Raw genomic sequence first — 144,179 nt, forward strand, 5'->3', positions numbered from 1 at the left:
TGCTGCTGCCCCCAAAATTCACCTGATTGTTTTACTAAGGCGGCCTGCCTTCTTAGATGAGCAGCGAGTCCCTTTAATGACTTCTCCTTGCGCTCGGTTCACTTGATATAGTACTTGTACCTGCCGTATTTTTGTTACGGCTGGTAGTAATTTTGTGAAACATTGAGTACGACTGGATAAACAGGGCCACGGAAGTGGCAGTTTCGCTTAAGTCAGTTTGCCAGTGCCACCGGGTCAGACAAGCCCAACGTGCTCAATAGCTGGGATCGGCAGCGTCTGCTCGCGTACGAATGCCGTAAGCAGGGCTTCTGTATTAACCATCGCCTCCTGTATTTTACAATGCCCAACGCATCAGCCCTGAGCGGCCAACCAAGTCCTTTCCTTCTACTCCTTTCCATATACTCAGATTGCTAGCCTTCCCAATATTTTAGTCTCGTGACCCGTTAATCTTGGGGCGACACGTGGTGGAAAGCGGCAACGTTGGCAAAACGTGCTCCGCTGCGGTCCTGAGTTTTCTAACGCTGGCGAGAGCGCCGTTACTTCGGCAATCTAAAACATCGGTTGCCTTGGCAGCCAGGCCAAAGCCGCTCTCGAATTTAGTTACGGTCGGGCGATAATGTGGGCACTGCAGGCGCACCGCTCACTCCCATTGGGAAGCGGGTTATGCGTTTGGGATTGTAAAATACAGGAGGTGATAGTATTTACGGATTCGTTCGTAACTTCTATTGTTTACCGCACCACTCTTACAGCTACAAAAATATTATGCACTAAATTTCAGGGGAAAATAGCGTTCTTTAATCTTGTAATACCTATTTAATTTGCATTTGATTTTGTCGGCCTCATCCAACCGCAAGAAGTGGCCCGTAATGCGCCACAAGTTCGTAACAAAAAAACTAGTTCTGTGGGATGCACGCCTCTTCCTCATTTTCCCTGTTATGTAGCTTACTTCTGTGATTCCCAAGTGGGAGCTTACGCAGGCATTTGAGGGGTCCTCGAAGCCCTTTCCGAAGCTCTTGCACCCCACAATCATTTCTCTCTTTCACTAAACCTTGCTGGAAATGCAAACTGATGGTTCGGCTACCTGAATTCTATGTTTAATTTCTCTGCGTAGCCAATGTCTTAACGTTGGTTACTTGCACGTCACGCCAGCTGTGCGGAAAAGCCATACACACAAAAGGCTGCACATTTGGGTTTGGGCGACCTTTAGCTGCAAGAGCAAATTGGTTGACAATATAAAACACAGAAGGATAAAAGTCACACTTTTTTTCTGTGTTTACAATTACAAGCCGGTTTTCCTGACATAAATCTATCAATAGAGAACCGTGGTGACCTGTGTATCAATCCAAATCTTTTATGTGGGCATTCATATCTCCAACTAAGATTATTTCACCCAATCCTTCAACTCGTTTTTATCTCTTCTCAAACAGTTTACCATTTCCTCATTTCCCTCCCTAGCACTACTTCCGGACCACAGATATACCACTCCTAACCATGTATTTTTCCCCGCTATAGTGCCTCTAACCCATAGATGCTCTTTACAGCTTTCATGCGCTCTGTGCCAGTCGGTCCCTTGTGTAATAAGCATGGCAACGCCTCCCCCTCGGTTCATTCCTGTAGTCCTGTTGCATCCTTTCCAGACATAATTGTCTAGGAAAGGTGGGGCTTGTAGGTCTCGGAGGTGAGCCTCAACTAAACCGCACACGTTTATTTCTCCCCGTTGAAGTTGATTTTTGAATTTCTATCCACTTATCAGCCTTTCTGCCTCCCTGCATATTATTGTAGCTGATTAAATATATATTGCATTTGTTTTTTCCTTTCGCTTTCCGCTTACGGGGTCTATTTTTGCCTCTTACAAAATTGTTCGCCTATTGTTTCCACTTAAAAATCGCCGTTGTCTGCGCTCTCAGCTCTGTCTATATGTTCTCCGGTTAGCTCTAGCCCTGTCTGTCTCCCAGCGTTAAGTGTGCATACATCCCTCGCTTCCCATTTGTCTCCTAGTTTGCCTTCCTTAGCTCCGCGAGGCCCCCTAAAAAAGCTACCGCTCTCCCACCAAAGCGCCACCCTACCCGGGGCTGAAGTTAATCCCGTCCCACCGAAAAGCTTACCTATGTCCAGTGCTATGTCCTGTTTACGTCTATCACTTCAAACCCAATTAGTTCCCTGCCACGCCTCTTGATCTCGATTATGCGAACTTCGTAAATGCCTTCGTAAATGCGAACGTCATAAATGCACAAGACTTGCCGCTTTCACACCTTGGACGTGCTATATTGTGACAGAAAGTGCCTCACCACCAGGCCTGCGTCTGTAATCGACCGATACAATAGTTGCACGCACGAACGCCTGCTGGTACTTCTTTTATCAAGTGTCAATGCCTCGCAACGCGAGCTCTTCGCCCAATGAGTGCCGGCGGCTCTTCAAGCACTCTTGGTAGCGCACTATCTATCCGTGGGCTGCCATACACACAGAAGCCTTTTTTCCGGCCCTTGAAGCCATGCATTTCGCTTCACGAGATAGATTGTGAGGACCCTTTCGATATAAAAAGGAGGTCGAGTAGGCGCCAAAACCGGCGGCTAATAAAAGGGCTGGATGGTCAATGTACTTTTATTTCTCAGTGAACTTTAGGTTTTCGTTCAGAAAGCGGGCGGAAACGAGAGGGAGGGGGTCTAGGGAAGAGAGCAACAGCATGGGGCGCACGTCCACATAGTAAAAAAAAAAGTACAGCTGAGCTTTTTTGAGATCTATTAAACTGTGACTGAGCCCTCTGCTCTGTACCGAAGCAAAGTCGTGATGCAGCTAACGCTGTGAAGGGCGGCGCTTTTGTCGGCATGAGCATATGTTGCTGTGCGTCGCGATCGGTTAAAACACAAAAGAGGCGCGCTCTATTCTGAGGTCTGTCACTGTCGACATCGGGACGGGAGGACCCTGTGGCCGCAGTTCATCGCTCAAGTCGTCATAAACAGCAACTGCCGAAAACGGGGCGGGAAATTGCGCAGATTGAGGCCAGGCATTTGTTGAAAAAAAAAAAAAAAGAAAGCACCTCTGTAAGGCTGGGGGGCTGAACAATTCAAGAGAAGTCATGGATGAGGACGTGGCATCGCAAGAGGAGACATCGCTGACCTGTCCAGGTACGTGGTTATGTACTAGCGTGATTTTGGGCATGGTATCCCGGAATTCACTTCGCGTAGTTAGTTTTCCTTCTATGGAAGGTGAGAGAAGTGCATCCTAGTGTTCTTGCCTTCAGCTAGCGCTTTCTTGCTCGAAAAGTCAAAGCTTGCAATGCTTAATATGGTTAGGGCTACATCGGAAGTTTCATAAGAGCTGAAACCTGGGTTTGCTTGTCGTCATTGGTCGCTAAAAAACACAGCATCGGTGCTATATAGGTATATGAATGCTCTCACATTTAGCCGTTGTTAGAATGACCATGAAAACAATGTGCAAGTTCAGTTACCTGAGAAAACTACTTTCCCAATACCAATGATAAGAACTTTGACGCGAACGTCTAACAAATACGCTATAGGTTGTATTCACTGGCGAGGCACGTATGCAGGCAACCGTGTGAGTGCGTATATGAGTCACTGGTCATGTGAGTCACTGGTTACATCGGGCTCGTCGGGATGGCGGTACTTGTCCGTTCTAAGCACATTATATGCTTTGGATGTTCCAAATTCTACCCCACCGAATGCGAAGTAATGCCTCGACTGCAATGTGAGTGCGAATAATAACATCTCTGTTGACCCCACCTAGTGTCAGTAGATAAAGTTACAGAGTATCGGCACTCTTTTCTCCTATTGTTCCGTGCCGCTGCCGTGATCATTGGTCAGTTCGCATCACGTGACATTTGTTTACACTGAGACGGTTCATGGGCGCCGCCATTTTGTTGTTTATGCGTTCTCTGTCGGTCAACTGTGGTAGTCTCAGCTTGTCCTCCCTGCGCTGAGGCTGCGCGCGACTGACGTCATTCCCAGCGCAAATCAAAGATAACGCTTGTAGATGCATTTCAGCAGCAAAGTGTGTCCGAGGATGCCGTGCTTATGCGCTTTCGGCAGTGTTGTTTACAAATGACCTCGTCAAATTTAGCGGTGAGGCCGCAAAAGAGGCAATCTGGCAACACTGATAAACACCACAATGGCCGCCGTTGCTCACTTGCGTGCCTCAGTCACGGGACTCAGTATCTTATCTAGTGACACTTATCCCCACCGTTGAAAATCGAGTTGAACCGGAGCAGAGGACGCACGCTGGTGTTTTTTTTTTTTCGTCGGCGTGCGGGCGCAGTTGCCAAGCCGCGCCATGTCCGCGGCCGTTTCCGGGGTTGCCAAGCGAAGAAACTGACAGCTGAATTTTTCAGTGAATACCGCCTATACTTAGAAAAACACACGAAGCAGTGGCGACTGACCAGTCAATTGTACCCCAGCGCTAATGACGTCACAGGGACTTGTATGCCACGCTTGGCGGCTACCAATCAAATCCACCGCCAAGAAACATGACGGTGCTGTGGGAGTGGTGCCACTAGTTTCGTTTCATGGTGTCACTTGAACACTGACGTACAGTTAAGTCACCGATATCTACGTTTTCAATACCCCGACCCTCATTTCGTCACTGGTGTCACCGTGTGGCACGAAATTTGATTTTTTTTTTTCATTTGTCTAGTCTTTTTCAGTTAAAAGACTTATTCTTTCGGTGCTGGCATACAGTCGATGTAAGTAACCTAAAGTTAGTTTTTTAAAAAGAAAACTCACTTTAAACAAAAGCTTCATTTGCTTTAAAGTAAACAAAGTTGTATTTGGGCTTCATCGCCCCTTTCAGAAATCATTTTGGAACTCCTTCTTTCGGCTATCCCCTCTGAAAAGGGTGACTTTGCGATGCATTCGCATGTGTGATCGGTGCAGGTGGCCACAGACGACGGTGAAAACTACAGGGAGGAATGAACGTTTATTCCGAGCGAAACGGAAATGGTAGAGCCGTTGGATCGCATGGGCAACGTCCTCAGTCAAGGATGTCCTTGCACACGCAGCCAGACGACAAAAATAATATTTCAAACCTTTTGTCGTCTACCTGCAAACGTTTTCTAACCTGCATATTTTACAGATAATTTTAAAGCTTTCCGGGCTTCCTCATTTTTTTTTTTTGTGGAAGCGCGCGAACGAAGAACGTGATCCGAATGTTCAGAAAGGTTTGTAATAGCTGTCAAGTTCTGCCCTACCCAATAGCCGTTTAAAGCCACCCGAGGTAATTGCCATGCCACAGGCGCATTCAAACACCACATACAATAATTGCTCATTATCGCGCGCTGCTCGTCGTACAACCCGGATCCGTCGTTTACGGAGATATTGGGAATTCCGGTAAATGTTTTGCTGACCGCTTCATACGTGAGAGGAATACAGGCTGCCGTCTGTTTTTGTTACAATATGTGTGTGGTCACAGTGAATGGAATGCGCCCAACACAAATATTGGACGTCAACGCGGAATGTTTCAGGTTTTTTCTTGCTCAGGAGCGCGGAGTAAAGTGAATCGAGCGCATCTATTGGTTAACGGAACTGTAAACGACAAGAAGCACTACAGAGAGTTAAGGGAACGAACTACAGAAACTGTTGATCGATTTTCGTTGCGTTAATACCAAACCCAATTACGTGCGAGAGACCAACCACCAAGTCAATACAGATCGGACGTTTTGCGAAGAGCTGCAAGCTGTCGTCAATGAAGGCGCTGTATCGTTCTACAGCAGGAAGCTGTTCTTGACCTCTCAACTGTTTAGGTAGGGAGTAGGGTAGAATTTTACCGGACCTGATAGCCCTAACGCAACCATCTGACTACAGCGTAACAATCCTTGTCGCATGATTTGCAGTGTAGGTAGCTTCTTGTGGTGTCCTATTGGTAACAGCTGTAATCCTCCTGCCCCATTGTAACCACAAGTATACTACGAGTAAACGCTTCCCTGCCGCTTTCCTCCGCTTAAGGATCCCTCAACGAAATTTGTCTGTTTCCAATAACACTATTTTTCTGTCACCATGCACGGAAGTCGAAATATATTCTTTTCTGCAATCTATATCTAATAACACGTGGGCAGGTTACGACGACATTAAGGCTCAGCCTGTTAAAGTTGTCGCGAATTTTTTGTGCATGCCTTTGCTTCACATTTGTAATCAAGCGTTCACTACTGCCATCTTTCCGAATGCAATGAAAATTGCCCGATAGCCGTATTGCATAAAGGTGGTCCAATGGACAATATCAACAACTATAGACCCATTTCAGTCCTTCCAATCCAGTCCTTCCAATGGAATGCGCATAATGTAAAAACAAACAACAACGTCCTAGTTCGTGTTACCGATATACTGCGTTCGAAATGTCAAAACAAGAGCGACACACCTACATGCTCGAATTTTTGGCTGCACTGACACAACTCTTTTGCCGGAATGTCCGCTTTAAACTTGCGGTAGCCGTGAGACTCACGTGAAACTGTATCACAAAACAGCTCTTTTCAAAAAAAAAAAAAAAAAAACAAATCAAAGAAGAAGAGGCAAGCACGTTTGAGGTAAAAGAGCTGTCAAAACGTTCGTCAGCATGAGCAGAACGAAGCACGCATGCAGGCTCGCGAATTCGCCTGCACCAAAACAACTCTGCTGCCTGAATGTTGGGTGCTATTAACGGCGGCAGTCGTGACCGCCAGTGAAACGCAGCTCTCAAGATGGCGTGTAGAAATGGCGCATTCCTCTAGAGATTGCCAAAATGAAACGGCAGACGCTGAAGGCGCGCATTGTACGTTCCGTTTTCCAGACATCTTTCACGTATACGTACCGCTAGCACAACATGTACGGAGCAGTGCATGGGCATCGGGCTTTATGATGCTGAATGGTATTAGCAGCGTCTACAAAATAACAAAAAAATTTTTTCAGAAATTCTGAGAACTAACTACTGATGCGTAGCATTCTTAGGGTTGCCACCTTTCCCGGAAAAAAAAAACGGCCCTCCAGGGAAAGGGGGTTGGGGGGGGGGGGGCGTAGTATTTAGAAGGTTGAATTTGGGGTGAAAAAAAAGAATCCATGTTTTATGACATGCAATGTCACATTCATAACGCTTGTACTGAAAGTTACTGAAAATTTTCTTATTGCTCTGAATGTGCTGCACTCAAAAGTGCCGCGCATACTTCGTCTATTAAAAGCTCTTCTTACTTCTTTGCATTTCACCCGCGCTGGCCCGCATATTTTCTCGGCTCGCGTGTCTTCGCGCAGCTTGCCGACACCTATTTATCGTCGTAGTTGCGGAATTAACGCTTATAAAATGCCAAAAATTAAATAATCCCGCACGACGGCCAAAAAAGTGGCCAAAGACGGCCGGTTTTAAGTACGGACCGGCAACCGGCCCGCGGTCTAAAAAACCAGACGGACCGGTCGAAAACCGGGCAGGTGGCATCCCTAAGCATTCTTATGCCGCCTGTCTTGAGTGTGAGTTTTTTCCAGCCAATTATTTTTGTTTTTTCTAAATTTTGTCCGACCAATTATCTCCAATTGCGCAATTATAACGATTTCAGGTGGAACTTTTGCGAAATCTGCATTATTGTGGAAATTGTATGCGTTATACGTTCTGCGATTTTGCGGAATTTTTAAATATTTTTCTTCTTTTTTAGTTTTTTAAAATTTCGTCTGACCAATTATCTCCATTTACGTTATTCTAAGGATTACATTTTGGAACTTTCGCGAAATCTGCGTTAATATAGTGCAAATGCAGGACGTTACACGTTTCGCCATTTCCCGTAATTATTTTATATTTTTTTTATTTTCAAAATTTCTTTAAACCAGTCCTCTCCATTTAGGCTATCACAACGATTGCAGGTGAAACTTGCGCGATATCTGCATTTTTGTGGAAATGCAGGGCGTTACACGCTTCTGGCTGTGGGAGTACTCGGCAAAGAATGCTACGCATTAAAATCTCTTTATGAAGCTGCAGAAGGGTGAATCGACGGGTCAAAACACGTAACCGCAACGGCGTTCCTGCACGACGCTTCCTTTCCCATGACGCCGGCGCGTTAAAGGAGCCATGACGACAGAATACAAGTCTGTTTTAGTCGAAAGATTTCGCGTTTTATAGTGCCTCCAGCGCTTGCCCGGCAGCAGATGATGCAGTATCACTGAGAAATTGATCAATTTAAGTTAAAATTTTGATTCTCCCGCCAAATCGTGGGTTTTTGTAATGTCAGCAATGACGTCATAAGCGCTTGTATTCAAGCGAACTTCCACTGCGTCATTCGGGTTTGCGGCCCTGCTGTCCGTCAGCACTCCGAGATGGCGCTGATATAGTCATCCACGAACTGTTGTCCTCCATTGCTTTGTTTTTGAGCGTATTTGCACCTGGCTTGTTTTTGTTACAGTAAAAAGTGATCGCCTCATGAAACCTGGGGTATCCTCGACAAACAGGGTCACGTAAGACAAGGCCACTTACGCTAATCGGCCAGTGTCCTGTAAAACAACTTCAAAGCGGCGGAGTGCTGTGCAGCTAAAACAAGCATAGTGCGCCCAGTACCAACAGCAGTGCGCGTCGGTACTTCTATGCTTACGTGCGTTTTTGTAACTTTCATTGTTTACCGCACCATTCTCACCGCTGTAAAATGAATATGCATTACACTTAAGCGAAAATAGTTCTATCGGAAAGCCTATAAGCCGTGCCTTATTTGCGTTTGCTATTTCCGTCCTCAGCAATTCGCACAGCTGGGCTCATATGACATCTTAGGTTCTGTTGCGGGAAATGAGCTGGTGGGCCGCATGGCCATTCCGTTTTTTCCTAATTATGTAGCTTATTTTAGTGAAGTGTGCGTTAACAGTGGTGTCAGTATGATTCTATCGAGGCAATCTTTCGAATGAACCGAACTTGTGTTTTGTCCTCATGGCTCCACCAGTGTTGCCACCGCTGAGGGCTGAGTGTTGGCCGACTTTCTGCAAAAATCCATTAGACTAATCCTAGGAGCACACCGCATTGGGATAGAGAGAGAGAGAGAGAGAGAGAGAGAGAGAGAGAGAGAGAGAGAGAGAGAGAGAGCAAACGGAAAGGCCGAGAGGTTATCCAGGCTTAGAGTCCGGATTGCTACTCGACACTGGAGAAGGGGTGTGCAGGGGAATAATTGCTACGGCCCCAACAAACGACCTTTTTATAAAGGGATATCGATCCTACGAGCATGCAGGTTGTTGTAAACCGGTTGATTACCAAATGGAGTAGGAATGTATGCTTACTAATAGCGATTGGCAAATCCTCGCAAAGCAGCCAGCCAACAAAAAATACAAATCAATGAATGAATCAAATTAAAACAATTTTTTTAAAGAAATCAATATGAAACGGGAAGTTTATAACTGAGACGGCGCGCAAATTATCAGCACGCATTTTTAATATCCTCTGAAATATTTTCTTGTTTCTGCGCTGAATCACACAGGTACCGATTTTCTCACTTGTCCCACAATGAGAACCTCTTAGCGAACATTAGTACAGAGAATGTACCGCCCACACTAAGATCCTATATGAGGTTAGAAGAACGTAAGGGGCGACAGGCGTGAGCGGGAGAGGAAAGTTTTCACCACTCGCGGGCCCTGCTGGGGTTACGATGGCGTCATAACTATGGTGTAATACGCCGTAGCGCGTACTCGCTGTTGGCACAGGTCTGACGGATGCGGGGCCGTATGTCTGTGTCGGGTGCTCTATTCAGAGTCTTCCTCCCCGAGTACGATAACGCTATCGCGTTGCACACTAAAGGCGAAGGTAAAGCGTCGTACAGTTGTTAAGTGCAAAGCTTAATATGGCTGGGCAAAGATGGCCGCTTCAGCCTAGTGGACGCATTTGTGGGAGGGGAACTCACCCGTTTCCTGTGCATGTACGCTCCCAATGACCCACCATCACGAAGTGAGCTCTTCACCGCCACCCGCCCTCTTTTGAATGTCCCATGCACGGTGATATTTGGCGGTGACTTTAATTGTGTGACGGAAAAAAGTGACAGAGCAGGTGGGTGCAGCAGCACCGATGCCTCGTCGCGAATTTTAAAGTCAGTAGTTCGTGACTGTGACCTGACCGACGCGGCCTCGGGACGGAAGTGGGCCACCCCACGATACACCAGATGGAGTGGTGTGTCTCAGGCCCGGCTGGACCGGTTTTATGTCTCAGGAGACTTACTTTCACGAATACAAGACTACGCCGTGACACCCGTCCCACTGTCTGACCACGGCTTAGTGACATGTGAAATTGGGTACGATGTAAACCAAAAGCATGGCAAACTAAATCCGCGTTGGATAATGAACGCATCCATCATGCAAAACCCAGAATTCGTAGAACGCGTGCGGGAAGAAATAAAATGCTTGGGAACCCGCACGATAGGGTCCAGCGAGTGGGAATCTTTCAAAACTAAAATAAAAGAAGTTGCAACTACCATAGGCAGGCGAGAGGCCGCGCGTGGTAGAGCTACCCAAAACCGCCTCATGTCAACGCTCCGAGACCTCATCGAGGCGGATGAAGAGAGGCCTGGGGAATTTCGCGAGGACATCCGCGTAACTAAAAAAGAGCTTTTCAATGAACTGGAACAACGCTACTGGGGTGCCTTGGTCCGCAGCAGGGAGCAGAGAGTTGAGCAGGAGGCACAGCCCTCGAAAATCTTCCGCACGCTCGAGAGAGAGAACGCTACCCGGAAAAACATCACCGAGGTTCAACACCAAGGGCAGCTCGCGCGGGGACCGCGTGAAGTGGCAAGCGCCTTTGAGGATTTTTACTCCAGCCTGTTTAATTTGCAGATTGGATTAGACCCCGTGCCCGAGGAAGTTCTGAGTGAGCTCCCAAAGGTATCGGAGGATTTGAGAGAATTAATTAACTCTCCAATAACTGCAGCGCAGTTTATCGTGAGTGCTCAGCAGAAAACGGCATTAACTCTTGCTTTATCGAAACTTTTTCAACAAAAATTGCATGACAATTGACCGCTAAAACGAGTCTGTTCTTAGTCCGAGTTTCATTTACTTGTCACAATTAGTTGCTTTGGAGTAAGGTTGTAAGAATTGTATACATACAGAATACCCGTTTGCTGTCAATGCATGTAATCTATACGAGACGATCATGGTTGCAGAAAATGGCTGCAACCCCTTTTTGCATCCAAACTATCCCACTACAAATGACGTGATAATAACCGGCTACGACTAAGATGTTATTACGGCGAGTTTCATTATCTGTTCATTATTTGGTAGTTCGCAGCGGAGTTGCAAAGGTTGTGAAATTCTAGTCTGCTGCAAATACATGGGTTTCTACGAGGAAAAACGCACAGCCCGCATGCTCGTCTGCTAGGATAAAACTTTCGTCTTTCTAAGTTTTATTGGGTAATCACAAAGCCGCAGTCACTACCATTACAGAATGACGGCAATAATTAATGCATGCATGTTCTTTAACCATGTGTGCGACGTGTATTTTATACAGCTTCTCCGTCCATCCACCCCACTGTGTGGAACGGCTCCTATTTTTTCCTTTTTTTGCTCTCATTTCCGTTTTCCTCAATAAATGGAACGTATTTTTTGGGTCACTCTTTCCACACTGGCAAAAAGCAGGTATGGTTCATGATTTTGGCTTAGGTATACTTTCCGGTTGTCGCTATATGACATGTTCAATGAGCCTCACTATTATTAACAAAAAGAAGGCGTAGATTTCAGTTACAAAAATTAAGCAATGAAAAAAAAGACTAAGTGACAGACCATTGGGCTCGAACCCAAGCCGTTAGCTGATGATGATGATGATGATTTCTATTGGTTTCCCCTTTGTATCGGGGTGATGACATGTCATCTTACCAAAAAGAACTAATATACATATGTTTTACACTTTTGGTTCAATACTAGCGCTGCTTAGGGCAGGCACAAAAAGCTTATTAGGCACAAAATACTTTTTTTTTCTGTTACAGGTGGTAACTGTCCTAGGCAATATTCCCCTCTCTGCTTTTCGTCCACCAGCATTCTAATCTTCTTTTCGTCCCCTCGACAGCCTTGAAGGTAACTTCCTCTGTGATACCCTTAAATCCTAGGTCTTCTGAAAGCCCAATATTCCCTTCATGTAGATTTGGATGGATACCCTCACATTCTAACACGATGTGCCGCATAGTTTCTCTTTCTTTTCCGCAGACCACGCATACCCCATCATTTTGTGAATACTTCCCCACAAAACTCTTAGTTCGCAGGCAACCTGCTCTAGCCTCAAAAAGCAAAGCACTGCCCTGGGAATTATCGTAGAAATTTTCCTTTCTGATGTTCTTCTTCTCAGCCCTGTACATCTCTAACGACGTTTTAGCTTCCATTTTTTCCCTCCATTTATTCGTTTCAATCTGCCTTGCCTCTTTTTTGGTTACCTTGGCTGTTTTGGATTCCCCACTGTTCTTTCCGTATTTCATCGTTAGCCTTCTAGTCTTTCTTAACCACTGCGTGTCCACGCTTTTCAAGTATAGGTACCTAAAAACCTTAGCTGCCCACCTTCGTTGATCCATTGCCCTCAACCTCATCTCAAAACATATTTTACTCTGAGCTTCTCTAACTTCAAACGACGCCCAGCCCATATCTCCCTGAACTGCTTCGTTAGTTGTTTTTCCATGCGCGCCTAAGGCCAAACGTCCTACCGTTCTCTGGTTTACTTCAAGGCCTGATAGAACGTCTGAATCAGGCCTAGAGCGCTAGCACTCAGTACTCTAAATCGAGGCCACAGAGCCCGATCGGTGGGCCTGTTTTAGCTGGCGCTCAAAATAACAGAGCGCGCATTGACATCACACATGTCACGTGGATGCTCTGTGCAGCGAAGCGTTTGGAAAGATGCTGCCGGGAACGCTCGGCAGTCGCCGCGAGGCACACGCTCACGAGCGCTCCGCATTTTCTCGGTATTTTTTCCTGCAACGGCGAACCTACAGCTTCTACAACAGCGATGCTGTTGGAAATAACATGTACAATGCGTCGCTTATTAAACAGATACGGAAATTCATTAAAGTAACCAAAGCTTCAGTGTCCGCCGATGACTTCCTGAGCCAAGCTTTCAGAGTGCATAGGGCATGTTAAATCGGCCGCCGTAGCCAGCGTAATGTATGTTTTTTCCGCTTTTCCGCTCGACTTCGCAACGCGACACACGTTCGCCGGTGTCGCCACAGACCGGTATCCGCAACAGAGGCCGGAGGCAAATCGCTCGCTCGATTTCCGAGTATAGAACCCGGAAAGCAGTGCGCACGCGCCTTCACCGGGAGCGCAAATCGTTGAAGCATTCAGGAAGGAAAGTAAAAAAATAAAGAAAGCCGCGTCTTCATTGGACGTATAGTGTCGAAACGTGCGCTGTTCGCCGCGTCCTCGGCGTAGTCGACGGTGTATTGACAGCTTCAGACGCGGAGTGGAGAGGGCGTACGGGTATCGTACAACTCCCTTGCCCCACGTTGGGCGCCAGGTTGCATCCTAGCGCGGCTTGTTTTAGTCAGCCTCTACCTCGCTCGGATGAAACGGCAGCGCGGGAGGAAGCGCATGTGGTTCGGCGCGCAGTGTTTTACAGGGGTTGCCGCCTTTCATCACTGTCCGTTAAAACATCTGCGACGAGACGAAAACAGCTGTGGTTGGACTGGATGTATTACGTACGTGTCTATATTCTGGTGTACAGTGGCTGTGAAGGACGAGTTCTGCTATCAGTGATTGCTGGGAAGGGAAAGAAAGGCAACAGAACTGCCGAGCGTGTACTGTGAAGTCGGACTAACTCGGCTTTGCCTTGTTTGGAGTCGACGTAGATTTTGCCCCTTCGTACCATTTCGATTGTTGCGGCTTTGCCCTGCTCAAAGTCGATGTTGATTTCATCCCTTCGTACCACCTCTGTTGTGTACTACCAGGCGGCAACCGACTCAGTCTACTTCTATTCACTCCTTCGGTATTTCGCCTACACTTGTTTTTTTTTTGGGTGTTAAACCACCTGCCCCTTGAAAAAACGAGTTGTCGCTACTCGTGGTGATGCAAACTGCTCGAACTATCTTGTCATTAATAATCTGACCCTATAGACTACTATCAACAACGATGGGAGGACTGGTGATTTAATCAGGCAGTAGGGCTCCAAAAATCTGGTGTCACCATTCCGGACTTCAAAATGCGACTTGTGCGGCATTCGAAGAGCGAGCATCACGCGTAGTCTTCGCGCGCGTGTGTAGTCGTGAACGAGTGGATTGTACAAGCCGTGTGATGCGGGAAACTATGCCTGACTTCGGAAGGAGCAACGAGGCGTTCACGGTGGATGTGGAGACGCCCGCACAAAGCGGTAAGGTATATTTTACTAAGTTAGCGAGTAATATCTCTCTACCGTCTTGAGGAACACCTGTTGCAAATAATGAGAACGCAAGCGGGGGGGTCCCAGCGCCTTTTTCTTTCTTTTTCCTTTTTGTTCACCTCGTTACTGCTCGGTGGCCAAAGGGGAAGAGAATTCGGAAACATTTCTGGGAGTTTCGACTTCCGCAACTCCTTTCTGCTGTCTCCATTGATCCATTGATTGTAAGAGGGCACACGGAAGCAACTTTTTGGACTTTCAAAACCCCCTTCTGCCGACTGCACTGTTTTTGCTACACTTATCACACAAGATTTCCGGATAGACGATGCAACAAGGATCAAGCAGAGTGCGCGCACGCGCGTACACACACAAACACACGCACAAGCACACGCGCACGCATCTACGCACGCGCGCGTGCGCACCACACCGACAACATGCGTCAGGCTAGGCAAGACCTAGAATTTGCCGCAACTTTGAACACACTTCGGTGCTGTTACATGCGTTATCTTTGATTCGCATTCGGACGACGTCAGTGGCGTGCAGCCGCAGAGCAGGGAGGATAAGCTAAGACGGCCAGAGTTGACCGGCTAAAACGCACCAATGAACCCCCGCAGTGTAAACAAATGTCACTGACCAATGATCATGGCGGCGGCAGGGAACAATACGAGAAAAGTGTGCCGATACTCAGTACCCTTATCTAGTGACACTATAGCCGAGCGCAAGCGACAAGCCGACCGAGAGTTGTGGATCACTCTTAAAAAAAAGGTCGGAGCATTCACTAATGGAATACTAACAAGTTACTTGTCCCAGTATACACTAGGTACATAGTAACTGGAGGTAGTAAATGTAGCACTTGTCAAAATTACTAACCGAAGCACGCAGTAAGCACCACTACCCCCACTAGTAAAGTCCCAGCGATAGCACTTTTCTGAGCTACACGCGTTTACTAACTGGCCATGCACAACCTAGTCATAAGCACGACCTTAATCTAGTGCTACAACTTCCTACACTCAGTTAATTTACTAACCATGCCGTTGTTAGTGCCAGAGCCTACGTGCAAAACCGCGGGGTAGTAAGGTTCGTAAGGAGTTAGTAAATACGGCCGTTACTACCTTTTTACGACCTTTTTTATTAAGAGTGATGGATGGCAAAACGTTTATTGAGCTTAAAGGGAAGGGATATACGGGCGTGCTTAGCCTCCTAAGTCCAGGAGGCCTCTTGTCCGGGCTGCCTCGGACAGAGAGGACGAAAAATATTTCATACGCTCGTTCGTCACCATTTGTAGTGGTTTACAACGGCGTTGCTGGACATCCACTTTCGCAGGGCGGGACGGCGACCAATTTTTTTGCACACAGAGATCGTTTTTGCCCACGGAGACGAAACCGTTGGGGGTAGCGATGTACAGGTTTTGCTGTACACGCAGGAGAGTTGAAACTGGGGCTCGTTGTTGCACAACTCCCGAGTGACAACAACATAGTAAGGTTGACGTCTGGGCTAGTGGGTTCAACATGTTAAATTTACAGCGTAATAAAGACACTCCCAAGGACAAGTAAGGGACATACGCAGCGCTGACTTCCAACTGATGCTTTATTGACACGGAAAACATTTATACATGCAAGATATAGTGACACTACAGCATAAAAGCAGATAAACAAGATATTAAATGCACTACACTTTATCTGCCCGCCGTTGCCGTCCAGTGCCACCTCGTCCTTCGTGTAAGTAAGCCGTTTCCTTTGGAGTTAGTGAGATTGAAGGAACACTTTTGCAGTAGTCCCCCAACCGCACAATCTCTTCTGCTTCGATTATCTTCCTTGTGGTCTGATTGCCACTTCTGCTCAACACCATACACTCTTCAAACTTAGGTACGCACTTGTGATTCCGACAATGCGCTGCCAAGTGCCCTGTCAGCCCCCCTTTCACGTTGCATTCGTGTTCCCGCAAGCGGTCATTTAGGCATCGTCCTCTCTGGCCAACGGAACACTTTCCACATGAAAGAGGAATGCGGCACCCGATACCTTGAACACACTTCGCATAACGATTCTGGTGCTTAGTCTGACGTCCTCGAGGTTGCTTGGTGGCTCCACTGCTTACTCGGCACAGGCATAACAATTTATGTGGCGCGGAAAGTGCCACGCGAACGTCTGCCCGCTTCCCTGTCCATTTTAGGCCATGGGAAACCCCGTGAATGTAAGCCACCACTGTCGTTTTTTCTTCTTTGTTTGTCGGCTGCTTATCTTGCGCAGGGTCATGTGGAAGTCGTTTCAATTTTGCCCTCTTATGAATGCCCTCGGACACAGAAACTAATAAATGTTCAGGATACCGAGATGCTGCCAGCCGTACTACCTGATCGTGAACAACGTGATGACAAGACTTTGGAGGGCATTAGTTAAGCACAGAATTACAATTTCCCTCTTCACAAGCTTCGAGTGAGCCGAGTGATACGGCAGTAATGACTTGTTAGCCCGAAGCTCATACTTCCAGCAGACATGGTCGTTCCTGAGATACAACCTCAAGTCCAACGTCAGCGTCAGAGGAGCAAGGCACTCATCAAACACAGTCAGCAGAAAATGCAACTCACCCGACTTTCTTTCCTTCTCGAAGACCACCAAGAAGTCGTCTACATATCGAAAAATTATAACAACACCGGCCACATTTTGTGAAAGCAGATCGCGATCTCACCTGGCTACCAAATTGTCACTCAATATTAGTGTGATGCATGATCCGATGCAAACACCCTGCTTTTGCAGGTACATATCGCCGTTCCATGTGGCATACGTTGACGTGAGGTGCATGTGCAAAATCTCGAGAAAACAAGAAACGTTCCTATTTTATTCTGAAATGCAATGGTGCCAAAACTGTCAATACGTTCCTCTACTGCGGACATTACATTTTCGTGTGGCAGCGAGTAAAATGAATCCTTTATATCTACCGAGAACATGCTGAACGCAGTGTGGGGGTGGGCCGTAAACTAATCTATAACCTCATTCGAGTTCTTGACCAGAAAAGGGTCTTCAGTGGTAAGAATTTTGAGCTTCTGCTGAATGAACAGGCCCATTGTCTTTTGCCACGTACCTCTCTCTGATATAACTCGTAACGGGCAATCAGCCTTGTGTGTCTTACCGGCAAAAAACATCTCTATGCTTGACTTCTTGGTATTCGTAACTCGTAGGCCAGGTGTGTACGAGATTTCGGCGCACGTTAAAGATCCCCAGGTGGTCAAAATTAATCCGGAGCCCTCCACTACGGCGCGCCTCATCGCCTGTGTTGCGTCGGCCCGTTAAACCCTACAATCAATCAATCAACTCGTAAGCCAGGCCCTTTCAGGCCTAGTCTGTCGCAAAGTCTGTCGCTTTCGTCTTCACTGTTGAGAAACGCACCTCATTGCACTTTTTGAATTTTGAAGTGTGGCAAGATTGCCTCAGATCCCTTGCGCAGCGAGGGTCCTCTCGGCAGAACAAGGAATCCCCCTTTCTTATCAGCAGGAATGAAAGAGAGTTCACTGGTCCCAAGGAACCTCGACACACCTTTCAATGGTAACCCGGAACTAGCAGGCTTGGACCGTCTTATAATGTCCGCCCCCTCAGACATACACCTCTCGGTCTAACCTGCGTGTGCAAGTCGGGACACCTGCCTCACAAGAGCCAGAAGTGCCGGCGCCGTCCGCTTTGGTGGAACGGCAAACTTCGGTCCCAGGGACAAGACCCTCCGCCCGTGCTCCGGAACATTCACGTTCCCAAGCGTGTGGCAACCCAACCAGCAGAAGTGGCAATCAGCAAGTGAGATAATCGAAGCAGAAGAGATTGTACGGTTGGGGGATGACTGCATCAGTGTTCCTTCAATCTCACTAACTGCAAATGAAATGGCTTACTTAGACGAAGCCCGTGTTGGCACTGGACGGGAACGGCGGTCAAATAAAGTGCAGTGCATTTAATATATTGTTTATCTGCTTTTATGCTGTAGTGTCGCTATATCTTGCATGTATAAATGTTTCCCGTGTCACTAAAGTATCAGTTGGAAGCAGTGTTGCGGAGTAGCCATTTCGGAATGGGAATCACTCCGGAATCATTCCACCTTTTCTAGTTGCCGGAATGGAATGGGAATGTAATGAGGACAACGCTTGTAGGAATGGAATGGGAATGGAATGATGATTATTAGACGATGGCGTGATCATCGCTGGCGCCTTCCCGCTATTTAATTAGTCTGTGGCGATGACTGCGTTGGTATATCTCAAAGGGAGCACCGGCGACGAAAACGAGAACGCATACCCTGCGCTTTGAGTAACCAAATCCGCGCAGCCTGCGGAAGCACGTGTTAAAGTGAACTTCTAGCTGCGCAAGCGCGTCCGGCCTGTGGCGACGTTAGGTAGGCTCTTCGTGCTATGGCAGGCTTATTGAGGCATAGCTTTCGCTGTACAACTGTTCGTGGCGCCGATGGCATACCGGCGTCTCAGTGGCTGGCGCCGTGTGCCCAGGCCGGCAGGCGGGGAATAGCATCGAGAAGCAGGGGTTGGGGAGGACGAACGGCACGCATCCAATGTCGCGCTGTTTCTCACCGCAAGCTTTTGCTGCGAAATCTTGGAGCTACCAATATGAAGCGTTCGTGCATGAAACATGAAACAACGAGTCTGATTGGCGTTATCCTCCCACCCTCCGTGCCCGGTGCGCAATGAATAGCTTTGTAGCTTGTAAGCCAACCTGGTAGGCATCTACCGGGAATACGGCGCCAACCTGCGGGCCCTCTGCAGTCTGTTGAGTGGGGCCCGGGGCCCCAGAAAATCAAAACCAAGGCAGCAAAAAGAAAATTGTGGGTGAGGGCCTTCTGTGCCCGGCACCCACCATAGGCGTAACAAGCGACGTTCGGATGTGTTACTGAGCTTTCTACCTCCACGCTTTGCTACGGTAGTGGGCAGCTGTTATATACGATTACATTGGATATTAAATAGGACAATTCAGTAGACACAGCTTCCACAGTTCGTTTGTTTCTAAATGTTAGGGCCCTTGTTTGCGAGCGTTTTGGAGGCTCACAGCAGTGCGACACCGTGTTTTGCTTCGACCCGGAAGTTTGGCCCTCTAATCAAGTTAGGCCAAACTGTTTCGTGGTCTGGTTGCTATGTTTCTGTGCACGTGGTCTTGGCGCCTGGATACAAACATACTTGATTACTGAAGCCGTAGTCGTTGGTTTGACAGCCGGAGCATCGCCACTACTCACGTACGAAGGCCTCAATAAAAAATTTAGATCAGGTCCTCATGCATATTGGTTGCGCGTTCATGGAAACAAACTGCCTTACCCTAATTTATTTTGCCAGGGCTCCAGTTATAGTTATGATATACGATATAGGTATAGTATAGGTATATAGGTATATATAGTAATCGTATATAGGTATATACGATTACGATATAGTTGTGTCACCTTTAAGGTAAGGGGGTCATAAATAATGTCCTGCATTGAACGAATTGAGCTGCCGTCGTTCCAGGGCAATAAACAAGCGAAATGGAGGTCAATGTGGAAGTAGTGGCGACTTCCCTGCGTTGAATGCAAAACTGTTAACGGTGTTCCGCGATGCTGCCCTCCCGTCCATCACGTTGGTACAGTAGCATTAGTACACAATTCTGTAAATCTATTTGAAATAATTCAAGTAAGCATTTAGAATGCGTGTACATATGAGAAAGCTCCGGGCGACACGCCTGTGAGTTATCCACAGCATACTAATTACACTGGTATGACGGTACGCAAAGCAGATTGCAAGATTGAACGTGACCAACTGTGCAACGAAAAAAAAAGCCCGCATCAAAATAACAGCTGCTTCATCTTGTGTCGTGCAAAAGCAAACCATTAAATAATACTAACATGCGAATACCATAACAGCATTCGCTATTAGGTAATACCGCTACTTATTATGCGAAAAGGTGGAGTGGGACACCGCCCCTTGTTAAAGCGGGAGCGTTCTGACTAGCACCGATGGCGTTCTGTCAAAAAAACATACATTTCCCCATAGACCGGTTGCTCGACCGAAAAGCTCTGATAGAATCTCTGGGCGCATGGTGCGTGTGGGAAACCGGGGACCGCAAGTGGCCTTTTTCTCTCTCTCTCTGACTTCCAATGTGTCATAATGGCTACTTGAAAATCGCGGAAAAGGAACGGCTCTAAATAAGACAACACACGCGTCGATCATAAAGACTGACTACAATAGTATATCTTTATCTCATAAACCACGTATCGATATACATTTAGGTCGTTCTCAGATGCGTTTACTTAGTGAGCGGAAAGCTGTAGCATGGGTTCGTTCTTGGGTTACGATTTGGGTCTTTGAAGATTTGACAATAGGTTGGACGCACTTTCAGTAAAAGTTGGACGCACTTTTAGCTTTCACACTTCTCTCTGCTTTCGTTAGGAAGAGATGGTAATTTTTCCATTAAAAGGGTGGTTCTGCACGAGACATCAGATAGGTAGCCAAGCTGCTACCACCTCTGAAATCGGTGGCAAGGGACACATTTTCACATTTTGCATACTTTTGCACTTTTCAACGCGTATGACAACGTGATTCATGTTGCGTTTCTCGATAACTTGATAGAGCAGCCGAGGCAGTTATTACGTTGAAGAATTAAAGGGATGGAATTGAACTGCCCGTCAATTCCAGGAGTTGGAATGGGCTAAATTCTGTCATTCCGAGGAATTGAAAGGAATGTAATCACGACAAGTTCTATTTCCTCGGAATGGAATTGGAATGGAATGGGGATGCCCATTCCACAACACTGGTTGGAAGTCAGCGCTGCGTATGTCCTTTACTTGTCCTTGTGTGTGTATTGCGCTGTAAATTAACATGAAAACAAGAGTGTGTCGTATGGTACACAGCGAGATGGAACAAACACCATGCACAGGTGGTGTTTTTCTCTGTCTCTGTTCCGTGTGACGCGCTGCTGTATTCATTTAAAACAAGGAAGCAGTGAAGGTTGCTTTTTCGTTCCTGCCTGGTGATAAATAACTCACGCGTCAGTCAACCCTTACAATTCCGCAGAGTGCGTGACAAAGCTGAATGCCTTCGCGAGGAAGAACTTGACAGCGTGCTCGTGGGCGGCTTGCAATCGGAACGCGACATTTTCATGGCCAAACAGCCTATCCGTTACGTTGTCCACCGTCGGTGGGTAAAATTGGACAATGCCTAAGAAAAGGAACCTACGCATGAAGATACGCTGCAGTGGGTATTTCTCATTTATGCTACCATTCCGATGCACACCTCTATCCCAAAGGGTAACTGCAAGGCTGTATATCACATAATGCTGGACTCTGTTTAACTCTCTCTGTAAAGGTGTAGGGAGGGCCTATCCGTAATCCACATCCTCATTCAATGCAAAGCAGTCCCCACAATAACATCCAGACAATTTCCAGAGTACAGAATGCCACTGCACTCATCGTACTTTTTAGCCGACGATCCCATGTTTTGTGTTAGGCGTGTTTTTAATTTTCTGGTAGAGATTACATTTTGTACAGCCGTTCTCATAGAAACCATTATCATGCTTTAGCCCTCTACGCCAGTCATCTTCATTGTCGTTCATTGATTTTACTTTAACTATTAATTGCCCATTTTAGTATTTACCTTAGTATCTCTCTTAACTCAGTTTTCTTAGCTTTGCCCTATAGTTGGCATTGCGTCACTAAAAACCGACCATCATGATCATAGACTCGCCGCTGAGTCTATAGGCTTGCCCCGTTAAGTTACCGCCAAAAAACAAGGGATCATTCCCACTCGTGACGTGTATTCTTCCTTAGTGACCCTTTTTAAATTCGCCCTCTGATCGGATATCGCGGGTGCACTCGCGTCGTGACACCAGTCCTCCTATAGTGGACGCTGTTACCTTCCCTACCGCCCCATATTTCCTCTACACGAGGCATATCACGTGTACTCGTCTAAATAATGTATTCAGCGTACAATGAAGCTCAGAACAAGGCGAGAAAACGAGTGACACAAATTTGGAAAAGGTGGCAAGCTCAGCCCGGTGGCAACTCTTCGACAGCACGGCTTTTCAGACCCTGACGAAAAGAGGTCCTCTTGTCGAAACGTTGGCACCGGGCAGCGGCAGCACCTGTATTGTACGAAGTTGCGTTTCTTACATGTATTCCCTCATTCACAGATGCAGCGAGTAGACTATAGCGGTTCGTATGAGGGCTGATACGACATCAAGTACATTCTAAGCTGCTATATTATGCCGTTAGGGGTGCTACCAAACTACGTAAAATATTACTGATCATGATAATACCACATAATGACATTGCTACTGGCGCTAAAATTTCGATCTCTAAACCTACATCTCTGGGTCCGCGCTCTACGAGGCGCTCTACGACCCTTGCGTCCACCAGTATCTCGCATCCGCGCCAACACACTCCTGGTGCCTACAATCTAAAATCGCTGCCTTCGAAATAGCGCTGTTTCAGAAACGAAGTTCCCTCTGTGAGTACCGGTGGCTGCCGAGTTGACATATGGTAATATTAGCTCTGCACTGAAACCATGCCTTGCGTCCTTGGAGTTGGCTTCGCTCTAAGCGCGGCTCCAGCTACCAAAAAACATCTTTGAAATCGGTCACGAGGATTAGTCGGCATGACGATTAGCCGTGCGATAAAAGGTACTGTTTGCCAAGGCCAACGAGTTAGGTGAGAAGGTACGATATGTGTCAAGAGAACAAGGGAAAAGAAGAGTAGGCGATAACCACGCTGCCTGACAGTATCCAGATTCGATACATTGTCCGTGTGCGCAGCCCATTCGAAGTGTGGGTGAACGCCAGGAAACCGCAACGGGGGTATTTCCTGTCGGCGTTTATGATAGTGTCCTGCCTTATGAACCAGAACAGACTGCTGCTGGGAACGATATAGCATGCGCTAAGTGGAGTTGAACGAGTGGAACAGTCTAATCGAACAGACGAAGGTTCGTCGCTCAGCTGTTAACGCCCTATTGTCTTTGGACCACCGTGAGGAAGGGAGGAATCCAGGCATCCGCATCGGTTGTGCGTCGGAAAACACCTACAGAAGCATGGATGACCACGTGGAGACTCAGGAGACGTCGTTGTGTGATACAGCTACGAAATACTAGATTATAGTGCACCTCGGACCTTGCGTGGGTAGAGAGCTTCCTGCAATCGAAGAAAAAAGCTGCTGTTGGATAGGTTTCATTTAGCTATCCAGCCGATTTCTTCCTGGCACTGATGCATTGATTTAACCTTGCACTCATCTTGCACACATCTTGATGCGCTCAACTCATTTTGCGCTGATGAACTAAGCCCTTAAAGGAGCCATGAACAGAAAATACAACTTCGTTTAATTTGAAAGAACTAGGATTCAGTATCTCACTCAGCTCCATTAGAGCCACAAAAGATGTTTTTTTAACGAACAAAAGCAAGAAGTATTTAAAAACTTTCAAATTTTGCGCCACAGTGACGTGTTATGAGCAAGAATGGCGTCATACAGGCCAACAATAAAATATAATTTTCAGTGCGTTAACTGCACGTTAGCATTCAAGTGATGTGGTGAAATGGAACTAGAGGCCCCATTACAGACGTCCAGTCATGTGTCGTCGCGACAGATCAGTTAGGCGGCCGCCAATCGCACAAACAATGTTCCGTGACATCACAGAAAAGTTGCGGGAAATTGGCTAGGGGGTCGCCACGGCTTCACACGTTTTCTTTAATATCTCCGTTATTTGTTCGAAGATTGCGATGATATTGGTATCATTGTTATTGGGACTAAGCAGTCTTTCTAATAAACCCAACTTGTATTTTGTCTTCATGGCTCCTTTAAGAACCTCCTCAGGCAAGGCATGCAGTCGTCTACCCGAGAAAAGAAACGGCTAAAAACCTTTTAAAATACCTAAGCTCGGTTCTGGAGGTACGAATAGTGCGAAATAAGTATTAAAGGGACACTGAAGTGATATGTAAACACTGCGGGATTACTTGCGCAAATTGTAGTCCGGAGTCCCCAGGCCATGTTTCGACCACCCTGGGCGCGTTTACGCGATTTTATTTAGTAGAAAAATTAATTCGAAAATGCTGTCCTCCGCTCTTTACGCTCGCCCATTTTCTGCGGCGTTTTCGTGTGACGTCAGGAGGGGATAAGCTGGCAATTGGCTGCGCTACTGCACGGCTCCCCGGCCTTCAGACAGAGTCAGTCGGCCCAGCGTTTCGTCCGCCGGCCGCCGACGGGTCGTCGCAATTCGTTCGCTCAGTTGAAACGAAGCCAGGACACGTTTGTGAATGGTAGAATTTGCCTTTCTTTACTTGGTTAGTTTGTACACTGTATCTAGCTCCAAGTCAAGGTCGCTTCACACAAGCGCTGCACAAGCGCACATGCGACGCTTCGCTGACTGGTATACCAGTAGGAAAATATAAGGCCTCTTGAAGGCGGGAGAAGAGTCAGCGAAGTCAATATAGGTACTAAGGAAATAAAATCAAGTGGTATTTTTACCGTACAGCGTAAAACTAGGGTGCGGGAAGCACTTTTTTGCGTTGGGCTAACAAGCACAGCGGTCATCAGCACGACTACGCATCTGCGAACGCTTTTCCGTCTACGGAATGCAATTGCTAGACGTGAACTATTGTGGAAACTCGGGCGACGCTTACTGCACGAGCGCAATACAACAAATAGTCACCTAAGCTGCTTGAAATGCCAAAACTAAAGAAAAGTGTAAACTGGTTGTACAATATATACCCTATATTACCAATGCCAGTGGAGCCCGCTCCGTGGCCGAGCGGTCTGGGTTGCTAGGTATGCCACCGCAAGTATTTTGCAAGTTACGAGTTCGAATCCCCGCGGGTACGTGCTTTTTTTTTGTAAGTTAACTTTTTTGTTTTCCGCCGATGTTTTCTATATTGAGTTCACCTTTTTTTGGGCCGCAACGTTCATGGCTCCACGAACTAGTTCACAAAACGCGCGCAGGCTGGCACTGGCGCGCTAGCGAGTTCTCGTTGGCGTGCTGTTGCCATAAGCACCGACTGCTTGCAGGCAGTGGGCACAGGCCATAATGAACAGACCCTTGGCCTGGTGCGAACACGCTTTTTACGACACAGGCATGAGGGAGGCAAGCTCCAAATATGGGGGAAAAGCGCATGACATTTGGGCGTCTGCGGGTACGCGGAGGGCGTTCATGCACTGCGTAGGTTTCGGCTAGTGAATGCTACGATTCCAATCCGTACGGGGGATAGAGGCGCACCTGCGCCTCGCCGCGACGCGCATGCGCAGTGAGCGTGTGGACGCCGCCGCCGACGGTCGAGGGACATCGTGCGACTAAGAAACGCTCCGTGTTTAAAACGATCCATTCTGCATTTTTTCTATACAGACATTGACATGGCGTTTGAAAGCTAAGGACAGACCGAACGCTACATCTAAACATCTAGTTATCTTAGCGCTTACTTGGCCGATCACCTATTTGCCCCAAACCCTGGTGTACAGTGTGTCCAACCTCCCGCTGGGTACGAGGTAGTCATCACCATTATCGTCCTGGAGATACCATTGTCATTAAGGTTATGTCCCCGTTTTGGGCAGCCATGACCCCGATCTCGCTTGCATGCCATTCTTTCATTTCACAGTGCACCGTGCGTTGAATACAGATGGCTTGCATTTCTTGCATGATAACGGGATCAAGCTCACTCCCATCACGTCTCCAGATGGTCAGGTAGCTTAAATGGGCCATGATGACAGAATGTTAACTTCGTTCACTTTTAAAGACAAAACCTTTGGTAACTCCCTCAACTCCGTTACAGCCACGAAAGGCTTTTTTCGAACGGAAAACGCAAAAATATTCGAAAATTTTCAAGTTTGCCGCTACAAGGAAGAAATATTAACAGGAGTGACGCAATACAGGTCACATCTAAAACAGTAATCACTGTGTTACCTGCGCGTTAGCATTTAAGCGAGGCGATCAAACAAAAGTCCCGGCCCATCTCCACTGACGTTAAACCTGAGGAGGGGCGAAGCATACAGGGTTTAAATATATTCTTGACACCTTAAAGTTTTTGCCTGGGGGAGGAAATTGTTGGGGTGAGATGTATACAGCTTTGCTGTAAGTCTCATGTCTTTGAAGCACGAAGCGTTATATCGAGCGTTGGAAAACGAGTGTCCCGGTGTGTTGTTTTAGTACGCGTTTTTCCCACGGATATGAAACGTTCTGGCGCGAGGCGTTGGAAAACGATTGTCCCGGTGTTTTAGTACAGTGGCTACATGGTGCTACGACGACATGAAACGCCGACAGCCCGAGCCCCTAAGGGGCTTCTCCCCTAAAACGATCGAGGCCCCTTAGCAGCCCCACTGTCTCGTTTCTTGGCCGTGGCTGTGGTCAGCGGCTGCCAGTCGCACAAGCGTGTCTAGGTTACATCTTCGAGACCCCGCTTGGGGAATGTTTGGCGAGTCGCTGCAGCTTCATCTGTTTTTATAACATCTGGATTATTCTTTTAAGTTTGCGGTAAAATAGGGATCATTGTTTCAGGGCAGAGCAGTTTTTTTTAATGAAGCAAACGCGGATTTTGTATTCTTGGCTCCTTTAACGAAGGGGATTAAGCAGCGCATTGCTCATTTGAAACGCACGTCTCGCATGCCAGAGAGAAACGGATAAATGGAGAGAAAAAAATGGAAGTTAAAACTCCGTTGGAGATATGCAGGCTGAGAAATTAGACATCAAAAAGGAGAATTTCTACGATAATTCCAAAGGCTAGTGCTTTGCTTTCTGAGGCTAGAGCAGGCTGCTTGCGAACTAAGAGCTTTGTGGGGAGGTATACACAAAATGATGGGGTGTGCGTGGCCTTGGGAAAATAAACGAACCATGCGGCACATAGTGTTAGAATGCGAGGTCATCCATCCAAATCTACATGAAGGAAATATTCGGCTTCCAGAAACCCTAGGATTTAAGGGTAACGCAAAGGAAATTAATTTTAAGAGTGTCGAGGCGGCGAAAAGAAGATTACAGTGCTGGTGGACAAAATCATAGAGGGGAATATTGCCAGGACAGCCACCAGCTTCAACAGAAAAAATAAGTAGTTCATGCCTAACACATACGTTTGGATTGTAAACCACGGAACAAAATTCGCTAGTTATGTCTCAGCGACGCACGCGTAAAAATGTCAACTTTCTCTTCGGGAGTACAAGAGAGAGGGAGCTCGCACATGCGCACACGAGCTTGTTTGTCAGGTTAGCTTCAGTTGCACGCGCGCGTGATGCGGTAATCACATTTCTTGGCAACTGTTTTGTCAGAGAGGCGCGCAATTAGCACGTGGAGCAATGGATACCCAGTAGGCCATCGCGCACATTCCGTTCGCGAGCGTTTGCTGCATTGTTAGCATTTTTCCTTAAACATATCGCTAACGCACCTTCCGGTCTGCCAAATCATGTCTGCAGCAGGGTTTGTAGTTGGGCAAGTTGGTACATAGCTTTAACAAAACAGCGCGAAGCACGGGACAAAGGGAAGACGAAGACCACACAAGCGCTGCACTAAACAAACATCATGTCTGTCACAACCGGGGGAAATTTTGTAGAGAGTAGAACACCTCCTGTGCATTCGGCGTCTGCCCTTTTATGAGTTTTCCCACAGTTCTACGCAGCTGTGGTAAAACTTCCGTTGCTACGTCGCTCGGGCGTCTTTACCACAGTTCTGCAGAACTGTGGTAAAAAAAAAAACACATGACTGTACGGTTAAGGCGCGGAAGGTATTACAAAGCTCCCCTGAGTTGTCTGAGATAATAGCAGACCGGGAGATGCTTGAAGGATGGGTTAAGGGCGCATGCTTACAATGTAATAGAGGCTCGTGAACGGAATGTGCGCAATGGCTTGCTAGCTCTCACTACTCCACGTGTGGATGCGCGCATTCTTAAAAAAAAGTTGTCCAGAAATGTGCCTACCGTGTCAGGCACAATAACATTCAAGCAGACTTGACAAACAGACTGGACAGCACGCGTATCAGCTCCCCGTCTACTGCACGCCAAAAAATGCTGATCTTTTCACGCCAGCATGCCGGTGAAGCCTGGCCGGTAAATTTGGTTTACTGGTCGCCGCTCTTATATATGTTTGTGCGTGTAGTATTTTTCGAAATAAGCTGTTGCTTCAGTTGTCGCACGTGTGTTGGACGCTTTATCTTTTCGGTACAGCAGAGCTGTTTGTTCTTAGGTTGAGAGCTATAGCTGTTTTCTGTATTGGCACCTTTACCTGTTTTAATAACGCGTAGCATGCATAAACAAATAAAATGGGATCTGGCAAATATGAACCAGAACACACAAATAGTGCGTGTTCTTTCCATTTAAGTCAAATTAGCGCGTTGCTAAATGCAGTAACAATGTTTGGAAATATTTTCTTCTGAACATACCAATAGCGCGCCATTATTGGACGTCCACGAATAGTATTTTTGAATTTTACGTGTTTTTGGTTCATATCTTTGTGTTCAGATTTCATTTCTTTATGACTGTACATCTTTTAACTGTGCATAGTGAGATAGGAAGGTTCAGGGTTGCCGAAGGTTCCCGAAGACGGGCTGTTTTCTCTTTCTGAAGCTGTTAATTTATACATAGTGACGAAAAGGGCAGAAAAACGCAGGACAAAGAGAGGAACTGATTGATTGTAGGGTTTAACGCGCCGACGCAACGCAGGCGATGAGGCGCGCCGTAGTGGAGGGCTCCGGGTTAATTTTGACCATCTCGGCATCTTTAACGTGCGCAGAAATCTCGTACACACGGGCGTTTTTGCTTTTCGCCTCCATCAGAAAAGTGGCCGCCGAGGCCGGGAATCGAACCCGCGACCTCGTGCTCAGCAGCGCAACGCCTCAGCCACCGCGGCGAATAAAAGGGAGGAACTACACAGGATGAACGCTGTCCTGTGTAGTTCCTCTCTTTGTCCTGCGCTTTTCTGCGCTTTTCGTCACTATGTCTCCATACCAACTTGCCCATTTGTCGGTGCTCCTGCTAATTTATGTAGTTCAGGGGCTGCGTATATGTCTGCGTGGCGATTGTCATAAATAACGTATATTTGTGTTAACCAAATTGTTTTCCACATTTTGTGGCACGCAAATATTACTGAGTGAATCGTGTACAATTAACTTATGTCCTATAACCTGAGTCGGTGTATGCGTATGTACGAATTTCATGGGTCCACAGCTGTGCTAAGGGCCCAGATGTTGTGGACACCAATGTTATCTCTGTATAAATGCCTGATATAAAATACAGTTGATTTGAAATAAATTGAAAATAATCTTGAACCGTTCTCGCGCAGGGTCGCATCTAAGAGTTAAGTGGCTATATTGCAAAAGAACTTGATCGCTCGACAATAGTTTCAATGCTTCGACAGGTGCTCAATGATAGCCCAAAGTAGCAGTTTTTGTAAAGAAAAATTTCTACAATTTTGCATTGATGAACAGCTCAGATGACGTTGATGGTTGAAACTCTCGGTTTAAACCATCAGCCCCACCGAAACGCTCCACATGGGCAACAGTAGCTGTGCCCCGTTTCCCAAAAGTTTTTACGATACAACACGAAACCGCAAGTTGAGTTTTCTGGGAAAACTTCAAACACGTCCACGGAAATGTACAAAAGCTTACAAGTTCTTCAAACTTACAAGTGGTTCAACACACACACGCAGGAACGCACTCGCGCACACGTGCACGCGTGCGCGCACACACAGAGTGTGTTCGGTGTGCGTGTTTAAAGTGCGCACCATAGCAATCACCGATGTGAGAACGCCCCATACACGGGGCGTGTTTGCACGCTCACAAGCAAGCGCAACGCGCGTTCAGTTATTCTTGCGCACAGTTTACGGCGTTTTTATTAGTTATACAGACAAATGAAGACGTGAACATCGTCACGTGTTCGACTGCATTCGCTGCTCGTCAGCTTGAAGCACCGCTACGCGAATCAGGGGGTCGCCACTCAATGTCCCTGGTCAGTGCAATTGAACAATAAGGTTCTTAATCTGATTTCGCGGAGTGGTGTGATGTATATTTTTTTAACACTTCCTGTCAGCATTTGTTCTGTAAATCTAACAGCCACGCTGGACGCAGTATCTTAAAATAAAAAGAAAAAATCGGTGTGGCCCGCAGTTGTCGCTGCAGCAGCCGCCGCAGCAGCCACCGCCTTTCCGCGCGTAATAGTAAGCTTCTCGATAGGCGTCATGTCAGAAGATAATGAACAGTGCGTGAAGTCCCGCGAGAGCATTTTATAGCGCGGACCGTGGAAATATGTGACCCTGGCGGTTTTGCGACATCCAGGAGAATGTGTGAAGACACGATGCGGCGCAATGTCGGGCTGTTTTCTGAGGTATCCACCGCTCTGAACGGTAAGCATATCAACGAGGGGGCGACGTGTTGCAGCAGGTCATAGAGGCACAAAACCGCAGAAGTGTGCGAAAGTTCTGTAATGAATTCGTCAGTGATTGACTGAAGGATATGAAGCGGTTCTCCTTGCGGTGCTCCTTGCGGTGTGGTTTTCTGCACATATATAGCCAAGGAATGACAAAAACTAAGGTTTATCGTGGCACAAGCACGCGTACTTAGACGCATTAAACCCCAAACGAGATGTTTATTCTCCTTAAATTCTTACGAATCTTGAACACTAAAAGGCAGATCACTGCCTCCCTTACAGCTCCGGCATGTCTACCGGACGCCAGGGTGGTGGTAGACCGGAAGGCGCTCACGAACGACGCCCTCGGGGAGCCGCAGCCGAAGCCGCAGCCGAAGCTCGCCGAGCGGGTGGCCCAATCATGCCGCAGCTCGCTGGCCGGGGCGCCGTCGTTTCTATTGGGGCTGTTCCCGTGCATAGCCTGGGTCAGAAGCTACAACGTGAAGTCGTACCTCATTCCGGACGTCTTGGCGGGACTTTCAACAGCTGTTCTGCATGTGCCGCAAGGTAAGCGTATTTTTGGCACGCACGAAAGGATATGAAAGGACCTCCGATCAAATCAACACGAAACAGTGGTTGGTACTCTGTTTTCGCAGCTACTGCACGCTGTTCAACGAGGAGTCTAGGAGTTTAACAGCGGAGCTGTTGTACAAGCCGTGATTAGTTCGCCGTTGCAGGAAAAAATACCAAGAAAATGCCGAGCACTCGCGAGCGCGTGCCCCGCGGCTACCACCCAGCGTCCTCGGCACGCGCAGTGGCTGTAGCAGGAGGAGGAGGAGGAATAAACTTTATTTATGCGAGCCTTAGGTGCTGCTGTCTGGGCACCCGCCTGGTGGGGGGTTTCCTCTAGTCCGGGATACCCTGGCCTGCACTGGCCACCCGGGCCCTCTCTACCAGGCTACGCTGGGAGGAGAGGTCGGAGCTGGTCAGTTGTGCCACCCACTGCTCGTAAGTAGGTTGGAGATTGGGAGTAAGGGACGGGGTTTGTTGACATCCCCATACCAGATGGTATAGGGTGCCAGGATGGGGGCAGTATTTGCAAGATGCGGGGTAGAGGGTGGGGTACATTGCATGGAGTAGGGTATTGTGGGGGTAAGAGTTTGTTTGTAGTCGCCGGAGTATTGTACCTTCGGTTCTAGATAGGTTTGGGTGGGGTGCTGGGTATTGTTGGCGCCCGCGCCGGTAGTGGGCGAGTATATCGGCATATTTTCTCAGGGGCGTGGGCTTGAGGATGTCGCCATCTTGAAGTTTGTCACCCTCTCGGGAAACGGCCCGGTGTGTATGCGCGCGGGCGGCGGCGTGTGCCGACTCATTTCCTTTGAGGGCTTCGTGGCCAGGTGTCCAGACAATCTGTAGTTCAGGAAGTTGCTTAATTTGTTTTAGTATAGCCAATGCTGGTAAGGATATTCGTCCGATCAAGAAATTGCGGCATGCAGCTTGGGAGTCTGTCAGTATTACTGTGTAGTTTTCGCAAGTGGTGGCAGCTAGGGCGATAGCAACTTCTTCGGCTGTTTCTATAGATTTTGTAATGGTCGTGACTGCGGTTAACTCTTTTCCGTTGGCGTCGGTCACACTGGCAGCGTGCGCAGATTTGTGGGGGTATGGAGAGGCGTCTGCATAGCGACTGAAGGGGAGGTGGTCATACTGCACATGGATTGCTCGTGCTCTTGCTGCTCGTCGTGCCTTGTTATAGGTCGGATGCATATTACGTGGGATTGGAGCCACTCTGATGTGTTGTCGAATTGGTCCGGGGATGCGTGTCTTCTCGTCTGGTTGTTGTGGGGTCGAATACCCTAGCCGGCGGAGGGTCGCTCTTCCCGTGGTGGTGAGTTGGAGGCGTGTGAATTGAGAAATTCGGTGCGCTTCTTGGATTTCTTCCCACGTATTGTGGACGCCCAGTTGTAGTAACTTGCTTGTTGCCGTTTTAGGGGGCAATCCTAGTGCGGTTTTGTAGGCTTGCCGTATCGCGGTGTTCAGTTTGTTTTGTTCGGAGGGTTTCAGGGCTAGGTAAGGAGCACTGTATGCAATCCGGCTGATAAGGATGGCTTGGATTATGCGCAGAGTATCTGATTCTTGGAGGCCAAATCTTCGGTGAGAAACTCGATGGATAAGATGCATTAATTGTGAGAGAGTACGTTGGAGTGGCAAAATTGTTTGGGCACCCGACCCGTCTTTAGGAATAGTGAGTCCCAAAATTCGGAGGTGGGGGACGTTAAGAACGGGTTGATTATTGATGCTGAGTTCAGGATCCGGTATAGAGTTGGCGCGCTGTTTAGGTGTTCGTTTACACAGTGTAAGTAAGGCGGATTTTTCTGGGGCACATTCCAACCCCCGGGCTTGCAGGTATTGTTGTACTACTTGGATGGCACTTTGGAGGGCGTCTTGTTGGTCACCTATGGAGCCCGTAGGAGTTCAGAGTGTCAGATCGTCGGCGTATAGGGCGTGTCGCAGGTTGGGGATAGTTGTCAACAGAGGAGGTAGATCTTTCATACCGATGTTGAACAGTAATGGAGATATCACTGAGCCTTGGGGGGTTCCTTTAGGCATAGTTTGGAAAACGTCGGAACGGAGGTGCCCGATTCCCACCGTTGCAGTGCGATTGGTTAAGAATGAGGCAACGTAGTCGTAGAGACGTTGGCCGCAGTTAGTAGAGGCAAGACCTTGTAGGATTGCTTGATGAGTGATGTTGTCAAATGCTCCTTTGATGTCTAGAGCCAGGATCGATAATTTGTGGTGATTGGTAAGTTTGTCAATGATATCTTCTTTCAGTTGGAGTAGAACATCTTGGGGTGAGAGGTGTGAGCGGAATCCATACATCGTATTCGGGAAGTAACCGTTGTCCTCTATGTGGGGTGAAAGTCGGTTGTGGACCATGTGTTCTAGGAGTTTTCCAACACATGAGGTTAATGAGATGGGCCGCAAATTTTTTGTATTCAGAGGTTTTCCCGGCTTGGGTATGAGGGTTATTTCTGCGTGTTTCCATTGTGGTGGTAGGGAGCCAGATGTCCATTGGTTGTTGATGTACTGTAGTAGGCTTTCGAGGGCTATTGGGTCGAGGTTGCGAAGTAGTTTGTTCGGAATTTTGTCTTTTCCTGGGGTGGTGTTTCTTGTGAGGTTACGCACTGCGGCTTCCATTTCGGCTATTGAAAAAGGTTCATCTAAGTCTAGATTGGGGGTACCGGTGTATGGTGGGATAACTAGCGTTTGGTTTGCCGATGTTGCTTTGAGGGGTTTCTCTAGTTCTTGTATGAGGTCTTGCTCAGTGCCCGGATGGTTGTGTATCAGTCTACGTAGTTGATGCGCCGTCGTCGATTTGGATTCTTTTGTCCCCATGAGGGAGCGGAGAAGATGCCAGGTGCGACGGGTTCCCAGGGTTCCTTGAAGTTTATTGCAAAACTCCGACCAGTTTTGTTGGCTTAAATTACGAGCGTAAGTTTCTGCTTCGACCGTGAGTTTGGCGATGCGAATCCGGAGCTTACGGTTTGTCTTGCGTTTTCTCCATCGTTTAAGGAGTCCGTTTCGGGCTTCCCAGAGGTGCAACAGGTGGGCATCAATGGCTGGGTTATCTTCAGTTAGCGCTAACTCTTTGGTATGTTTCGAGGCTTCTGTGAGGAGCTGTGCGGTCCATTCTTCTATATCGTCGATGGGATCGGTGGGGGAGTTTTCACGAAATTTTTTCCAATCTGTCAGTCTGGCCGTGCCGATTCGCTGCTGATTGTTTTTGCGGTGTGGGATTTGAAGTTGGATGATGTAGTGATCGCTGCCTAAGGTTTCGTCCAGGCAGGACCACATGGCATCGTTGATGTTAAAGGTGAACGTGAGGTCAGGGGAGGTGTCTCTTGAAACACTGTTGCCGATGCGGGTGGGGGTGCCGTAGGTATTGCAGAGGCAGAGATTATTTTGTTGTGCGGCTTCTTGAAGCCGAGTTCCTTTCCGGTTATTTCTCAGATAACCCCAAGCTGTGTGCGGAGCATTGAAGTCTCCGAGGACAACGAGTTTATGTCCTTTGGTGCGTTGGCGTACGTGTTTTAGTAGTCGGTCAATTCCAGAGAGGGATGAGGTGGGTGAGCTGTATATATTTAGAACGTAAAGGCTGGTATGGGACTTCCGGCGGGGCAGCAGTTCGATGAATGTGTAGTCTATTGTGGTGGGAAGGGTATGTGCCTGCGCCGTTTGGGAGGCTTGGACTAGGATGGCCGTTCTGGATTTGGGGTCTGTGGTGTATGCTGTGTATCCTCGTAATGCAATGTGGTCGGTGTCAGTTTCTTGTAGGGCAATGATGTCAGGTGAATTTTGCTGTGTAAGTGGAAGGAGTGAGGCTTGCTTGCTTCGGTACGATCGACAGTTCCATTGCCATACAAGTAGCGAGGACGGAGGCGTTGAGTCGTGCATAGGTGGATTAGAAGGTGGCATCGTCGGATGGGAGGTTAGGGGTTGCGTTGTTGGGGTCTTGGGGAGCGGTGTGTTGTTTGGGCTTTTTATGGGCTTGGCGTTCCGTGTCTTCGATGGCGACTAGGCGTTCTTCTAGGGCAGCAAAGCGGCTGTTGAACTGGTTGCCCATTTCACGTATAAATGTTTCTATGCGGCCTACATCCGAAGAGGGAAGGGAGGGACCTTGCATGTTGGCAGCGATTGTGGGTATGGGTACTTGCGGTGCAGAGGGTGCTGCTGTGACTTCTTGACGTTGTAAAGTCAAGAGTTCTATTTTAGTTAGCAGCTCGTGAATGCGCTGTTCTAAGGTGGCAGTGCGCTTTTCCGTAGCTTCCAGCTGTTGGCGTAGGCGCGCGTTTTCTTCTTCGAGGGTGTGGATGCGGGTGTCGGTAACGGAGGTAGGGGGTTGGTTGGGGTGTGTGGGCAGGGAGGGGAATTGGTCAAGAGCAGTGGGCTGTGAGGTGACAACAGCTGACCAGCTCACCTGGGTTTGGGCTGGGCGATGAACGTTCTGTGGATGAGGCATCGACTGGGTTTGACGATCCGGCGGGTTATGGAAGGTCTGCTGCTTGGCGGATGCTCGTTCCCGGACCCGGACAGGTGGAGGCGGAGGGCGGAGTTTTCTGCGGCAGTCCTTGCTGGCCGTGAGGTGATCTAGGCCGCAGAGTTGGCAAGTAGGTGTACACTCATGACCAGGTGTGGGGTTTCTGGCGTGGCACTGGGCGCATACAGGCGCATCAGGGTTAGGACAAACGTCCTGTCTGTGTCCAAGTTCACCACACAGAGAACAGCACTGCACAGTTTGTCGATACGGGCGGCACCGCGTGAAGAGACCGTAGGCTTTGATGTAGAAAGGTACATGTGGTCCTTCAAAAGTTACGACGGCAGAGGTGGAGGTGCCCAACATTCGCGCATGCAGTATACGGGGTCCATTGGACGCGAGAATGTAGGGTAACTGTTCCGTCGTGGTGCCCTGGTCCAATCCATGAATCACTCCACGAACCGTACCTGGAGGTGGCTTTAGGTAGGGTAGCACTTCGTAGGCTGCTGCACCAAGCTGTAGTGTATTAACTTCAGAAAGTGCCATGGCGCAGTTTTCGTCGGGCGTGCTCGCGACAATTAGATTTTGCAACGCTTGCGGTTGTATCGTTACATAAGCGTTGAACACGTGCTCCGGGATTTTACTTGCCTGTTGTATGCTTTGGGTCATTTGTCGGCCATTATAGGCAGCTACACGAAGTCCTGTGCGTGGTCGGTAGATCACTTTATAGTCTTTATCAGGTAGTCGTGGCGTCGGTGTGCTTCTTGGAGTGGTTTGTTGGGTGCATGGCACAGGAAACGGGGATGTGGGCGGCGCTGCTTGTTGTTTGAGGTTTCGGCGCTCTCGTAGAATCTGCTTCCAGGGGCCTGGTGGCGGGATTGTGCGTCCACTGAGAGTGTCGAACTCCATCGCGGTTTCCGTAGCCGTGTGCGTGGCGGCAGGTGCGGTGTTGATCTGCGCCGGGAGAACCGGCGCGGCGGCGGCTGTGGCGGTGCTGATCTGCGCCGGGTGAATGGTGGCAGCTGGGTGTTGATTCTGCGCCGGGAGAACCGGCGCGGCGGCGGAGTGGGCGGTGTTGATCTGCGCCGGATGCATGGTGGCAGCTGGGTGTTGGTTCTGCGCCGGTAGAACCGGCGCGGCGGCGGCGGCGGCGGCAGCCAGCTGGGCGGCAGTAGGCCTAGCGGTGGCCGCCGGCGGGGTCAGTTCTTCCGCTGGTGATTTTGGCCGAATATGTGGACCGAGGTCGACGTGGGTGGTATCAACGTGACCGGCGTGCTGGTGGGAAGCCGCTGACAACTATTTAAGCGTTTGACGTGCCCTTGGAAAGCCAAGAACGGTCGAAGAAGCCGGAGCCCATGCAAGGTGCGCGTGTTCGGCGTGGCCCCCTGGTGGTGTTCCCCCTGGCTGTAGCAAAAAAAAAAAAAAAAAAAAAAAAAAAAAAAACTGGCATAAATTTTGAGCGAGAAAATGGCCACAGCGCTCGTGAGCGCATGTCTCGCGGTGACCGCAGAGTCACCGCTGGCGCAGTGGCTTTAAAGGAGCCATGAAGACAAAATACAAAATGGGTTTATTAGAAAGACAGCTTAGTCCCGATAACAATGATACCAATATCCTAGGAATCTTCGAACAAATAACGGCGATATTAAAAGAAAACGTGTGAAGCAGTCGCGACCCCCTAGCCAATTTCCCGCAACTTTTCTATGACGTCACGGAACTTTGCTTGTGCGATTGGCGGCCGCCTAACTGACCTGTTGCGAAGACACATGACTGGACGTCTGTAATGGGGCTTCTAGTTCCATTTGACCGCATCACTTGAATGCTAACGTGCAGTTAACGCACTGAAAATTGTTTTATTGTTGGCGCGTATGACGTCAGTTTTGCTCATAACACGTCACTGTGGCGCAAAATTTGAAAGTTTTTAAATACTTCTTGCTTTTTTTGTTAGAAAACACCTTTTGTGGCTGTAATGGAGCTGAGTGAGATATCCTAGTTCTTTCGAATTAAACGAAGTTGTACTTTCTCTTCATGGCTCCTTTACCAACAACAACAACAACAACAAAACAACAAAAACCTACAGTGCTAATTGTTGTGTCGTGGGCGACGGCGAGCGGCCTCGGCAGCGACGGGAGCGAAGGCTCAGCGCGCCGGGCCCACGCACAAGCCCAAGAAGAAAGAGTGCGGCCTGCTCGCACCAAGACCAGAGCCCAAAGAGAACGTTTATTGTTCGACAAGACGACACCTAGACGCATACGCACGTGACCCGTCACGTGCGACCACAGCAACGACATCTAGTTACAATTAACACAACCAAGCGCCCACAGTGAGCGGGCGCTCCACTAGAGGGCGCCACTACACCACATCATCTTCCCGTGCAAAAGAAGTTCGCACACTCTGCGAAATACGCCACTACACCACATCATCTTCCCGTGCAAAAGAAGTTCGCACACTCTGCGAAATACATACAGCATCTTAAATGCACACTGCACATCATTCTCCCGCGCTTTGAAGAATGTCTGCATCTTCCTTTCACTTGACTCACACAACAGGCTATCAGTCGCTCACGACAGTTCTATAAGTCCCAAAAAAAAAAACCCGTCCAAAACACTTTCAATGATGATATACGATTCAACACAGACATGACACGTTCAACATGACGCAAAGCATGAACCGTACGTATACCCCTTACTGCACATATTCGCGAAGCCACTGAGGCTGCTTAGTCTTACGGCGCGGACGCGTAGATGTTGAACTTGCATTATTTGACGATCCAGAAGCCCCCTCATTTTCCCTTGTGTTGTCTACATGGCTATTTGGATCTGTTTGTTCACTATTTTCTTCCTGACATTCTAATGGTTCCCGAGGGACAATGGATTCAGACCTTGCACTGGTAGAAACCTCCGACAGATCAGGGTCTGTCTGAACACTGGGGCTTGTCCCTTCTGACAACTGTAGACTAGGGGACTGACTGTCACAAATGTCCAAGTTAGACAAAGAGTACAAAAACTCTTTATGCCTCGACGAGAGTTCAACATTGTCAAAGGAATACGGTGCCGAGCCAATCTCAATTCCTTTCGGAACGACTGTGAGTTTCGAAGCGTTCCAGATCTTTCCATCACTGAGCTTAAAGGTGAAAGGTGCAACCTGAGCTTGCACTGTCAACGGCTTACTATACTTCAGAAATCCTTGCTTACGGAATTTTACCTTCACGACATCTCCCACCTTTATGCGGGTCTGCTGCGCACCTTTCCTTCTGTCAAAGTACTGTTTAGCTTTATGCTGCTTCGTGAAGACTTGATTCCGAACATGAGGCAGGAAATTGTCCGATTCTGCTGCCTTTTTACGTATTCTGAAGTTGCTAATATCCACTTTGGAACGAGGCTGACGTCCATGCAGCAAAAAAGCTGGAGAAAGACCTGTCACTGAATGTGGTGTGACCCTATACGACCCAAGAAATTGTGTAATGCTTTTCGAAGCATCCTTGCCTTCCAGTCTGGCTACCTGTAAATGTTCTTTGAGAACTCTGTTAAACCGTTCAATCTGGCCGTTAGCTTGAGGGTAATAATTCGACGAGAACACGTGGCGGATACCTTTCTCCTTTAGATACTCTTGCATTTGTTTGGAGACAAACTGGGGTCCATTATCCGTCACTAAAACCTCAGGGAGCCCTTCCCGACTGAAAGACCAGTCCAACAACTTAATGACATCCTCAGTTGAAATGGAATTTGTGCCCAGAACCTCAGGCCACTTAGAGTAGTAATCGACTAGTGTAACAAGAAATCGGGGGTACGACACATCTAACGGACCGACGATGTCCATTCCCAACTTTTGCCAAGGCCCTTCAGGCCATTCCACTGGCTGCAACGGAGCTACATGAGGCTTAGCAGACTTGTCTGCCAGCTGACAAACGTGACAATGCTTTACATGTTCTTCAACATTGCGATCCATTTGAGGCCACCAGTAACGTTCCCGGAGAAGTTGTTTCGTACGTACTATTCCTTGATGATTTTCATGTGCTAACTCGAGAAATGTAGGTACCAGTACACAAGGGATAACTACACGGTCATCACGCATGAGTAATCCGTCCACAACAGAAAGTTCATCCCTTACATGAAAGTAAGCAGTTAAATCACTGTGTACCTTTTTCTTATCAGGCCAACCCTTTGACACATACTCTGCTACCTTCTGCAACGTCACATCGGCCTTCGTTGCCAGCTGCACGGTTTCTTTATCGACTACTGATGTTACTAATGACACTATCTCTTCCTCCTTAACAAGTTCTTGACCGGTCTGAATGGGTAATCTCGATAGAGCGTCAGCCACCAGATTTTCTGACCCTTTGCAATACTCGATGTCAAAATTGTAGTACAGCAGACGAGCTGACCACCGTGAAATCCTTAAAGGTCTCCGACCTGAGTCTCCTGCGGCTAACAAAGCAACTACAGCCTGATGGTCAGTTCTAAGTGTGAACCGTCTGCCCCAAAGAAAAATGTGCCACTTTTCGCAGGCGAACAAACAAGCCAGCGCTTCGCGCTCTCCCACAGAGTATTTTCTCTCAGTCTCCGACAAAGTTCTAGATGCAAAGGCTATGGTTCCAAGCCGAGAACCATACCGCTGCTGTAGTACCGCGCCAATTCCCACATCAGATGCGTCGGTAGTTACTACTACAGGCAAGTCAGGATTAAAGACCTTCACAACCGGAGAACATGTGAGGCACGCTTTCAACTGATCGAAACTGCGCTGAGCATCATCAGACCAACAAAATGTCTGACCCTTCCTGAGCATGAGACGAAGTGGTTCAACTATCTCTGCATAGTTCTTTATGAACTTAGCATAGTATCCTGCAAGACCTAAAAATGATTGCAGTGACTTTATGTCCGTAGGAGCGGGAGCATGAACTATAGCTTTTACTTTGCTCTCCAAAGGTGAGATGCCCTCAGCCGAAATCTTGTGACCCAAAAAATCAAGTTCCTTGACCGAAAAAAGACATTTGTCGTTCAACTTCATGCCACTGTTTGCTATACATGTTAAGACTTCAACCAGGCTCGCGTCATGCTCAGCTTGAGTCTTTCCCCACACAAGAATATCATCAAGATAGCAAACAACATTTTTGCAATTTTTTAAGATCTGAGACATCATTTTTTGAAAAACCGCAGGCGCCGACGCCAGACCAAAACACACCCTCTTAAACCTGAATAAACCTTCATGAGTCACGAAAGTAGTCAAGTCCCTACTGCCCTCTTCCAGCAACAATTGATGATAAGCCGACGCCAAGTCAAGCTTAGAAAAACAAACAGCACCATGAAACATCTGCAACAGCTCTTCAACATGCGGTAAAGGATACCCATCAATGATAATTGCCTTATTCGGTTCCCGGAGGTCCACACACAGCCGAATGTCCCCGTTCTTTTTCCGGACGACGACGAGTGGCGAAACCCACTCCGAGGCGTCGACACGCTCAATGACATCATTGCCCTCGAGGCGTCGCAGCTCGCTGGACACTGGATCACGGAGAGCAAGAGGCAATCTTCGTAGCTTAGATGCAACTGGAGTCAAACCTGGCCGCCGTTGGATCTTATGCGAGACGTCCTTGACAAGACCCAACTCGCCGTTGAAGAGATGTTCGAAACCCGGGGGCACGTTCACAGGACACTGCACTGCACACACCGATGCTAGTCGACACGTAAGAGACGCACCGTCGATCTGAATGCCCAGTTGCTGGATGGCGTCGAGCCCCAAAAGAGATGTCCCTTTGTCGGTGACGTAGAATGTGACGGAGCAAGACCGTTGCAAGACTTGAACAGGAGCTTGGAATGAGCCGCGGATGCCGATACGTTGTTTGGAAAAATTCCACAAGTTGACGGAAGCCTTGGACAGCGCATGCTGTTTACTGAAGTGACGCTTGAAATCTTCGACAGCCATCAACGACACGGATGCTCCGGTATCGACTAAGAGTTGCATGGTCACTCCGCTGACTTCGGCTTGAACGACTAAGTCCTTTCTTGGAGGATTGTTGACGCTGACTTCAGCTTGGACGACTAAGTCCTTTCTAGAAGAAGTGCTGACTGTTAAGACGGAAGATCTTGCGGGTGCGTTGATCTCCGTGGATGCTGGATGCTCTACAGGTTCCGGTGTCGAAGCGGATCCCGTAGCTTCCTTCGAAGAAACTCGATGCACTGGTGCCGGCTTACGGCACATCGATGCGAAATGTCCCCACTTATTACAAGAGTTGCAGCGCCGATTTCGGGCTGGACAATTTTGAAATGCTGAATTATGCCATTTATTTCCGCATCGTTCGCACAACTGAAGCTTGCCTGCAAACTTCTGCTGAACTGTACCGCGGAACTCTACAGCTGACTGCGGATGGAAACGTCCATCTTGGAGGCCACCATCTTGCCTTCCCGAACCCGGTGGAATGACGTCACGGCCTCCCCGGCTGGCCAGGCCATCTTGAATTCCTGTGCCGCCATCTTGAGCGCGCCGGCCTCCCCGGCGGCCCATGCCATCTTGATTCTCCACGCCGCCATCTTGAGCGCGGCGGCTTCCCCGACTGTCATCTTCCGCGACGCCACCTTCTCCTCGTCGACCTACTGCTTGTACTTGATGATGCGAACCGAAGGCTTGGTTCGCCAACGACAAAGATTCAAAACTCCGACCAATCTCTTCAGCTTTCTCCAAAGACAACCTTTCGCCATGTGCGAGCAGCTTTTCTCTAACCTGGGGGTTAGACGTTCCATGTATGATTTGATCTCGGACGCGCTCCGCGTACGTCAGCCCGAACTTGCAACGTACGGCTTTCTCCTTTAGAGCGGTCACGTATTCTAAAAAACTTTCCCCCCTAAATTGACGACGGCTTGTGAACTCATGTCGTTCAACAAGCGTATTTGTGGACGCAGCGAAGAGCCGGTCCAGCTGCTCCAAAAGTTGGTCGAATTTCGAAATGGCCGGAGCCGAGGATGCGGTCACACTACAGTCGGTCGCGGAGTCGGTCACGATAGGGCTGGTTACATTAGCGTCGGTCACGTTACTGGCGGCGTCCCTCCTTGCTTCGTCCTGCTCCGCCTCAGCAAAATACCTTCGTTGCCCCTCCCTACCCAAAACGCTGACGAGCGCCGACGCGCGTCGTCCGTCATTCCAGTCGCTGCCGCCAGCCGCCTCGAGATGGGCCTGAAACAATTTTTTCCAGTTATGCCACGGAATCGGAGGCGGCCCCGGCAATTCGAGGAAAACGGGCAGGTTATCGAAGAGGCCCATGCTGCCAAGCAGGAAGGAGAGAGACGCAGGAGCAGAAGCAGAAGAACGAAGTAGGGCGAGGCCTAAACGACGGTTCGACAAGCGTCAGCACAAAGAACGCTAGGCCTCGCGACGCCAGACGCGCCAGACAGTCACACTCGAGCGAGGTCAAACGCACTCACGTTTTCATTCTGCCGGACCCGTCGACGACGTCGTCGCAGCAGACGAAAATGATCTCATCCTCGTCGCCAAAAAGATGTTGTGTCGTGGGCGACGGCGAGCGGCCTCGGCAGCGACGGGAGCGAAGGCTCAGCGCGCCGGGCCCACGCACAAGCCCAAGAAGAAAGAGTGCGGCCTGCTCGCACCAAGACCAGAGCCCAAAGAGAACGTTTATTGTTCGACAAGACGACACCTAGACGCATACGCACGTGACCCGTCACGTGCGACCACAGCAACGACATCTAGTTACAATTAACACAACCAAGCGCCCACAGTGAGCGGGCGCTCCACTAGAGGGCGCCACTACACCACACTAATGCTAAAATAAAAAAAAAACACCCTGCTTGGGAGGGGTCACCGCGGCCGCCGCATTCTCTAGAAGCCATTATGGATAATTGCAGATATGACTGCGAGTGTGTCGCTCCTTCCCGAGACGACTTGCAGATCCCGCCGCCACTGTCTCGCGTCGATGATGAAGTCTACAATGCTGAGGATGACTTCACATCAACCACTGACCACGAAGAAAACGGCGACTTTTTCAATGCAGACGACGAAGATTACTAGCACCGCAACTATGCAAATAAACAATGATATTTAAACTTAACCATGTGTCCGGATATACCCACCTACAACAGTTTCGACATTAAAGTCTTGCGCGTGACTGCAAGCTTCCATTTTAACTAACCATGCACTGCGGGGAAATAATTAGAACAGGAAGAGTTCTCAAAGCGAAACTGTTCAGGAACCTCTTGTTGGTAAGCTTGAATATCTGCAGAAAAAAATGTATGCAGTCAAAGAACGTATCAGTCCAACAGCAACAGTAAAGTGGGCAGCCATCAGAGAAAGAATGTGCAACATTGACTTGAAATGAGTGGTTCAACTATCATACACAGGGTAATAAAAAATATTATTTAGAAAAAAAAATCTGCAGCAATAACATAACTGTTACATTGTCACTGGGGATGGGACGTTGTAATGGTTTGAGTTTCTAATTCAGTTTATTAATGTCTACAAAAAAGTAGTAAAAACAAAAATCTGATGCATATAAGGGTCTCATAACTAGAAGCTTCAAAGGGTTCCTCGGTAATGGCTTACTGGTAACGTGTTGTAAATCTGGATAGATGTTTGTTTCCTGTAATCAGTGATCGGATTATGTGGCAATAAATTGATTGATTGGTTGTAGTGTTTTAACGCATCGACGCAACGCAGGCGAGGAGGCGCGCGGTAGTGGAGGGCTCCGGATTAATTTGGACCACTGCAGATCTTTAACGTGCCCCGAAATCTCGTACACATGGGCTTTTTTGCTTTTCGCCTTCGAACCCGCGACCTCGTGTTCAGCAGCGCAACGCCCACTGAGCCACCGCGGCGGGTCGCAATAAATTGGCGTTATCCGAATCTTACCAAGTTAGTGTGTGTGAGGTGGCAATATAAAATGCTGCTAACAAAAATGATGCGTGTACGAGCCGAAAAAAAACGGTTTAGCCGGAATCTTAGCTGGAAAGGATGTTTCAGCGGAAGGATTTGATTGACTGTTGGGTTTAAAGCGCTGACGCAGCGCAGGCGATGAGGCGCACCGTAGTAGTGGGGGTGCTTCGGATTAATTCTGACCAGCTAAGGATCTTTAACGTGCGCCGTAACCTTGTACGCACGGGCGTTTTTGCTTTTTGCCTCCATCAGAAAATCGTCCGCCGCGGCAGATAGGGACCAGCGGAATGATGTTCGGACTGTTGTAGATGGAAAGTGTCGATGCCTTGTGGGGTCTAAAAGTAAATTGCGCGAACAGTTTGATTTTGTAAACGTGTGATGCATGACAGAAGAGTAGAATACGAGTTTCCCCACTATGATAAGAAATAATTAAAATATTTAAATTTGGGAAGTAAAAAAAGAATGGAAAATGCGAATGCGCCACTCTCAACCATCCGGCAGCTTTATCAGACGCTGTTTGTCTAACTGTTAAAATTACCATAGCTTAGATCTCTGGTAATCGCCAAAAAAATGAAGGTATGTACCTAAGGAAAAGTTGAAAATTCAGCTCGAAATGATCAATTTGCGCCATCTTTATCTAGATTGATGATGCCGTCATCACGGAAGTATGCTGATTCGGGCTTTACTACGTCCTTTGGGCCGAGAAATTTCTAAGTGGCCGAGATAGGAATACCAGTTGTCTCTCTCTGTATGGCTGGACGAAAAAAGAGTCGTAGGTCAACTCATAGCCTGTCCCGCGGTTCTTTTATATCTGGAGATTAAAGAGAGAGTTATCAACCCTTTAAATGGGAACCGCCGGTTTAAGCCAGAATTCGCGGAATGGTTCAAACTCCTTTCCAAGAAAAGTGATGCTGGGAGCTCTTGTGAAATTCTGACACCTATAGGGTGGGAAACGGCTGCGGTATCTCAAGAGGATAAAAGGTTACGAAGTGTCCACTTAGCTGCGACTGAGGCCCACTTAGCTCGACTCCTTATCGTTCTCGAAGCGAACCCCCTTTTACCTGCCTTTGCTTGGCTCATGCTATGCCGTCATCAAACCGTCGTGGTATTTCAAAACAAAGCTTTCTATGCCTCAGTGATGGCGCAGTTTGTCCGAGTAGAGCGTACTCCAAGAAAGCCAACTTCACACTATCGGTTCCACAAAAACGATTATGATGATGATTATGATGATCATGATAAGCGAAGGCACACCAAACACGTCAAGGAAAAGAAGACGCTTCCCGTGGTAGGAATGTAACCTGGGTCCCTTGGGTTACAAAGCCAACGTCTATCCGACTGCGCAATTCCGACACGGCCGAAGCAGTTTGGGTTCTGGACTTTGACTGAGGCTGCATGGAAGAAAGCTTCATGTTTTAACCATCTTTCGCTTAAGAAAGGGGCTTTCATTTTTCGTTGGATTTGTAAACCACAATTTTATTTGGCGTTAGGCTTTAGAACTGTTAAATACAGAGGAGTGGGCGAGGTAGAGAGAGGACCACTTTATGGCGTCCTCAGCGGTAAGATTCTTTCCAAAAGGACCGATGATGATAGCCTGCGCAGTCCGGTTTCACGCCTCCAATACGGTACAGCTAGATTCATAGTCTTCGCCTTACCCAGTCACTCTGAATTTGCAACAATAATCAAGTCGTCATGCTTGCTGGTAAAAAAATTGAGATTAGGGTGATAGAAAAAAATGGCTCCAATCCAGGCTGCGAAGGTGGTTGGAAAGGAAAGCTTTAAACGACACCCACAACAACTGCCCATGAGACGACACTTGAATTCACACACGTGGCTCTACAAACAGCGAAACCAGAAATTCTGCCTGGTGTTACCCAGAATTCGCAGGGGCCGCGTCCCGAACGCAGAAGCGTCGGTCACGGCCCGGGTAGAGCGGGGGACGCTGACGCTGTAGCACGGACGTGCGTCGGTAGAAAGAAAACGGCAAGATGTGTCATTCGAAGGGTCAGGCAGCGGAATCTGGCCATCCCGATGTGCTAGCTCGGGGCTACATCACCGCGCAACACAAGCGCGGACACGGAAACAATTCGGCATGTGAGCTTAGTGATTACCATTTATACCGATTTAAACTACTTAGCTTAGTAAGTTTGAGAATTGCGAGAAAGCTGAGGGAACTTTTATAATCACTATTTATCAGAACCAGTTGTTCCTTTCGCCTTTTGTAATATCTGTTAAAACACAACCGAATTGGCATTCACCAATTTAGAAAGCGGAGTCCCATTCGTGGAAAGCAGTGCACAGAAGGTAGCGTTTCTCCAGCGGCCAGATGTCTGTATGTGGTCTCTATATTTTGTTTTCCCGCCCTGGAAGTTAATCCTTACGGTATCTTTGCCGTACGACCATATAATTCTGTCGGGTCCGGATTACCCAGGAGGTGCTGTCGAACAACTTAATCAAGCCGTGCGAAAGAAGCGCGCGATGGACGCGAAGCTCCTCCAAAACAGGCCCAAAATAACCGTCGCTAAAGCAGACGACAAAGCCGACTGAATGGTCCCGCCGACGCGACCGCCCAGGTGAGCAGGTCCAGCGCGCGGGGAACGCTTGGTAAATTTAGGGAGCCTACATGTGCCGCGCCTTAAACGACGAAGGCGCGGCGCATGTAGGCTCCCTAGGTAAATTTAATTCACAGCGCCATCTACAGTGTACTCCGTAAGTGAAACCCTCCGCCCCCCCACAAACGCCCCTACCCACCGCTGAATCCGCCACGTTTGGAGTTTGTTGTCCCGCACGCAACGGAAGAACCGTTGGCTGGTAGAGCTAGAAAGCTCTGCTTTAAAAGCCTGGAATTAATTTGTCGTGGTCATTGCGTCACAGTGGCGCCGTGACGCTCGTCCTGTGACTCCATGATGTCATTTAGACAGCGATTCATCCAGGCGACGGAACAATGAATCAAAAGGGCAGACTACAGACAGCCAATATCAACAGTTTGCGTATATCAATAAAAACTTGCTTGGAGTCATGTGCATAAATTCTTTGAAGAATACAGCATTTGGTCCAATATGCGTAATATGGGCCGGACTGTGTTTGTGCCGTACCGTCATGGTTGCATTGGTTTAGTTTACGGGTAATCGTTTGATACCGAACGCATTCGGAAGTTTGGCTGTGTGAGGTTTTCGCAAATTTCAGCAAGACTGGTAAACTTTCTTAGTGTCGTGGGGGGCAGTCGCAGCGTGGTTGGGACACATTTGAAATTTCGGTTATTCGGTGGTATGGTGCAACCGGATAAACGTCCTTTTCACAACGCGAGGGACCCAGGTTCGGTTCCAGCCATGGGAAGAATTTTTACGGCGAAACAGTATAGCCCTATCAGCCAAAGAAATTTTCAGCAGAAAACACCAGGCTAAAATAAGAGAAATTACTGGTACCGCCAGGAATCGAACGTAAACCCGAATAGAGAAACTAAGCGAGAGCTTGCCATCCTACCGACTATGCTACTCTGCTTTTTTCCCCAACAAAAACAGGTTTATTTACATAATAAATATGCAGTGTACAGGCAAAGACACATTACTGTACATTCTGCTACATTTTGTTACATTGTTGGAGACACCTTCCAGACTGGCGTGTTTGCCTGTTTAAGGGAAATGACACTCATACATATGGGGAGAACATTTACGGGAAAAAAAGGGGGTTGTGTTCCGTTGCAACCTGGCCGGTTTCTGGCATGGCCACTTAAAGCGTTCTATTTCCTTTGTTTCAAAGGCTACCGTCGCACGGCAGCAGCGTGCAAGGGCCTGGCCCAGTTTAGTGTCCGAGTCGGGTGCCCCGGGCGTACTGACGAGGATACGGGGAGACAGACAGTGTACTCAACGAGCACAGCGGCGCGTCTACCACCTGCGCTCATTCAAATCCTTCGTGTGAAGTGCAAACCGCATGATGTATGATAAAGGCGTCTGCAAATAATGCGAAGAACGCAAGCCTACCACCGTGATGTGTGTTTTGTGAATACAAGCGATGAATCTTTATTTTCACGGCCTACATCTCACCGAACATACCCAAATCTGACATCGAGTGCTTCATGCGAACGCACTACTTCTCATTGGCGATGTCAAGCGTCTGCCCGTCGTCACCACACCCGTCGTCATCGTCGGGGACTCAAAGCTGAGGGAAACGTAAAACAAGTGGTTTATCCAATTCGTCATGGAAGAGTTCGCACTCGTGTGCTACGCCAATACAACCCAGCCAACCACCATCCATGGATCATGCCTTGATTTAAATTTAGCAATGAATGTTTCCACATTGAGAACTAAAAATCTCAGTGTGCATCACACTGGTCATAAAGCAGTCGTGAAGGGCGTTTTGCAGTAATAGAAAGAGTGGTTAAGTACATTTCACTTGTCTCTGGTGTCACTCTCTGTAGAGCCACGTGCGTCAATTTAAGTTAGGTCGCATGGGCAATCGTTGTGGGTGTCGCTTACAGCTTCGCAGTCCAATCACCTTCACAGCGTGCATTGGAGCCAAATATATTTTTTTTGAGGCGCATTATTGATATCGTTGGTGATATCATTTATGGGGATGCTGATAATGATGTATCTTCGATTATCATCATCACCGTATCGTGAAACCCACTGTGTAAAGTAGGCTTTCCTGCCGTGCGTTCTGGCGCGACATCAAATGCCATCAATGAGGCGCAGAAAGATTTGCTTCAATATGTGCACGTTCTCCACGCATGTGTATGACGTGTATTTTACATAGCTTTGTTCATTATCCACCTTTACATAGTGGACTGGAATGGGGAAGCGTTGATTTGTAAGTATTTTTGCCTGGTTGGGCGGCACTCCACCGGGGTCTTGTGCCGCGTGCTACACAACCCGACGGGGTTCGGCAGGAGTGGTACACTTGGTCCAGGGCTTCAATGGCGTCTGGAACTCGCGCAACCGGCTTCGCGAACTCGGAGTTTGTAGGGAGATCACGCCACGAGCGCTGGCAGAGGTTTCTCGAAGGTCGAGCTGGCCGGCGCCGGGCGCTCCTCACGATCGAGGCTCACGCTCATGTGCGCTCGGTATTTTTTCTTGTTATCATTTGTCTGGTAACGCTCGACGCGGAACTAAAAGTTTAAACAGCTCTGCTTTTAAAACGCAGTAAGCTGTGAGTGAAGTTACGATATCCGTGGCGTGATTTATTCTTCTATTAGAAGTAAATATTATCTGCCTCAGTGTTCCAACAAGACGAAAGAGCCATGGTGTAGTTTTTTTCTTATTTCTACTGTAGGCTTGGTGTCGGCTATCATCGCCGGCGTGGACCCAGTGTATGGCCTGTACAGTTCCCTCTTCCCAGCGCTGGTCTACGTTGTCATGGGAAGCTCGCCATACATCTCGATGGGTGCGTACGATTGAATGTATTTATTGTGGCTACGTGACAGCTAGTGAGGCCAGAGACAATGCGCCACAAGACCTGTGTGTGCTATAGAGTAGTTGCACTTCCGGTACTTTAGTATTTTATAATGTAACTGGATAAAACAAAATTAAAGCAGTTCCACTCAACGTGAAAGCTGTAGGGAGTGCAGAGCAGTGATTCGACATAATGGGTGGTGGCGCCGTTATCCGCTCACTGCTACCACCCAACACGCTCTTCGCTGCCCTTTCACTCCTCTCTTGATGCATAATATGTAATTCAAATTTCGCGCCTTCGCAGTGCTCACGCGCCCTCTGCCTGAAACTGCGCCAGCGGCACTTCTGTTCTTTTTGTGCTCGCTTTAATTTCGTATGCTGGAGCTGTTCTGCGTCATTTCGAACACGTAATGTTTTTGTCGCGCGGCTGGAGCATTTCTGCGTCCTTTCTAATGCGCCATTTTTTTCTTGCGGGGCCGATTTTCTCGCTTACTATCCTAACAACCACTCCAACGAGCCTTCCTAAGTAAATGAACGCGGGCTGCCGGCTATATACACCAATTTTGCCTCAAATGTACATACAGTATTCTTTCGGCTAAACAACGGAGCGATATGTATGATAAGCGCCAGCGGTTCAGGAGTTTCGAACGCTTATGGCTATTTAAACCGCGTGGTTTTCTAAGCTCAGCGTACTCCCTGACGCCGGTACAGAAGGCCCTACTTGGGTTCGTTATCTCGCTGCGCCACCTGATTCCGGCAGACGCTTGACATCGACCGTTAGCGAGATACGACAAGGCGAGCTGTCAAGTGCACTGCACTTAATAACTATGGTCACGTTCTTAAAAAAGCAACCTGTCGACTCTGCGTACGGGAGTATCCGCCTGTTATTGGTAGAACATTGCGGTGGGACGAGGTAGGCAAGAGTAAGAACATGCTGTAAGTCTTTTTTAGTGTACTGCGTGATTGTAGGCTAATCGTCGTTTGCGATATAGCCACGGCTGAAATTTTCCAGCGCCAAGAATATGGTCACCATTTTTAAGTACTATGAGCAAATTCTCCTTTTCTGGTTCAGGTGAAATAAATGAAACACTTGTATAGATGCTGTTACAAGCCAGTAAGCTGTTTCCAACTTGAACATTCTTCGCAATTTACGCGAGGCAGATGTGGTTGAAGAGGTGCTAAGGAACATTACTTGGTACTGTTCTCCGTTAAAGGTATGTTTCCGGTCACGGCCCTCATGACGGGCGCGGTGGTGAAGAGGTACAGCGGTAGCGTTGTGGCGGGAAACATGACAGGGTCTCAAGATGACTTCGATGACCTGTCTTTGGAAGGATCGGCCACAGGAGTTGCCATTTCGCTGACGCTGTTGACAGGACTTATTCAGGTGAGTGGCAGTATGCGTTGGAGCGGAAATGTTGGTATGAGTGGATAGGACCGTAGCTTACGGTATTATAATGCACAATGAGATGAAGGCAATCCCCTATGTACTGCGTAAGGGTGCATCTTAAGCTCCCGTTCGTGCGTTTCTCGTCGCCCTTGGAGTGACTGAGCGAATGATTTATTGGCACAAGGGAGAAAGGAGAATTAAGGGAGGTGATCGTGAAGACAGAGCAAGGAGGAAAGCAGAGGAGGAGAGTACGGCAAAATAGCAAGGGAGAAATGTTGAGGAGAAACGTTGAGTTGTTGGTACTCTCCTTCCTGCTCGTTCTATCCCAGAACCGACCGCGCAATTAAGGTCGTAACTATAGTTACGAGAGAGCGCGCTGCATAAGGAGGCTGGCGGGGTTCGCCGTTGTGATGACGCGGAAAGGAAAAGTGGCGCAGAGCGTCGCGAATAAATTGTTGGTGGTACGGTGGCAAGTGAGCGGGTGGGGGCAGCCATTCTTCTATTTAATAGGGTGTTTCGGGAGTGTTTAGTCGGCAGCCCGTTGGACAGCCCATGTAATAAATGTGTAAATAAACTTTATCCTATCCTATGCTATTTTCGTTGTGGTAGCCTTTGGTTTTGGAATGACTTGAAGTCATAGCATCGCAATGAGATTTACTATATTTGTAATGAACGCACCTCGACAGCTGCGCTAAAATTTCGTATTACAATGATTTGTAATCGTCGGCCAATGTTTTGGCTATGTTTTGTACCCTCTACAGGTTTGTTTTTGGATGGTGCGGCTAGATCGGCTGGCGGCCATCGTCTCTCCAGCGATGGCCGAGGGATTCCTGACGGGCTGCGCCGTGATGGTCATCGTAAGTCAACTGCCATCCGTATTCGGAAGCGGCGTCAGTTCAAGCAAAGGCCTTTTCGGCACGCCACTGGTAAGTTCGCCGTGCCAGACATGATTTCTGTATATCCGCTAATTCTGGAAGCAAAGTGTTATTTCGCTGTGACCGTTCAGAGACTCCGTGGACGCGACGTTGGGCTGATGTTCGCGAGGTGGCGAGGTCAGGTGTTCCATTGCCATTTTTGATGAGGGCGAAATGTCAAAACGGCTTCCAGTACGCGCTTTCGGTGAATGATAGAGAACCCGTCAATCTGCGTATCTGCGGTTTGCAGAAAAATGAGGGTGTTTCATAACGCACCTATAGCTTCTGAATGTTGAGCCATAATCCTAACTTGGTTTTTTCGTTTATGATTGTAAAAGCGCTACTTGAAAACGACGACGAAGAAAGAAACACAACGCAATCATCATGAATCATGAATCTGTACCAACAAGCCCAGCTGGCAGTTCTTCTAAGTGTGATTTTTCGTTTATACCGAAATGAGAATAGGTGTTTTTTGTTTCACGAAAAGAGAGGCCGGTGGTGTTGGCTTTATATTGAGCAGTTGTAGGAACCCGTTAGAAAAAGCACGCTTTGCTTAAAAAGTAGGTCTGTTTCGTGAATCGGCCGAGCGAGAAAACGATTTCCAGTGAAGCTGCCGTTTATTGTTGACTGTACTGAAGATAGCAACTAGCTACTTACCGAACACGGCCGATGATTGGTTTCCAGCACATTATTCCAAGGCTTCACGATTGTTCAGCACATTTTAGCGGGAAGCTATACACTGACGTAGGAAGCCTGGCTAATTGGCTTGAACTGAGTATACTGAAAAATGGCGCAAAGACGGGGACGCTCAAAATGACAAACACGAGCGATGTATACACATTTTTGTGGTAAGTATTTTATTACCGCAGCGTAGAAAGAGAGTGAAACAGTTTTTTTTCGCCTTTGTGCCTACCCTGTGAATGCACTCCGGGTACAGACATAACTTTCTGGCTTCGTGATAATGAAAAGTAACGTAACGCACTGATAGCTTCCTTGTTTGTAACAGAAGATAGCTAAGGTTAGTCGATGGGCCGTGCGGGCAGCGATCGGGGAACAATGTAGTTTTGAACGAAGAAATGTGAAATCCCCGGAACCAATTTAAGAAAGTGACAGTGGTGTGTTGCACTCGTCTATGCTTACGGCCAGACCATCTACTACGTGGCGAAGAGCATCGCCCTGAGCAACCTTGCCACCGTGCTGCTCTCGCTGGCGGCCTTCGTCGTGCTTGGCGTGTCCAAGGCAGTGTTCGCCCGCCAGCTGAAACGAGTTACAGCCGTGCCTCTACCCTCGGACCTTATCTTGGTGAGTCAGCGAATGAGGCGCATGCGCAGCTAATCCTTCTGTTGGCTCCACAATCTTCTCTAGCGAATCAGGGTGGACTTAATTTTGTAGTTGTCTAATCCTGTTTTAAGTAATTTTGTGCCTAATTTAACATGTACTGCCGTAGGCACTTATGCCAGGAGAGCAAACTGGGGCGATCCGCATGGTTGACGGAATGCGGCAGGTTGCATGTGACTTAGTGGACAGCTTCAGGACTCGCTATACACTTCATGATTCTGTTTTCCTCAAATGGCGATTTTGTTATGCTGGTAATCTTGCTTTAAAATGAGATTGATACTTAAAGGCCATGTCCAGTAGGATATTGCGCGCTCTACAACTTCAGTGAATGAAGAATTAATCGGCTATCTTCACAATGGTCATTTGTTAACGCTCAAAAAATTGTCCACATTTAATCGTTATTTAGAGGCAATATTTGATCCGTGAACTAGAAGGTAAGTTGAGTGTTGCACTACAATTTTAACTTATTGGACCTCGTATCGCACGAAGCGTGTTTTAGTTACGTCCCCGCTAATACGGTAAAGGTAAGATGAGGGCTATGATGATGGCACAGCCTGTGACCAAGAGGCCAGCATTCTCGGAGAGGGAATTGAATTTTGCTGATTCTATTCCCCACTGCGGACCCCCACCCTCTTGCTGTTCCAGTCCATAGCACATCATGTACATTTGATGACTGCGCAAGGTGCCACATTCCCCGTGTTCTTGTGTTTCAACAGCGGCGCGGTTTAACCCGGACGTTAGTTGATTAATTATTATGTTTAACGCGCCGACGCTACACAGGCGATGAGGCGCGCCGTAGTGGAGGGCTTCTCCGGATTAATTTTGACCACCTGAGGATCTTCAACGTGCGCCGATATCTCGAACACACGGGCGTTTTCGCTTTTAGCCGCCATCAGGAAATTGGCCGCCGCGGACATGAATCGAACCCACGTCCTTCGGCTCAGCAGCACAACACATTAGACACTCAGCCACCGCGGTGGTATACGCCCGTAAGCTGTCCAACGTGAACACAAAACCTCCTGTTTGAAAGAAAAAATTGGCCGCGTATCTGCTCCTTTCGTTCCAAATGTCGTCAAAAGACGATAGTCTTTGTGGACATTTGCCAAGGAAATGCCCCCTTTGCTTTCCCGCTCACCTCTCATGCAGTTCCTGCACCGTCGCGCTCATCCCAAGGCAAACACACTAAAGGTTTGCTCAAGGTGATTTGAATTTACCGCGTTCCACTGATAGAGGTCGGGTTTCTCGATGCCAGCGGTGCAGTATGGCGGAGACGCGCTTGAATGGAGGCGGCCGACTACAAGGTTTATAGAACCGCGTGGCGTGCTCTACGTGCGTTCCAACCAGAACGTGGAGCCTAGCTAGTGGAACCTTTCGTTGCTGTTGCCGCGTGATTTTTCATATGCCGCCAGGAGGTGGCGCGGACAACAGCAGGGGGCGGTTTTCTGCAGTAGATGTAGAATATCATTTGCTATCGAAAAACCAAGCATCCATGAATTTTTAAATAAAAGAACACTGTAAATATCCCTTGTGTACTAATTTCCTGTCTTATATTTGCGTAATGTCTTGTTCTTGTTCAACAAAGGTGTCAAGTATGAACACATAAACCGGGTTTAGTCATTTGCGTTTGGCTGTGAGTGTATAGGACTATTGCGCAATGTCTATTTTACTTTTACCGGGTGGCTGAATCGAGTCACAGACAGACAGACCAAAAGTTCTGGGTTTAAGTTGCGCAAAAAAGACTCGTCTTTAAAAAACGCGCCCTTTGATGGGAATCGAACCTGGGACCTTCGAGTTCTGAAACCGGCGTTTATCCAATTGGGCTATCGTCATTTTTTCTTTATTTCCAAACATATCCCGATGGTACAAACAGAAGCAGTTGTACAAACAGAATAAAGTTGAACTAAATTATAAAATCACAATACCCACTTTAAGGTATCGCGCTAGTGCCTAAAAATATTTTCATCTGTGTTAGCTTTTCCACCTGTGACAACCACTCTGGTTTAACAATTTGTGCCTTTACAACTTCAATGAAGGAGATTACGGCCTCTTGGAAATAGTCCCGGACAGCACGCGCATCAACGTCGGAGTACCGGACTGCCATCCGACACCTCCATATGCTGTGCAAGCCCAGTAGCATGATTAAATCCAACGGAATAACACCTCCGTTTTGAACGGACAAATACCGAATACCGTGGGCGTCAATTGGAAGTTCTTTTTTTCAGCGTTCGTTGCAGCACATTCCAGAAGAAAATTTCGTCCAAACAATCAATGAAAACATGTTCAGCCGTTTCCGGTTTTTTGCACAACCAACAATGTTGCCCCCACGGCATAAAGGGACCCTTTTCTTGCATCCATGTCTTAACAAGGAGAGTGTTTGTATGTAGTTTAAAGAAAAACGTTTTAACTCCCTGTGCTACTGGTATTCTTTTAACACGTTTTAGTTCATCTCTACCTGGGCCTGCAGAGTAAACAATCCTGTACAAGGGAACCGGAAACAGAGTGTCACAAAAATAACAATACAGTTTTCCTAGGTACCGCACTCAAATACTCCGACGAAAAACGCGCAATTAGAAAACGAAAAAAATCAACAACTTTGAAAGACTTGCGGATACCTCCCGGAAAACGCAATGTCGTAACTGTAAATTCAGGCAATAGCCTGCTTAATCTAACTTGGCACACGGTGCGCAGAAATGGGTCTTTTGCATCTGGCAAGAAAAGAAAACGGTTCACCAACTGTCGCAAAAATAGATGCGCTAACCTTAATCTCCTATCCCGCACCCGTAGGACGAGGTTTCTACGGCTCGTTCGCTACAAAGATGAACTCCACATGAATACTGCGAAAATCCTGTGCAAGTTTTAAATTTGCATGTTTGCCCTAGAACAGTGAAGTACTTGTAGCACGTACCACAGTTTGTTCACCATGAAGAGGTTACACACCATCGCACGAGCAAAAATGGATAAATTGGTGGCATTTCACTTTCGGTCTTCTCTCGTAACTCCACTGCATGTCTCCGCCAGTAAAGATCACTGTCGGATTAATACTCAAGGGTCGCGCCTAAGTACTTAAAGGGGCCCTGAAAGGCATTTTGAGCACACTAAATGAACTAGCGCAACCGTTAGATTGGGTCGTCAACGTCCTCTGTGCCAAGTATTACTCTTTTACGCGCAGCGGAAAGCTCACACTTTTGTTGCAAAGTTTGTCGTTTTTTTCTCACCCTTTCCTTCGTGTTTTTGGACGCCGCCATCTTCACATGTCTACATCATCGATTCCCAGATGTTCGTCATGAGCTAGACATCCTGCTATTGGGCGGCTTTTTCACGCACTTCCGGCAAAGAGATGAGTCGTCTGCTCAGCGTCGGCTCGCCGGCTGATCTGCCAGCGGAGTGCCGGAGTACTTGGGCATTTTACGACAAACGAAACAAATGTAAAACAAACGCTTAACCGTTTGTATTGAATGCAACACGGCCGTAACACGACATGGATATTCTCTTACCTGAGTACGTTCCATAAAGAAAGCGTTCAAGCCCCGTGGCACTTCTTTCGTGCAATCGCACAGAACGCCCTGAGCCGAATGCCCGGGTTTGACGCATACATTTTATTCAGCTTCAAAACAATCCAGAGATGCGTTTCTAACGAATACAACGTCACAACATGCGTTGAAAGTCTGAACCACGATTGACAGAGGATGGGTTGCCTCCTGCCCGTCGTAAATTCGGTACTCACCTCGCGCGCGGTTTGCGGGGACGAACAGCAAGTCACTTAACTCTGGCGCACAAGCCGATGGCTTTTAGCCACGCACACTGCACATACCCCATGCGAGGTTGAGTCGTACGTCGCTCGAGAAAGATTATCCAGACCATGGGAAGAACTATCCACCCGCAGAAGCACAACGTCGCATTTCATCGCGAAACAAAGGCATCCACAACACACACACCATCGCCTCCTGTAATGCCAAACGCATCTCGCACTTCCCAATAGGAGTGGGTGGTACGCCTGCAGTGCCCACATGTCGCGAGGTGGGGCCCCAAGCTGAACCGGGATCACGGAATCGTAACTGACTTCTGGAGCGGTTTGTGCCTTGTTGCCAAGGCAACCGATGTTTGAGATTGTCAAAGAATAGAAAGCTCAGAGCCGCGGCGGAGAATGTTTTGCCAACGTTGCCGCTCTCCACCACGCGTCGCCCCAAGCTGAACTGGTCACATGATTGAAGCGTTTTGTGCACGGGTTCTGCATCGGTTTAATATGACTTTTTCACATGCCGCCGGCAGGAATTACCACCGCCGCAAAATAAGACCCGGCACCAGCGGGGCCACATCTGATACGGCGCTTTTTGGATAAACAGTGCGCGGTGCATCAAGGGAACGAGCGCACGACCCTCCCCGTGCGGCTGCGAGTTCGCCGCCGATAAAAAGTCATGTGCCGCCAGCAACGTACACCGCGAAAGGGCAAGGCCAGGCCGCCGCATACATGCGGCCAGATTTTTCGTTCGCTTTTCCAGCCTTGAGCGGAGTGCGTGCGGGATTCATGGTGTCAACAAAGCTTGCCCGTAGCAGACGAGTCTGAGCAGGCAATAGCGGAAGTACGTCACCGCTGCGGAGCGCAGCATCATGGGAGGCAAGGCTCGCACGCCGTCAACAGCGGAGAGTAAGTCGAAAGGAGGAGGAAACTCGGAGCGACGATAATGCGCGGTTTTTGATTTACGATTTCTCAGCTAATACTCATCGCTTTAACAAAATTCTTGCGGGAGGAGATTGCAAATACATTGCTTTATTTGGGTGCATGTACATCCATGCATCGGCGGAAGGTATTTCAGGACCCCTTTAATCGGCGTCGTTACCCACCCACTTGATGTTCTGAAACACCGCCGGTGCCATGTTACACTCTTCGTGCCAGATACCCAGGCACTTACCCCATTTTATGACACACCCGCCTACGTAACAAAACCATTTCCCTTTGTTTACGACGTCTGTTACGCTCTGTTGGTCTGCGCAGAAAATGACAATATCATCTGCGTATGCCAAAGCACGAACTTCCGCGGCATAAAGTTGAAATTTCCTGATAGTCTCGCTTCCTATTATGCTTAAGAGGAGGGATTCAATGTATATGCAGAAGAGGAGTGGAGACAGAGGACAACCCTGCCTCACGGACCTCTGCACCTCTATACGTTTTCCCAAAAACCTTGTTTACAATTATTGTAGTTATACATTTGTACCTTTTAGAATGACAGATACAATGTTAATATGTTCCAGTACCATCATAAGCATAGTCAGGGGCACAACATTATTTCCTTTGCCTTAATCGTAGCGTTGGCTTTGGAATTCATATGAGCGTTCGTTCGTTCGCTCGCTCGCATAGGCCTCACTGCCGCAACTGAGCCCCCCTGAGACGTTCTTACCTGCAGAGATGTTTCAGCTTAAGCTTGGTCTGATAGCGTGGCGTCGTCCAGGCTTGCGCGTCGACTTGCGCCGCGGAAGGAGCTCGCAAAAAAAAAGAAAAAAAAAAGAAAACAGTTCACGTGCGTCCGCGCCTCAAATGGGGACCACGAGACAGTTCTCGCTACAGACGCCATGTTCGCGATACCGGTTGCCTCGGGTTCTTGTGCGTGCTAATGCTGTTCACTTTGGGATAGATATAAAAGTCTGCGGTCGAAACGATCCGGGCCTGCCAGTCATAGAAAACTTTCAGCGGCAAGTTCGTAAATCTATGTGAGGGGCAACAGCCGGGTCTCCGACGAAGGGAGAGGGGCCGCCAGCTCTCGTTTCTCCAGCCTTACACCACTAATCGAAGCTGCGCCCTTTTGTTCCCTTTATGTTCTCATGTGTTTTATAGGGGACGTGAAGACAGAATACAATCTTGTTCAATTTGAAAGAACTACCCTTTGGCAACTCATTCAATTGTATTCCAGCCAAGAAAGTCGTTTTTCATAAAAAAAAGCGCAAGCAATTTGAAAAACTTTCAAATTTCTCTGTACACGACGTCAACGGTGACGCATAGCGGCAGCAGTACCGCAGTAAGGGGCAGCACTAAAACATGGTCATCAGTGTGTAAAGTGCACGTTAGCATTCAAAAGATACGGTTAAACGGAACTGGAATTCCAGCTATGATCTTCCAGTCATAATTCTTGGCTGTGGTCGAGGCCTCGAACAGCTAATACAAGGTTCTGTGACATCATGGAGACCCTTCAGAAAATGGCTGAGGTGTCGCCACTGCTCGGTCTGCTTAATCTACATAATTGTTTCAAGTTCGCGATAACATCGGTATCATTTTGCCCAAAGCGTTCTTTTTACTGAATCAGACTTGTAGTGTGCCTTCATAGCCCCTTTAACTGTCAGAGCTACAAGGCTTGAGTAGCGACTGGGACCTGATAGAAAATATGCTGCACAAATAGTAGGGCACCCCTTTGTTGTTCCAGGCAGCATAGCGCGTCCCCCAAATGCTATCGATGCTTTAGCAGTGGCTGCATAGAGGCTGCCGTAACTGATAAAACTGGAATGTACTACAGGCGGATAATGGTGGCACTTACACAATATCATATCTTTGTTGATTTTGAACGGTAAGGATGCCTTGCGATGACAAGATGTGTGAGATACTCTTTTCACGAGGCGTTGATGAATACAGGGGCCATGACATTCGTGCAGCATCATTCTTTAGAGGGCACTCGGCGCTATCTGCGATGCAGTGCGCCCAATCACACACAAAAAGGATGGCAATAAATCGAAATTTCTACCTACCAACATGAATCATTACTTGCTCTGGGGACCTTTGTTTCGGAATTATGTATGTGTCAGTTATGGTTCGTATAAACAAACTCTACGCTAGGATAGTCAGAAGGGCCAGTAAATCGACTCTCCAGCATTTTCCTGGTTTTTTTAGCGCGATGTTTGTTTTGCAGTAGAATAAAATTCAATTCAATTTCCCACAGTTCAATTTAAAATCACAGCTGAGGTTAAGCTTTCTGTTCGCGTTTGCCTCCAGCTTAAGGCCTTGGTGTGAAATATCAATTGCAGCTCCAGTACTTGTGCGTCACGCTCACCCATTCAGCGAAAGCATGGATTTAATGCTACAGCTCGGTCACGACCGTGGCGCTATAATCCCAGTTTGTTATCTCTTCTATCCCTTCTCATCCGACACTGAATGCAATAACATTTTTGCCTGTTTTATGTTAGGTTGCTGTGGCGACGGTGGCGTCTTATTTGTTGGAACTTGACTCCAAGTACAACGTCAAGGTGATTGGGCGCATCGCAGCAGGGTGAGTTTTCTTACTAGGATATGTTCAAAATATTTCTGAACATTCATGAACTGTTCATGCTGACAACAGCACACAAAAAAGACGAAGACTGGAAACAGGACACATAAAGACGGCGCTGTATTTTCACAGACGTCGTGACCTGACAAAGATTGCAAGTTCTCCCGTAGGTAGTCCATCACAAGGCGTTGCCACGCGCCCCTCTTCGAGGCACTCGTACGAAAGGGTGTTTGACGCCTATGAATTTTTGGACAGAAAATGATTTAGCTGCATACCGTTGGCGTTTATTTATTTGCAGCTGTTGTCACCATCAACGCACATTAGCTTACCAAGTTTTTCACCGTTATAAATCGTTTCGTTCACAGGTATGATGATGAAGCTTGTAGGATTGTTCAGGTTCTTTATTTAAGCCTCGCACGTATTGTTCAGAGCAAACGTCGTGATACCAGATATGTGTCCAGCAATGTCCTTGACGTGGCTTGCTGCATACATAGGATATGAACAATAAACGCGCAGAGTTGTATGAAAATCATTCACCAGCTTCAAATATAGAACTGTTCAATTTTTGCAAATTTAAGTTGGGAACTATAGGCTCCTAAACATTCAGGGCCCTTCCACTCTGAAGATGGAAGCCAGAGAGGCTGCAGCTATGGTGGCTTTTGCTATGGTGGGGTTTTGCTGGAGTGAGTTTATATATGATCGCTATAGGTGCACGTCGGCCTTCCATTCGTGCTTCTGTTTTGTCCTTATGTGTTGCGCTGTACATCTTTGTCGAATATGAATCACCAACGTGCCCAAGCTTCCACTCCTCCAGAGTTCGCCGTAAAGGTGGCAACACTTGCTCGGTACGAGAAAGACACGTCATAGCGTACGCCCCTCCAAGGTGGCGTCCCAGGGTAATCACGTCCAAAAAAATGAAGGAAGCTCCCACACACACAGCAACAACGAATGAATGAAAATCGTTGCAGCAGCCAAGAAACAAATAGGCTGCAATCGTGTACGTAAACCATCGTGATGGTCGTGAAGGTTGCGTACAGCTTCGCTGCCTTCAAGTCTCACGCTTTAGTGTGAGCTTCCTTCATTTTTTGTTGTACTTTTTCGTAGAGAGGCTATCTAATGCTTTTATAGCCGCATTTTAAATGTAGCCGGACATTGTGCGCGCATTGATTGTGTGACGCTACATATTCATGCAAAAAAGGTCTGAAATTTCAAAAGCGACAGGAAAAGGGGTGAAGGTGCTTTAAGCAAGAATCTAGCTTATCTGATGCGCTTAGAGCATTAATATTTGTATTATGTCATGGCCACCTAACCTAAGCATAAGATGGTCAAAAGACGTTCGAAATGGTAAAGATTTAAAAGTGCTGAAGGGGCCCACAAGTCTTTACAATGACATGTCTGTGGCACGTTTTAACTACCACGTCGCGATCTACTAGATTCCCAGGACCCAGGTTGCCACCCGTCAACGACTTGGTGTCGCTCCTGCCGGACGCCGTGGCCATTGCTATCGTGCAGTTTGTGTCAGCCTTCTCCATCGCTGATCTCTTCGGGCGCAAGCAGCGCATCAGGGCGGACGCTAGCCAGGTGGGAGCGCAGCATTAAAACGGAAACATGCTTGGAAAAGTTCACGGTAGGCGCGAACACCACCGCCAACTAGAAAATCTGAAAAGACAAAAAATCAACGAATTGAGGCGCTAGGACAACGGAGAAAAGCGAGTCGACACACGCAAGCGCGTTGTATGCGTCAACTCGCTTGTCGTGGTTATCCTAGCGCTTTAATTTTTTGTCATGTTCTACCAACAGGCCCCAGCCAGCACTCTCGTGAACAGAGAATCAATGTTATCAGGTCAATCATTCATTGTTTAATTTAGGACGTGGTTGCAGTTTAGCTTGTGTTAACACCTTCTGTTGCCGGGGTGTACATATTATTCCCGTTTGTCCAACTAATTAGAAAATCAATCCCTGCGTTTTATAAAAATTACTGCCGACTGCCAACGGCGCACGTTAGTCGGTTGGAATGCTTCTTTGGCACTTGTTTTTTATCGGGTTTATTTTGTAGCACACATTTTCTCCGCTAGACTTAATTTAGTAATCCGTGCACTGTCTTTGAGGGTGCGCCGGCCTAACGAGGGCGTGTCAATGGAAGCGTTGAGAGTTGTTCATTGGTTCTGATGAGTTCAAAGTGTCCTTTTTTGTTTTAGGAAATGCTGGCCTACGGCGTGAGTAGCGTAGTAGGCTCCTTCTTTTTGTGCATACCTACGGGGTCGGCACTGGCTCGGTCTGTGGTTTTGAAGAACGTCGGCGCCAAGACGCAGGTAAGAGCCTCCGTTGAAGCCAGTGACATCCTTAGAAAATAAATCGCAGTTTATGGTGCCCGAAATAACCTTGAGGCACAGGAGCTTAGCTAGAACATCTTTTCAGTCTCTGAGAACCCGAGCATCACGCGTTGTATTATGCATAATGTCTCTCGAAATCTAATAACGTTTCACCCGCCGCAGTGGCTCAGTGGCTAAGCGTTGCGCTGCTGAGCACAAGGTCGCGGGTTTGATTCCAGGCCACGGCGGCCGTTTTTCTGATGGAGGCGAAAAGACAAAATGCCCATGTGTTCGAGATTTCGGCGCACGTTAAAGATCCCCAGGTGGTCAAGATTAATTCGGAGGCCTCCTCCACGGCGCGCCTCATCGCCTGAGTTGCGGCGGCGCATTAAACCCTACGATCAATCTATCGTAATAACGCTTCAGTGCTGACCAACGACCCTGTGTAACGAGCGCTTCATAGGCTCACTTTATGATCTCTATGAAGCGGCTTTTATGATGTCTGTGCGTGTTTCTGCAGTACGTTGCATAATCCTTAGCTGAAAAAAAGGGTCTAGAAAAGTAAAATACAGCACTCTGTTGGTCAAGATTTATCCACCCCTTGGCGCACTGAAGATGCCAGCTATAAGTAATGGCTAGTAAACTACGCCACTACGCAGAACTATCAGAAGCACAATACGACTAAGTGGCAGAGGACGTGTTTGGAGATTTGTTGCTCAGGTTATCGTTCCACGTAGCCGTCAGTTATTTTTTGTTGGTTGATGTAACTATCTTCTGGTGAGCGTTCGGTGAAGTTGATACCTAAGTTGTGCAGATATACCGGAATATTACAATACCTCTGGCGGTCAAAATTAACTCGGAATCCTCCCCTACGGCGTGCCTCATCGCCTGCGCTGCGTGGGTGCGTTAAACCGTACAATCGATCAATCAGCATTGTTGGAATATTGCCAATCCGCGAAGTCATCACTTACATTTTGAAGGATGTATTATTAAGTGAATTTCATCGTAAACTTATCATGATACTGGTACCATGCTTCTTTAATCTGCATTCTGCCGCACTGATCCTTCATTCTTTCAGTGCTTCCGACTCTGCATACGTCTCTCAAATTGCAACCTCAATTCTCATGCTATCACGATATGTTTGTAAGCACTCAGTCAATTCTGAGACAAAGTGGCTGAGGTGATTACTTTGGCCTCTTTATTGTTTTAACAGGGAAGCTATTTAGCGATTCGTTAATTCCGGCGTTTCACAAAACTCACTGTAACAGCATCAAAGACTGGCACCGGCAGGATTCGACCCTGTGTCTGGCAGATCAACGGGGTTGAGTCAGTCGTCTTACCCACTCGACTACAACCTTTTTCTTTTTGACTTGCCTACGACCGGTACTTAGTACCCGAGAGTGAAACGACTTACTCGGCCGTGACTGGGCCAGAGGAATCGCGCCACCTGTTCGACACTGAACACTTGGTAGGGTACACGTTGCACCTGCGGGTGCCTAGTTTAACTGTGCACGTTCCGGTCATCCGTTCTGCTTCTTCGATTGGCTTCTACTTTGCCGTTATAGCAACAAAGACAGAGTAAAGGTCGTTGCGGCAGCGAAGAAAAAACAAATCGGAATCGTGGACTTAAACCGTCGTGATGGTCGTGAAGGTTGCATAGAGCCTCGCTACCTTCAAGTCTTACGGGTTAGTGTGAGCTTCAGTTTTTGTTCTCCTGTTGCGGGCATTGTAATTTATAACACCGCTTAGTCGGACTTTAATATGAACCAACTATTGACCTAGACGTTTACCTTTCTAATTAAGCTGCTGCTAAATCACACTCGGGCACGGCTGCTGTCCTGATAAAGGGACTACACGGCAAAAACAAAGGCACAGACAGAAGTACTAAAGTTACCAAAAAACAGCTGACTGACTGTACGAGGTTTGGTGAGAATCTTAACTCTACCGTGCTCAGCATCAACTAGAACGCCCGGCTGGTGCCGGAGTACGCTGCAAGATTTGGAAGTGGCGTTGGACAGCGTGGTGTGTCTGAGTGAAAAGTAAATAATTTAGGTGTTTTCTCTTCAGCCGATATCCTCTTCGTGCTTTCTGAGCTTTCTATACCCCTGTCAAACCCGGAGAGGCTTTTTGCCGGTAATGTTGCGGCACATCGCGAAAGGATCATTGTATCCGGACGTTGCACTTTCAGGCACATTTTTTGCACGAAAATTGGGAAGACAAACTAATCCAGCCACATTCAACCAGATAAAGTGCGCGATCGGTTGCAACGTCATTCGCACCTTCGTCGAAGAGAAGAAGAGCATAAAAGAAAACGATATTTGGAATCGTCAATCTTGCAATATTTGACAAAAAGACGCACGGGATGCCTATTGAGCAGGGAAACAGTGAAGCCATTTCTCTCGATTTCAAAAGTTGGAAAACTATCAGCTCTTCTAAACGACTAGCGAGTGCACTACAGCGCGCACGTATGCGCTTAAGGACGTCTGGAAGGATTCCAGTCATACTAAGCGCAGAAGTACTCATGATACGAAGCAAACTCCAGATTAAAGATGAGGGAGAGTGGAATTGTTTAGGGACAGTGTGAAATCATACATAGCGGCTGAACGTGCATAAAGTGGTTAACATTCGCGTGTGTGCTAATAAAGCCCACCCTACCTTCCAGGTGTCTGGCTTAGTGTCAAGTGTATTCGTGGCGGTGACACTCATGGCCTTCGCTCCATTTTTTCGCCCACTGCCCGAGGTAAATACGGATTCAGATTTCGCTTTCGTTGTTCCTGCTCGCCAGTGTCGTAACCTGGCGGTTGTGTAACAACACTCACCTACAACGTGGCAATGTGAACGCGGAACCGTGGCTCGCCATCTCCGTACATAGAATGTACAAAGTATAGAATGTGATGGATTTGATTGCGCTGCATGGTGATAGCAGTATCGGGACAGATTCGCGGTACGTACAGCGCTCAAGTTACTTTCCAGAAAGTAAGCATTGCAAGGTGTGGCGTTTTGATTCCGAACTCTGTATGGCTTTGCAGGGAACACATCTTCCTTACCTTTAAGATATTTGTAACACTTTTGCAAGGTAAACACGAGTAACTAAATCTGGATTACTCTAATTTGAAGCCTACTGTGATCAACGAATCTGTTTATTTTTGAGCATCGCAATTCCGTAGCCTAACACATAATGTTTTTAAATCATAATAGACATGCATACATTCGGGGGTCTATCACACTGGCCTGCCGCTCCTGCCCTTGTACAGGTGGTAATGAATAAAACGCGTATGAGGAAATATAAGCCTAAGCCATCAGATTTCAAGCTTGCGCTTTATAAACTATAATAATGGCGTCGCTTTATGCACAACAATTCAGGCCATGCTTTCAGTGTTAAATGGGTAAGATGAAATGCAGGTGGCTGTGTGAACTACTTGAAGAAGATAAAGAATTGAAGGGATTAGAGAATGATGCGCAAGGAAATTAAGAGGTAGAAAAGTTTGACTGAGGTCAAGGTGTTGTTTTATTGTGCAATACATAAGGCCGGAAAGACCAGAAGTATACTGTTTGTAAAATGTTTTCTTGCTTTAAAGAACTTAGGGCCCTTTAATAATATGCGACGTTATATAAAACGCTATGCAATGTATTCTCTCTAGGTCATCCGCGTTTGTGAATAAAAATAATGTCGAAGAAGTGAACTAAGTTACCCTAATTTGTTGGTTTTACGCGAACCTTCTTGTTCGGTACACTTGAACAAAACACGTACATAGTAGTTTTTTGGCCTACAAAATGTTCTTCTTCTTCATCTGTTTTCAGTGCATCCTTGGCGCTGTGATTATTGTTGTCCTCATTCCGATGTTGTTCAAACTTCGAAATCTACGCATCCTGTGGACGATCAGCAAGTGTGACGTTGTAAGTAATCTTGTTTTTTTGTCCTGTGTGAAAAGTGCAAGATAAATATGTTTAATTAGGATCTCCATTTTTTTACCGTGCTTCGTAGTAGCAGTAATGATTTGTAGATTACTGGGCCTCACCATACTACTCAGCCGAAACCAATGTTACTCTCGGCACCATACGTGGTTAGTTCATTGTGAGTGTTACCTAGTCTCGTCACCATACGTGGTTAGTTCCTTGTGAGTGTTACTTTTGGCTGTATGCAGACTGCTGAACCTTATCTTAGAAGTATGTACGATGTTTTACCCTCGTACATATTATTCATGGTGCTGGCTACGTTGTCAATTTGACGATGTTAAGCTTCATTGAATGTGTTTTCAAGGCTATTTCTATTACAGCAGGGAAGATGAACAGATGTTTGTTGGCGGCTTTTGATGACCGCCACAAGCCACGCCACAAAACAGCGAGATGTTTAAATGTTTTGCACTGCAATGTGTCAAGAAGCAAAGTGATGATTGGAAGATAGCGACAAATAAAACCATCGAATAGACGAAAAACAGCCCTGCCCATGTAAAAAGATACTTCATGCCGAAGGTCCAGGCAAGGCTATTGTTAAAATCTTTGCGCAGGTGTCACTCTCCGACGTTGTGAAAGATTTTTCGTTGAGAATAAATTATCAACTGACTGCCGCTCCTCGAAGGTCCGCCATTCTTATTTATGTGGCTACGGCATTTGTATGCTAAGCGCGAAGTCGTGCGATTTAAATTCACTCTGCCGCCGTGGCTGTTCCTTTGTTCAACGCAAACGACACTAGGACGCTTAGAGCGGGGTAATGTTTTGGGTGCCCTCAATCACGAGGTGCCTTATAGCCGATGTGGGGCTTGGGTGCCTGGTAATTCACATTTATTTACCTGAACCTCATTTGTTTTTCTAAACGATATGACTGGAAACTTCGCCGTATGTTGTGCATTTGCGTTAGTTTTGATTCGATGTTAGTGATATCACATAAAGCGTGAAATTGAAGTGTAATGCCTTTAGCGTTAGGTGTTTTCATGTTTGAGTTCAGATTGAACTACGATATCTAGATATCTCATTAATGTTAACCAAAACCTTGTTACACGGAATAAATTTCGAAGCTGTGTTACATTATTTTACCTCTTTTTGCAGGCTCTATGGTCGCTCAGCTTCGTGTGCGTGGTGTTGCTGGACGCCACGTACGGACTGTTGGTAGGAACAGTCATGGGGCTTCTAATAATATTTCTCCGACTAAATGGGTGAGTTATGGTCATTACAGCTTCTAACGAATACAGAACATCAACACGAAACGATAGGGTTAACGTCCGGCGCATACCGGGCAGTTGCTGCAGTGGTTGCCTTTTCTCTGTTACTGTGACTAGAACCTTTACCAATCGACATTATTCATCTTATATTTAGGCTTAACGCTTGTTAGGCCTATAGCTAAGCCTAACGACGTCTTTAGCAACGTCAAATTCAATGCATGTTGAGCTGCGGGTACGGGTTGACGAAGCAACACCCCAAAGCATAAAGTTGGGATTAACGTCCGGCGCCTACCCACCCGTTGCTGCTGTTCTCGTTACCGCCTTTGTGTGATGACGTAAGTTTTAAAGGGGCCATGCAGACAAAACACAAGTTTGGTTCATTCGAAAGATTGCCTAGTTAGAATCATACTGGCACCACTATTGACGTACACTTCGCTCAAATAACTTAAGCAATTAAGAAAAAAGGTAATGGCCATGCGGCCTACTAACTCATTTCCCGAAACAGAATCTATGATGACATATGCCCCGCTGCGAGATTGGCTGAAGCCAGCAGAAGTAAACGCAAATTAGGCAATCTGCCGAGCGAGCTGTTTTCCCTTAAATGTAATGCGTACTCAATTTACACCAGTAAGAATGGTGGGGTAAACAATGAAAGTTACGAAAATACACGTAAGCATAGAAGTACTGATGCGCACAGCTTTTGTTATTGGGCGCACTATGCCTGTTTTAGCTGCACAGCAGTCCACCGCTTTGGAGTTGACTTACACGACACTGGCCGATTGGCGTAAGCGACGTTGCCTTACGTGGCCCTGTTTGTCGAGCATACCCAATGTTTCCCGAAACGATTGCTTTCTACCGTAACAAAAACAAGCCAGGTCCAAATACGGTCAAAAACAAAGCAACGGTGGGCAACGGTCCACGGCTTAGTATGGTAGCGCCATCTGGAAGGACTGACAGTAAGCAAGGCTGAATAGCGTAATGACACACTGGAAGTTTGTTTCAATACCCGCCCATGTGACTTAATGGCAGATGTCACGAAAACACACGATTTGGCAGGAGAGTCAGAATATTACTTAAATTGATTAATTTCTGACTGAATACGGCGTCCTTTGCTGCCTGATAAGCACTGAAGGCATTATAAAACACGAAATCTTTCGAGTATTTTGTCTGCACGGCAACTTTAAGCACGGCTCGCATTGATGGCTGCGGGCACGGCGCCGTTATCGCCTAATTCGAGAGCAGCAAGGCTTTCGCGTTAAACAGCGCAAAATAACAAGAGTTATTGCGGATGCTGCTTTCAAAAGTGGCATATGCCGAGGGAGTTCTTTAAAAAAGCTTAATATTTTAGATTTCATTGTAGTATAAAGCTTTATTACGCATTTTTCAAATCAAGGTTGTATTCTTTTGGGTTTTAGAATTTTTAGACATGGGCGTAAGCTTTGGAGGCTTTACTTAATATCTGCTGCTCATGACTTTGACAAAACGGGTTCTCTATTTCCGCAGGCACCGGGGGACACGACTTGAGCCTCGCCGACCTGATGTCTTCATCGCATCTGACTCAAACCTCAAGGTTCGAATGAACGCCCGTTTGCACGAATATATATGTAGAGCGAATGATGCTATAGAAAGTACAACAAAGAAAGGGCGTGTCAAAGGAACGTCAACCTTCCTTTGAATGATAAGCAGTATTATAAATGCATACATAAATAAGCACACAAATTAACAGGGGAATGAACATAAAAAAAAACATGCACCCGTCCGTCTAACGACGACGATGGTTGAACGTGAAGATTTTTCGTGATGAATTCTTCGGTTGACCAATACCACACTGCGTGTATGTGCTACTCTGGAGTGCTACTTTAGCATGTGCTACCTTACTAGAATACCCAGAGTAACTCTGGGGCGTGCACTGCGTAGGCCTAACGTTTGGGTTTGGGGTGGAGGGCGCGAATCGGTACCTGCTGCTTGGCGTTCAGTGAGCAATTTGATGAATGGGCCCCGGTTTCACGTGTTAAACCCAAGGTGTGACGTCAGGCCCAACGTCCTAAACATCAAAATATGAAGTGAGGCCTAAGTTCTTGTGGCTAACAGCCTTAGGGCAAGCGGAGCAACCACATTCTTCTCGTGACGGATTCTTTGGTTGTCGTCTGAGTTTCCCTAACCACTTCGGCTATGTTGAAATGGAGCAATCGGATAGACGTCGGTTCATAACGCGAGGGACCCAGGTTTGATTCCGGCCGCACGAAGCGTTTTTTGCTTTCACTTCACCCACGGTCGTTCATCATCATCATGAGATAAAGTTGGCTTTCCTGCAGGGCGTATCGGCGTACAACGGCATCTGTGAGCACACTAAAGCTTCGCTTTAATAAATACAGTAATGAAGCAGTGAGTTAAATCACGTGTTCGCTATCTAAAAATAAATGTTTCTCTTAAAGTTCTGGTTCCGGCGTGAGAACATTAAGTGGGCCACGTAATAAATTACATAAAAAAGCTCCATTGACACAGCCTTAGTGTTCGGTTCCAGTGGCACTCTTCACCCGTACGAGAGCTACGAAACGAGGCCGCTGTCGAGTTGGCCCGAAAAGCGCTTTCATACACTCACTTGTTGGAGGTGGTCCTAGACGAACGGTAAACTTTAAAGGAGGTTACTATCAAGCGTTTAGATACTCGTGGTATGCACATTAGCTTTGTGGGGCAAAGAAATAAAAAACGCAGATTCCATTGCTGTTCCGCAGCAATACGAACTCGGCAAGATCGCAGGCGGGCTTGCAAGCTGACAACCTAATCGCCAAGTGTCCAGAGTTTGGTGTGCGGCGTGACATCAGCCATTTGCTCATGAACTGCCCAGATCATACGTCGGAGCGGTCAGCATTGTTTAAATTTTGAAGAAGCGCCCCGCATGCCTCTCTGGAGGATCTCGTCATCCCCAGAGGGCACTGGATTCTTACGCGGGACGTCTCGTGTTTAGCCCTCTTGTTTCTGGAGGACACAAACCTTTGTGACTTGTAAACATGTGTCTGTAGCAGTTTTAAAGCAGTTGGTAGGGTGGATCTATTGCCGGCATACCTTACAAGGCTATTCCCGCCCTCTCACTCACTCACTCACTCACTCACTCACTCACTCACTCACTCACTCACTCACTCACTCACTCACTCACTCACTCACTCACTCACTCACTCACTCACTCACTCACTCACTCACTCACTCACTCACTCACTCTAGCTTTACTCTACTCTACTCTACTCTACTCTACTCCACTCCACTCCACTCAAACTCTACGACGCTGTCTAAGATGGGTGACACACATGGCGCGGTATTCTCAAATTTTGTCCTTTTCGTGCCCATTTCAAAGTGTCAGTTTGAGAGAGCTCTGATTGGCTCAAAGCGAACAGCTAGATGCAACGCAACGCTAGCACGGCTGAGCTACTGCGTTCAACTGCGGCTTCTCAGAGCAGACGATGTGGAGCAGGCGATTTCGGCAGTTCTAATGGGAATGTGTTTGCTCGCCGGCGGAACAGGAGGGCAAGAATTATGTTGACCCATTCGAAATGCCTGCAGAAGCATTCCACTCGTGGCTGTGCAACTAGGAGCGAGAACTAGGCCGGTGGCAGTGCCAGCTGAGTGTCGAGGGCCAAGTGACATGCCCCCTCGTTTCTTCGCTACCGGTGTCTTTTAGTCAGCGGTCGGTAGCGAATAAACGATAGCGCTGTCACAGCCCTCCGTGAGCCGGTGACTCCATGCCGATGCCATCACGCAGTAAAGCAAACGACCGCCTGCGAGCTTCATAGCTGTCGAGCAGACGACGAAAGTTATTACACAAGCACTCGCCATAAAAGTGATTGTTTTATTGGTACTTGGCAAATACACATACCAGCTTAGCGTTCGTGGACTTGATGCGAAGCAGCATGTAGTTAGGAAACGAAAATCCCGACCAGTCACATTTTTTTCCCTCGGAGGCTACCACAGAAATCCCAACGCTGTAATGAGTCATTTGAAACTCTTGGAAAAGCTCGCGTCGGCGTGCCGCGAGTGCGTCGATGCCGAAATACCCAACAGAGGGTTATTATCTTGATACACGCTCATTGTCACTGACATAAAAATTGTGGTCCAAGTGCTGACATAAACATTGTGGTTCAAGTGCGAAAAAACTGAGCAGCCGTAGCGTTGTTTACTTTTTACTACCACAGGAAACAGGTGGCTGTGGCTGCCATCTTTCGACATTCGTCCACTTGCGTTACAAACTTTCAACTTCGTAATAGAGCAATATTATCACGTCTAGGTTTTCGAAATACGTCAGAATGAACACATAATATATAGCTGAAAATAGGTTTAGTTGTTTAAATAGTGTTTGCGAAAACAGTTGCGGAAAAATAAACTCGAAGCCTGCCTACAACCGGAAGTACGTCACGATGAAACGGACGCGAAGCAGCACGTTTTCAAAACGGACACTCACAGAATACCACCCGTGTACAACATAATATTGCTTTTTTCCCCCTACATTTCAGCGGGACAAAGTGGTGATCTACCGATTCGGCAGTCCGCTTTGTTTTGCCACCCACAACAGCATCGTCGCTGACATCGAAGAAATTTTTAAGAGTCCCTCATCTCCAGAAGACAAGGTCCACAAGAAGCTCAGAGATATGTGAGTGTCCTGTATTGCCCCCAGAGACGTATTTCATTAGAGTAAGCATAAATGTGTTGATCACTGGGCACCTGCTGGCAACTCTTTAGGCGCTGCTTGGCCACATACGCTCTTGCGCAGGTAAAGACTTACTTTCTACGAACTTTTTACGCCTAATCAAAGTCATGGGCGAGCAGTGTACCAACTGCTCACGGTAGCTGTTTTATGGGCACTCCAATAAAACTATGGGGTACACGGCTGTTCTTGTGCAAGAAGGTTAATAAGCAGGACTTTGGCATACAGTAATGTACGAAGAAACGCAGCACAATAATGCGGACCAGAACGCACAAATTACTGGATTTATTTCCACGGAAGTACGGTTATCGCATGTCCCACATACAATAACGGGTGGTTATGATAGCGCTTTCTGAACATGCCTGAGCAACGCCGATATGGGGCGTCCACGGACGACAATATTCGATTGAACCTGTCTTCGTTCATATGTTTATGTTCAAGCTTGATTTATCTATGCTTGCACGATCCGTATAGCTGCGAGGCGGACGTTCTTTCTCCAGGTGTAACTCTCACGATAAATTTGACTGGTTCCAAGCTATGAAAATGGGATTCTTGTCGAACAAATGTTAAGGATTGACCCTCAAGGAAACAGCTTGGAGTTTATTTGTTCTGAAAATTGGGCTCCTGAGAAAGGGGAACACTGGATTAACTGAGCAAGTTTCGCGAAAGTTTGTAAAGTCGCGTTCTAACAATAATTATCTTTTCGTTCTTGCCACTTCTTGTATACAGTGCTCCGAACTTTTACACACCAGGGGCGTCGATGTAATTCAGATTCAAAGTTAGTCTGACTTTCGTTGGTGAATTACTCTGCACGTACTTTGTTTCTGTGTGGTTTGCTTTATGTGCAGAAAAGATTGAACATCCCGTTTTGTTTTCAGGGAGGAAGCCGATATCGAAGCTACGGCGGTTGTTCGGGCAATCGTGATAGACTGCGCGGGCATCAGCTTTCTTGACTCCAGTGGTGTCCGGTCCCTGGACCTTGTGAGTAATTTGTTTTCCCCCAACGAGTATCGAAGTACCAGAGAATGCAGCTGCGTGGGTGCATGCTACAGTTCCCCGTGTCTTCGGAACTCTCGTGCAAAAATGAAATTTAACAAAGTACAGAACCCATTTTATTAGAAATCGCATGTGGAATAGTGTAAGGAAGTGAATGTTGTTAAATAAATGACGCAAGTAAATCAGGAAGGACTTACTGCACGTTCTGTCTAGGAAACACCTGACAAAAACTGCTGCTAGTCTGATACCCGATATAACCATAACAAGCTTCATTTAGTTGCTGGAGTTCATGGTGGGAGCATTCGTTGGAAAGTTTTACACGAGTGAGCTTGTCCAAGTTCAGTCACTGCGGGTTAATTTTGTGGTTGGTTGGATATCTGTACAATCTTGTTGCGTGGATATTCAACAGGATGAAACACCATAGCGACAAATTCATAAAAATGTTTGCTAGAAATGCTCGTTCACTACTGGCAAGAATCGTGAATCAAGGAAGCAAGTTTCGTCGCCGACCGCGCTTTTTACAAACTGCCTGATGTGCCTAAAAGTAGGATTCGAGGTTTCCGAGCCAGCCGGCTGGGTTTTTTAAGGGGCATGAAAATAAAAAAAAACTTTGTTAAGCTTAATAGAACTAGCCTTTGGAAAACTCCCTTAGCTCCATCCACCGGCGAAAGACGTTTTTTTAACCGAAAAGCGCAAGAAATATAAAGAACTTTTAAATCTCGCGATGCAGTGACGTAGTAATGAAAGGAGTGACTTAGTAATCAACGTTTTAAATTATACGGCAGCATTAAGAACGCAGTCTTTGTGCATTGCTACAGGCACATTGTTGCGAACTTTAAGCATGCCTGTTGACTAAATTCACAGAGCAACGGTTATTCCAGAGTGCAATACATGCCGGATAAATGCCCTTGCAGAGATGTTGCTTAGCGGAGTGCGTGAGCAGCCAATAAAATGAAAAAAAGAGAGTAACTCTTCACGTAGCTGTGAGAGAGATATATACCAGTAACGTGCACTAATCAGACTATTATCTTCTTCTCTTTAAAGGTAGCGGAGACCTGCGGTCACAACAACTGTCTGCTGTTCTTGGCAGCTTTGCAAGGTGAGCGTTATGAAACCAAAAGCTTTCCGAAATAAAAGTTGCAACACTTACCCTGGTATTGTGAATCCTTTCTCCACTCGAGCCTCCAGTAGAGGAGATCCTTGAAATCGATTTCCCCCGACATAAGCATTGCGAAATCCCTCCTCAGCCGAGTGGAAGGAGCATATCGCTTGGAGGATGGACTCAGAATACGGCCCTTAATCCAGCTGATACAGTCTAGGCTAGGCTTCTGGAGCCAGCAGACTCGAGAATGGTGTTGAGGGGGTTAAACTGCGAAAACCATAGTGAGTAATTTTTTAGATATTTGGCTGATAGCATGGGGCTTCACATTGAAGGTTTGTAAATGAGATATTAAATGGCCAAGCTGCTTATCTACACATTTTCTAATCACAGCCTTATTTGGTGACGTTTTAGGGGCTTCCGTAATTTTCTGAGCGTGTAATAAAGTGATTTTGCGCTTGATGGCCAGGTAAAGCACCTTCCAACTTATTTCACATTAGGAAGACCGGTAAACGTTTTTTGTTTACAAACATTGATATAAGTCGCAGTTTACCGGGTAGCTGAAGTACTTAACAACCTCGACCTTTTTCTTATTTTCAAGATTCGGTCTTGGCAACAATAAAATCCCAAGAGAGTCTGGTCCGCAAGATCGGATTGGACCACATTACGCCCACCATCCAAGACGCAGTCACACTGGCGAACTACGAAATTCCCCAGCGAGTTATCGACCGCAAAGTCAAGACCTACCTCTGACGTGAAGAAACTAGGAGGAAATGTTTGTGAATTCTTCAGCATGTGTGCGGACAGAGACAGGGCAAGTAGGAAGGCTCACATGCTTCCAAAGGGGCATTACAGATTCGATACTTCAGTTTTCGGTCTCCATGAACAGTGTTTCTGGCCCTTCAGAACGTATATCCATCCTCAAGGCATTTTGGGAACTCAAACGTGAGCCCTCGATTTGCTTGTGTAGCCGCAATTGCACGTGCCACAGCCAATTTCGCAAACTCACATTTTCACAGTTGTTTGGGTTTTGTTTGCTTTGCTAACTGAAATGTGATAAAATTTACGCTCAGGTGATTGCAGCGTCAAGCGTGTCTCAAGGTCGACATGCTTATAAGTCAGTCCTGTTTCTTAATACCTTAATTTTTTTCCTAAGCTCCGTTAGGCTTGCCAAAATGTTTAACCATATGCTTTCACATCGAGCAATGCTAGACATGAAGTTCTTTTGCTCCTCTGCAAAACAGCCGTGTAAAATGGGACTTGCGTACTTCTTAAACGTACAATGCTTGTTTGTATGAAGTTTGTTGCCAGTCATATAAATGAAAGTTTGGTTTCTTATTCTGCGTGTGATTTTAGAAGATGTGTTATGAACATCTATGCGGAAATTTACTTCCTTGTGACTGTTTCGCAAGCGTTGTGAAGCTGCTTTAAAACAGGTTTAGACCTCGTATTCCCGCCAGAGTTTCGGTATTTTTCCGGAAAATAAAACGAATTTAATTTAATTGAGTAACACCTTTACAATCAACAGAGTGCAACCAAAAACGTAAAACTCACAGTGTTTGCTTCTTAGAACTTTAATGCTGACCTGCGTTCCTTCATTTAGAAGCATGCAAAGAAACATAAAAACGAACAGAAACACAAAGGTCGAGACTGTGACTATCAACTATGCTACGCGCTAAGAACATGGGCACTACGTAAATACTAAGCATGCAGCGTTTGTGTGGCAGACAATCAGGCACATCGCCTCGTTTTCAAAAACCCCATATAACACCGCTGCACCGGTTTTATCTACTATCTTACCCGGATTTTAACGCGAGAAAGTACGCAAGGCAGACATGCAGAAATTTTAACAGTAGATCCCGAAAGGTTAGGGAATAAAAACCTAGGATCAAGTAAGGAGTGCCACCTATCTGTAACACCTAGCAAGAAAGCTGTTTCCTAAGAACAGAGCTGTTTAGGCCGGCACAAATCCGTCCGTCGCACCACAAACACTTCGAAGCCTCAAGACCAATATGTGGTTAGGGAGGTCCTGGGAATTGAGCCCGGGAACTCTACGCCCGTGAAACCGGCAACCTAACCGCTGGGCCACCACGCAGGCCCGAGGGGTACGCGGTCATGAGGGGGGTTGCGGGAGGCGGGGACAATAACATGTGCAGCCAATTGGAAAAAAAGCAACAACGCTTCGCGGAGTCGGTATCGAACCCGGGTTTCTCGCGTTATGAAACTGGCGTTTATCCGGTCGAGCCATTATTGCATTCCTGAAGCACGCCAATTCCTTTGGGTTCGTGGCGCGGGCGTTGGCTTTGGACTTGGCCGCGGGTTGTGGCGCGTCCTAACGTGGTCCAGTTTGGGAGACATGTGAAAGCCTGCAGACGAAATGATCTGGGCCTGCCAACCATATGGAGAACTTTCAGTGGCAAGTTCAGGAATAAATGTGAGGTGCAACAGCCGGGTCGCCAACGAAGGGAGAGGGGCCGCGAGCTGTGCTTTTTCTCCAGCTTTGTGCCACTAGCGATAGCAGCGCCGATTTTTTTCTGTAGTGGTGGTGAAGCGATACACAATGGCTGAATCTGGGGTGCAGTTACGAAAAAGGTTAAATTAGCGAATCCTATGTCGTGTTCAAATAAATTATCTACGTGTCACGCACAAGTACTAGTATGGCGGGCACATCGACGTTTAATGCGGTCTTGTGATTTACCGCATTTTGATGTGCAAAAATTATGCTAGAGATGCAAAAACAAGGAAATAAATGCTTGAAATTTCAAAAACACTCGATTGCTCTTACTTTTTACAGGAGGATAAGCAATGCCTATACAGTGGCGGTATTTGGATCAAGGGACAAACCCCTTGTACTTAGGAGGTTATCTGTAGACTATTGGAAATTAACGTCTTAGACGAGGACAGCGCGTCAATGGTAGCTAGGATGCAGCTTCCGCTGGGCAACGTAGGACAGCACGGGGGAAGGAGTCTCGCATTAAGGCCTAGCGCAGTTTCCAAAGCTTGTAGTGAAGGTATTTAATGCGAAAAAATAAATGCACATTTACCGAATATTTGCCGTCCATTGTCGGCGTGACGTATATATGTTCTGAAAAATGGCCTGAAACGAAAACAGAATAAAAACAAACAAAATTAAATTAAGTGGGTCTGGGATTCCAACAAGGCGAACCTTGGTTTTAGCAAACAAAAGGTGTAACTAGGTGATGCGTTGTGACCTTATTTTTAGAAACGCACGTTGGACATGTATTGAAGTCTGAAGGCGGAATTAAAGCCCGTTAATAACAGAAGTAGCAAACCATGCTTACGCTAATAGCGAATATATATTGGGCGAAAAAGGGGAAAACAATCCCCCTCCGTTGGTAGGTGCCAATTCATTAAAGGACAAAAAGGCGAGAACCAAAGAGAAGCGGAAAACGACGCTCTCTCTCCTTTTAGTAGGTGCTCAGTAGAATAAATAGCTCGCGAAGTGACATCAAACATGGCCTGTTCGGGGCGCTGTGCAGTGAAGCGTTTGGAAACCCGCGTCGGTGTGCCGTTGCGTGTTGGCTGCAGCTATGGATGACCTGCGAACACTTTAAAATTGATGATCAGTGGTGACGTCAGGGTATAAAATAAGCCTGGCTGGCTGCTTGAAATCAGGTGCTGATACTATAATGGTGACCGCAGGTATCGCATACATCGTCGGCATATTGACTAATGAAAGTTAGCACATTGTGTGGCCATTGTGTTTTATTTTATTGTAAAAATATGCGGTGTTTTATTGTGACCAATAAAACTGGCGGTTAATACAGCCGGGACAACATGTTGTGAATACAAGAAAAAGGTGGACCGTGTACCGGAGCGAAGGCAGCAGTAGCGCCATGCTTTTTGTTATCTCAAACATCGGTGTTATTTTTGCTTTTTTTCCTTAACTGCGTGCCGTGCTATGTATTAGGCTTTGCCCGTAATGTTCTGTTTGTACGTTGGCAGTTTTTGTCAATTACTTTCACTGCCCACGGTATACTACACTGTGCAATGGTAGCGCACTCAGTCGGCAGGCAGGTACACGCACGGCACTACCTGTACCATGTAGAATGTTAATTAGATGTAGCCATAGGCTGCGTCCCACACCTAAACTTACCTGAAAGATAACAAATCACTGCTATTAAAGACAACAACGCGCAGTGTTGGTGATAGGAAACGTTTTTAAAATTTAGAAATTAAGAGAGATGTTATACAAGCTTTGGCTCGAACCAAGACCGTGAGCTTGAGAACCCGTAACTCTACTACGGAGGCCAAATAGCTGGCTGCCATTCGCAGTTGCCCGAGAAAACAGCGGGGGTCTTCAAAACAAACCAGTAGGTGGTGCGAGGTCATACAGAAAAGGAGAGGGGTAAACAGGTGTGCAAGGGCAGGAAGGGGGGGAAGCGATGGGAGTTTAAAACCGGGGGGGGAGGGGGCAAACCCATTAGGTTAGCTAAGGGTAGGGCTAACAAGTAGAATAACACAGGCAAGTCGGTTGGTGACAACCGCCGTCCCGATACAAAGGGAGGGCCTCTAATCATAACCATCATCATCATCGTCATCATCACCACCACCACCACCACCACCATCATAATCATGATCATCATCATCGTCATGATCATCATCATCATCATTATTATTATTATCATCATCATCATCATCCGTCCTTGAGTTGTACCCACAGGGGAACGGAATACCACCCAAATGAAAACATGTTGCGCGACCGATTATTGGCACATTACGAAGTTCAATCTGTCTTGGTGGCACCATAACGTTTGCAAAGATAAATCTAAGTTATCTGGCCTTGAACAAAGTAATTGCGATCCTTAGCGTCGGAAACTGCTACCACGGCTATCACTTCTTCAAATAAACGCCCCTTTCTGCAAGAAACATGGATGAAATGCGAAGCTTTCTCCGACACAAATGCAAAGTCCGTAATCCAATCAGCCGAAGTCCAAATATACGACAACGCTGAGATAATTGAAATCGATGTTATGATTTTCGGTCTATTTGTAATTGGGTCATCTGAATGTACTGATTCGCTTAGCTCAGCGTTGTCGCTGGATTGGAGTTTGGCTGGAGTGTGGACTTTGCATTTGTATAGGAGAAAGCTTTGCGTTTCATCATCATATTCATCATCATAATCATCACATCACACACCAACAACAACAACAATAATAATAATATAATAATAATATAATAATAATATAATCATAATATAATAATAATATAATAATAATAATGATAATATAATAACCCTCACTATCATCATCATCATGCGCTCTTTGTAAAAACCCATTGCTTATAGTCGGCTTTCCTGCAGAGTTTTTCTGACACTGGCGAACGCTTCGCGTTTTATCACTATGATCACCATCATCATGATCAAGCGACCTTTCTGAAAACTCATTGTTTCCCACATTGCGGGAAACCCATTGCTTTCCTGCTGTGCGTTTTTGTTTCTCCCGAAACCGCCACAAGGGAGGCATAGAAACAATCGCTTTATTTGTGGCACATCTGCATCAATGCAACTACTCTACCGAATGCCGTCGTCGGCGCTACACTCTTAATCTGGATCCACATAAGATCCACTTAGTAACTGGAACTTTTTTGCAAAAAAGTTCCACTTATATATTTGGAACCGTGTTCCACATATCCTGAAAATGTAAGTGGAACAGTGCACCACATATTTTTGCAGCTATATTATCTGGATCGGCGTTCCAAATAAACTGGTAGTGTAAGTTACTGGAACACTGATCCACGTAAAATGATTATGGATTTATCCGGTGCGCCGTTCCAGGTACCTTCAGACCAGCTGTTTATATAAAACGGTGTTCCGATAGACGTTGAGAAGCTGTCTATGGGACTCCACTTTTCCAACATGTCTGCTTTCCTGTTGGCATAAACTGAGGTCATTTGCCAGGCTGGCGGATGCATTGGTATCAGAAGGAAACCGCAAGCACCATTCTAACGCAGCCTTGACATATGGCCCACAGTGATACCAACAATTGGAAAACAGAAACCGCCGCAGCAGTGTGGTCCCTGACAGTTCCCAACAGTTGCCTATCGGAGCACAGTTCTATATAAAAGTTGGTCTGAGATACCTGAAGCGGCACACAGTGACTTTGGCTTCATCCGCCGAATCCTGTTCTGGGTTTTGGCTGCATGTAAAAGAAACAAGACTCGCATTAAAATACACACCAAACCAACTATTAGCACTGATATAATGCTTTTAAAAACACTAAGGAAATTTTATTCGCTCGTAGTATTGCGTACATTTGAGATACGGAGACATCTGTTTCCACTTGGGCAGAAAATGACCAGCGTACAGGATCAAATACCAAAACGATATCAAGTGGCCAAAACGATCTAAGTGGCATTTTCCTATTTTTGCTAATATTTACCATTCTTTTTTGCTAAAAACACGTGGGTAATAAAGATGGCTTTAAGCGCAACCGCGTCACAAACAGACTTGTACATCTATCCTCGCAGTAACTCATTACACAACAGTGAGCATAAAATATGCTGTTTTATGACATGAAATCAGGTACCGCAAATGCGGAAGTACGCACAGCGCTTGCCATACCATGTTTACGCATCCCGGTTCCAAAAAATGCAGTTTGCTATTAAATTGTAGGGAAAAGCCAAAAATACAAGCCATACACGGTTGGATTATCACAAGACCTGCAAGAATGTAGGAAAAGAACACCGGAGCCAATACTAACAATTTAACATTTGCACAGAAAAAATTACCGGAAGCATGTGGCACTATTGCACAACTAAAACATACACCATATATCAATATCAAGCTAACTGTAATATCAAGCTAACTGTAGAAAAAACCGACTATATACGCGCCCTGAAAAAGCCTTTCACTGAAGCCGCGTTCTTTCCCCGACAATTTGTAGCTATTTAAAATAACTTATCCAAAAAAAAGCTCATAGCACCCAGTATGAATCTTACAAAATTTTACAAACCATATAGCTCGGAGCATGTTACGCATTTTAAAATTTATCAAGCAGCCTAACTCTAAAGACGTTATTAGTTCCCTCAAGAACAATTCAGACATCCCAAATAACCAAGCCAGGTAGCGTTGAAACATACAGGTGACCAATTTTACCAAGCGAACTTGGAAGCATTTTTCCAGCCGAAACATTTATCTGAGGTAAAATTCAGTTGCGTGCTATACAAACCCTACTATAATGACGACAGTATGCTTGTGACCAAAGCACTGCCTCTAACAAGCGAGAAATGCAACTTTGTCCAAAGTAAACAACTTTTTCAGGCCAAATATGTATATTTCGCATTCTTCTAGGGCTTAGGTGTCAGCTAAGATACAGTACAAAAATTGATTAATAAAACCCCAAACCGTCTGTGTAAATAATTACTCTCACGTTTGCATCCATCAACAGCAGCACTGCCATGGAAAAAATTTCGAGCTGCACTTGAATAATAAAAACGTTACAGTGCAGTGCCATTAGCTACATTAATAGAGTAACAGAGCAGTGGCAAAGGCAGCCTGCGCTTTGTGCCAATAATGAAAAATTGCAAAGGAAAGCACGACTTCACTTTTGCAGTTGATATGCCGCTTGCATCTACCAATCTTTCCGAATAGGCTTAAACGTCTAACAATAATTTAAAACCCCAAGTAGAGTGACCACATCAAGTCTTTCAACAGAGCTTTAAACTTAAATGACACCAGGCCACTGTTAAATGGCCAAGAACTCTCTGCAAAAGTCCCAAGAACTCTCCAAAGTCGCATAAGTTTCAGGAGATTAAGATGAAATATACGGCGAGGAGGATGACCACATCTTGATGCGACAATGCAGGCGGAAAATCCATGACGTGTTTCTTGCAGACAATATTTACGCTGCCATTCTCTTCTCTCAAAATAACTGGACGTCGAGAATAACTGGACCATGTCATGTACCTTTAAGGAAGGAACAAGAAAATTTTGTTAGACGATGGCTTTAAATGAGTGAGTTGCTTAGGATACCCCTTTTATAGCACAGTAATTGATTGAAATATTAGCGATTTCTTGGTTTCTTTTCTGGGAATGCTGCTAACAATGTACAAAAAATATTAGCACAGACTGTCAATGGCAGTTCTCTAATTTTGGAAAGCAACCGCATTGGGCGTGGCCGTGGCGCCGTATTATCACAGCAGCAACTCTCAATGTGAAAGCAAAATGTTTGCAAAACTTGAATGCAAAATAATAGTCTTTTTGTCCACATGTTGCAGCATCCGAAACAGGCTGAATGTGAAGGTATTTCCCAATTTGGAGTTCACGATTTATTCTAAACAGTAAGATTTTGCTACAAAGAAAACTACCACAAATTCAGTCCCGCAAAAATAAAATACCAGCTTCAATAAACACTACCATAAATTGAGTCCCACAAAAATAAAATGCCAACTTACCCAACTAAAATTAAGATGCAGGCGTTCCTGGCAGGGCCTCCTCGGAGTGATTTTCCAGGAAAGTTTTGCCAACGTGTTCCCAAAAGCTCTTACTGTTGTTTTCACCTACAGGTCAAGTTGTCACTGAAATGGTGTTCCGAATCCATTACGTATAATGCAACTACCTAAAAAGGGACCATCAAAGTTCCAGAACTGGGAGTGCGTACTTACTTGTAGAATGCAATGATTTCATCCCGTACAACGGCTTTCACGTGTTTCCTTTTTGTGAACACACGACTTCAAGAACGGTGAACACACGCCTTCAAGAACCAGGAAAATGGCACTATGCATTCCTTGTTCCATTGTTTTAAGTCCCGGTCCGCCCTATTTCCTAGAAATAAAAACAGTATAAAAATATCGAAGCATAAATTTACGCTTCCCTCTAAGAAGGGAGTACTACAAGATCTCGTACAAGGCCTGATTAGTTGTGCTAAAATTTATTTTGCATCACGAGCCCTGGTAACGTTTTCAGGCGAAACAATTTTAAATATAAAAATATTTGAACATTTTTAGGCTCACCTGTCATTGCTCCATGCGGAGTGGTGAACGTCTGTATAATACGCAACACTCAAGATGCACTCTTTCGTGGCTTTATGACTTCCACAATGCATTCACAATCTGTCACACTTGTCACGACGACGCCTCGGCGTGCCGAAGATGTCTTCAGCCACAGTGAATGCCACAGCCATGATTTCACAGGTATATGTAAGGAATGGAAATAATTCGTTTTAATTTCTGTTCTTCAGACAAAGGAAAACAATTGTCGCAAACTACCAGTGTAGAGACAAATTTCTCCACAGTCAGCCATAGTCTGTATCTGGACAGGTTACACAGATCGAACACAGAATGTAGCAATCTGCTTTCGCAGTATATTTTCTAAGTTCAAGGAAGCACAGAAATGGGTTAATGTTGGGTGCACATAGTGATGCAAGAACTTATCACCGGAGCGTTGTCGGAAATTATTTCGACTCTCGGGTTGCCACCGACATTGACGGCATAAAAATGCAAGAGTGGCTTATTTCTAACGCGGTTCCTGAAGTAGCAACCACTAATTATGGATATTGGATAATTATCCTGAAGTCTCAAGTTACCACTGACATTAACAGCATAGAAACGGCAGCACACTTTCTATATACCCGCTGCGTGTTTCCACATATTTCTTCCCCTTTACAAAAGAAACGTTTGTTACTGCGGTACTGCTAAGACAACCACTCTCCCTTCCATTTCTCTACTCTTCAGGCAATGTAAAATAGATCATCTCAATTGGTCAAAGGAATTGGAAGAAACATGGAACTGCATAACACACTGCACAGATAAACGTAAGCTGACGCCTTGAAAGCACATCAACACAACTCGAAATAGCGTCTACCTTGCGCGCAACGGGCAAGGTCGAAGACTCCCGGTCTGGTAAGCACAGTAAATGGCATTCTACTCATCAGACTAACACAACGCCGCAATTACCACGCAAGTGTTAAAAATACCAATAAATCTAAGGACGGACGCTCCGACAAACTTGCTTGGAAGTTGTACACGTGTGCACGCGCGATTATCGCGGGCGACTAACCCGAGAAGATTCGCTACCGCAGACATACACAGCTACCGTCAATATACAACTAAGCAAAGCCACACAGTAAGGGAACATCCACTCATGAAACGCGCAAACCAGGAACTTCTGACGTACGCAGTCAGAAATTTCCAGCCGGCTCTGACCCACGAACACGGGAGTTTTGGTAAATTACGGCTGCAAACGTTTCTCCAACACAAAATGTTACACGCCGCGACCACAAGCATGAACGACACACGAACAACGGGCATAGACGCGGTATGTTTATCGGACGCAGTTAACAAGGATGTCACTGAACAACAACCGTTACCAGCACATAAATAAGCAGCACTGACCTTTTTTGCGCCTCCTGGCAAAACTCCACATCGTCGAGCAGGAAATACAGCCCAGGGATATGAAAAAATTCGCAGTTGCACGCCGCAATCAACCCAATTTAAACTGCTAACGGCGCTAACGGTTCTCGCCAGCGTGACCGAGAATTTCTTTAGTAAATATCAGGCGCATCGCGCGAGCAATTGAGAAACCCGCTTGGGAGTGCCACTGGTGGCGCTGCATGCGGAAGACCGTAAAATTAGCGGAGGGAATCCTGGAAGATGGGAGCGCTGCTGTCGTTTAAAGTGTTGACGCAGTCCCGATTTTCATCCGTCGTCATCGTACCCGTTGCAGCCCCACTGTACCGTGAATCAACGCAAAAACAGCTCTGCCGTGCTGCTGCTGACGCATGCGCATTGAATGCGCTACTGGAGTGGCGGTCTTTTCCTCATGGCTTCGGCGTACTTTCGTTCTCGCGGAGGCTTTGGCGATGCGCCCGCACATCGCCCGCATAAGAACTCATACAAACTCGGCACACGTGATGGGATTCGGAAAACGGGCGTATGCGTCTAAGCGGACGTTTACGCCCGCTGAGGCCGAAACAAAGCTCAGATAATAGCCGCGTTAGCGCGTTAGTACTGGCTAAAGTTGTTTCTCGCGGAGGGTCGTGAGTGCGTGCGATATCCGAGCTTAACTTTGGATGACAATTTCTCCCTTACTGTTTACAATGAATGCAAAAGGGCGTGGCTTCATTTACTGCTTTTCTTGACAACAAGCCTTTCCGTAGTCAATAAAATATACTGCGACGCTCTTAGATACCCACGTTATATAAATCTACTTACAGCTAATTAGTAAGTAATAATACATCGGCCCGTTTCCCAGCCCTTTTCCCTCCTGAACAATAATACTACAGGAAAACAGCAACTGGGGAAGCAGCTGGAGAAGGCGGGTCATTCAATGAACTTCAATTACTATGACAAGACACAACAACAGCAAGTTAACTCTGCGTATTTTTGCCGTTACTGCACAGCATAATTAGGAATTACAATGCATTTCAGCATTAATACATACAACATTATGCAGGTATCACGTGGTATATCTAGGTTTAGTTCCATTCACCCAGTCAACCGCTCTTTGCAAAGAGGCTTTTGTTTTTGCTTGTGGAAATTAAAAGGGACTCACATGTCAGCATTCCTATCGGACTTACTACGTCATGACCAACGGACTTAAAAACCATCGTGCACCAATACGAATAGTTTTACAAATACATACCGATATTCACAACGGCCTAGTTTGCTTATTTTAGATATATGTCGCTTCTCTACTGAAACAAAGAAATAAAACTCTCGCATGGTGAGACCGCTAGCACCTTCCAGTGAAGACTGGATAAACCAAAATGCGTTTCTTGTTTTTTTTATCTCTGCGAAGAAATGATATACAGCAGACTCCCGTTAAGACGAACCCGAACGGACCGTAAAAATGTATGCGTATTATCCGAAATTCGTCTTAAGCGGAGGTGTATTGCATTGTGGACGTTACAAGAGAAAAATGTTTTGGTTCTTAGTCAGTGTTCGTTTTAACCAAGTTCGTCTTAACGTGGGTCTACTGTATTTCTAGAAGAAGCAAACCAGGTCGTTAGTGTCATTTCTGTGAATTTGTAAAACTTCTTGTATCGGTACATGGTGCTTTTGAATTAGTAAGTCTCATGAATTTGCGTCATGAATTAGTGAGTCCCATATGAATTGGATCAGGTGAGTCACCCTTAATAGCATGCACGAGACGAAAAATGCTAACGAACATCCAAGCATATATAACTGCATTCGTGACATGCTGCGTGCAGTGTAAAATGCGGCACAGTCGGTTAACACTATGTATATACCGCATCAGGGCATAAATAAAGTGGACTAAGTACCTATTTTACAGCAGATTGTAGCCATTCATACGTTCCTGTAAAGCACTTAAAATTGTGCACGTACTACAACACAGCGAGCTGATGGCTGAGCATTGAGCAAAAAACAATGTTTCTGCGACGCTTTGTGAACCAAATGCAGAACTTGCAATAGTCTCAACAACTATATATATTTCTTTATGAGGTATCCACAAAAACATAATGAATTCTTCAGCACTACCACGGCTCTATCCCAAACGCAGAAGGAGAACCTGGGGACATCTGGTCCTTCTGAAATTCAAGTCATTGGTGATTTCAGACGTACTGCGCGTCTGCAATTAGCAAAAGACGATATTCACTAAATCGGTCTGAGCGCCGCAGACAACCTGAAAGGGGTTCGTGAAATTTCTATTTTCGCTAAGATACCCTTTTCTCGCACCTTTCATGCTTTGTACGGTGTTGTTATAGCAGTGGACATGTTGTTTTCTGTCAAATAACGTCACTAAAAATACGTCTTAGCCGTCTTATATAAGTAAACTTCTCTAAGACAGTTCCATAGATATCGACGAAGTTTATTAAATTTTCTGTGGTGCGTGCGTGTGTGCGTGTGTGACAGCATGCATGTGTGTGTGTATGTGTGGGTGCGCGGGTGTGCGTTCGTGTCTGTATCTATGTCTGTGGGCGTGTGCGTGCAAGTGCTTGTGCGTGCGCTTGTGCGCCAAAGCGCGTCAAATATATATGTGGTTCATTGTTCCAGTTATTGCACGATTCAGTGCATACTTCACTGCAGCGCACAAGTTATGTGGAACAAGACACGAGCAAAAAATATACAAAAGCACTGTCCAAAATTTTTACTGGGACATAAGTGGAACAGTAACTGGAACGGCCGACAGCGCATCCCCTCATTTATTCGGTTCCACATAATAAACACAAACCTAAAGAAAACAAATGGACAGTTCCAGATAAGATCCCCTTATATCTCTCGTTCCAGTTATTCTTCGTTTGGATCCAGATAAAAATATGTGGATCGCCCCGTTTAACTGGAACTTACATGGAACCAGATTAAGAGTGAGCGATTACACCTGGTGGAAGACGACGAAGTTCGGGCTGTCCGGCAGCGCGCGAGGTGGCCTGTCGCGTGGGCGCAGCGTTCCAACCCCGGGTCCGGCCACCGGCGAGAAACCACCGCCGCCGCTCCAGCTGGTCGCCGCCTTGCCCGGTCGGGCCGCCACCACCTCCGGCATGTCCATTCAGATGAGCGCGTCCGTCGCGAGTTGCAGTTCGAGCGGGACCATTCCGGGCTCGTCGGAGGCAACGCGGTGAGTTGACTCCAATTCTACAAATAGTGTCTATCCTACTGGCGCCGGCAGTATACATTTTCCGAAATTCTACCGGCAGTAGCCTGTGGTTGGTTAGCATGGAGCAGTTATGAGAGAAATACTGCGGAAAAATGCACCCTTTCGGCTGCTCCCGTGGCGATGTGGTTTCGTACCCGTTTTGAAACCGAAGAATTTGGTTTCAAGAGACTTTGCGCAAGGAATAGTAAGCATTCAGTTTAGTTGAGCAAAGTTAGGTTTGGTTACGTTGGGTTGAGTTAGCTTACGTCATGATAGGTTAGGTTACATTAGGTTAATAAAATGAGGCTGGTTTGGTTACGCTACTATAGGATTTACTGTCCGAAATTCTACCACCGGAAAAATTTTGAAAGAATTATTCTGCCGGCGCCGGCAAAATACCAATTTCCTGATTTTTCCTGCACGTGACATGAGACTTGGGGCAGCCAATTGGCGGTGACAGCCGGTAGAATTTCTAGGAAAATTATACTGCCGGCGCCGGCAGAATAGACACTGCCATTTCTCTAACCCTGGAAGTGACGGCACCCAGGGAGGGGACGAAGGTGTAAGAAGACAATTCCGCAGCTTGAACGAACATAGCGAAAACAAATACTCCTGCGAACAGGTAACGTTTATGCGAGGCGTAGGTTCTTAAAAAATGGTTCATGGGCGAGCTCTTAACGCATACGGATACTGCCAGGGTATGGCTCGCATGCAGACAGCATTGTAACGTATGGGTATGTTAATGGCTTACATGCTATAACGTCTCTTGTACGTCGTCATTGCTTACCACGGATTCGGCTTTTGTCGTTTTTCGAGCTAGAGAAACGGGGGAAGTTAAAGCTAGCTTTTGTTTTATTGCATGTCATGCCGCGCCGGCGCAATAAAGGCTGCGTTGTCTACCTCCTCCACGCTGGTATTCCCGTTGTGATATTTCTTGGTTAGTGTCTATTATCAGGGCAATCGTGAGAATTACTGTCAGAAATTTCTCACGGCAGCTGCCTCTCATTGGCTAGAGCACGTCACCCGGACGTACTACGAAACATATTCCCCTAAAACTGCCTCCTACAGCTGTTGTTCTTGCGCTGTAGTAATACACCTACCACTCAACGAGGAGGCCCAGGTTCAAGTCCAGCACGGGGGAAATTCATTTTTTGTAACTTTCGGAATTTTTGAGGTTTTTGGTCGTTGTGATTTTGTTCACGCATTTTTTCATTATGGTTATTACCATATCAAGCGATCGACACACAGCATTTCTAGAATGGGCTGGATTAGGTGCGTCGTTGGGCTGGGTGGGGTTAGGTTCGTTGCAGTTGGGCTGCGCGTGGGTAGGTTATAATACGTTCGGTAGGGTAGAAAAATTCGGGTATAATTAGGCCACGTTAGATAAGGTTCGGTGAGTTAAGGTTATGCTAGGTTACGTTGGGTGGTAATATTATTCAGCGAATTTTAGGCAAGCCAGCTTTTATGGTAACTGACATGAGAATTTCCCGGAGGCAATTCTCCCGGCTGCCGTAATAACTACCCAGATAGCCGCGCTACCTTTAATAATGCTAAGTGTTGCCATTATGCTTTGATAAAGTGGGATCTGACACTTTGTCATACTGGTATTGAATAGTGAATGAATGATCGTGCGAACATTTAGTTTCCTCAGTTTATCATGCGTAATTAATCGAGAAGGCAAACGTAATGGCTAAGGTTTACGTGACTTTGCTCCAGGTAATACCATTAAGGAAATATTAGAGCATGTAAGCACACAATATGACTAACTGAAGTGGGCGAACAAGTGGGTCGTACTGTGCTTTTACGGCGCCATTTGATGTGTGTTGGTCAAACAGTGTCTACGCTATGTTGTAAGGTTCTTTATCCTTGTTTTAGAGCCAACTGATCGCTTAAGCACACCCTAAGATCCTCCTCCACGCCTTCGCCCAAAAATTCGCATTGGCATTATGATATATTCTCCCAGGAATAGTCGTTATTCTCGGTACGGCGGTGTAGCCCTGCTCGCCCACGTCCTCTTATATTGCCGTTCAATTTAACGAATGAATGCTTCATCAGGATAATCTTTCAATTCACCAGCCCACTTCACACTTCGTCACACTTCACAGCACCACTTCTTGGCTAGTATTTTTTTTCGTTACCTTGTTCGGCCCGGTCTTGGTCTTGGTATATCGTCGTCAAACTTCTCTTCCGCTATGTTGATTTCTTCGTGGCACTTATCTCTTGAATCTTCATTATACTTCTTACCTAAGTAATGCCTCGGTCCTCTTAGCTGGAGTCTTTATGGCAATCGTCGTTAATGTGCTTGTCACACCGCTAGTCACCGGTTAGGAAACTACAAAACCAGATGCTATGCAGCGTCATGTTTTACGCGCATCTTGAAAATTTAGTTGAAACATCTTGATAGTGGCGCACTTAAACTTGGACACTAAGAAAGAAGAGATAAACCACAGCGTTGTGGTTTGTCGTCTTCTTTTTCATAACCATCAAGATGTTCCAAATAGAATTTCCAACTAGCCCAGTTGTCACTTCTTGAAAATGTATCTACTCGGGACAAGTTTGTGCACCAAACAATGTATAGTTCTCTGCTGAAGGTCAGGGACAGCTTCGTATAAAATGTCGCACGTCGACAGAAAGGTAGAGAGAGATAAAAACATTTATTGACACCACTGGCCTAAGGGGCCGCCATGGCGGCTCGAAGGGCTGCCATCACGGCCTGTGCTCGGGTGACCAGTGGGCGCTGGGAGTCTTCGTCCGAGCGGCCCAGGGCCTCATTCCAGTGGTCAGGGGAAGTTATGGTGGGGTAGGGGTTAGACCTGCAGGCACACATGTGGTGTTGCACTGCGGATTTAGCTCCACAATATGGGCAGAGCGGAGTGGGGTAGGAGGATGGGTAAATGTGATGGAGGACAATGCTGAATACGCCGGTTCTCGATCGACAGAAAGGTACTGGTGGTATGGCTGAGGAATTAGCACAGAAAAGACGAATATGAGACATGCAAGAGGCTGGCTGCTTACTTTGCTAATGAGTATTTTGCCTACGCTGTTAAGCTGCTGCTGTTGTTCGCTTTCTGGTGTTCTACTAAGTTATCTTAATATGTGCTTTAGCAGTGCCAACAGATTTTAGAAAGCATGTGCATCGTCTAATCTTCAGGCTATGGGCTGTTTGAGGACCAAAAGGATTGCAGTTTCTAACCACATGACCGGCCAGTCCACACAAGCGAGGAACGTTTGCGGAACGCCGTCGGACCAGCAGCCCGCCGCTTTCCGCTACATGGGGCGTTGCCTTAGGGTTGCTCTCCTATTTCTCGTTTTCGCCACCGATCGCCTTTCAGCATTCGCACGTCGTTTGAGGCAAATGTGCCCATACCTTTACTTACTGTGCTTCCTGCCAGCGTGGTAGGAGCATATTTTAATTTTTAAATGTGATTTTGTTTATCTGTGACGTTTCCGCCATGAAAGTCGCGTTACAAAATATAGCACCGTGATCTTACGCACGTAGTCGCTAACAGATGATTTCCCTAACATACGGGTGCAACGAATTAATGGATCAATGGAGTGCCCTCGCCGATCGGTATTATTGCTGGGTTGGGATGATACCAGGGGCCTGCATAGCTCTTGTGATTCAACATTCAGCGACGTCTGTAGGCTATAGTTTGTTAATCTTGCAGCTGTCTTTTCCTGCCACGGGCCCACCCAACTAGTAAAACTAGGTTTATGTTATGAAGTTTCGCAACACGCGGGAATGGACGTGAACCTGGTAGGCTGTGCGACTGGTGGTCCAGTGAGGAATGTTTGGTTCAATTTTTAAAAGAATTACTCCAAGGGCAGCCATGAAGCGCGAGTGACTTACTGTGGTATTTGCAGGAAGCGTACCTTCCTGGGAAAGCTCGGCAGCCGTCTGGCAGGAGTCGCTGGGCTGGGCACCCAGGGAGCGCCATCGGCGGAAGCTGGAACGAACGACGCCGACAGGCAGTTCATGTGAGTCTCGGCTTGTATGACCGGCATTTTAGTAGACCCTAAGTCTCCTATGTGTGAATCCAACGGGGACAGTGCGCATATCCACGCCAGGGCTTCTAGGCTGAGAATACAGTTAGCCACAAAAGGTCACTAGCAACGACAATGGTAGAAGCCCGACACGTTCTTGCTCTTTGGCAAGGCGGCTTGCTCCAGATGGTCTAATCTTTAGCAAAGCCGTCTATTCCCTTTAAAAATATACAACAAATATAATGTCACTACAGCCTAAACTGTTTTATACGCGACCGATTAGCCCTCCTTTCCACACCAACGTCAAATTTCCGCCGGTTATAACTTTCGTGCAATTTGGCTACGTTTAAGATGGTCGCTCTTACTCACGTATCCCTCCTGTGACGCTCAAAAAATCCCCATTTCCACGGATTAAACGCATATTTCTTTCTAGTTAGTACGGATCTAAGAAGGGTCTGTGCGTTAAGGTCCGTTCACACTTGCGACGACAGCGAGCGAAAGGGACGGGGATTCCGTCGCTTCGTCGCGCGACGATCGTTTTTGTCGAATGGTCGGGACCAATTTTCGTAGCGCGAAAAAATTCCCGTCGCTTTCGCCGCAAGTGTGAACGGACCTTTACCGATAACAGGAAGCAGCAGCGCAGGTGCTGCTCGTAAGAAAGCTAAATACAGTGACAAAAAGGATAACGATTGTTGTCCTTTTTGTATATCGATTTTGGTATCTGTTCAGGCATGTTTTAGTGTTGCGGGCAGGGAAGTTCATCGCCGCTTTTTTCGTGCTCCTTGTTTCTGGAAAAACAGGTGTAACTGTGGGTTCCATTTCCAGCTTCGCCTTTGCTTTGGCTTGAGTGATGGTGGCAAATTAACGCCTCCACTCGCGTGGTTTCGCGCCTGTTAAGACGCAGTGCCGAGCTTCATAGTTGTTTGCACGTAAGATAGCATGAGAGCAGCTTGTAAGCAACTGGTGGATTATCTGATGGGGAACCAACTAATCCCGTGCGCAGGCCAATCCTAGCTTGATCGCACACGCTAACTTTAGCGCGGAAAGATTCGTAAACGTGCGCCCAAAACTAGCTTCGATTGCAGAGCCCAAATGGAAAGCATTCCTCACAGCGTTGGTTTTGCTTCACAAAATGCGAACTGGAAAATTCAGAAACAGTTTGAAAGTCAGAAAATGTCAAAACAAGAGTGTGCGGGACTCGAACGTCAACATAGGTAACAGGTGTGGAATGTCGGCTGCTAGAAAAGATTCCTTCATTATTACGTTTGGCTAGATGATTGAAACCTACATAACGTAGTTATGAAAGTTAGTTAGGCTGATGAGATCAAGAAGTTTGCGGGGATAATTGGTCGCAGTTAGCACAGGAGCGGTTTAATTAAAGATCTATGGCGTAAACACGCTGATAAAGTTTGTTATACAGGCCGCAGTTAAACTATTCTCGCATGAAAATATCTATTGGTGTACGCGATTGACACATTCATGAATTACGGCTGTTTAACACTGTGATTCAGATTCGAGATCGGTCGTCACAAAACGCGGTGATATTTTATTCTCCACAGGGGCTACTATAGGCAGATTGCGGAAACATTGCTTATAGCGACGCCTTTAGGTTTGTTTCGACTGTAGAAATTGACTACTCCGTGACACATACTGAAATAAAAACATCTCGAATAAGGCGGAGCTTTGGTGTTCAGTACGCTGTTAATCCATATTGGTTGCTCCGGAGTTGTTCAGGACAGTAAACTTTTCACGCATCTAGTATTGAATCGGCCTTCTTGCGTTGTGCGTTCTTCCAGGTTTAGGCCATTGTTCTCCTGGGCTCGAGAGACATGGAAACTCGCAGCTGTGACTCTATATGAAAGAAATTTTTGATATGGATAACATAATTTTCTGGGTGTTCCGCGAAGTATGTCATTATTAGGTTTCGTGGTGATGGTGAATTTGTCGCTCTTATGCCGAATATGTGTTTACTGCAATGGTGTTACTAAATACTTCAAAGGACTGCCGATTGAACGAAATTGCCATGAGCAGAAAAAATTTACGGCCACTTCCTAAAGAAAGATGGAAAAAGCGCGGAGGCTAAAAGTGCGTCCAGCCTTCGCTGAAACAATGGTTTCGTGTAGCGCTAAAACAGATGAAGACAGAGCGAGGCAACGGGAACAATGCGTCACTGGTAGCCACATAACGTTAGTGTAGCACAAACATTACAGGTTTATGAATGTTTCTCGTGTTTCTCCTGTTAAAAAACGTCTTTCGTGGCTGGAAGGGAGCTTAGTGAGTTATCAAATGCTAGTTTGAACCAAGTTGCATGTATTTGTTCCTTATCGTAGCGCTTGTGCCCGTCGCCTCCTCCAGTCCTTGTTTTTTTTTTTTGCTGCACTAACTCCTTGACTACAGTTACGACCTGTAGCCCAAACCCAAACTATGCTAAGCTATCCTTCGCTCAAGGTGCGTCCAATCGATCGTCAAACCTTCAAGAACCCAAATCGAAAACGATGAACGAGTCGAAGCGACGATATTTTTGCGCACTACGTAAGCGCACATACGAACGAACTGATTGTGTACCGATGCGTGGTTTGAGATAAAGGTAAATTATCGTACTCCTTTCTCTTGATCGATGCGTGTATTGAGTTATCTAGAACAGTTACTTTTTCTCGCCTTTCAAGTTATTGTGTTGACACAATGGAAGGTTGTTTCATGCACGCTTCGTGTGTCTAGAGATCTTATCAGAGCTTTTTGGTCGACCAACATGTATGTGGGGAAATACATTAGTTTTCCGACAGGCTGCCATGGGTCCCACTAAAAAAGATTTCACTTTAAAATGCGCAAACAGTGGGCTGTGCTGATTGATTTCCGCTTTTTTATCCCGGCCCGGTACCACGGACAGCGCTTCTGATTGTGAAGTCACGTGCTGAAGCCAAAATTAGGGGCAAAGCGAGAGAAGCGACCGTAATTAGGTTTATGCGGTCGCGCAAGCTCACATGCTTCTGTTCTCAATCCAGGCGCTATCACTGGAAAGCGCTCTTGGAGTGCCTTTAGCACGTCGTTTGGTGTGTTCGCAATTCGTAAGATGCACACCTGCGGTGAAAAGTTCCTCGGGCACTTAAAACTGCTTACGTGATTTGAAGACGAAAGACAGCTACTTTCACGGATCTCTCCATTGCTGCCATAAGGTTAAATACTAATATATACTAGAAGGAAATCTGGCGACACTGTCTACGGGAGCCACGCTTCGGCGAGCGTTCCGTCATGTACCGGGCAGACACGTTCCACTTGTCCTTGGCATGGCTCATGAACAGGCTGGAAAGTTGGCTCTGGCCACAAAAAAAAACAAAAAAAACAGTACAAGATGAATGAAATTTGCTTTGGTGTTATAAAATTGAAGCTCCAAAAAGATTTACTTGTCATGAATTATTTAGAAGCTTCATGCAATATGAAGAAGAAAAAGATGTTAACCCTTTTTGTTGATTTTGGCTTCGAGACAAAAAAGAAGTGTTGTAGCTAGCCAAGCCAAGTAGGCGAGGAACGTCGCTAGCTGCAATGGCGGCGTCCACGACAGACCGCGATTGCATCGCCAGGTTTCCCTCTAGTAAATATTAGTACGAAAGTATGAATGCCGCATCTTGTTTGCGTCTCTATTTTCGGTTTCGGTTCTTCGTCTTCCGATGCGAATTACTTTGGCAGGCAGACTGACCGAAACTCACGTGGCAGCTTCTCCACAGTAAGAGCTCTCCTCCGCGCGCACCTGTTCTACGTACGTGCCGTCGAGTTCACCTGCCACGGCGCACGCTTCAGGCTAATTCCTACGAAGGAAGGGTTTGACATCTACTTCATTGCATCCGTATAGCTACAGAGGAAAGCTGTACAGCTTTCTCAGAAACTTCGCAGTTTAAGAAAAATTCGTACCGGTCCAGGATTCGAACCCGGGACCACCGCTAAACGGGAGCAGTCGCTCTACCTACTGATCTAACCAGAAGGCTAGGAGTTTGTTGCGCGAGAGCGAATTGATCAACTCGAAGTGATGGACAGGTGTCAATCGACCAGATTTAGGGGAAATACCGAAGGTGGAGTAACTTGGGGAATTTCCCCTAAATCTGGTCGATGAACACCTGTCCATCACTTCGAGTTGATCAATTCGCTCTTGCGCAACAAACTCCTAGCCTTCTGGTTAGATCAGTAGGTAGAGCGACTGCTCCCGTTTAGCGGTGGTCCCGGGTTCGAATCCTGGACCGGTACGAATTTTTCTTCAACTGCGGAGCTTTTGAGAAAGCTGTACAGCTTTCCTTTGTAGCCGTACGGCTGCAAACAAACCTTCCCTCGTAGAAACTTACTCCAGGTTGCGGATTTCCCCTAAACCTGGTCGATTAAGGCTAATTCCTGTTCCATTCTGGCAGGGCGTCGGGTTAGTGCAGTGGTTAGCTTACTTGGCAGCTGCTCGGGCGGCCCAAGTTCAAATTTCATGCGAACCGAAATGAGCCTTTATGTATCATATTTACAGCGGCGACCGTTTTGGTACCATTCGTGTTGTCACCGACGTCAACTATGGCCACTTGTCGCATCTGGTGAGACGTCTAATGCTTTCCTCTTGACCCGCCGCGGCGGATCAGTGGCTAAAGCGCTGTACTGCTGAGCCCAAGGAGGTGGGTTCGATCCCGGCTACAGTGGCAGCTTTTAGATGTAGGCGAAAAGCGACAACGCCCGTGTGTTCGAGATTTTGGCGCACGTCAGATTCCCGGGAGGTCAAAGTTAATCATGAGACCTCCAATACGGCAGGGCCTATAGCCAAGGCTTAGCTTCGGCGGGTTAAACCCCACAATTTAAATTTGAATTTTTAGAATATTCACAATGCGCAAGGTGTAAACCTGCGTTGACAACAGAGAGCGCGTTCATACCTGAATTCCTCATCCTCCTTTGTGTCGCTCGTCCAGGCCGGAGCCTGCGTTCGTGGACGGAGGTGGTGAGGGCCGCTGGCGGCAGTGTCTGACGGCCGGCATCTGCGTGGGCGGCGTGGTGCTGGTCTTCGTCGTGGTTATTCTCGGAATGATGTTCGGGGGAAAGATACGCTGGGCCAAGGCTCAAGGACGCCAGGGTCTGCGCAGGCACAGCGGCAGCGGGGCCAACGACTCCGCCACCCCCGAGGGCGCCAAGAGGGAATGGCCCTGGTTGAACCTGCCCGAACGTACGTGACCGCACATCGTTGCCCTCTCGTCTGCGACGTTGATTGTAATGTTAGCACCACACACAATAGCCTCGCCACTGGCACAGCGCTAAAGTGTCATCACGTTCGTTATGCTTGAAGGGCCCGTATATAGGTAAAAAAAATTAGTTCCTCGCCGAATAATGATACATATTTCACCGCAAACTTCAAATAAGTGACCGAGATAGCAATGGCGACTCTATGGGGGCGTCACAGAATCTTGAGTGCCCGATTGACACCCGCCCACCAAAGCCATAACCGAATTTGAAATATCTGTGCTTTAGCGTTCTCGTGAATTCAATCTCAAGGACGTGAATCGAGAATGACTTGTTATTTGAGTAATGGCTTGTCACTGTTCCAAACGAATTTGCGACTTCTGTTCTTTAGGTAGAAGGCAATAACAGAAGGCTCACGTGTTACCACCTTAGGGATAATCTAAACTCCAGTTGGTGAAATTTCCGGCCACGCCGTCGTAAATCCTTCCAAGTGGGACACGTTCCGGCAGAAGTCGTTCAGTCCGATCTGCCCTCTTGAACCAATTCATAAGATCTTAGTGGTAGCTGATTCATTGGGCGTACTTAGTTCTTCAGCTTTATTCGCACCCTTCTCCAGGAAATGCAATAAGTCCGCACGCTCAATGCGAACACGCTTTAAAAAGGACATTGGTTTGCAAGGCACCGCGAGCTTCAGTCGGAAACTGAATGCGTGGGGGGCTGCAAACTTTATGGAGCGTGCCTTAGGTCCGCGAGACTCAGTCGAAAAGAAGTTGAAAGAAGTTGAAATTGCTCTTTTGTTCACGGCGATATACCTTCGGTGCCTTGCTGCGGGTTCAGGGGGCGGGTGGAGGGGATGTTGGAGAGGGACTTTCACGGTTCTAGCATTCCCCAACTAGAACGCAGTTGCGGAATGCTTGCTTGCTATGTTGTGCAAGGGAGGAGACAGGAGAACATAGCGGGCGGGCTAATTTTAGCGCGAAAGCACTTTGTCAGCCTACCTCAGTTAGTTTTGCAGGAAATTTGTGCATCCTCCTGGACAAAGCCTCATTTATAAAGGTTCATTCGTGAAGGTTGCGTATTTTCCAGTTTATTACTCGCTTGCGCCAGCCCATATGTGCAGCTGAGGGAATGGGTTACACGGTGGCCCGGTGGTAGTCCTAATGTCACACTTTGGTAATTAACGCCACAAATTGGTGCACGCAGTCCGATCACACAATGAGTTTGACTATCTTGGTATATCGTTAGGCTTCACATTAACGTTACCGAACGTTTCGCGTAGGCATTCAATAGGGAGTATAAGCGTACAATTACTGTGTTCGAGTTACGTTTACCGCATTACCCGAAGCGGGAGTTTGCGCTTAACGCTGAAATCAATGGCACATGCTTTAGCACTCAGTTTGCGGTTCCATGTTCCGGCTTGGAGATTGCCGTAATGCAAGTAGCGACATCTGAAGAATTAGACTCAAAGCAAATGACAGAAGAATTTGTTGCCCAGAACTGTTTGTTTACTCTCGTAGTAGCTTGAATTTTGGACTTCTGGTATAAGACGCTCACAATACAATATTCCTTTGAAAAAGTAGTAGACATATCCCGTACAGTTAAAAAAAAAGAAATCATGGTGTCGATGCAGTCATATAGTGGGCACAATTGACACCAAATAACGTTAACCACATTTCACGCCTTCTTTAAATATTTCGGCTTAGAATGAGTAAATTATACCAGAATAATTACACAATAACGTATTTTATAGATGGTGCCCCATACGAAAGAGGGCATACGCGCAGTCGTGTATACAACGCTTGCACGTGACGTCACCACCACCCTTTCTTGTGCATTGCTGGCAGCTTCCCTAGCGCTGCTCGAAATAAGAGCACCAGATAAGTTCACTGCGTTTCGTCGTCCGCGCGGTTCACCAACATTGCAGCTATCGTGACGTCAGTGCAAGCGATGTATGGACAACGCTTTATAATAATGCAATACCAGTCTATGAATACTGTGAGTACTGTGAAGCACTGCAAGCGGTTACACGCTGACAGAGTAGCACATTCCCTCCATTGTGTATTGCACAGTGCTTTGTAAGCATTAATGTACGCTACTTTTGCACCAAATCTAGTGCTTGGCGTAGACACACCGCCTTTTGTTTTTTGTTGTTCTGCCATGTGGAATGCGTACATAACGAACAGCGCTTATTTGACAACAATTTTTGGTATTTCTCATTTCCAGCTCCCAAGTTCAACACAACGGGTGACGTAGCAATTTATTTTTATTCTTGAATGGTTCTGTACCACGCGCATTCACTCAGCTTTTTGGGCAGCTGTGTTCACGGCTGGAATCCCTATCAGCGCCTCACCGACTGTGTTCCTTGGGAGTCAAAGTTGGTCTATCTTCTTGCTTGTTCAGCTGTTTATTTCCAATAGTTTAGCCTCATCCTCAATGAGTTCGCTTCTGGTATGCTGCATACGATGTATTATAGATACGTTTGGGTTACACGCTGAGAATCAGCTTGAACACAAACGAAACTTTTTTTAAAGCGTACTTTGTTCATGGCTTTCGCCATCTGTGCCCACCAACTACCACACCACTGTGGCTATTGGTGTGCAACAAAATAAGGATTCGTTGTCATGAAACTCGAAATGCGTGTTGGTGAGTAACCATTTATGCGGGTCGCTAACGTGCTGGGAATGCTCGGTAGTACTGATTTATCAGTTTTTTTGCTTATTAGAAAGGAAACAAAAGAAGTGTTTTGCGTAAATTGGTGTGTGCTGGTTGTACATTCGAGAGGCGCATGGGTTGTAACAGAAGATTAACAACCGCCTGTAAGTTCCCTGAAACTAATTATCTTAGTAAGGTGATTGTGCTGGTATGCTATTACTGAAGTGGTGGTATACACTAGGTGCCTGTATAGAAGTTTATTTTTATAACTAGAACCACTTGTGTTTATGGCTCAGCTACAAGTGTTATTGTGAAACGAACGATATGGCACGTGGGAGTGCGGAGCATAGGTTCTATTACTTACAATGGTATATCAAATACAGTGCGTTGGCTTTTGTGCTGGTACTTGTGATACGAATGTTCTTACTGGTAGTAGTATGTTGATGCTGCTATATCGAAACCAATGGCGCTGGTTATTGTGCTGGTGTTTGCGGTAGAACTGAGGTGTTCGTACTGATAGTGCTGGTTAGTGGTGCTGGTACGACAGTGCTACATATTTACGAGGCTGATACAATAGTAACTTTTCCGGCAAATGTGCTGGTTGTTGCGGAAATTCACGTTACTGCTGCAAACAGGCGCAGTGTGCAGTTTTGTCTCAGGGTGGTAATCACTGTTAAGCTATTGGACAGGTATTTGTGGTATAAATTGTGGTGTTATGCTGCTGGTATTTAGGTGACTGCGTTTGGATCCTGCGATGTACAAAGTACAAGTGGTGAATGCTACTGCTGGTACATCTGCGGGACCTATTTAAAACACCGATATAATATTAAGTGCGCTGGTAGCTGTGCTAGTAACGGTGCTGGTTGTAGCAGAATTCACGTTACGTGTGCGATTAAGCAAGTTTAATAGTGTCGGTATTGTTGACACAGGATGCTGATTGCTGTGCTGGTACAAGACAAATGGAGCAGCGTATTTGCTTTACTGTTAAATATTGTCAATACTTGTGATTTGCGAGTTCATGGCACTAATGGTGCTGGTTACTGCTGATACAAGAGTTGAATCTTTCCCTGGAACAATAATCAATTGCTGGCAATGATACGTGCTGTGCTGGTACAAGTAGACTACCGTAAATCACTTAATGTTTTACTGTCGCCGCAGCCGTATTATGGCCTGTAGACTAACAGTACACTATCTGTGCTGGTATAAATCGTTAGTGTGATAAGTAATACTGGTGGCAGCAATGCTACGCACGTTAGCGACTCCTTAAGATTACGGGAACAAAGTTAAGGCTTCGTGCAAAACATAAAGCTTGCTCCGCGTGGTGCTGTTACTGACGCCACGTTTACGTTTACGAATGTTTTTGTTGGCAGGGGATGCTCGTAGGACTGATCATAGTTGTTGGAGCACTGACAGTAAGTATCAGTGCTGCCACGCCAAGAGTTACTGTGTATAGTAAGGTTACAATATTACGATGGGAATTGCGCCCCAGTCCGAATAAAATAGTGCACAACACGCAACTGCTAAATAGCATTGACAGGTCACGATTTACAAGGCTGACGCTGCCAAGGTAATTAGTGTTGCCAATAAATGTGTCATGGATAAACTAACTCGGAGTTATTTTATCCATCATATCAGTGTAATACAGTAGCGTTCAAAGTTCAGTGTGGTGCGGCTGGGAAGCCAATGTAATGGTCACAAGCATTCGTTTAGAATTCCTTTCAGGGCTAAACGTAAGTACTTATTCAGTTCTTCAGTTGCAGCCTAATTAAACGGGTTTATAACAAAAAAAGCATATTTCCTTTTTTCCATATGGACCTAATTCACCGGGAGCTGGTTGAAAATCGCACACGTCGGATAATTTTCTCAAGGTAAATGGTTGCTACCTTATTTTCACCACGTGAACTTGGCGGTAGATGTTGTTTATGACAGAACTAGGTAGACTTAGGACATTTTAATTCTGGTCGTATATTAGTTAGTTTTAACGAGAATCTAATTTGATGCGTATCTAAATCTTGAGCTAATGACAAATTTCAGTAATATCTACATTCTTTTGTTTTTCAGATGCACATCGATTGTACCACGGAGTTTAGCAGCTACGATGCCTGTTTCCGAGACCTTTTTTCTTCCAAACGACTGCAAACCAATTTGGAAGCTAAACAGTCCCTACAACTGTCTTATAATTTCCGCTTCAGCAGAAAACGATTAGGCTGTGTGCTGAAATACTTTTTTGGTTTGAAGATTTATTAGAATTGAAGTCGTTTGAGGTTGTTTTCAGAAAAAAAAAATATAAAAGTTTCCAAAAGTTGCAATTACTTTGCAGAAAGACAATACAAATATTTAAAAAAAAGGCTGTATGTACTTTATTGGTGTTTTATTCGGTGTGCTTCTGTGTGCTTCATTTTTTGGGGGGAAGTAAATAAATTGCGGAACGACCATCCGGTGTGGTACTCTTCCAAGTGAAAGTTAGTGCACCGTTGAAAGGCGTGCTTCCAACAAATACGCCTTAGAACTGCCTAACAATACAGTCAGAATTTCATTTAACAAAGTTGCGGGAAGTCGCGAATTATTTCGTTCAATTGAGAACTTCAATCAATTGAAGTCAGCATTTCTCGGTCACTTAATTCGTTACATTTCATTACATACTGTAGCGCCATTCAGCAAGCTTATGCGGCGTCGTATTTGCCAAGTGCAAATGCTCCAAAAATAAAATTTCGGCCTGCGCGAATGAAGAGAGACCACAAATTGTTGCCTGAACAAGAGCGGCTCCCAAGGAACTACAATTTATTTCCCACTACAAAAGTCTGTGATGTGTCCTTGCGTGCGCTGTGTAGGCAATGGCCGCACGGATTTCTCGTAAGTTTGTAGTGCGTCCTGCCAGTGCGTGCCCCGTATCCTCGTGTGCTCCGGCAAATATTCGCAGCAGATCCAGGGTATCCATCACTTGACGGGAACTACCCACACGGGAACTACCCACAGAACGATGACGGATGAAGAACACAAAGTATGCCCCGAAAATTTCGATCGCCGAAGATCGGAGTAGTAGTAAAAAATTTTACTTCTGAAAACGTTGGGCGGTTTCAAAGCTCCAGAAATTAGAACAGCGCCATTGCCATCCATGACGTGAAAACGAAACTTTTTTTACTGCTGGCGCCTTCTGGTGAATTCAACTCAAACATGCAACGCACGTTTTTCGCTGTGCAGTCTCGTAAAAGCGGGAGAAAGTGGTTTCGATGTCATCTTCAGCGCGCAAAGAATAAATTTTCAGGTGTTCTCTACAAAACAGACCAACAATTTACACTTTTTGAGCTGCGTTTTTGAGAAAAGGTTTGTTCAAGCTGAAAAGATCATGAAATTGGTATCGTTGTTTCGTTAGAGTTAGCCAAGGCGTTGGATACCTTCATTACATCGGCACTTCCGTTCAATCGGGTTTCGTTAAATCGAGTTTGTCTGTATTACGTTTAGGATACCTGCTGTAGCAAAATATTTCTGGTATGACGTGGTAGCATGCTTTTAGAAAAGCTTTAGAGATTTGTGTTTTGACTGAATAATTTAAGAGGCACCTTAACAAAAACAATTGTGAAAATGATATCGAGATCTCGTGTTAGTCCTTTAAGATGCTTCTACTTTAGGCCGATTCCCGTTTAGTCTGTTTAGTCAGTTTATTGGCCAATCCACCGCTGGAGTTAATGGCATTAGTGTTCTTTCAAAGCGAAGATTTAGTGTCACTGACGGCGTCTGTAACGCGAAAACACCCTGCGGGAAAGCCTGCTCTGAGGATGATGATGAATTATCATGGGTGAAGTGAAAGAAAAAGAAAACGCTTCAGTGGCCGGCATCGAACTTGGGCCCCTCGCGTTATGAAGCCGGCGTCTATCCGATTGCCAAGGCATCACGAGTTATTACAGTGCCACCATCCGGTTCTTCCGGATGGCGTTGTCGTTAGTTACTTCAGCGTGGTCCGTTGTTTTATGCGTGACAACCATTCAGGCGCATACTCTTGGATTTTAGGCCTTCAACATAAAGCGTCCCACTCTCACTAAAGAACTGTCGCACCGGCCTAGCATCCACATCACGGTGAAGCAATGCCATGCGCACCCTCCAAATACAACATCGTCGAAACTCAGTCAAAACTATGACGACAACGACAGAATCCGCCACGAGAAAGCTTCGCGTTCGACCATCGTTGTCTTTAGACGGACGGGTGCATAATTTTTAAGTGCAATGCAATGCTTAAGCGACCCTGAACCTGCGTCCACCGGCGATGTCCGCATCACATACCCACGTGGGGGATTGGCCAGGAATCTCCTCGTCTTCCTTGGCAACAGGGGGGAGATGGGCGCGCGTTGCCTGGCCGCTGACATGGCACATACCCACGTGGGGGATTGGCCAGGAATCGGGCGTGAGAAGGGCTAATGCACCCGCTTAAAGAAGTACTCACACGAAATTTCAAAGCTGAGATCCGCTCTAGCAATCAAGTACAACGACAACACAAATAGGTGTCTATGAATAAATGCATCTTTCTTTCTTTGTAGTTGTGTGTGTGTGTGTGTGGGATCTCTCTTTCGCGAACATTACCGAACCGCGCAAATTCAACTCGTGCATTCGCACTTTCACATTCTTCCCCTCGGGGAAATGCGGGGAATTTTTTTATGAACACCGCTGGATTTGCAGCACCAGCCCCAGAGTGAACGCCGTCGTTATAATATCGTGCCTCAGGCAGTGACAAACTGGTTATAGCTGTCTACGTCGACCAGGCAACAAACACCATAATTTAGCTTTAGCGACTGTTTCAACCTCTTGCTTTTGTACGTGCGTGATTATCAAGCCATCATCTAAGACGAGAATGGACATCTGCTCTTTGCTTGTGCCTTCTTTGCGTATCTCCTGCGACATTAAGTCAGTGGTTGGAGCCGAATCGACAGAACGTCAACATTTTAATGACGGATTCTACTGGGGCAGCATACCGCTAACATTATTCAAAGCTGGGCACAGCACCCATTTACGAAACATCACCAAAAAGCTTCCATTAGAGCTGAGGGCTCTGAGCAAAGCGTCATAGGAGGGGGACATGTTTTAATGTTAGCGCAGCGACAGCCTCAGCTCCAACAGAAGTCATGCATTTAAATATCATCGTCGGCAGCTGTGGCGATACCTTCATTCTCAGTGCCAGCTGCTTTCAAGCTCGCGACGGGTCACCCGACTATGATTTACATTCAAGACTTTTGGTTTTGGGCGAAGTAAAAATCGGCATTTCCACACCGTAATAAAATTGGGTAACACGCTGCTGCCGCTTTTAAACTTAACCTTAAAGATCCCAATACAATCTGTTTCTTTATGTCCACTGCCAGGCGAAAGCCTCTCCCATAGACTTACGACCGCCCCTATCATGCGCTGTGTGAATCACGGTGCAAGATACACTTTTAGGTGTGGACACTTCTGCCCGAAAATCTCACAAATAAAGTTGGTGGCGCCGTGCGTAGACCTTCTAAGCTTCGCAGCGTCCTAGGCTTCAAGTGGCTTGACCAACGACTGTCCGGAGCAAGGTGGGTCGCAGGCACTAGCGGCATGCGTGTAAAACAACGTTGTTCATGGGAGCTCACCGTGTGAGCTCACACAGCCCGATGTTGAAAATCTGACAAAGTTGGTGGCGCCGCGCGTAGACCTTTGATTGAAAGGACATCTGGTTGCAGAACTTCTAAGCTTCGCAGCATCCTAGGCCTCAAGTGGCTTGACCAACGACTCTTCCGAGCAACGTGGGTCGCAGGAACCAGCGGCATGCGTGTAAAACAACGTTCATGTGAGCTCACCGTGTGAGCTCACACAGCGCAATCTTAACGCGCAATTGTTTGCATTGTTAACGCAGCTGCGAGAGTTCGGGGGTCCTAAGTTCATTTAGACGCACGCGCAGCTCCTCTGAACATTGGACACCGGCAGTGACCTTGGCAACATCGATTCGTCTCCGCTGCTTCGTGCGTGAACTTACCCCAATTGTGCAACGCCATTTACGTCGAGGAAACATCAGCGTACTCGCCGCTAGTTTAATCCTTTACAGAAACTGGGCTACTTTCCTTGTATGTCGGGGCGTAGTTCCGGCGGCAGACGCTTTTTTGCCGCTGCTTGTACTGAGTAGCTGAAGAGCTGTAGCCAACGGTAAAATCGACCGCAGCTGCATCGTGTGCGAGCACGCACTTCTTCGACATTCAGCCGTACTTGCCCTCCAAGCTCCGAAAAGTACCCTTTCGCGCAGCCGCACTCTCAGAGAAATCCTGACTGCAAGTACCATTGCCAACGTTTTCTGCTGGGGATGGCTGCAACCACGCATTCATTATTGTAGGATCGCTGGGAACGTTAAATAATTTTACGTTTTCTTGCCAGCCCTTGCAGTACGTACTCAATAAGGCATTTGCACCCCATTTTTCCGTTGCGCAAGCATCAAATCTCACTTGTGTCAGTGCTGAACGGCTACCGTGGCTCACATTCCCCTCGTTACCTTCTTTTGATTGTTACCGGCTGAAAACACATGCCTGGAACACATTGAAAGACTGGTGTGAGCGCAAGGGCTTTCGTGCGGCTTTCTTCAAATTATCGTCTGCACCACCGGCCGGCAGAACCGCCGAAGACGGGGTGAGCAGACATCCAGCAGTCGACCGGTTACGGAAGCTGCCGAGAAGGCCCGACAAGGAGCCGAAAATATCCGAACCCCTCCGACTGGCCGGCACTCGGGCAGCTTCCTTTCTCTGCCACCGGAGGGGGCTGGGGTCAACGGTCTCAGCGACACCAGTTTGGTGACTTTATTAAAACGATGAGTACACGTTTGTTTTGCAACCTGTGTCCTCACCTAATAGTATATCTTAATCCGTGGACTGAATACACTGCTCACCAATAAATTTTATCTCTGTTGTCCGTGACGATGTTCTGTGCGCGACAATCTCCTCTCTCCATCGGGTTACCGTCCCTCTCCTACTCTAGTCTCGTTTCTAGGTAGCCATTTTGTTCACTGGTAACTGACTGGTTGTCAACAAGTGCCTTTCCGCATTACATGACTAGCCAAGCTCCTTTTCGCTTAATATTACCTCCATATTTGGCTGCGTAATCATGAACGTCTTGAGAAACTCGGCTTCTCCACTTGAGACGGATCCCCACATAGTATCGAGAATGTGCGAACTGTGTGCTAAAGGTTGCGCTACCATTGTCTTGGGTTTGAATTTTTGTAAGGGATATCTACAACTCGGTGCCGAATTGTTTACCTTAGTGGCCTTTTCATTTAACTGGGCCAGCAGGCAAAGCAAGACACTTAGGCGAAATCATCTTGTCCGAACCGAAATTCAGCAGCAATTTATTAGAGATTTTATCGTGGGAACACCACCAAGCTATTGTCTGCCCACTTTGTCTTTGCTCTCTTTAATATCGTCAAATCGGGTGCTTTCGCTTCTAAACCCTCTTGCGCTACTGCTTTAAAGGCTAGATGCTGCTTTGTTAATGTAAAGACGAAAAAGCACGCCTCACCAGCGGGACATCATCACACATTCCGCATGCTTGTGACCTTTATTTGACGTCTAATTTCAACCACTCCTAGTTGCTGGACGCGCGGCTCATTAGAAAGCACGTCATGTTTTGACGCAGTCATGTTCATTTTGCAGTTCGTCATTTTCAGGCTCTTCCGCATCTTAGGTCAGGGGAACTTGCACAAAAGATAATCATTTTCCTTTTTTGAAGTACAAAAAATTCCTTGTGCTCAATTTCAGGCGCAAACACCATTGGAACATCGCTGAAAAGATTTTCGGTGACATACGAATTGGGAATTAGTAATGATGAACAATAAATATGAACCAGAAAGATAAAAAGTGCTGATCTTAAGGTTTTGAGAACCAATGTAAAATAAAGCGAGCAAAATTAATTAAAAGGATGCCATTTTTAAATTAACCTATGCTAATAGTTTGGGAATTGCCCAAACGACAATGAATACTACCTTTAGTTTTGGGATACATACGCTCGTTATGCAGAATTAAAATTGGGCAGTTCCTGTTCCAACTTCATACTCGCAGGCAAAATTATGGAAACCTTCGCATCATACTCGCAGGTCAAGAATAGAGGAGATCATGCGCATCAAAAAAGGTAGCTCAAACAGGGTGCTTACCCAGCTCTAACTGAACACAGAAACATGTTTGCTCACAAGCAGACAATCGCATGCAACGAAAACCCATGATGAGATTTCGTAACTTGATCGATTGGCCTAGTTGGTATTTTATGGTTCGTACAGTTCAGTGGAAAATAGACAGGGACTGCGAAAGACACGACGTAAGTGCGCTCCAGGAGATCTCGTAGATTCACGAGATCCTGTTAGAACCAGGAGATCTTTGCAGTTTACTGGTATTTGTCATAACGATACTGCAGACCTCAGCCAGCGAACGACAGTGGTTTTTTTCAGCCCTCGGGAATAATGATTACCAATAAAAGGCATCGCATCCTAGCAAAAGATATCCTGGAGGCAGTTTGTGATTGGCTGGCTCCCGTGCGCTGTAGGCTTCACGCTAAAAACTGTATGATCGTTCATGCACCCGCTACTCATGAACTGCTATCACGGTACCTTGCGTGGGAAGAGCTTTCTCAATCTAGAGCGCAACGTCGGCCAGCGGTACAAAGTTGTTTCCTCTGATTGGAGCTCGCAGTAATTGTAACCAGTAAACATTTTTCCCCAGTACTCTTTCCTTTGTTACCCCTTCATTTGTATATATGTTTTCTACATTCTATGTCACGTAATTTTATACTTTTAATGGTAACAGCCCGATCCATTACCCCGTCCCCCCACCACGCACGTAACATTTTACCCGCAAAAATAGGCCATTTTATAGCCCAGATTTAGTGGTTTGTCTAATCAATTTTATTTCCGTCTGGTCTCTAACCTTTCAGAGCACACGGTGCTAAATTTTAGAGCCACATCCAGCCCCGTTCACCGTTCTAATTACTAAGATATCTAGCTTTGCACTCTGCTGCGATGCATATTTGTATCAAATAATTTAAAAGTTTGCCTATTTTACCACCTCCCACATTTTTTACTTGTGTCAGATTGTGTCAGATTACACGTACAAGCTCTTTTCGTGCGTCGTCACTATGTTTACGCACGTTCTCACATCGGGCGCAAAATGGGCGGCGCAAGAGCTCACAAAACGCAGCATCCAAACCTTTTTACACTCAAAGAATGTCAGAAGCCTTACCTTCCATTGCCCACAAACCATTCCGTCTAACGCATCGTAAATGAACGGGGTTTTAAAACTGCCGGTGGTGTATTCGCACTTCAGCTTGCAGCTTTTGTCTGCTGTAATCTGTAATGAACGATGTTAAACGTTTCATAATATAGTTCAGCAAGATTTGTTGACGGGTTAGTTGGTCTGATACTTGAAAAGCCATAATTATTGCGCAGAAGGAAATCCACAATCTACAATCCTTCTACAGAATTGCTGGAAAGTTTCAGAAGCCATGTGTCCCGGTTGGACAATGTAGCCTTCCACTGTATGGCACTGGAGGCGGTGAGTGAAACACTCCTCCAGAAGACAAAAGGAAAAACGCACAAACGCGTTTCAAAGGAAGGTGTGAAGCCAGTGGTGGTACCTTACGTGCACAAGGTAGCCCACGATTTGCAAAAAAGTGGCAATGGGTACGGGGTACCTATGATGTTCTCTTCCTGTCAAGCTGTGCCAGCTTTGTTCTCTCACTGCAAAAGAGAAAACCAGGAGGAGTGCTTGTGCCAAAAACAAACGAAGGCCTTTGTGATAGAGCTCTTGGATGTAGACAGTTGCGAAACTCCGCCCGCGAAACGGCCCGCACCTAGACCCTCCCTCTCCCCCACCCCCCCCCTTCCGCTTTGCCTCGTGCTTACCGTGGCGCCGCTGCGGCCGCCGCATGCACTATCGAAAAAAACAGTTCAAACTGACAGTTTAACGTTAAAATTCGTTTTAAAGTGCATAATTCTTTATTTTTGTACTTTCGTAAGTTAAAAATTGCTATCTTAACTTCGGTTTTTAGGTTGCAATAGATTCTGCGTCCGCGCATCTGCCTCGACCAATTGGCGCTTGTGCGGGCACTCCGGCGCAACATAGGTAGGGCTGAAGTACTAAATTTGCAGTTATCGTTTGGCCTACAGCTCATTGTAAGCCAAAACTAATCTAGTAGCCGATCAAGCGGCTCTAAATAATCAATTTAAGCTTGCATAAAGCCGTCGAAGCGACTTATTTTTTTTTGCCGCCAGAAGACCGAAGAGGACGCGCAGCAGACGACAGTGCGCAAGCGACGGTTGACCCCATGGTGGCATTTTTTTACTACTTTAGCTTGGTATGTATATAAAACACTTGCATAATTGAGCACATTGGGCTCCTTTGGCATAAAAAAATTACGTAATCACCCAAATACCTTTTTTCGCACAGCAAGTTGCATAGTTTATTTTGTCACCAAAAGATGGCGCCACTGTAAAACAAGATCCAAAGCAGTGGACCAATCGTAGAGCCACTTTTTGATGCATGGGGCCTATGGCGAGTTTCACAACTCCTATATCAAGTAACTATGCTTTGTGAAATGAGCGAAAGGCGTCGTGTATGGAGTTAAACTGACATGCGGAAAGGCCTATATTGGCCAAACTGGGAGCTGCGTGAACTATCGTGCAGGGGAACATGAGCGCAGATTTGGAGACAAAGCTAGTAGAACTAACTTGACGGAACATTGCAGAAATTGCGGAAAAAGCGGGTGCAGGTCGCGATTGAACGAGATTAAGGTACTTGGCCGGGGCAGCAGCGATGTCGCGCGTGAGATTATGGAAGCCTTTTTGATAAAGAATGCGCACAATTGCATGAGTGAGACATCATTGGCTTTATATAAAAGCGAATCAGATGTGTTAAAGCCGTGCTTGTGGAGTGTGACGATAGAACATATTTTCTAGGCGTTTTGCATATGTACGTTCGGCGCATGCACCAATTTTGTCTCATACTTGGGGGCGTAGCCCTTGAATAAATCAGTTAGTTGCGCTCGTCCTGTTGTCTCCCGTATGTGTGTCGTCCTTCTGCGTAATCTTCCTGGCTTTTCAAATTAGTCAGTCGTTTTGTTTGTTCGGGCAACAAAGAAGGTAAGCGTAAAAAATTGCACGGGATGCTTAGAACTCTCTAAGAAATCGAAAGCAAAACACCAGCAGGACTTTTTTTGTGGGGGTATGCCGTTGAAGTTTTTGTTGCCGCGCCCGTGACCACGTGACCACCAACCCTTGGACCGCACCTTCCGAGGCTCGTTAGATTTGCTCGGCATCGCCAGGAGCCTCCTGTTCGCTTCTGTGGGCACTTCATTTGATTGATTGTAGGGTTTTACGCGCCGACGCAACGCAGGCGATGAGGCGCGCAGTACTGAAGGGATCCGGATTAATTTTGACCACCTGGGAATCTTTAACGTGTGCCGAAATCTCGTACACACGGACATTTTTGCTTTTCGTCTTCATCAGAAAAGCGGCCGCCGCGGCCAGGAAACGAACCCGTGACCTCGCGCTCAGCAGCGCAACGCCTTAGCCACTAAGCCACCGCGGCGGGTTGTGGGTACTTCACTTATCACCTATCAATGATAGGTGATGTGGGTACTTCACCTACCAATGCATCTGGGATTATGCGTGCGGCAGCGGCCTACTTTTCTCTGACGCAGCCATTTCCCTCCCCCTCCTGGTTACCATTCTTCACGATTTTTCGTACCTAACAACGCGGTCAACGGAAGATAGATCCAAGGCTTTCGCCTTAAAAGTTACTCACACTGCGCAGGGAAGCCAGCTTCAGTTGCGGCTGCCTTTTGCGGCAGAAGTCGTAGGCAGACAACCAGTGCCCGGGTAGAAATCCGTTTTTAGGGCTTGATTGTGTCACATTGAAGGTATTCCTAATGCAGTCATCTTTTACGAGGCTGCAAAATAATTTATGGGGCTTGGCTATACTTCCAGAACAAGCACGCCCTAATTACGCAATTTTTAACATAGTGGAATTTGTTGCCAGAAGACAGCAGGCACTGGTCGATGAACCGTATCATTCGATGTATAAATGTGTGCCTTTTAGGTTCACAAGATGATATGAAAGGATGAGTTTGGGCTTAATGAAACTGGAATTAACATGCGGGTATAAGCAGCATTAGGTCTGCCGACATTTGCCACCTGCATTTTGGTCAAAGCAGGATTCGATTTGAAAAAAAAAACCTACTGTAGTTAACAAAAAAGTTCGGTAGATAGCAGTGACCCTTTTATTCACTTTTATTGCCTGATTGTTTTTAGACTTTGAACTGAGTGGTTTGCAAACCAAAAAACGAGGCAGCAAAGAAGTAAATAGCAAGGGCGGCGTGAACTGGGCTTATGGGGATGAACCCTATTCTCACGCAGATGTGTAGCATGTCGGGCACGTGGCATTACTTTCACCATTGTTTATCGAAGAGTTCTTGAGGGTTCCCTGAATTATTTCAGCATAGTTGGCACAGAAGGGGAGAAAGTGCTTCGTGCAATACCTATAATACGTTTAAGAGAAGGTTCTGCCAGACGGAAAAGGTTAGGCGTAAGTCTGAGCCGCGACTTCCACAGTCGAATTATGCGAAACTTCTGGACCATTCGGCCGAGATATTATCGCACATTTTTTTTTACTCTCTGCAAGATTTTTTTACAGTATTAGGAATTTGAACAATTGTGGCATGCGGAATATTGTCTTTTTAAACACCCCTACAGCTTCCCTACAAGAGGTACCCTCACGGCCAACATCATCAACTTTTTTAAACCAGATACCATCGACTGTCATCTACACCCATGTCCATGCACCCACCGGACTGTGTAACAGCCAAAGTAAGTTATTTCTTATACCAAATGAATAGCGCCGACGAAAAAAAAGGCAGAGCATGCTCACCGCAGGAGGAGCTTTATCTGCTCTTGACAGCATGGGGAAAAGCTGAAGCGGTTAGGACTGTCATCGTTGTGATAGCTCATAATGTATCCGTTCCGGGCTGCACACTCTACCGTCTTCGATCCCTTGTGGCCGGGAATATTGGCTGGTGGGTCTTCACCGTCGTGCACGCACCCCAGGCTGGAACACGAGCGTTACGTTAAAGGTTCAATGAAGAAAAAATACAAGTTTGGTTCATTAAAAAGACCTTTGTCCCGATAACAGGAAAAATTTCATCGCAAACTTCAAACAAATAATCGAGATACTAAAGAAAATATATTCAGCAGTGCCAACTCCCTAGCCACTTTCAAGCATTTTGCTATGACGTCACAGAATCCTGTTTATGCGATTGACGGCCGCTTACCTAAGCCATCACCTGGAAACGTTACTTGGAGATTGCAGTGGGGCCTGTACCTTCATTTTATCGTTTCACTCGAATGCTGACGAGCAATTGACACACTGATAAAGATGTTCTCAGTGCCGGCCCACATTACGTTACCCCTGACTGTGTTACGTCACCGTAGAGGGAAATTTGAAATTTTTGCAATATTCCTTGCGTTTTTAACAGTAAGTTTTTGGTCCCGCCGCGAAACGTTACCAGAAAACTCAGCCCAGCTGTGCACCGCCTCGCGTTGCCTAGCAACCACTTGCGAGAGCTCCGAACCACGTGACCTCCTCGCACACCACACCCGTAGGGTGCACGCAGTGTACAGCATGTATGCGCTCCGCTCTTCTCTCTCCAAGCTACGGACAAGTATGAAGGCTCAGCTCGGCCGTGACGTCACAGGCCAGTAAAAGCTCGCAACCGCTGGCGCGGCGACATACCTCTTGCCTCCTCTACTCCGCGCGTACGTGCTGCTGCCATGGGAAGACCGAAGAAACTCCGGACGCCCGATGAATAGGCGGCTTACGAGGAAGAGCGCCGCACTGCCAAGCGGGAAAAAAATGCGTCTTCGCGGAGCTGATTCGGAAGAGCGCGCCGAAGCTGTGGCTGAGAAGAGGGGGTTTCGAGTCGAGGATCGCGAGTTCTACTGCAGTAAACGCGGGTGGCGCCTGAACTTACGGCGTGGCCAAAGAAGTGATCACGGCGCGCGACTGCTCGGAAACGTCCACCGCCAAGCCCGCTCAGACATGGGGAGTGCGAACGGCCGATTTCAGCGCGAATTTCTTGGCATAGAGTTTGGGCAGAGCTGTCGCGTCTGTGACCGACTTTGGTACGTACTATAATGACCGAGTGTTCCATTGCTCCTTGGTGGGCTAACGACGACGCCAAGCATAAAACTTGGCCAACACTAGCTTCGCTGTTTGCTCAGTCTTAGGGCCACTAGGGTGAAGGTGCCCAATTTTTTTTTCGGTTAAAAGCATCTTGCATGGCTGGAATTGAGCTGAGTGAGCTGCCAAAGTCTAGTTCCCTTAAACTGAACCATGTTGTATTCTGTTTAATTAGAAATACAAAATACAATTCTTCAAGAAACAAGTTGTTTAAATAAAAACCAACAAAGTTGTATTTTGTCTTCAGGGCCCGTTTAAGGGGCCATGCGACGCCGTCGATACTTTTCCGCACTCAACCTAAGACGTAGTGATTGACTGAGGCCGAAAAAATCCTACGCAAACTAAACGCCGAGTATAAGCTTGCAGAACGACCTATTAGCCCTTAAATTCAGTGCACATTCTTTTTATAGCAGCAACAATGGGGGGTAACGTTAGGAGTTGCGATCGAAGACGGAAGCGTAGAAACACCAGTGCGTACTACGCGCCCTATGCTGGTATAGCTGCACAGCAGCTCGGTGCCTTGATGTAGTCTCACACGACACTAGCCTATTTATAAGCGATATTTTCTTACTTCAGGTATACCACATGTTTCGCTAAACAATTACTATCATCCGTAAAAAAAATAATTCAGGTACAAGTATGGTCAAAAAGCGAGTGCGGTCAGTGGTCCTTAGCGGTATTGTACTGGCGACTAGGAGAACGCGCGGAAACAAGGCATTAAAAAATACGTTTCACCGTTACTCAAGCCGTAGTCAACATACTAACAATCGCTTCAAGTACCTGCCCTTGGTACGTCATTGCTGACGTCAGGAAACACACGATTTAGTGCGAGAATTAAAATGTTGGTCCAAATTGTTTAGCTTTTAGTGAATAAAGCATCGTTTGCTGGAGGAAAATCGCTGAGGGCAATGTAAAACACCAAATGTATAGAATAAAACAAACTTGTATTTTGTCTTCATAGCACCTTTAAGAGGATTACATACTTCTTGGAGTGGCCTAGGCTCAATTTTGAAGGACACATCTGGACGCAAAAGGGCTACCTTTTCTGTGGGTTTAATTTTCGCCGTTACGTGTGGTACCTCAATTTAATATTCTCTACTAGTGTGACGAGACTAGCACGATGTAAGGAGTAGCAATAAGCAAAGTTGCGTGTTGACATTAGACAGGATTATACTATTAAAGAAAAAAACGCGGTAGAGTCACAAAGAGGAAAATGTGGGTTATCGTAAGAAAAGAGGTTTATGAATGCTCAAACACCCTCGTGTTAAAGTTTTTAGAAACACTAAAACACTATATTTATTCTGAAAGGCTGTAAAATATATTTAGCCTTAAAATACAGCACGAAGAACGGGTTTACAAAAATGTACCGATTTTGAACTGTCTCCGAACGTTTCTATGAGTGAACATAAATGGTAATCCAGGAACACATCACAAATGAAATTTTTACACCAACATGCAGATTTCCGCGTGTCTTTTAAATCTCGGCAGTTTAGATCTCGGCCGTTTAACTTGAGGAAGACGCCTGCGTCGTCAGTCATGTTCTGTTGTCGCCACAGTGCGATGTAAGGGAAAAGGTAAATAGTCTGAATACTGGTTATTTTGCAGCATCCGCTTGATGTCATGAGCAACTAACCTGGCTCATTTCACTTCTATCTAAAATCTGGTTCCCGAGACAAATAAGTTGCCGTTTGTGACAAAGCCAATTCGGCCACATTCTCAATTAAGATGTAAATACTGAGGAACCAGCCAGATTCATGATCTTCACAAGCTGTAACTTGGCTGTATGCCCCTTCTTAAGAGAAAGGGGGTTAAAAAGCGAGATCTTTCTCTATGAAAACTGAGTTAAATCCAAGTCCACAATTCACCTTCCTAAGTTCCAAAATCCAAACTTCCAAAGTCCAAAGCCTACGCCCGCGCTATGAACCTAAATGAAATGCTGTGCGCTCCGAATGCGATGATAGCGGTATCGGGTAGACGCCGGTTTCATAACTCGAGGCATATATACTAGAGGGAAATCTGTCGCCGCAGTCGCGGGACGCCGTGGGCGGCGCCATTGCCACTAGCGACGTTCCTCGCCTACTTGGCTTAGCTAGCCATATGGCTTCTTTTTCGTCTCGAAGCCAAAAGCAACAAAAAAGGGTAATATTTTTTTCTCGTTCATCGTGCATGAAGCTTCTACATAACCACTGAGAAATAAATCTTTTTGGAGGTCTAATTGTATAACAAAACAAATTCGATGAACCGGCTACAGTAATATTGTTGCTTTTTTGCAGCCAGAGCCAACTTTTTAGCCTGTTCACGAGCCGTGTCAAGGACAAGCGGAACGCGCATTCCCTGTACATGGCGGAACGCTCGCCGAAGCGCGGCTTCCCGACACAGTGGGAGAGATCGCCCCCAGGGGGCCACCGCAGATACGCCGGGCTCACATCGATTCCGATTTTTTTGCCGTTCTCCATGCAATCTTTTAACAGTTGTTCCTTCACATGTGATGTGCGAACTTCGTAACGTTCCGAGGAGTCTGCTGACACCACAGTTCTGACCATCGGGCGTTCGCAGCGGATTTTATACGGTTTTTCCATTTGCTCCACGCCGGTTCCACTGCTAAGCCTCACCATCAGGCTTGGTGGGGCGGACGCCTCCCCGCCGCTTCGACGCGCCCCGCCACGTATGTCTTCCGGCATCTACCCCTCTGACTGAAGCAACTCCTCGCGCTTCCTTTGTGGCCGAAATGGAGTACGCCGTCGACCCAACCGAACTCTTACAACCCGGGTGGCTTACACTATGCCGCCGCCTTCAACGTAAGACCCCGACTGCAGAGAATCGCACTCCTGCCGCCAGCTGACGTGCTTCAACGACACCCAGCGTCGCCGGGCTACAGTACCGCCGCCTCAAACCCAAATACAGTAAGCCTCCCGTCACTCCCTTGCCGGAAAATGATATCAAAGCTATCCTCCGCACGCGAGGCGGACTGGCCGTCGTCTCCATCGCCTCGGCTACGCTTGCTGATATCAGCATGCAAGCTGCAGAACTCACCCACAATGACGACGATCAAGTCCGCATCCAAGCTAGAGCCAACTACATAATCATCAGCACCCCTCACGAGGAACGAGCCACACGGTACACCGGTATCCCGGCCACAAACCACAACGGGCAACAATACCCAGTCGCAGCCCAGGTTTCTGCACCGTCCAACACGGCACTGGGAGTAATCTTCAATATTCCCAGCACGGAAACGGCAGAGCAAATCCAGCACAGCCTCATGCACTATAATCCCGATCTAGGTATTCTGGACGCGAAGAGACTCCCTCACGCCTCACCAAACCCGCTATCGGCGACTCTTGCAAGCTGATTCCTTCCCATGCAGAGCTCGTCTACACCACATCCACCCCTCATTATTCCCGTCTCGCAACTGTCCCCGATGCGGCCAACGTTACACTCGGGAACATTTCATGTGGGCTTGCCCCTACGACCCCTTCCCTCAAATCTCGAGCAGCGAGCTATGGAAAGAGGCCTTGGGTAGCTCTAGCCAAGAGATTCAGGAGGCCTTGGTACGTAGAGCTACCGAAGTCGCGGCTGGCCTCCGCCCAGCCGCCACCAACCCTCAGTAACCGTGACTCAAAGGAAAATTTTCTCTCTCTCTCTCCCCTAGACAGTGGCGCCAAATTTCCTTCTAGTATATATTAGTATGAAACTTTATGACTCGAGCATGGGCTCCGAGATTCCCCAGCGCTCGTTTTGCTCCGGCCGTCCCATCGCCGCCCGCCCCAGCAAAATTTTGTAAGTGCACGTGCTGGTTCCCCCACGCTCCGCCAGGCGGCAAAGCGCACCTATGCATCGAATGCATCGTTCAGCCCGTGTGGCCGCTGTTTATGCGGCATTTCGCGGCATGTCAACGGTCTTAGCACGAGCGTATTTGCGAGTTTATTGGCCGCATTTGTGCTCAGCTCCTGCCGAAGATTCTGACACAGAGCACCTGTAATGAATGTGTCCTTCACTGGAACAGGCGAGAACTCGACACCTTCGAGGCACACCTAGGCCTCCGCCCTTGCAGGTCGAGGCCCCCGATCTTCATTGATTCATAAAGGGGCACCACCACTGCTCCCTCGCGCTCTTCCGCGGAGCGAAAGTGAACATATAACTGTAATATACGTTTTATGCCAGGAGGCATACAATCACATTTAGAAAAAGTGCAGCCTATCGTTGTTGGCTGATTATAGAGCGAACGTGTACACAACCGTCGAGTATCCCACGTAAGGCACCAAATGTGCAGCCCTGCATATCCACAGAAATGTAAATTCGCGGAGTTAATGTAATTGATCGCCACAAAGCGCGGATGGAGATAATTAGCCGAACGTAATTTAGAAAAAAAAAAAGAAAAATAAAGAAAGCAGAAAAATAATAAATATAGAAGTGATATAACAAATTCAAAAGTATAAACCTCACACAGCTCCTCCGCAAAACATACAAAAATAAAGGAGCAGCGAAAATATTGCCAAAAAACGTGAACGAAGAATCGCGCGAACAGACGAACCTTGTAACACCCTGCATTTTCACAGAAATGAATAGCGCGAATAGAGATGATTGGTCGAACGGAATCTTTAAAAAAAAACACAAAACCTAGAAAGAAACTTTAGTTCTATACATCTCCCGCGCAAAGCGAAGAAAATATTAAAAAGCTCTGACAAAAATTAACGAAGGAAACGAATAAAAAAATCCCGAAAACTGACCAAGGTGTAACGTCCTGCATTTGCGCAAAAAATGTATAAGTAGCGGAGTTAACATGTGTAATTAATCTTTGTAATATGTGTGAACGGAGACGATTGGTCGTACGGAATCTTAAAAGAATCAAAAGCAGAAAAAAAACTATCGTGACATGCTTTCTAATCAGAAACAATCTTAATATAGCATTTATGCGACGGATGCTTATGCAAGTTGCCTTTCTTGTTAATAATGTTGGGTGAGGACGTGATGGATTTTTCAAAGGCACCACGTGTAAATACACATCGACAAATCTAAAAAAATAAAAATATATGGTCGCGATACCGCAGCAGAGAGTGCCAGAACCGACTGCGCTTCGCTCGTATGATTGCTGCTTAAACTTTGTACTTGCACCCCTCATATTATTAAATTAAACATAGCAAATCTGTTGGTCGTTTTGGACCTGTCATTTAAAGCTGGCTGCTCTACTCAATTTCACTGCAAGCAGCGAAAACGCTCGTTTCCACGCTTGCGCCAAGCTGCAGTTGATGGTTGATGCATAGGTGGCGAGCGCCGCGGCGCGGCGAAAGACGCGGCAACGCCCCCTTTTCAACTTACTGAGCAAAACGCACGCGGGGTGATCGCGGAGGCCATGACTCGAAGGGCCCAGGTTTCATTCCGACCACGGAAAGCCTTTTTTTGAAAGCGCGCACTCCCCATACCTGGTCGTGGGCCACTTGCATCTTCGCCCGTTTCCCTTACAGTTCCTGGCCTAGATTTTCCCCCTCTCCACTTCGCCAAGCGGAATTTTCTTTTAATGATCCGCGCAGACAGAAGTAAGATTAAACTGCCCCGCTGTAAAAAAAAAAAATGTTGGTGCTGTAGAAAACGGTAGCCATTGCGCGGTGAATCGTGTGTTTCAAACGTCCGCCATATTTTAGGCGGTTGTTCTACGCTAGGCAAATAAGTGCTCTGCAGAGCAGGAGAGCCTGTTTTACTTCGGTGGAGGCAATGCGCATCGAATCGGAGATAACTTGAACGTGCTGCGTGCTGCACGTACTCAGCAGTTACGCTATCTGATTCGGTGATACTATGCCACGGTTCAGACGCGTTTGCGGAATATGCACTCATAAATGGGGAAACATGGGCACGGACCTGGGATAAGCATCGTGCGGGAGCAGAAAAATAATTGCAGCATAAATCAGGAGCATCCTCAAGAATGCCGAAACTTCGCGTAGTTGATACGTGATCGTAGGAATGAAAACAACGATACGGGCGGGACCCAAGACAAACGCACTGTACGTCGATGATTGTGTTGGTGTGCCCAGTGCCTCTTTACACAGTAGCAGACTGTATATTTTACGAATGCATGTGTTTACTTTGTTACCGCTGTGTTGTTTTATCCTCTGCGCGGCTGCAAGAATTCTAGCAACAGCAGCTCCTCGGAAAACCAGGACAACAGCCAAAGTATGCTTAGCTTTAGAAGCAGCAGCAGCAAAGATAGCTGTTTTCATTTGGAGCAAACACATAGACTGGAGTTTGTGCTGATGCTTGTAATAACTCGTCGAGTGATAAGCACTGTCATTGGGTATTCAACGCAACTTTGCATTTTGTAGTTTTTGTTCAGAAATAGAAAAAAAGGTCTTACGAGTGAGCAAATTCATGAGCCATTATGCCGACGCCGGAGTACAACCCGGGCCTGTCTTCTCCGATGGCGACGCTGTCGAGGGAGCAAAGCCCTCCTACATAGGCAAGACCTGAATTATGAAATTAATCGGTCAGGTTTGGTTATATCGAAGAAAAATAGTGAATTAGCTTAACGCGAAGTTTGTAATTTATGGCGCACGAATTAAGTTTAAGGCTGGAGCAATAGCTATACAGGGTGTTACAGGGAAGACTGTCACTTAAAAAAAATAGGCTTTAGGAGGTAAAACTGTTTTTATTGCGCGAAGTGGCCAGAGGCCGTGGCGGGCGCAATAAAATGGGTTCCGAGTGCTATTTACCGAAATAAATAACTATAATTGGTTTATTACCTTATTAATAAGTCTAGTTAGGTGTTTTATTGTAAAGAAAAAGAAACGCCCGCGTGTACGAGATTTCGGCGCACGTTAAAGATCCCCAGGTGGTCAAAATTAATCTGGAGCCCTCCACTACGGCGCGCCTCATCGCCTGGGTTGCGTCGGTGTGTTAAACCCTACAATCATCATCAACATCATCAATCTGTTTTATTGTAATAAGGAAATTGTAGAGGATCAACAAGCAAACCGATGACCATCATTAGATTTGCGAAATTGTAATTCCGGGCAGAGCTACAGCGCTCATAACCTCAGCTTTCCAGATGAGCGCAACTGGCTTCGTGTGGCTGCTGAGCGTCGCAAAGCCCCGCCCACGTGCTTATGTCACTCGGACCTGTACACGTCACACGCCCACCACGCTTTATCTTCGGCTCCAGCGGAAAGTGTTGCGCCGTGGCCGCCGTTTGCGTGCGAAGATAAAGCCGAAAATAAAGCGTGGTGGGTGTGTGACGTATACAGGTCCGAGTGACATGTGCACGTGGGCGGGGCTTTGCGACGCTCAGCAGCCACACGAAGCCAGTTGCGTTCATCTGGAAAGCTGAGGTTATGAGCGCTGTAGCTCTGCACGGAATTACAATTTCGCAAATTTAACATGGTCATCGGTTTGCTTGTTGATCCTCTACAATTTCCTTATTAGAATAAAACACCAAACTCGGATATATAAAAAGGTAATTAGCAAAAGATTGTTAATTATTTCCGTAAATAGCACTTGGAACCCGTTTTATTGCGTCCGGCACGGCCTCGGACCATTTCTCGCAAGAAAAACCATTTTCCCTCCGAAAGCCCACTTTTTAACGTCACTTAAAGTATTCCCTGTAACACCCTGTATACCTACCACGTGACGAAAAACTTTCAAGAAGGGGAAAATATTACCCGGAAAATATATGTAGCTTATGGCACTGCCACCACGATATACATACAACCCCAGAGGTTCCATCCTCTGGGGTTGTATATATGGTAATTTCCGCAGGGTGGTAAATTCGCAGAATAATAATGTACTGATAGTTCATATGGCAATTTTTTATGTAAATTACTAACCTTTGAATTTCATTCAAGGGATATGAAATAATTTGCTTTGCAAGCACGTAAATAGAAAAATCAGAAACAAACTTCTTACCGGCCATAGAAGCGTCCATCCTTCCGTTGTAAGGGGCGATTATGTTACGTCTGCAGAAAAACCACTGATTGTAGTAACAATTACAGAAATGCATGCAGTAAGACACATGTCATTTGTTCAACTAAATGTTGCTTGAAAAGTGCATCGTAAAATATGTTACTCCGAGCCGATGCGTGGGACCTACCCTGTTATCAGATACTTAACATCGGCTTCCTGCACTCCCATCCTGACTGAGAACATCATCAACATCAAAAGAGTGGACTGGCCGTTCATGTAATCTCCATACGTCACTGCCAATCCATCTTCGAGCTGCGGAAATAATGATGTACAATCACTCCCTTTTCAGATTGGTTGCGGGAAAAATCACTCTTCGCAGATGCACGAACCTGAGTAGTAAGCTGCGCCATGCCCACAAATAGGAACTTTATGTGGTATCCACGGATGGACTGATACCGGAGGTTGACCTGGTAGAAAACAAGGAGGCAGGTCAAACATCTCGAAGGCGAAATTTCTGGATTTTTTCTTGGCAAGCAGTTGCTGATTTGAAGAGCTTTTCTAGTAATAAGGCTTACTGATTGCTCCGTTAAATGGGTGGTGGTTGCAAGAAGATATAATAATGAGATATATTTTTTATTGAAGCGGCAATCTACAAACCAACAATTTTATTCCCACAATGAAATCACCGTTTTTGACTTTACGTTTTAATTTTAACAGTTGATCGTGTGCGTTAGATTTTTCTGGCTTTTTCGCAGATGATTAATATTTAAGACAGGTTATAAGTTAGCCGTTACCAACTATCACCCAATCACTCCTTTGTGTCTCCTCAAAACTCCTTGAATCAACTCTGCACAAAGTTCTCGCTTCCTGCGCCAAGAACGTTGTGATACCAAATCAGCACGGCTTTTCTCGGGTCGATCGACGGTTACAAATCTTGCAAGCTTTATGACACAGGCTTCGGCTGCAGTTTCTATAAACGGCCAGTTGGGCGTCATTTATTTTGACCTCAGTAAGGCGTTTGGTGTGGTGAACCATCACTTATTAACAAGCTTACTGTGTCCGGCGTAGACGCAGCCCTTGTTGCCTTGTTGTCCAACTATTTCCTTGACCGGTCCTTTTACGTAGTTGTAGACAACAAAAAGTCTGGTGTTTACACTGTAACCACTGGTGTACCTCAAGGGTCTGTGCTGGGCCCGCTATTGTTTTCTATCTTTATCAACGATGTGTCAACAGTCTTAACAAAATCTTCATTTCTTTATGCAGATGATGTTAAACTATTTAGGCACATTAGCGGTGTTCAGGACTGCTGTGCCCTGCATAGTGATGGGTCGGAATTATCGGTGTGGTGCAGGAAAAACTAATTTTGAACACTGCTAAAACAAAGGTTACCACGTACATCCGGAAAACCCATCGTCTACTGTTTTCCTACAGCATTGACAGAGTTCTTCTGGAAAGGGTTGAGGAGATTAGGAACCTCGGGGTGCTTTTCGACAGTACCCTCTCGTTTTCTCCTCAGATTAGGCTAATCATCCAGGGAGCGCTCCGCAGTCTTGAAAATGTAGGTTGGATTTCAAAGGAATTTTCTTCTCGCGAACCATTTCTAACGCGATATAATACAATATGTATCCCTCAGTTAGAATATGCTTCTGTTGCCTGGGACGGCATCTCCAAATCTAGTCGTGAAATAATAGAATGTGTGCAGAAGTTTTATCCCTATTTAATCACCATCAACACATTCGCAGTCCGGGTCCTGATTCTGACTTATCCACAGTTCCTTCCATCCCCTCCTTGAACTGCAGACGTATGCGCGCAGATCATACATTCCTTCACAAGATTGTTCATGGTGACCTTTGTTGCGCAGACTTGCTTAGCTGTTTAGCATTTAGTGCTCCACAAAGGCCCGCCAGGTCGCATCGCCCCTTCTTGACCGCTGCGCGCAACTCCAATCATTTTCCCGTGCTCAGAATACAGAATTCTTACAACCGCTTCTTTGAACGCCTTCACATCTTTCAAAGTTCGTTAAAACTGTACCGTACTGCTCTGTTCAATACAGTGTGTTAACCACTTAGGATGTCTCTGCCGTTCTTTTTTTCTTGATTGCTGGAATTTAGTTTCTCCGCGGTTCTGTTTCAACCAACTGATAGTTTCCTGTTTTTGAAACTGTTTCCTATAATTTTTCGTCTTATTTATTTTCCCTATATCCTTGCCGTTATTTTTGTCGTATTACTGTCCAACTTTGTTGCTCTGCTTGTTGTGTGGTCTTTACAACAAGCAGAGCCACAAAGGCGCCTTTTTTATTCTTTTTACCTTTACCCACCTTTCACTCCACCTCGTTTTTATTTATGTCATCTTCACTACTTCAATTTGTGTGAGTCTTGTCGCTTGCTTGTTTCTTGCAATATGTTTCTTGCATTTTGTTTTTATGTAACTATCCGTGCGCCAGCAATCACGCCTTTGGCTGTTCCTGGCACGCAAATACACACAATTATTATACCCGCCATGGGGGCTCAGAGGATAAGGCGTTGCGCTGCTGAGCACGAGGTCGCGGTTTCGATTCCCGGCCACGGCGGCTCCTTTTCTGAGGGAGGCGAAAAGCAAAAACGCCCGTGTGTACGAGATTTCGGTGCACGTTAAAGATCCCCAGGTGGTCAAAATTAACCCGGAGTCCTCAATTACGGCGCTTCATCGTCTGCCTTGCGTTGGCGCGTCAAACCCTACAATCGATCAATCAAAACGTTACTAATATTATTATTATTAATAATAAAAGAGTAGTAGTATTTCATGGGTATTACCGGTCGGGTCACCGGTAATCCCCATGAAATCGTCTTTCGCCGCTGCCGCAACCGCTTCTACTGCTCCTGGTGGTGCCTCGCTCCCGAAGAACGGTTTCTATCATCACCAGCCGGGGGTCGAATTGTTCTCTTTGTGTGTAAATGATGTTTCGGACGCTATAAAGCACTTCTTATTTTTACCTTACCGGGATGACATCAAGATCTTCAAAGATGTCTCGTGTATCAGCGACTGCAAAAATTTGCAAAGAGACGTCGATGCATTTGGTCACTCGTGCAAAGAGAACAACTTATAGTGAACGCAGCGAAAAGCAAAGTGTTGTCTTACACACGTAAAACAGATTGCCGGCCTTTTCAATACTCAGTAATGATGTCACTTTACCTCGCATTTCAACGAGGACTGATCTTGGTGTGGTCTTTGACAGCCAGCTGACCTTTACACTGCATTTTAGATCAATTAAACAGAGAGATCTTCGCCACCTGGGAATAGTGTGTAGGATATCTAATGAGTTTTGTTGTTCAACACCCTTCCTGAAACTGTTCTTCAGTGTACGTCGTCCAGTGCTCGAATATGCCTCGGTTGTATGGAACGGCACGTGCAGGTATGAAAGCGTGGCTATTGATACAGTGGAAAATACGTTCCTGTCGATACTTAAACATTGCTTCCCTCGTGAGTACCTCCCTCTTGATTCAGGACCACGGCAATCGGGTGTGCTGACTGATCTAAAGGCTAGGCGCGATACAGCTGACCCATTATTCTTTTTTAAGCTAATACATGAGAATATTAACAGTACTGATCTTCTTTCTGAACTACATCTAACAGTTCCTTTAAAAAACACGAGAAAATGTCCTCCTCTTCGTCCTCTCAGCGCCTGTAGCAGACACTATCCGCTGTTCTGGCTGCAGAGCACATGTAACCTCTGTTCTGCTTACATATAATAAAGACGATAGTCTTTCTTGGGCTACTTAAACCCAGAAATTTTGTATTTACGTATCTTGAATGACAGTGACATTCGCGGATTCTGTTTGCACGAGTCTGAGGTAAACCTTTGTCTTATGAAGACGATATTGTTGTGTTCCGGGAAGACAAAAAAAAGTATTGTTAGATTAGTGCACATAATAAAGCGTTTCCGCGTAGTTACCGGGAGTGTAGCGAATTGGCAGTGCCTGCGGTTTGGCATTGCGAATGTGGACGTACCCCCGACACTTTTGCTAACGTGCGCTGGGTAACAACCCCTGTGAAGTGCCTTGCAGCCCCTCGGCAGTTGTATAGAGACAGCGAACCTTAGCGGCATCAGCGAACTCGAGACACTCGTGAAAAGTAGAATAAATGGAAGGGGACTCATCTACCAACGTTTACTAGGGCAACGGTGTGCTACTTGTTTTTCGTTTAGAAACTATGGCACGTCATGCAGGTATTGTTCTGTTCATGAACAAATGCTAGTGTGCGCTGTTCACGATGCAAAATATGCATAGAGTGCTTGCTGATTTCGTGTGGGCCTCAAACTGAGAGAGGTGCAGCCGCACCAACCTGTTCAGGCGTGTAAACGATGAAGGACTGGAATTGGCGCGCTTATGTGTGCGGCAGCTTGTTAATAGATATCTCTTTTTAAGGGGTGTAAGCGTCCATTTTCACAGATAGGGAAAATGGACGCTTCCCAACTAGGGATTCATTATTTCGACCTTGTGTATGGCTAGGGTGGGTGTAATTCATTGTGACAGCGGTCGGAAAAGCAAAGCAGTGATTAATCCTCCGCAGCGGCTGTGGTGCCATTATCCGCTCGTTGTTACCATCCCTCACGCTCTTTCCCTCCCTGCATCTGCCATCTCTTCATGAAATGAACAAAGGTTTTGTTGAATGCAATTCAAATTTCCCGCCTTCGAAGTGCTAGCGCGCCGTCTGCTTGGAGCAGCACGAGCGGGAGTTCTGTTCTTTTTTTTTTTTTTGCTTGCTTTCATCTCGGACGTGCCAGAATGTTACTACGCAGGTTTGAATGCGTCGTTTTTTAGATGCGGAGCATCTTATAGTCTCGGAATGTTCCGTGTCGGCGTCCGCACTCACACTGCGCATGCGCAACTCTCCCCCTTCCCTCTCTCCCACAGCTGCGCGATACTCCCGCCACTTCTTCTCTCGTACCAGCTGCGTGCACTTCACTTTCGCTTCTCCCGCGTTCTCGCTTCTGCTTTCGCGGCGCATGCTCGGCGCTTGCGCATCTCTTCTCTCGTCTCATCTCCTTCAACCTTGAATGTAAATCGAGTAGCGCGCTGCGCGCGTTCAGTTCAGCGCTTGCTGCGGTTGACTCCACTTCACTCCGTTCTTCCGATGAAGTGTGATGGAAGAAACAGTCCCGTCAGTTAGTGGGTTGGCACAAGCAAGCGTGAGCACCACCCCACAAACAACACAACGGAAACACAACGGAACCCCGAGATGCTCCGCATCTACTCAGCGTTCCCTTCGGGAAGATGGGGCTAATTTTTTGCCTCCTGCGGCCACTTTCTTGGCTTACTATCCCAAAAAGCAACCCAACGAGCGTTCTTAACTAAATGGACGCGGGGGGAGGGGGACGGTTAATTAGATGTATTTTGCCCCAAATGTATCTGCAGTTTTCTGCGCGCTATAGGGATGACAAGAGTTTCGAATGGTTATGGCTATATATAAACCCCACAGGCGGACAACACTGATAAAAACGGGGAGGATGACCACGCGGCCACTGTGACGTCCTCTCCGACGTTAAGGCACTTACTGCTGCACTGCCCCGGCCTTTCACTCGTGAGGAACAGGAACGAGGGTGCCGGCGCTACCTCACTGAAGAAATGGACCAACCCACTTCAAGCGGCATACCTGACCGGACGACTCTGACGGCCATCCCACTCAATTTACCTTCTTCTCTTTTCCCCATCTATTCTACCAAGCCCCCTGAATCGTTAATAAAGTTTCATGTGTTCATATAAAAAGCTTGTTCAAGTATGGCGTTAACCCAAGGCCGGAAGGCTGAATCGAGGGACATGCGGCCTCCGTTTGGGTCCGTTACGCCGCTACGCCACGGGACTCTGTGAGGGTCCGTTACGCGGCTACACTGCGTGAGTGCGGTGGCTAGGTAGCCCCCAAAGTGCTCTTTAATTAAAATTTGTATCACGCTATCGTTTATGTTGTGCCCATGTACAGATCTATGTACTGTGGAGGGTCCGGCAGTGGTGTGTTAAAGTTTTAAAAGAATGCAGATTCAGCCAGGGGTCACGTTCTTTCCATTAGATTATACAGGAATATTATTAGTGCGAACATATACGGAACAAAAAGGGCTATTGTACAATGGGGGCAGATTAATTTCGAAATAGAACAGGCGGATAAAGCGTTATGTCTTTCTGTGATCTCCGCCTCGGGTTTAGTCGTTTTCTTGTTGTTCTTTTCGGCTGTTTCTAGCCATTATTGCTTCGATAAAATGTTAAAGTTTTTTTGGGAAGTGTACCGGGTTTTCGATTTCAACGTCTATGGTTGTCGGTAGCGTCGAAGAAAACTTCGTATGGGCGTCAAACTTGGAAGGATAGGTAGTTTATAAGCTTGAGGCAGAGGTGATGTGACGTCTGAGGGCATATTTAGAAGATGAAAGGTTTATGAAGTCAAACATATGTATTGAGGTAAGCACGGGCACCCGTTTCCTGACATCAATGGCGACGTTGAGTCTGAGGTGTGGTTAAGGCTGAAGAGGTTTTAACTATCGCCTATCGCTGAGAAGGTTGGACGGTACTCAACGTTGGTATTGTGCTTTTTTCGAATCATTTGGGTTACTTACAAATCACACAAGTTTAAGAAACCATTAAAATTATTTCAAGCCATCTAAAAAGCACCATATTCCAGCGTTCTAACAAATCGTGTCAGGTCCATGCAAGTTTGGTTAAGAGACTGTTCGATATATTTTATGGAAGCAACTCTCACAGTTTTCAAGCCTGTACTCTGTGACAGTGGAAATCATACCGCGGCTAGCATCACTGCCAAATAGGTGATCATGTCTTTCTCGGTGTTGAATGTTTTTGAAAACACTGTGTCGCAAAAGAAGTAAACTTCTGGGGTGGCAGCGTTGGAGAACCTTTGGAATTTTTTTCCTTGTTTGGCTGTAAAACAAAATAAAAAGCAAAACAAGCATTGTATTAAAAGGCTTCGGCTGCAAACCTGCTGTCTTCAGTTAGACAGTGAGCATTAGGGTACAACCTGCAACGAATGCCAGTGCACTATACCAAATGATTGGCGAAAGACAAATAAGTGCAGTTTTTGAGAACTTCTTATTCGTGCTGTTGTTGTTTTCCTTCACTACTCCTCGAAATAATGTTGCTGCTCAGTAGTCCTATGCATTGTCTTCTGGTGCCTATGTGGCCGCTCTAATAATAACACAACACAATAGATCTTCATTAGGAGATCTAATACTCTCAATAGACATCTGTACTGCGCCAATAAAACACCCTGATTTGCAGGTCCTGTTTTCCATGTGAAAGTGTATTGTCGTCACACCCTTTGTTTCATTTTAGCTGCTACGAAAATCAGCTTAACTACCTACATATTTCATAAAAGAATTTTATAAATGTATTTTATCAGTGCCTTTTGTATTCGTATTTTGTCACTGGTCAGCTTTGTTCCGTACCGTCGGCCGTATATCAGAGGCACAATGTGTCTCTTGCATGCAGAAAATCGCGAGCTTACATCCCTACCAGCAATCTCGTCGCTGAGACAGCAGTGTGCGTTTAAAGCAACTACAGCTTGTTGAAACGTTTCCCCAGGCGTACCTATACTTCACATCTTACAGCGGAAATGTCACCTGCGCCGTCATGCATGAGCTAAGGATCAAAGCTTTAATTTTTCCTAAAATACTGCTGCTAGCTTTGCTACAAGTATTATATAGGGGGTCAAAATTAAGTTGACAGGTTTATTTAAAATTAGGCGCTTAGCAAAAATTGTTGAGATAGTTGGTTCATGCTTATTAGAAAGACTAAAAGGGGCGCTAAGCAGACGAAGACGAAGTGTTTGTGTCTTACTTCGTCTTCGTCTGCTTAGCGCCCCCTTTTAGTCTTTCCAATAGGCGCTTAGATTTACGTGCACACCACGTCTACAGTGAGGTTTCGCGCCTAGGGGGAAACAGAAGTAGGTGGTAATTGTTGATGTCGGTGGCTGAATTGATTAAAATTGAATAATGAACTTTTTAGTGGCTGCAGTAAGCTGGCATGATTTTAATGAGAAGTCGGACGGAATCGTGTTTCCACGCAGTTTCATTTGGCAGAATTCTTCTAACTCATCCGTACTTCGAGGTATCAAACTGCGAAGTTAATTGCCGTTCGCATGATTATGCACGCGAGACAGTGAATACTGGCGCAAAGCTCCTTCTTTTAAATGCGGAGCATTTCTTAGGCTCGCGATGTCACTCGTCGATGTTGTCGGCGCTGTCCACACGCTCACTGCGCATGCGCGTCGCGTCGAGGCGCAGGTGCGCGTCTCTCCCCCGTACCCTCCTCGCTCTCAACAACAGGTGCGGCAGTGCCGGAGGAGCGCGTGTACCCCGTGCGCTCCGTCGCTCTCAACAACAGCTGCGGCGGTGCGGAGGGAGCGCGTCTGTGCGCGCATGCGTCGTAGCTACCCGTGCGCTGCGTCGCACTCAACAGTAACGGCGGCAGGGCGTGTACACGCGTGGTGGGTGCATGGAAAGTTCGCGCGCTTGTGTACGGAAGTGTGCGCATGCGCGTCTCTCACCCGTACTCCTCTCCCTCGAACGCGGGCGGTGTGTATATAAGTGGTGGAGCGCGCGTTCGGAATTCAGTCAAGGGCGTCTTTGCTTGGCTTTGGCTTGACTTGACGCTTTGCTTGACGGCACCAAGCAATAAAGACAGACTTTCTTTACACTCCTTGCCTTCGCTTCTCCTTCATTCAATAAATAAGAATAATAAAGACGAAATAACAATTAAGCATTCCCAAACCATACCCACCACTCTGCGACGCATTTACTCGAGTTCCCCCCGTGGGAAGATGCGGGCGGGTTTTTTTTGTTTTTTTTTGTTCTGTGTTTCGATAGTGGTTCCGAGTACTGCAGATTGCGATAACGCCAGCCAAGACTGAAAGGGTGCCAGTTATCACTTTTTCCTACGCCTACTCCCCGTTGTCAAACCAAGCACCGTACACACCAGCACGTCGCAAAAGGGAGGAGCTTTGTGCCGGTGTTCACTGTCTCGCATGCGTAATCATTCGAAAGGCAATTAAACCTCGCAGTTGGATATCTCGGTGTACGGATGCGTTAGAAGAATTCTGCCAAATGAAACTGCGTGGAAACAGGATTGCGTCCAACTTTTCAATACAAGCATGTCTGCTTTCTGAAGCCACTAAATGTTAATTATTCAATTTTAATTTGTCATGCCAACAACATCAATAATTACCACCTAATTCTGTTTCCCCTCGGGCGCAAAAGCTCACTGTAGACGCTGTGTGCTCGTAAATCTAAGCACCTAATTTTAAATAAACCGGTCAACTTAACTTTGATCACCCTGTATATAGGTTACTGCCAATTTAATTCATAATTTCTGAAACGAATTCTTCACAGCAGCCTGCAATTATCTTTCCATACCTCACCACGACTTATCTTCCTTTCAAGTGGTGATTCTCTTTATTTTTATTACGACGGGCTCGTTGATGCTGCAATCGTGAAAATGATCGCATCATTAACGAAGAGCAAAAGAGGTGCAAACTGAGGCGTAAATTGGTCCCTGCTTCATATATTGTAAAGCCCAGCTATTGTCTTTATACTTGAGTGACCTTACAATTAAAAGGTTATCAGCTTTAAAAAAGCGCCAGGAATCGCAAGGACCTCCACGTATTTTTAAAGTTCAACAGGAGTCCTCTCAATTTCGAGTTGAAATATGGCAGAAGAACCTTCATTGACCAAACAGAACATCGGTGCAGCACAGAACGCAGCGTTTAGATGTTTGTTTTGTGTTATGTACGCCGAGTAATTTTGTATGACACTAGAGACGAATATAGCGTACTTACCATTTTCAAAAGATCGGGATGTCACTGAAAGGCAAAACAAGTAATAATAGTTCAGTGGCCGATCTAGCAAGACGTTCTTCCGTAATGCCAAATACTGACCTCCGGCATGTCCTCCACCCAAAATGTTCGTTCGGCGAAATAGTCGGTGAGGTATTCTACCGTTTAGATCGTGCTCTAAAACAGGTAATGGTTCTATGCCGTATCTGTCATTTATTATTCCGTTCTGAAATAAATATATAGAAAATGATCACAAACTAGCTAACCTATTTACAGCTTTTTATGGCATTTGTCAGGCACACGCATCCGTAGGACTAGAATAAATAAGCTAGCCAACAACAATATTCCACCGTTATATATTTACCCGTAAATATAAGGAACATGCAAGTTTTATTTACCAGTTTGACGGATCCGTTGACATCTAGCATAGAAACTGCTGTCATACTATATTCATCTTGGTAAATGTGTTCAGCGATCTCAGATGGGTCAAACTGGCGAAAAAAGAAATATTTACATCAACAATCGCATGGCATACCAAAATGCCTTACGACGAAGGACGCACTTCTTTGTGGGTGAGGTTGTTCTCTGTAGCGGTTGAAAGCACGAATGTACTTGAGAATATTTCTGATGGGGCGAGATTGAGCGTGATTTTTTCATTGATTTTAATTGTTGTGATGCCATCAGCGGATCTTGACTGCAGCACCACCGGGTAAACGACAGAAATATGCCTTGCATGACCTATAAAAAAACAAAGGAAGAAAAAAGTCAATCCCACAAGAATGACTGTCCTTTTGCGTCTTACCATTCGTTTACCCTGGCTATAATCTGTAAAAGCTGCAGACACGGGCATTTTTTTACTTTTCTGGCTTTGTGCCAAACAGCCACATAAACTTTGTTGATATTCTTATCTTCCAATTATTCTACAGGGCTCGCACCAACATCTAACTGTAGTCCTTGATTCACCAATTTACTTTGAGTACACTACCTTCTTCATGAAGCCCTACGGACTGACCTGAAAAACAGAGGCAGTCATTCCACGAAGCTTGACATATTTTTGGCGAGGTACAGATAATGTGGTGGCTAACTAATCAGGGAAATCGATTGAGAACCGACCGCGTAGTTGCTGGATTTCTAAAATTTTGACGGCTCTTTTTAGAAAATTGTTGTTGTAGTGTTGCGCACCCGAAGCCATGGGCACTGCACGCCATGCCAACTGCTTTATAATGGGATATTGCATGGCTATTAGTGGGCTATTGCGTGGCCTGTAAATCTCTCCTGAATAGGGCCGCTTTAGAATCCCACAGTATAGCATAGCCTAGTATGACATGTTACCAGCGTAGCATAGTGTAATGAGGTATAGTATTGTAGAGTGCAATTCAGTACAGTATTACGGAGTGCAGTATTTGTGCTTTGTGATTTGTGATTTGTGCATGCTTTGCAGTATTTGTGATTTGTGCATGCTTAGACAGAAAAGACAACAGCGAAAATGTCGTTGCGGAAGCTCTGCAAACGTAACAAGAATTATTAGATCACCTTGGCGTTGCAAGCGGGTGAAGTTGCTCTTCATCGGGGAAAAATTCGCAGCTACTCGGCGAGGTGTAACATAAAGCTGGAAGTGCTGTCTGCAGGTTCTGCGGCCGCAGCTTCACGTTGTCGGAGCGCCTATTCGCGCTTGTGTGTGCGCCGATGATTTTTCGATTCCCTCTCTTATTCTTACGAGTGAATGACACGCACCTGTCCTATAGCGGGTTAAAAGTGAAACGGCCAAGAACGGTGGTAGCGCACTTATCCAATTGCGAAACTTTTTAAAAGGCATCGGGGGTCGCGAGGCTTATAAAAACTGGCGAAAGAGGCGTCTGCGATTACAAGGAGAAGCGGAGAAGCGGTGCCGAGTAAAGCGGCTTTACTGGAATTAAAGTGGAGGAGGAGGGGTGCTTAGACATACACAGTTTTGCTGTAAAACACCCGGCGCTTTTCAAATCGATGCGCAGGGGAAATCCCCTCTCCACGCCATCATTTAGCTTAAAATTACGAGGGACGCCTAGAACTAGCTAATAATATGACGGCAAAAAGCCTAGTGTGACCATCTCTTGATATACTGTCCCACTTTGCTGCCATGCCCGTCACCACCTCGACCAGCCCCTTGACAGCACCTACCATAGCTCGTTTCGCTTCCCAAGGAGCTTCCGTTTTGCTCCTCTCGGTACCGTTACCTCTCAAGGCGGCTCGTGCTTTGTTTACTGCAGCGGGCTGCCCTCCTTTGGCGCTGCGGCTTCTGTTTCTCGGCGCGCGCGCGCTGTCACCTTCCCTCAGACCACTTCTCCGACCCTCCTCCCGTACTGTTTTTTCCCCTTCTGGCGAGCGATCTCCACCTCACGCTCGCTGCAACCCCTATATTGCCCTTTCTGTTCCACCGCCTGCCTGTGCCTTAAACCCGTGTGCTTGAAACATGGGGGCCTCAAGCTGTCACCTTAAAACAATGACAATAACGCAACACGAAAGCGCGCCTCTCGTGACGTAACAGCTTATGCTTGAAAAATCTGCTACATCGTGTTTGGTGTTCTTTTTCGCTTAAATTTCTTTGTTTTCATGGCTTACCACACGGGAGACTACTCAGTAGTGCATATTGAGAAAGACTTTCTGCTGGGCTAGTTAGTGCGTAGTTCCCTAGGTTTGAAGCGCAACGAAAAAACACGGACGGCGAACACAAAATAGACAGGACACCGCTGGTCCTGTTTACTTTACAAAGTAGACCGGACAGCGCCAGTCCTGTCTACTTTGTGTTCGCCGTCCGTGCTTTTTTGTTGCCCTTTCGACCATGGGAACTTCATACTGAGATGCAACGAATCTGTATTATGGCCGCTTCACGAAACTAGCAAGCTACACACACGAGCTGTAGAGACGTTATTGATGATTATAAGCAGCGAAATCATCATGATTTCATTTCAGTTAATTTATTTGCTCCTTAAAGGCCCGAGGGCGTTACATAAGGGGTGGCTTGCGCCAAGGTGTAAGAATCGATACAGTGAAAACAACATCATCATCAACAGAAAGAACACAATCGAAATCAACAGCAGTTAGGAATAGCAAAACTATTGTAAACATGACGAACTGGGGAAAATAATACTGAAAAAAAAAACGTAACAACGCAATTTGCACACTCAATTCAGAAGGAGTATCACGGGAAGGCTGATAGGTACTTAGCTTCAAGTTTTGTGCGAAATATTGTGCGGCTAGTTATGGAAGCTATGTCATTGAGTAGTGAATTCAAAATTGCAATTGCGCGAGGAAAGTAAGAACTATTCTTTGATAATTTACGGTACTTGATTCTAAAGATTGGGTGACTGTGGTTCAGACTGGCAGAAGCTCTTGGTGGCAGAAGCTCTTGGCGTTAATAAAGCATGTCGTGATTGTAACATGTAGTAAAAGGTGTGTAGAAGGTACAAACGAACGATAATGCGGTGTGTAGCGAGGATGGGGAGGTTAATGGACTGTTTTAGTGACGTCACAGTGGCATTGTGCCAGTACTGTGATGGTATAAAACGGGTGGCACGGTTTTGTATCGATTCCAAATCGTGGGAAGATATGGTGGCGAGGGGTTCCAAATTCATGATGCATATTCTAGCCTTGGTCGAACGAACGTTAGACATGCAAGTTTTTTTAATATCGGCAGATGCGGATTTAATGTTGTGACTGAGGTAGCCAAGTGTGCGTGAAGCATCTGAGCCGATGGATTCGATATAGGACGGCCATGACAACAACGATGAAGTCAGATGAACACCAAGGTATTTGTACGTGGTGAAAGGGGTTACTGGTACTGACTCAATTGTGTACATGTGTTCAACAATAATTTGTTTTCGGGAGAATTACAAGGCTTTGAATTTTCCGAGGTTTAATTCCATCATGGGTTTATCGCACCATGTAGAAATTGTCTTGAGATCGTGTTGCAAGGAGATGTTGTCGGATGGAGAGAAGATGCGGTTGCAGATGACGCAGTCGTCAGTAAATAAACGTAATGTTGCTGTAATATTGGTCGGTAAATCGTTAATGTAAATGAGGAACAACAATGGTCATAGGTTTGCGCCTTACGGGACACCCGAAGTTATACTGGTGAGAGATGAGCGTTGGTTGTTAGCAGTAGTATGCGGCCCTGTAAAAAGTGTTCGATCCAGCATAGTGCATTAATGTGTATTCCAAGAGAAGAGAGCTTAAGCAAGAGAATATCATAAGGAACCTGCTCAAACGCCTTGGAAAAATCCAGAGATCTAGCATCCCCTTCAAGGTTGCCTTCCATGAAGTAAAATATGTCATATGTAAATTCTTCTAACTGCGTTTCGTAGGCTAAGGCGTGTTGATTAAGGCGTGTTGATAAGTCGTAGGCTAAGGCGTGTTGAAAACCGTGTTGATTCGGATAAAAGATGATAATTGTTTCCAGGTAATTCACGAGGGCGTATGCTATTTTATGCTCGAGCAATTTGCATGGGGTACCTGTGGCGAAAAAGGACGATAGTTCGCGGGGTTTGCTCGATTTTCCGTTTTAAAAAGCGGTATACCCAGTGCAACCTTCCAATCATCGGGAATGATGCTAGATTCTAAGAACTGCGAAAATATCAGGAAAAGTATTTGACTGGACAACCAAGTAGTGTTTGTCAATAATTTACTGTAATTTGATCACATCCGGCAGAAGACGACAACTTAAGTTATTTCATTAGGTTAAATAGTCCTTCACAGCTAACGAGGATAGCGGGCATCGTGCTCACAGAAGTGCTTAAAGTGGGGGCTGAAATAGTAGCGTTACTAGGGGAAAAAGGAACAAAAACAGTCATTTAAGGCTGCTGCCCACTTATCGTTATTTATTGTCTCGTTGCCCTGCTCTGTAAGTTCTATCAGATTAGAGCCGGGCGTATTGCTAATGATGCGCCAAAACTTGTTGGGTTTACAATTGAATAATATTTAAGATGTCTGTAGAGAAGAATTTTGCTTTAGCTTCACTTTCCTCTTCATTATACAGTTTAGAACATAACTAATACCTATGCCAGGGCTCAGAATGACTAGTTTTGTTTGTTCGTTTCTACAGACAGCTCTTCCGGTTTAGGAGTTATTTCAAATGCTTATTAAACCAAGGGTTGTTTGAATCAGCCTTGACAAGAATATTTAATTTCGCAATCGAGAAATTTGAATTTAGAATTCAAAGAACGTAAGTAGGCTTATGTGCACGGAAGGATTTTTGTAATCCCATTTTATGTATGTATGTATTTATTGTTCTTAGGAAAAGGAAAATCCACCAACAGGCGTAAACTGTCTCGCCTAGGGGGCGGACACCGGAACGCCTGCTGGTGTAGGGGGGTGGGGAGAGGGTAGGGAGAAAAGAATACATAGGAATAGGAGGATAGGGGAGAAGGTTGACATTACAATGTATGTAACACGCACAAGGGTAAATATAAAACACAAAAGAGAAAAAAAGGAAAAAGGGGAATAAGAAAAAAAGGAGTTACACATTGAGAAAATTAACATTACAGAGAAACACTACAGATATAGACAACACATGAATCTACAAAGGACAATGTTTAGCACACATGTAAAAGGGGTCACACAAGCGCACGCACACACAAGTACAGAAGCTGCTTCAGCAGCAGCACTCCACCACAATCTGGGCAGCTAGGCAGAGTTGTAGTGGAGTGCGCTGTGCAGCCCCGAGGCCCGCAGGTATGTAGCCAGGGCCTCGAGTACGTTGTCTCGCTCCCTAGCATTGCCAGGGGGCCCCATTTTAAATAAAAATGTGAAATTCTGCGCTTTTCAATTTGCTATTAACCTAAAGCGCAATACTGTGAACGTTGTTTTGGTGATGGTGCGAATTTTTACCGTACGGGTGCTTGTTCGGGACCGTCGAATCAAGAACCGCTAAACAGCTAACATATTCGTGAAAACATGCAAGGCAGCTGAACCGAAGATCAGGTAAAAAGCTACCATTCACGACTGTAGCGAATAAAAAGGAAAGTAGAAGAAATTCTGCCATGTACCCTGGGTTCTGTGTTGAACAAGCCGACACAGTTAGGACTACAAGCATTCAGTCCAGCCTATTTAGAAAGCCGGTGTGTTCTTATGTACACCTCTGCCCGGATTTGTTAGTGGATGGTCTCAATTGTGCGCTTCCCTGACGATTCAAGGGCCCGTTTAGTTAATGGAGTTTTTTAATCTGCTTTGTTAATGGAGTTTTTTAATCTGCGTTGTAATTTTTTTAAATTTGTTTGACAAGTGGAGGTGTTGAAAAGGGAATTTATAGTGTGAAATGAAGTATATGGAACTAAAAATTTCTAACGAGACTTGGCATTTGATCACAAAATCATTTGTGTTTTCCACGTTATGAAGACTTTCGCTCTCGCCCTTCATGCGCTCGCATCGGTAGCAGAAATTTCACGGCAAAGTACCGATGTTCAATCAACAACAACAAAAAAACAACAACGCCTAGAGGTCATTCCAATTAAACCACGGTGGTGAAAGGCTGCTAGACAACTAATGAGTATTTAGTCAGTAAATCAAAATTTGTTATCACAAATTTGACAAGTGAAAACGGGAAGGGGCCAAGAGAAAGCTGCAAACATGCGGCGAAGGAGCATTAAACTGTAAAAAATCAGTCGCAGTTTAATAAAAAGGTCATCTCAGGCCATATCACACCTGGCATCAAGCAGAATATCAAAAGTAAAAGAGACTCATCTGTATTGTTGACATGTGGCATAAAGTCGGCACATCAATCTCTTTTTGATAATTATGGCCAAGCATTGTGGGCAATTCGGACTTAATTCGCTTTCCCAAATTTGCTGTTCGCCAGGTGGTACTTTTTACGGCACTACGGATCAGTGTTCGTGTACATTCTGGTTTTCTTTGAAGTGTGCAAAGCGTGATACTAGATAGGTTGGTTGACCTGGCGCTGCTTAGGAGTTTATTGCTGTAAATGAACCCTATTAGGTGTTGGGAATCCTTCCTGTGGGTGGGCGGAATAAGGAATATTCTCAATGTTTCCAGTTTCACTTGTTCAATGTGGAAGCATCTTTGGCAAACGGATGTCGCCAAAGAATGCTGTCACACTTTGAATGGAGGACACCAAACACTCCTTATGATGTAGTAATTAAAATGCATGATTGTCCAGTTACTCAAAGTGTTCCCTCATTATTATCATGAGCATCATATTTTCTCCTTTGCGCATGTTCCTTCGTTATTCTGAGTGGACACATTCTCGCGTTCAGATTAGCCTATGACATTCAGCAGGAACATAATTTGAGAGTGCTTTATGATACTTCAGAAAATATAATGCTGAGGTTACTTGTGTAGGCCTCAGTACCTCTTTCCAAAACATGTTTTTAAGTCGAAAACCCCCACGAATTCTCTATGTTTTTCTTTAGTAAGCTAGAGTCACCAAGCTGTGTGGTTTCTGCAGGCCCCTGGTTCTAATCCCATTTAAAACCACAGTTTTCGTACCTTCTTTTCAACTCAACTGTCATTTTTTTATTGTCTAAGCCAGCGGACACTTTGTGTTTCTTCTGTGACGCCTTCCTCGTTACTTAATGCTATCGAAATACAATACATTAGAAAGCCCTATGTTCGCATCAGACCGCTTATATAAACGCTAAACCCTCTTTCTAGCGGTGAATTTGCGGATAGTGATGAATTCGACTGGCTCGGTCTTTAGCCGAGCAGGTAGGAATAACTTTACACGTTATCCGACACTTGCCATTTAGGAGTTTCAGAATATTTTGTAATAGACTCAACTTCAATACGTGTTGCAATTTAGTTTTCTGCATGCTATGCTACAGTAGTTTAGGTGCACGAAAAAAATGAAGGGCTCACACTAACGCAAAATTCTTGAATGTAGCGAAGCTGTACGCAACCTTCACGGCTGTTTGAGTCCACGATTGCAGCCGATTTGATTCTTCTTCGCTGCCGCAACGACCTTTACTCCATCATTTTTTCTCATAGGTCGGCTGGCTCCCCCACGAGTGCACTCACACCCCCCCTCACCAGTCATAAGTTAGTGGTGAGTGAGCCTCGCCATCGTTTTGGACTGACGAGTGTGAGTGCGCGTGAGTGCGAGCCCCACGTGCCGTGAGCATCGCTCTACACTCACGAGTTCGAGTGCCACTCCGACTCACCACTCGCGAGTGCAAGAGCAACTCGCGGGGAGCCTCACTCACCACTCACGAATGCACTCGCGCCATTCCCGAGGAGAGCGCCACTGTTGCGATTGTACTTGCTGTTGGCTATTCGTCGCAGGAGCAGCTCGCTGTGATGGTTGTTAACGGCGGGATTGCTTGTAGCGTCAGAAATATGTCGTCACTGAGTTCCTGCGATGGGGCGCCCTCGAGTTTATTCTCTGGTGGTGTGTTGCTTTAGGAATATGATTTGGATGGCCTTTTGACGCCGTAATGCGCTAATACTCTTTGGTTTCATGACTCATGGATGGTCTGCTGCATACACTCGCGTGTGAGGGGAGTCGACGAGTGGTGAGCGTGAGCGCGAGTGAATGCGAGTGGTGACGGCGAATGGTGAGCGTGACTGTGTGCAAGTGGTGATGGCGAGTGGTGAGCGTGAGCACCTGGCCGCCGACCTCCTCCTCGAGGGAGGACTCTGAACCACGCGGGGCGGTCATCCTCACGGACACCAGGACTGCCCTGCTGCGGCTGCACTCGGCAGACCAGCCCACCAACAGCAGCGGCTATTCGGGGCACTCCCTTGCAGCCAAGCTGCCCACTGTGACCTCCCGAAGCTGCGACCTACTGCTCCCCTGGCTGGCTGCCGGGCTACCATGGCATTCGGGGAAACGAGGACGCCGACGCCCGAGCCAGGGAGGCCCACCAGGAGGGCACCACAGTTTCCCAAGACGTCACAGCCTTCGACGAGGCCCGCGCCGCCCTGGCCCGCATGGTGCAGACGATGCACCCCGACCCTCGGGTTGTGAGTGGCCCGGCGCCACGACTGTTGCCTGCACGCATCAGCAGGGACGCTCGATGTCTGCTGCTCCACATGCGGCTCGACTGCAGCAATGTGACGGAGCGTCTTCACCGACACGGGCGCAAGGACTCCCCTACCATGAGTGGACCGTCCGGAACCAGAGACGCTGGAGCACCTACTCTGCTTCTGCCCCCACCACGCGGGGCCGAGAGCAGAGCTCCACCAAGTGCTCCAGCATCGAGGCCTTCCCAGCGCCGGCATGGAGCGCCTTCTGCACCCGAAGGGGCCTGCGGCCACCCAACGGGAAGTCTTCGCCCATCTACTCCATTACCTGGAGACGACCGGCCTGACGCAGCGGCTGTAGCGCGGTCTGCAGTGACTGGCTGATGTACCTGGACTGACAGATTTCTCGGACTGACAGCTTTCTTTATAGCTTTCTCTCTATCTCTCTGTCTCTCCACTTTATCCTGTCACAACCCCTCTACTTGACTTCCCCTGCACTGTGATGTATGCAGGCGAACTCCCTACCGAGCTCAAAATATCCCCAGTGCATTTCCTTTCCTTTTCTTCTGCCGTAAACCACAACCACCAAATCCGGGCGGTCGCCGCGAGGCACGCGCTCACGGGCGCTCGGCCCTATCTTGGTATTCTCAACTGCGGACACCAAAGTAACGATTTCCTAAACAGCTTCAAGAGCCTGACATAGCCGCCATTTTATGGTGAGCGACATTTTATTGTCACGAAGAAAAGGACAACAAAGGTTTCTTGAAAGAAAAAAACAAAGTTTATTTTGAGTGAACAAGAACTCAAAGGATACACAAGCGGCAAAGGAGCAGTGAACGAACTGACGTGCATTGGTGAGTGTGGAATGCCGTGGCGTTTTACGTGCGAGCATTTGTATTTCCGTCTGAAGATTTAAGGAACCGTAAAATAATCCCCAGAGTAGCGGCCATTAAAGACAAGCATTCTAGGTTAGTAAGAAGAGGGCAAAACATCTTCTTTCTCAAACAAGATAGCCTGGGCGGCATAGAAAAGAAAGGGAAGGATACACGCGCTTCGCCTAGAACACGGCGGCATACACTGGTGACAAAATACAAAAATGAACAAACACCGAAGGCGTGATTCGCATCAATATTAACACAGTAAAAATATTCACAAAACGAAGTATTACTATGTTTTATTGGAAAGCTGGCGCGTCAGTTGAGGAAAAGAAATGAAATAGTGCCGATACCCCAAGCACTTTTTCACACTGACCATGCTGACTCCCGGATAAAAAACAACTTTCGCGCTTTGTACGCCAATGGAAGCGCAGAGTTTTTTTTGTTCAAATTGAAAGGCTTTCCCAGGGACATTTTCATCGTTGTACTTAACGCGTGAGCCCGCGCCCATCATTGGTTGCCGGTTTATGCGTGCACGCATTGGGGGTGGAAGGAGGGTGCGTGCACGCACAGCTAGGCGTCATGCTGGTAGTGTTGACATCCAAGTTGTGCTGGTGAGAGATTTCAACGTGGAGGTCTCATGGCTCAACGCGACCTGTCAGCTCTCGACCATGGTCGAGCGCTTTGGGTTTGGGTTGGCGTGTTACACAGTGAGGTGCTACGACCAGGAGCGAAACGGACAGCTGCATGTTCGCCCGCTAGATAAAAATACTCGAGTTCTTTCAGGATTTAACTAGTTACAGGACTGACGCATGTCGTTCGCTGGGAGGAAGAAGAGCGAAATTGAAGAACTGCAGGCCGGAAGAGAAGCACGAATGCGCACGAAAACAACAAAAAACCACTGCCGCCCAAGTTCCAGCTCACCGAGTAGCTGCGAATCCCTCCCGGATGAACAGCAAGTTTCCGGTTTGGAACGCAGATGTGAGACAATATTTCTTGTTCAGCTTGAAGGGCTTAGAGAGCGACATTTTCACCGGTGTCTTTCACATCTAAGCACGCGCGCATAACCTGTTGTTGGTCTGTACGTGCGTGCACGGACTGGGAGTGGAGGAAGGGGGAAAGAATGCACGCACATTGTTTCATGCCCTCACTGATGACATGTCCATTGTGCTGGCAGGAGATTTAAACGTGGACGTCAAGCGGCCCAGTGCAACCTGTCCGGTGTCCTCAGTGGACGAGCGGATTCGGTTAATGTGCTACACAGGCAGCCTTGTGTTTGTCCGCTAGAATAAAGCTCGACGCAAGGCCTCGGGTTCGAATTCCGGCCGTGGCGGCCGCTTTTCTGATGGAGGCAAGAAGCGAAACCGCCAGTGTGTTCGAGATTTTGGCACACGTTTAAGATCCGAAGGTGGTCAGAATAAATCCGTAGCCCTCCGCTACGGCGCACCTCATCACGTGTGTAGCGTCGACGAGATAAACCTTATAATCATTGAATCAAAATGAAGCGCAAGTCCTCCCATGTTTCATTTAGCTAATAGGTTTGGAAGTATGCTCAATCCCATATTACGAACAAACATGCTTTGTTTCGTGCACTCAGAAGACTCCGTCCAGGTTCGCAGGTCGTTCTTCCTCACAGAGTGCAAGGACATTAAATTTTTAGTCACATTTACGCTTCTGTCGGTTTTCTGCCGTCATCCGATAATAGCGCTACCGCCGTTATCGGCCGACTGCGCAACTTGTGAAAGAAGAATCGGTGGTGATTACCAGGGGCATAAAATTTTTGTAAGAGGCGTCGAAGGTGGCGAGGAGGGGCGCCGGAGCGGCTCCACGTGAAGCGGTTTCCCCAGAATGAAAACTACGGGGGGGGGGGGGGGGGGGTTAGATATATGCTGATTCGTAGTATAAGGTTAACTTATACGAACACGATAGCTGTATTCGCGCTGCAGGAAGCACAAGTTAATCAGAGGTGGCGTCGCAACCCGGCGCCACTGAGCAGAAGACGCAACTCTTCGCCGGAAATTCGAGAAAAAAGCCGTCCAGTAGCAAGATCCTTGCTGCGTGACGGACAT

The 144,179-nt window shown here is 46.6% G+C and overlaps 2 protein-coding genes and 1 long non-coding RNA gene across 3 annotated transcripts; 2 read left to right on the forward strand and 1 right to left on the reverse strand.

Moving 5' to 3' along the window:
- Window positions 1-30,329: 30,329 nt before the first annotated feature.
- Window positions 30,330-76,503, forward strand: LOC144142818 (solute carrier family 26 member 10-like). Its single transcript, XM_077674592.1, has 17 exons — window positions 30,330-30,561; window positions 30,867-31,130; window positions 49,735-49,845; window positions 51,068-51,237; window positions 52,002-52,166; window positions 53,301-53,456; window positions 60,660-60,742; window positions 62,173-62,320; window positions 62,938-63,051; window positions 65,714-65,791; window positions 66,853-66,948; window positions 68,098-68,204; window positions 69,714-69,780; window positions 72,716-72,852; window positions 73,785-73,887; window positions 74,947-75,001; window positions 75,603-76,503. The coding sequence occupies exons 1-17, from the start codon at window positions 30,498-30,500 to the stop codon at window positions 75,752-75,754; spliced, it is 2,070 nt and encodes a 689-aa protein (XP_077530718.1). The 5' UTR covers window positions 30,330-30,497; the 3' UTR covers window positions 75,755-76,503.
- Window positions 76,504-82,580: 6,077 nt separating this feature from the next.
- Window positions 82,581-85,845, reverse strand: LOC144142819 (uncharacterized). The gene is made up of 5 exons (XR_013317054.1): window positions 85,355-85,845; window positions 83,975-84,116; window positions 83,627-83,786; window positions 83,417-83,539; window positions 82,581-82,928 (listed from the first exon to the last, which is right to left on the reverse strand). It is a non-coding gene; the product is annotated as an uncharacterized LOC144142819 (long non-coding RNA).
- Window positions 85,846-97,082: 11,237 nt separating this feature from the next.
- Window positions 97,083-102,663, forward strand: LOC144143049 (uncharacterized). The gene is made up of 4 exons (XM_077674870.1): window positions 97,083-97,102; window positions 97,469-97,719; window positions 99,957-102,253; window positions 102,447-102,663. The coding sequence occupies exons 1-3, from the start codon at window positions 97,083-97,085 to the stop codon at window positions 100,004-100,006; spliced, it is 321 nt and encodes a 106-aa protein (XP_077530996.1). The 3' UTR covers window positions 100,007-102,253; window positions 102,447-102,663.
- Window positions 102,664-144,179: the final 41,516 nt, after the last annotated feature.

The sequence above is a fragment of the Haemaphysalis longicornis genome, unplaced genomic scaffold, assembly GCF_048455015.1.
Source record: "Haemaphysalis longicornis isolate Haplotype H1 unplaced genomic scaffold, Haemaphysalis longicornis Haplotype H1 scaffold_6, whole genome shotgun sequence".
NCBI classification, from domain to species: Eukaryota; Metazoa; Arthropoda; class Arachnida; order Ixodida; family Ixodidae; genus Haemaphysalis; species Haemaphysalis longicornis.

Coding starts and splice junctions, on each gene's coding strand:
- LOC144142818 (XM_077674592.1), top strand. CDS start 30,498: ATGTGTGAAGACACGATGCGGCGCAATGTCGGGCTGTTTTCTGAGGTA. Junction 49,846..51,067: donor CTCGCCATACATCTCGATGG/GTGCGTACGATT, acceptor TCTCCGTTAAAG/GTATGTTTCCGGTCACGGCC. Junction 66,949..68,097: donor CGATCAGCAAGTGTGACGTT/GTAAGTAATCTT, acceptor CTCTTTTTGCAG/GCTCTATGGTCGCTCAGCTT.
- LOC144143049 (XM_077674870.1), top strand. CDS start 97,083: ATGGCCACTTGTCGCATCTG. Junction 97,103..97,468: donor ATGGCCACTTGTCGCATCTG/GTGAGACGTCTA, acceptor TCGCTCGTCCAG/GCCGGAGCCTGCGTTCGTGG. Junction 97,720..99,956: donor CTGGTTGAACCTGCCCGAAC/GTACGTGACCGC, acceptor TCTCATTTCCAG/CTCCCAAGTTCAACACAACG.